The 144,179-nt window shown below is 41.5% G+C and overlaps 1 protein-coding gene across 1 annotated transcript; it reads right to left on the bottom strand.

The window, feature by feature from the left end:
* Positions 1–56,353: 56,353 nt before the first annotated feature.
* LOC126175958 (UDP-glucosyltransferase 2-like) lies at positions 56,354–127,790 on the bottom strand. Its single transcript, XM_049923045.1, has 7 exons — positions 127,689–127,790; positions 76,584–76,769; positions 72,540–72,730; positions 63,800–64,259; positions 61,244–61,463; positions 59,310–59,529; positions 56,354–58,119 (listed from the first exon to the last, which is right to left on the bottom strand). Exons 2-7 carry the CDS (start codon positions 76,758–76,760, stop codon positions 57,843–57,845), a joined length of 1,545 nt encoding a protein of 514 aa, XP_049779002.1. The 5' UTR covers positions 76,761–76,769; positions 127,689–127,790; the 3' UTR covers positions 56,354–57,842.
* Positions 127,791–144,179: the final 16,389 nt, after the last annotated feature.

Genomic DNA, 144,179 nt, shown 5'->3' with positions numbered 1-144,179 from the left:
TAGGTAAAAGATGAAGCCAAGGTGGTCATCATGCCCATAAGCTATGGTAATTATCATGGCAGTAGTTTCCTATTGATTAGGACACCCATATGAATAGTTTATTCATATAAGGATCATTACCGGTTCATATAAGGATCATTACTCGTTTCTCTACTTAGGAGAATAATGCCATCCACTTGCCCAGAACTCAAGTGCGCGTCATTTATGACGGCCGCGGAGTTTAGGTTCGTTCTGCGCACCTGACGTCACAAAACACAGTCAGCCAATGAACAGAGAACGACGTTGCCAGAGCTCGACTGCAGTGCAGAGCACGCAGGAGTGCCTTAAGTTTTAGAAACGTTCAGTCATAAATAAAGTAATTGAAGAAAAACAGTGTCTTAAAAGCAGACTTTCTTTTATAGAAAGTTTGGAAAAAGCATTCTTTATACCAATTGCTTCATATTCAATTAATTAATTAAGCCAAACAAGCAATAAGCCTCCTAATTAAGGCGATAGCAATGAGAGGTGTTTGTATCATTCTCACTAACTGCTTTTTCGCAATAAAGAACAGCTGTAATTGTTTATTTCCTATTGTACTTTGACGAAACATGAATAATTCATAGTCATACCAACAGCGTTTGTCGGTATTTTGCGTGAGATTTTAAAGTCCTCCGGGACATATCTTGAATGACGAGTTGCGTTAGCGTAATGGTTAAAGTGTAGTGTCTCGGTCCGGCACACAGTTTTGCCGGCCCTCTGTAATAATAAAAAAAAAAAACTGAGTGAATCGATCAACAACGAACTTAAACGGATGTCTTACGACGTCCGCCCCGAGCAGATGCAACGAACGAAATCGAACAAAATCAGATTAAAAAAAAAAAGACGTGTATGGCTGCTAAACGAAAGGTTCTGAGTTCAAGCCTTGTTTGGTGCTTAATATTTTTTTTATTTAAAAACAATATCGGTCTTACTTCATGAATTTTATTCGTTTGAATGCAATGTTATTTGGAAATTTCTAGTGGCAACTAAAATCGACCATATGGAATGTATATGCTATGGACTTTTACCTCTGCAAACTCTTCAAAATTTTCTGGAATGGTTTACTACACCTAATGCTGCACAATAACTGCTTTGAACTTCGAAACAAAATTAAGTCATTTATGGGGGGGAAGGTATCAGTCAAGAAGATGTGTAAATCTCAAATTTTTGGGCCAAATAGTTTTTTTGAAATCGAATGATAAAGTGAGTCAAAGCAGTCGAAACAACATGTGTCTGCACAGGCGAGCAGCGCAATGATGACAAAATCGCGCACATCGCGGAATGCGCTCTGTAGCTCTGTAGCAGCGAAAGGGTCAATGCGGCCGTGGTGGCTTTACTTCATAAACTGCGCGCTCCCCCCTAAACGTTAAGTTTGCGAACTATACTTTGGCGCTGCTTCTCTTGGCGCGTACAACTGGCAACGCAGCAATCTCCCGCGTCTGGGCGGGCATGCGCGAACCGCCAAGATAAAAGAATTGAACTATGGTACAGTCTCATTACGAAAGAATAATTCTGTTTTCACAAAATCATGAAAAACGTTATAAACCATCACAAAATTCATTTATGTTTCTGTTGGGAGGGACATTGTGACACAAGGGATTATATCAACAGACCAAATTTTAAGCAGTCCACCATCTATAGTCAAGAACTGGAGATGGCAAAATTGTGGGCATACTTAACAAAGCCTTTCTGTGTCAGTATGTGTATTGTGGATCTTTCCACATGCATTGATTTCACTACTAGTTTGCGAAGCCAACCTTTACTGATCCCAAATTCCGTTATATGGATACAATTTGTAGATCACAACTGTTTTCACAGATTGTGGAGTAAGTGGTGGTGGGAGGATGTATGGGGTAGAGATTACATCTAGGTCTATTGCAGGGGTATGAGCCATGAGGCAAGGGGTTGGGAGCAGGGGTGGAGTAGGGCTGGACAAGGGTACTGCTTAGATTCAGTGGGCAGGTGTTACTGTGCCCCCAGTGAGAGACTCGCTGCTCTCATGGACCAACATTTTCATCCTATTACCCATAACCTACCCTCATATATAAATCACACCAACTACTTCCTTGCATCAACTCTCCACACCTCCTGTTCCTCTACCACACAGCACTCTGTTCGTCACTGTTGATGCCACCTCGCTCTACACTAACATCCCTAATGCCCTTGCCACGATTCACCACTAACTTTCCCAATGCCTGACTGAATCCAAACATATAACCCACTCTCTGGTCACCATGACCTACATCCTCATCCACAATTATTTAACTTTTGAAGACATCACCTAGAAACAAATGTAAGGTACACATTCCTTTCAACTGGCCATAAAGCAGCACCCCATCGTGACTCAGTGTGACCCAGGACTGCACCAATTGAATCACATTCTCTGCTAGAGTTTCAACAACCTCTTTCCACGACCTGAAATAAGGAATATCCTGCTCACTATCCTTCCCATCTCTTCCACAGTGCACAGTGGTATTCTGCCACCCATCAAACCTATGCAACATCGTTGTTCTTTCCCACTCCACCCCTGCAATAGACCTAGACGCAAGAATTGTCCCATACATCCTCCCACCACCCCTTACTCGAGTTCAGTCACAGCTGTGACCTATCCCATCAAAGGCAGGGCTACCTATGAAAGAAGTTACGTTATCTACAAACTAAGCTGCAGCCACTGTGCTGCTTTCTACAAAGGCATCACAATCAACAAGCTGTCTGTCTGCATGAACCACCATTGCCAAATTCTGGCCAAAAGACAGCTTGACCACCTAGGTTTGTAGACTCGTACACGTTTGGAATGTGGCAGCCTTTCTGGGATATTTCGAAAATACATCTCAGAATGTTTGGGTTTACAGGATGGACGTGGGGAATCATATTGTTCAACATCCTAGTATTCACCCCAGAGACATTTAAGCGCCCACTCCTTCTGAGAAGGTTAGGACAACTTTTGCGAGTCTGGAATCGGTAACAGGTGTCCGGCACGGCAAGCGGTGGGTTGTCGGCTGAGAGAAGTACAACACTCATGCACGGCTGGAGGTTCGTGACCCGGTGATGGCTGTTCACATGTGACACGGCTGCAGAGGCGTCCTGGTGGTGGAGAAGAGAGTGAAACATCCTACTGCCCCCACAGACTGGCAGGTCTGAGCATGATTAGGAAGCAATATATCTGAATTCTAAGTGACTTGCTTCCACAAGCATAACAATACAACCGAAAGACAAAACGCAAATAGCGGTGAATGTTTTCAGCTATTTGACTATGGTTACCACACACTTTGGCATTGGAGGAAGTGAGTATCTAGCTATCGAGAAGCCTCCAGAGACCCCAAGGAAGCGTCTGTAACGGTTACCTGGCTAGTGTAATCCGACTGCAGCAAAGAATTACTGACCATACAGAGGGACTCCTATGGTCAAATTAATTGATTAGCCCATCAATTTGATATCAATGACGTGCCGCTGGGAGGGTGGAAACGAGGACGAGAGTACCACGGTCATGATTCGAGAGCTGTAGCGGCGATCAGGAGATTTTTCGTTGTGGCGTGATCTTCTAATGGAATTTCAATCACACACCTACAGAGGGAAAGATGATCATTGTAATAAAATCAGCTATATTACCAAATTTATAAAGTGATACGTAGTATGGACATGATATTTACAATTTCCCTGTGTTGTTACCATGAGAGACGTTTGTTTACTTAAAGAAAGAGCTCGAAAGCGAGGAGGCTTCCTGTAGCAAAGGTAGAGCATGCTCTCAGCACTCCGTTATTGGCCAAAAATGAGTTTACCATTCTAGTCCTATAGTGCAGTACGTGGCAGATAAGAAAAGACACTTTCCTACGTGATGAGAAAATACTTAGAATAAATATAGCCTATGCCATAGTGTTGTACAGGATTTTCAACAACATGCAGCCATACCTGAGTGATGTGAATATGCGTGCTTGGTCCCATTTCTTCTGTCTTCGAAAATAACTGATATAAAAGAGATAAATCTACATTTCACGTCAGAAATTCGTGGTGTATGGTCAACAACATCTTTGTCTCGGATTTTTTAAACTGAGCAGTCTGTGTCGGGATGAAACTGATTAAAACTACTCTATTTGTCCTAGCCACTTGTATTTGAGTCACAGTGCATGGCAGGCGATGGTGGGAGCTGTTACGAGAAAGTCAGGCAACAGGAACTCGCAGATTAGCTTGGCCTGTGATGGTAGCAGCTCCCTGCCTGGCTGGTTCTTCAGGTACACAATACACTCGGTAGATGGCGCTGGACTACACTAGAGGTGACTGGTCAGTCTCCTTATTCGCCTTGAGGAACCATGTTCAGGTAAGATAACGATCACTACATTCGTAAAAAATATTGTACGAAATATTTCCATATTCCTGTACGCTAGGATGCGACTTGAGCAGTAAGTTGGTATCTTCAGCGACTAAAGGATTATTTAATGATCAGAATCACCCACCAGCAAAAATAAAATATAAAAATTAAATCAATAAAAATAAACATAAAAAATTATGTATATCTGAAGAAAGCAGTTTCAAATTGCTATTTTTAAAACCACATTAAATCTTTAATCTATATAAATATGACTAACATGTGGTATGAAATTAAATTGGACATTTTCATTGACAGAAATAAGAAACCAGGAGAGGAGCAAGTTGAATGTAACATTTGCAAAGACTATTTTAAACCATTTTAAACTACAGAACGACGATACTGAGAATATTGATGTATTAAAGCAAAATTATAGGAAAGAATATCAAATGAGATTTAATAGTTATGACAAAGAGGTATAGAAATATGGGAGGAAAAAGAAAACTCAGGTTCTCTCTTTATTATGACTGTAAGAAGGGTAGCGAATTGTAATTTACCAACCCATATTTTACAAAAAATAATACAAAATTATATTAGAGCCTATTTATTAACTTTAATAATTTCTCACTGAATAATTAGAGATTTAGAAAATAGAGAATACAATAAAACTAAACTAATAAATTTCTATCATTGGTACAACAAAAGTAGTATAAATTGTATTCTTAGACTAGAAGATATAGAAAAATTATATTAATCTTATTAAAATTTATCAAATAATAAATAATTTGTAATATCCATAAGGCCCTGTAATGTTACTAGAACTACTCTCTTATTGTACCGAAATGAGTATTCTTTCTTAGCCTGATTGTTGACTAGATTTTTTATATCAACTTCTCCAGTGATTTTACTGTATTCTAATTGTATCTTTTCCTTCACTTCACTCTCAATCTTATCGTAGATTCGCCATTCAGTTTTTAAAGCTTTTTGTAGTTTAAACTGCAACCCTTTACCTTCATCACTGCATTTCCATCATAAATCTCACAATAATAACATTTAGGTCCATTTGATTCCATTCACCCAACATACAACCTTTTTCTGAATTAACTTGGGCATTATCAATATGTACTATATAATCGGTATCAAAACATATAAAATTTTTCCTAGTTTATCTAGTCTATCAAACAATTTAAACCTAACATCCTATGTAGTGAATGAAGCTATAAAAATATTTGTAGCTGTGTTATATCCCACGTAACAATCCTTGAAATTCTACTTTATATTAACTGTGTTATCAGTAATAAACTTGATATCTATATTATCTAATCAATCATCCAAGAGTGTGTCACAAAATCGCTGTAAATTCTGTTTGAGTTATAATTTCCCCATAATGAATTAAGGCATATCTTAGCAACAACTTGCTTCCCTGGATTTTGTATTGCTCTATCAGGATTTAATCAGTATCTAATTTCTCTTTAATTACTTTAATATACTCTTCATCAGTTTCAAAATCAGGTGGAGGGGTTTCTAATTTTATTTTCATAAAATCTTTCACATAATTTTTAAACAACATGTTGTTTTCGTTTCTAAAATCCCATATTTCATAAAAATCTGAAATTTTATATCCTGTTTCTACAGCCAACTATACTTCATCAGTTATCCAAGTTCTAATAATACTTCTGTCTTCATAATTGTGATTGCACTTACTTTTTTTCCTTCTGTACATTTGCCACACAAAGGAAACAACATCATTTATTCTTACAGGTAACAAAGGATGATACAATCTTATAGATGCTACTACTTTACATTTCATATATCTCTACCACTTTTTAGAGTAATATTTTGGTCTATATATTTTTGTTTCATGTCATACAGATTAATAATCGTAATATTTTGCAGTAGGATAAAGACTGCATACATCATTAAATCTTATTTTTGTGCTAACACCATCTGCTTTAGCTCTCAATTTTATCACATTAGTTTGACCACCATACAAAGCATCTCTGGGATTCAATGGTTCAACAATTTCAGGTAACTGTTTTAATTTCTTAATCACATTCCCACATTTCCAATAAATTATATCCCACATTTCATATATCTGCACTTCTTGTTAAGGTCTTTTGTTAAAGGTTATCCATTGTTTCTCTTTTTTGATTTGTTAATCGTCTCACTTTTAAAATATTTTCTACAACCATGCCAAAAGCAACTCTAGTTAGTTTTAGTTTTCTTCCATTATGAGCATGCAAGATATTATGATTGTTTAAACTATTCAACCTACCTATGGATTTTTTACTATCATTTTCGTTTTGTTTTGTATCCAATTGTATTTTCAGCTAAATATTTACATCTGTAAATAGCCATAAAAATACCTGAAATTGTTAAATAACAGAATGGATCAGTATTAGCTCTCTAGAAATTGTTTTCTTGATTCCAAACAACCTCTTCTTAATATATCTACATCAGAAGTACAGTAATCAATTTCTTTTTTCTTTACCTATAGTGCTATGCCATTTCAGAAGTATTTCTCTGTCTTTCGGTTTCATAATGTCAACACCATAATATTGAGTATTTGGTCTCTATCTAGTCTTTTTGAATAATTCTGGATGAAATTGAGCTCCTGTAACTCAACAGCATTAAGTATCTCTAATTTCCTTTAGTTACTGTATCCTCTAATGCCAAGATTCTTAGCTCTAGCTTTGAGTTCCCTTACTTTCAAATTATTGAGAGTCCTTGTAAGTGGAGGTAAATTATGTGAAATAATTAAATTAACTAAAACATATTTTATAAATCTTATGTTTGTTGTAGTGGTATTCAGTTCTGGGACTGGTTTGATGCAGCTCTCCATGCTACTCTATCCTGTGCAAGCTTCTTCATCTCCCAGTACCTACTGCAACCTACATCCTTCTGAATCTGCTTAGTGTATTCATCTCTTGGTCCCCCTATACGACTTTTACCCTCCACACTACCCTCCAATGCTAAATTTGTGATCCCTTGATGCCTCAGAACATGTCCTACCAACCGGTCCCTTTTTCTTGTCAAGTTGTGCAACAAACTCTTCTTCTCCCCAATTCTGTCCAATACATCCTCATTAGTTATGTGATCTACCCATCTAATCTTCAGCATTCTTCTGTAGCACCACATTTCGAAAGCTTCTATTCTATTCTTGTCCAAACTATTTATCGTCCATGTTTCACTTCCATACATGGCTACACTCCATACAAATACTTTCAGAAACGACTTTCTGACACTTATATCTATACTCGATATTAACAAATTTGTCTTCTTCAGAAACGCTTTCCTGCCATTGCCAGTCTACATTTTATATCCTCTCTACTTCGACCATCATCAGTTATTTTGCTCCCCAAATAGCAAAACTCCTTTACTACTTTAAGTGTCTCATTTCCCAATCAAATTCCCTCAGCATCACCTGACTTAATTCGACGACATTCCATTATCCTCGTTTTGCTTTTGTTGAAATTCATCTTATATCCTCTTTTCAACACACTGTCCACTCCGTTCAACTGCTCTTCAATGTCCTTGGCTGTCTCTGACAGAATTACGATGTCATCGGCGAACCTCAACGTTTTTATTTCTTCTCCATGGACTTTAACACCTACTCCGAATTTTTCTTTTGTTTCCTTTATTGCTTGCTCAATATACAGATTTAATAACATCAGGGACAGGCAACAACCCTGTCTCACTCCCTTCCCAGCCACTGCTTCCCTTTCATGCCTCTCGACTCTTATAACTGCCATCTGGTTTCTGCACAAATTGTAAATAGCCTTTCGCTCCCTGTATTTATCCCTGCCACCTTTAGAAATTGAAAGAGAGTATTCCAGTCAACATTGTCAAAGGCTTTCTCTAAGTCCACAAATGCTAGAAATGTAGGTTTGCCTTTCCTTAATCTTTCTTCTAAGATAAGTCGTAGGGTCAGTATTGCCTCACGCGTTCCAACATTTCCGCGGAATCCAAACTGATCTTCGCCGAGGTCGGCTTCTACCTGTTTTTCCATTTGTCTGTAAAGAATTCGCGTTACTATTTTGCAGTTGTGACTTATTAAACTGATTGTTCGGTAATTTTCACATCTGTCAACATCTGATTTCTTTGGGATTGAAATTATTATATTCTTCTTGAAGTCTGAGGCTATTTCTCCTGTCTCATTCAGCTTTCCCACCAGATGGTAGAGTTTTGTCAGGACTGGCTCTCCCAAGGCTGTCAGTAGTTCCAATGGAATGTTGTCTACTCCTGAGGCCTTGTTTCGACTCAGGTCTTTCAGTGCTCTGTCAAACTCTTCACGTAGTATCGTATCTCCCATTTCATCTTCATCTACATTCTCTTCCATTTCCATAATATTGTCCTCAAGTACATCGCCCTTGTATAACCCTCTATATACTCCTTCCACCTTTCTGCACTCCCTTCTTTGCTTAGAACTGGGTATCCATCTGAGCTCTTGATATTCATACAAGTGGTTCTCTTCTCTCCAAAGGTCTCTTTAATTTTCCTGTAGGCAGTATCTATCTTACTCCTAGTGAGATATGCCTCTACATCCTTACATTTGTCCTCTAGCCATCCCTGCTTAGCCATTTTGCACTTCCTGTCGATCTCATTTTTGAGACGATTGTATTCCCTTTTGCCTGCTTCATTTACTGCGTTTTTATATTTTCTCCTTTCATCAATTAAATTCAATATTTCTTCTGTTACCCAAGGATTTCTACTAGCCCTCGTCTTTTTACCTACTTGATCCTCTGCTGCCTTCACTACTTCATCCCTTAGAGATACCCATTCTTCTTCTACTGTATTTCTTTCCCAAATTCCTGTCAATTGTTCCATTATGCTTTCCCTGAAACTCTGTACAACCTCTGGTTTAGTCAGTTTATCCAGGTCCTATCTCCTTAAATTCCCACCTTTTTGCAGTGCCTACAGTTTTAATTTACATAAATCTTATATATATATATATATATATATATATATATATATATATATATATATGCCTAAATTATTCATTCTGCAATAATCAAGAAATCGAGCAACTGTAAACACTCTTAACAAAGTTTCAATTTTGTTTTCTTTTATTAGGAAAAAATGTTTCTTCAAACTTTTGAAAATGGGGAAGGGTAAATTATTTGAAACGATTAAGTTAATTAAATCATCTGATAGACATATGGTATACACTCTTAAATTATTACTTCTGCAATATTCATGAAGTTGAGCGACTGTAAACTTTCTCAGCAAATCTTTCATATTTAGTACTTATTTAAAAGAAAAAAATGAGAACTGAAAAAATGAAAAGCCTTAATTAATTAAAGATTGTCTTCAATTACTTTTATATGTTTGACTGACCATAAATGTCTTTTGAAATAACTCATTATTTCTATTCCACATTTACACACAATATTTCTTGTTAGCTTACCTTCTAGTTGACAGATCTTACATTTACTTAAGAACTTGTTCCTAGTTGAATGGTTAAAGAAAAAGAACTGAAATCTTTAATTTCTTTACAGCCTACACATATTTACAGCCTGTTTGTTGTTCATCAACTTTATCAACACCACTTGAAAGTCTATTAATTTTATTTCGTTGTTTATAATAATCCCAAACACATATCTTACATCTACTAATAGTTTGCTTTTAGATGTGGGATTCGAGCAAAAACAATCAAATTTTTTAAGTTCTTGAAAGTTTATACATTTCTTGGTGGATTTATCACATATATCACTTTTAATAGATAACAATAGTTTAAAATGTTCATCTGTGAAAACTCTTTTTAAAGGCTTCTTTAATAGTTGGATGAAATATATTTTTCACATACACAAAGAACTTGTTTATCATTATACTTATTTCTTTGATAGTTTCTAATACATTTTTTACACATATGTTAATGTTCATGATTTCCATATTTCTGAGTGAAAGTTATCAATCGACATCTCCACAAATTTTACACTTCTTGAGCACCTCCATTTATTGAGACATATTTTCATTGCTTTAATTAAAATTTTTATTTAATAAATACAATGGAAACTCCAAAGTTGCTACAGTTGGTAGCAAAAAATCAAAGAAGATATAAATTAAGAAAGCATGACTATATTACTGAAGAAACAAAAATTTGAGAATGTTCTGAGAAAAATTTGGAACAAATTAAGTTGAATATATATGATATAGATATATATTAATTAATCATGAAGATAACATCAAGTGATACAAAGAACATACTGAATATTGGGCAAAAGAACAATTTAATTATCTCCATTGTGGTGAAACTGTTTATCATTTAGCAGATTGTTTACTAACTGGATCAAAAATGCTTATCATGCAAGAAAAATTAAATTTAGAAAAAGAATTTAATTTTTATGGTCAACTTTTAACCCTTTTTGTATTTGAAATAAAAATTATTCCCTAAGAAATGAATCCAGTTTCATATTGCTGTAGCCTAGATAGCTGTATAGAAAAATACCATGGTATTGGATGTAGACGGTGATCGCCATAGTGTATATTATTGGACCAGACGTGCAGTTATACGTCGCCGACGGTGCACCGTCGTAATAAAATTACCGAATTTTGAAAGTGATTCAGCTAAGGAGTGTGGTATGAAAGCGCTATTTGCAACTCCCTTACGGCGCCGCCACTAGATATTTCTCCAGTATTTGTAACACAGTCTGTCTCGATGCCATGTCAGATGTTCTGCGATATATCCAATGAGTTATAGGCGATCATGAGACTAGGGCCTTCCAAGCAACACTCACACCCCATCCTCACAGCTTTACTTCTGCCAATACCTCGTCTCCTACTTTCCAAACGATACAAAAGCTCTCCTGCAGAACTTGCAGAACTAGCACTCCTGAAAGAAAGGATATTGGAGAGTCATGGCTCAGCCACGGCCTGGGGATGTTTCCAGAATTAGATTTTCACTCTGCAAGGGAGTGAGCACTGATATGAAACTTCCTGGCAGATTAAAACTGTGTGCCGGACCGAGACTCGAACTCGGGACCTTTGCCTTGCGCGGGAAAGTGGTAGTCCAGAGTTCGAGTCTCGGCCTGGCACACAGTTTTAATCTGCCAGGAAGTTTCATATCAGTGCACACTCCGCTGCGGAGTGAAAATCTCATTCTAGGGCCTCCCGTCAGGTAGACTGTTCACCAGGTGCAAGTCTTTCGATTTGATGCCAGTTCGGCGACTTGAGCGTCGATGGGGATGAAATGTTGATAATGAGATCGACACAACACCCAGTCCATGAACTGAGAAAATCTCCGACCCAGCCAGGAATCCAACCCGGGCCCTTAGGTTTGACATTCTGTCATGCTGACCACTCAGCTACCAGGGAGTTATAGGCGATGATTGATTGAGAAGGATTTACAAACATTAGTAGATGGTGCGACGATTAAGGCTGTAAGAAATGTACACTCCCTTTTCAGATCTCTAGTGCTACCCTTCCGGTAGAAATGGTGTCTATGATTTGGAATCAAGTCTTTCCATTCAAACACATACCAGCATTGGATCCTATGTGACCGTGCGGTTCTAGGCGCTTCACTCTGGAACCGCGTGACCGCTACGGTCGCAGGTTCGAATCCTGCCTCGGGCATGGATGTGTGTGATATCCTTAGGTTAGTTAGGTTTAATTAGTTCTCAGTTCTAGGCGACTGATGACCTCAGAAGTTAAGTCGCATAGTGCTCAGAGCCAGTTGAACAATTTTTTGGATCCTATGGAGAAGTCCTTTAATGATTACAGCCACTAGTAAATCATACTTCTGGCACTCTCATATCTCGAAACGAGCCACCTTTCTCGATCCTATCTGCTACAGTAAAATTCCAACATGGTTTTAGGTAGCCCCTATGCATCTTGCAACTACTCATCAGACTCTGCAGAATTGCGGTTGTGACCGCTCCAATGTAAGTCGGAACTGAGTAGAAGTCAGATAAAGCGATATCCACCACCTTCTGCAACCCGTGTAGAAACAGGCAAAGCTGCGTGACTGTGACAGAACTTTGTTTTGACCATTCGACGGAAACGAAGCCTGCTCCTGCAACTGGGGGAAGGACGTGGATTTTGCTACTGCATTGTGGTGCTTCTCCAAACTACAAGCAGGTACTACAGATCCACATCCCTGAGGACACATTCACGTCTATATATCGAAAACAAATGCCACATGCGTGCTGGCACTGAGCACACGTGACGATCCTATCAAATATACAGGTATTGAGCCACTGCACAGGCCAGTTTAAGGTTTCATGACCGTACCCACAAACTGTACTGTAAGTCGCAAGAGACGCTCCCTGTGACCCTGTGTCGTTTGGAACATTGGTTTTTTCCTGCTGTAACATGCTTTGTACACTGCCATAGATTTATTTGTCTGCTCTAAAAATTTGGAGGTAACTGGATACAATCGAGTACAGTACTGTACTATGCCTCCTGATCAGTGCATTTGTGCTACGTGTTGGCAGCTGTACTACATTTACAAGCAATTTTAGAACACGGAACGAGAGGTTATGTCATGATCGCATCGGTAGATCTGAAATAGGAAAATCGATAGAATTGCGGAAAATACGTATATATTGATGGAAAAGGCGGGGAAATTGAGGAAGTACTTGCGTGTCTTCTGCTTGGCGCAGAACAACTTTCACATGGGAACAAGCCCGCGACAGCAAGAGGTATCTGAGAAAACATCGAAATGCAAGCGAAGGTAACCAGGGAAACAGTCACCTTTTTCCGTTGAGGGAGCATTCTACTGCATGTCCATTGAAATAACAGTGATACAGCGAGTTCACTAGTGTATTTGACGCTTTTCAGAAAGACAGAGAACCATCTGCCTCTAAACTTACTTGCATCTGCGTTAAAGGATGTCATAGAGGGGACGGATTGGTCGGTTAAGATGGAGTTGTAACGAGGTACGATTTAATGGTACACTGATGATGCATACTAGAGAGAGAGAAAGAGAGAGGGGGAAGTTGCTGCAGATCATTTGACCATTTCTTTCCTGATGTTCTGTCAGGATGCATCAGTTGTATGACACAGCCTGAGTTCAACTTGTATACAACCTCTTGTGCTGTGTGGGTCTTAGAGCAGTGTCTACTTGCGAACGTTAACAGTAACCCAATCGGTCATCAGAGGTCATCAGAGGACTTCCATCTCACGTGTGATGAAACCTGACACACTCCTCTGAACGAACGAAGATTTATGCAATGTACTCCCTTCCCCTGTCGCATCTTCAGTGAAAAATCGATACCTCAGTTTCATAACTAAGTTGGCGATAGGTGTTCGTGAGCCACTGCAATCCCTTGTGTATGCATCTGCTTGACAGATGTGCTATTTACAGAGTTAATTGACGGCATAACTTAATTTCACATGTCGGACGCTGCGGTGCGTTCATCTGTTTTCTTGTAAGAGGTATTCTCCATTACTAATTATGATGTGGGCATAGTATAATTTCTGAACCTTGAGAGGATGTAGACAGTGGACGCTGTACATCTCTGGATAGCTATATTGTGTATGTATCACACACAGCCGCTGTTTTAAGGAAGTAGTTTTCTCGTTTTACGGTTCAAAAAATGGTTCAAATGGCTCTGAGCACTATGGGACTTAACATCTGTGGTCATCAGTCCCCTAGAACTTAGAACTACTTACACCTAGCTAACCTAAGGACATCACACACATCCATGCCCGAGGCAGGATTCGAACCTGCGACCGTAGCAGTCGCGCGGTTTCGGACTGAGCGCCTAGAACCGCTAGACCACCGCGCCCGGCTTTTACGGTTCGATACCATAGTTTATCGTATAGAAACCTGCAAGAAGGATGTATGTCATGCACTGGAAATATATTTCTTACATTGTAATATTAACAGCTCTGCATTCCACATGACTGATAGGTTGGAAACTGAAGCGATGTAGCATTATAGTCTGTTTTAAGTGCGGAACATTGTATCCTTAGAAGTGCATGTGTTTATGTTCTCTCTTACCAATACCTTCCAGGTACTGATCCTAGACTCTAGAACAATAGAGTTGATAGCAAAGGTGATTTACGTAAATCGCTTCGAACCGTTAGGATGCATGAGTTGTATGACACAGCCTGGGTTCAACTTGTATACAACCTCTTGTTCTGTGTGGGTCTTAGAGCAGTGTCTACTTGCGACCGTTAACAGTAACCCAATCGGTCATCAGGGGTCTTCAGAGGACTTCCATCTCACGTGTGATGAAACCTGACACACTCCTCTGAACGAACGAAGATTTATGCAATGTACCCCCTTCCCCTGTCGTATCTTAAGTGTAAAATCGATACTTCAGTCTCATAACTAAGTTATCAACAGGTGTTGTTGAGACACTGCAGTCCCCTGAGTATACACCTGCTTGTGAGATGTGCTGTTTACAGATTTATTGGCGGCATGACGTAATTTCACATGTCGGACGCCGCTGCTATGCGTTCATCTGTTTCCTTGTTAAGAGGTATTCTCCGTTACTAACTATTATTTTATATAGGAATGATGTGGGCATAGTACAATTTCTGAACCGTGATCGGATGTGGATAGTGGACGCTGTACATTTCTGAAAAGCTGTAGTGTGCACGTATCACACAGAGCCGCTGTTTTAAGGAAAAATTTTTCTCGTTTTACTGTTCGATATGATAGTTCATCGTAGAGAAACCTGCAAGAAGGATGTATGTCATGCACTGGAAATATACACTCCTGGAAATGGAAAAAAGAACACATTGACACCGGTGTGTCAGACCCACCATACTTGCTCCGGACACTGCGAGCGGGCTGTACAAGCAATGATCACACGCACGGCACAGCGGACACACCAGGAACCGCGGTGTTGGCCGCCGAATGGCGCTAGGTGCGCAGCATTTGTGCACCGCCGCCGTCAGTGTCAGCCAGTTTGCCGTGGCATACGGAGCTCCATCGCAGTCTTTAACACTGGTAGCATGCCGCGACAGCGTGGACGTGAACCGTATGTGCAGATGACCGACTTTGAGCGAGGGCGTATAGTGGGCATGCGGGAGGCCGGGTGGACGTACCGCCGAATTGCTCAACACGTGGGGCGTGATGTCTCCACAGTACATCGATGTTGTCGCCAGTGGTCGGCGGAAGGTGCACGTGCCCGTCGACCTAGGACCGGACCGCAGCGACGCACGGATGCACGCCAAGACCGTAGGATCCTACGCAGTGCCGTAGGGGACCGCACCGCCACTTCCCAGCAAATTAGGGACACTGTTGCTCCTGGGGTATCGGCGAGGACCATTCGCAACCGTCTCCATGAAGCTGGGCTACGGTCCCGCACACCGTTAGGCCGTCTTCTGCTCACGCCCCAACATCGTGCAGCCCGCCTCCAGTGGTGTCGCGACAGGCGTGAATGGAGGGACGAATGGAGACGTGTCGTCTTCAGCGATGAGAGTCGCTTCTGCCTTGGTGCCAATGATGGTCGTATGCGTGTTTGGCGCCGTGCAGGTGAGCGCCACAATCAGGACTGCATACGACCGAGGCACACAGGGCCAACACCCGGCATCATGGTGTGGGGAGCGATCTCCTACACTGGCCGTACACCACTGGTGATCGTCGAGGGGACACTGAATAGTGCACAGTACATCCAAACTGTCATCGAACCCATCGTTCTACCATTCCTAGACCGGCAAGGGAACTTGCTGTTCCAACAGGACAATGCACGTCCGCATGTATCCCGTGCCACCCAACGCGCTCTAGAAGGTGTAAGTCAACTACCCTGGCCAGCAAGATCTCCGGATCTGTCCCCCATTGAGCATGTTTGGGACTGGATGAAGCGTCGTCTCACGCGGTCTGCACGTCCAGCACGAACGCTGGTCCAACTGAGGCGCCAGGTGGAAATGGCATGGCAAGCCGTTCCACAGGACTACATCCAGCATCTCTACGATCGTCTCCATGGGAGAATAGCAGCCTGCATTGCTGCGAAAGGTGGATATACACTGTACTAGTGCCGACATTGTGCATGCTCTGTTGCCTGTGTCTATGTGCCTGTGGTTCTGTCAGTGTGATCATGTGATGTATCTGACCCCAGGAATGTGTCAATAAAGTTTCCCCTTCCTGGGACAATGAATTCACGGTGTTCTTATTTCAATTTCCAGGAGTGTATTTGTTACAGTGGAATAATAACAGCACTGCATTCCGCATGACTGATAGGCCGGAAACTCAAGTGATCTAACATTATAGCCTGTTTTATGTGCGGAACATTGTACTCTTAGGAATGCGTGTGTTTATGTTCTCTCTTACCAATACCTTCCATGTACTGATCCTACACTCTAGAACAATACTTTAGAGTTGATAGCGTAGTCGATTTACGTAAAATGCTTTGCACTCCATCTGTCTCGAGCTTCATCACGCGTAAAAATTGCCCCTTTCTTGTTCTTCTTAAGCGTGTGCTATTACATCACAAAACTTTCATATCTGTTACTATACACCGATAAGGGCGGCTATCCTCCTCGACATGGGAACGTCTGCAGAAACCTTGTGTATTTGGATCGGCGAGGATTCGACTAGCTCCATTCATTCACGAGATGCAGAATGTAGCAGTCTACTTCTGGTCAGCTGCAGATTAAATCGGTAATGGAAGTGCAGGGCGGGCTGGTCATGGGCAGTGCGGCGGCCATTTGTCTCTAATTTTATCCGAAGACTGCGAGAATGCTCTTTGACTCCCAACCGCATAAGGACAGATCGTAAATTATGCACTATGCTCAAGGTGCTAGAAATATGGAGAGCGCTGCCTATGTATATGTTCGAGAATTAAGAATGAATGGATGTACTGCTCAGTCATCTATCTACATACGCAATGATACTCACGAAGTAGAGAATGGGCGCCTTAGCAATGATACGGAAATTGGGAAACATGCTGTCACATCATTGGCCGCTGTTGAAATTACTGTAAAATTGCTAAAATTGTTCGCACTATCAACTGTGATGCTTATTATTAGAGTACATTGACGGTATCTTTTCCATCCCACCTGTCCACTAGTACGCTGTTGGTTACAACATAATGATTGACTGACATCGCTTGTTTGAGTTGGAGATAGAGTTTTGGTGGAGGGACAACACCTTCTGGGGATGGATAGCACCGAAGTAGTGATTGCGTACATGACTGCAATATGAGGTATCAGTCGAACCGGAATGCATAGTCATCAGCTATTCTGTCACTGTGAGTTTAAATGTAGAGGTCGTCAAGCACTTTTGGACAACAGTTTGGAAACTCTGCACAACGCCACCTAACTCTTCCAGTTTCCTTATGTTGTAACTGTATTTTATTGGAAATCGTCCATTGTGTGTGTTGTTTTATGATAGCCACAGTAACAACATGATTTACACCATGCGACACCTAGTTTTCTGCGAGAGGCAGTGGATCAGAGCGTGTTAATGTCCGCTTAGAACCTGACACAATTCTCCAAGTTGTGGCAGAAAAACAAAATCTATGGCAGTGTACAAAGCGTGTTACAGCATTAAAAGAACCAATGTTTGAAACAACGACACAGGGTCACAGGGAATGTCTCTTGCGACTTACAGTATAGCCTGTGGGATATGGTCATCCTCCTACAGTACAGGTGATGAAACTTTAAACTGATCTGTGCAGTGGATCAGTACCTTCATCTTTAATAGTATCGTCACATGTGCTCGATGCCAGCATGCATGCTGTATTTGTTTTCGGTATATAGACGTGAATGGGTCCTGAGGGACGCGGATCTGTAGTACCTGCTTGTAGTTTGGAGAAGCACCACAATGCAGTAGCAAAATCCACGTCCTTCCCCCAGTTCCCCTACTGTCTTTTATATTACCTCATGTTGCGGGAGCAGGCTTCGTTTCCGTCGAATGGAGAAAGGTGGCTCGTTTCGAGATATGAGAGTGCCAGAAATACGATTCACTAGTGGCTGTAATCATTAAAAGACTTCTCCATAGGATCAAATGCAGGTATGTGGTTGAATGAAAAGACTTGACTCCAAATCATAGCCTGTGATAGCAAAGGGAAGAGCATTTCAACTCATAAGAAAGGTACCGATATTTCTATTTCCAGAGCCACAGCCGTCAGCAGGGTGTATTTCCGATACTCCGCCCGCTAACGAATGTCGTTCAACTGAGACCGCAATCGTAACATTTAGTTGTAAGTATAGGGATAAAATATGTTGTGGATTGGCACGAGAGCCAACCCGGTATACTAGAGGAAGCCGAAAGGCACGCGTTTTAGCTCACGCAGGCTGGCGTGAGGTCTGGAACAGGTCAAGGAAAAAAATGGCTCTGAGCACTATGGGACTTAACATCTATGGTCATCAGTCCCCTAGAACTTAGAACTACTTAACCCTAACTAACCTAAGGACATCACACAACACCCAGTCATCACGAGGCAGAGAAAATCCCTGACCCCGCCGGGAATCGAACCCGGGAACCCGGGCGCGGGAAGAGAGAACGCTACCGCACGACCACGAGCTGCGGACACAGGTCAAGGAAATTAGACTAGCAAAAAAGGACGTAGCTGTGGAATACTTAACTTTAATCCATAAATGGTGAACATCGCTCTTGACGGTACATGTTTTACAGCATCTATAGTAACTGGTTGTGGCGCCTTGCTAGGTCGTAGCAAATGACGTAGCTGAAGGCTATGCTAACTATCGTCTCGGCAAATGAGAGCGTAATTTGTCAGTGAACCATCGCTAGCAAAGTCGGTTGTACCACTGGGGCGAGTGCTAGGAAGTCTCTCTAGACCTGTCGTATGGCGGCGCTCGGTCTGCAATCACTGATAGTGGCGACACGCGGGTCCGACGTATACTAACGGACCGCGGCCGATTTAAAGGCTACCCCTAGCAAGTGTGGTGTCTGGCGGTGACACCACAAAATACACTCCAGGAAATTGAAATAAGAACACCGTGAATTCATTGTCCCAGGAAGGGGAAACTTTATTGACACATTCCTGGGGTCAGATACATCACATTATTACACTGACAGAACCACAGGCACATAGACACAGGCAACAGAGCATGCACAATGTCGGCACTAGTACAGTGTATATCCACCTTTCGCAGCAATGCAGGCTGCTGTTCTCCCATGGAGACGATCGTAGAGATGCTGGATGTAGTCCTGTGGAACGGCTTGCCATGCCATTTCCACCTGGCGCCTCAGTTGGACCAGCGTTCGTGCTGGACGTGCAGACCGCGTGAGACGACGCTTCATCCAGTCCCAAACATGCTCAATGGGGGACAGATCCGGAGATCTTGCTGGCCAGGGTAGTTGACTTACACCTTCTAGAGCACGTTGGGTGGCACGGGATACATGTGGACGTGCATTGTCCTGTTGGAACAGCAAGTTCCCTTGCCGGTCTAGGAATGGTACAACGATGGGTTCGATGACGGTTTGGATGTACCGTGCACTATTCAGTGTCCCCTCGACGATCACCAGTGGTGTACGGCCAGTGTAGGAGATCGCTCCCCACACCATGATGCTGGGTGTTGGCCCTGTGTGCCTCGGTCTTATGCAGTCCTGATTGTGGCGCTCACCTGCACGGCGCCAAACACGCATACGACCATCATTGGCACCAAGGCAGAAGTGACTCTCATCGCTGAAGACGACACGTCTCCATTCGTCCCTCCATTCACGCCTGTCGCGACACCACTGGAGGCGGGTTGCACGATGTTGGGGCGTGAGCGGAAGACGGCGTAACGGTGTGCGGGACCGTAGCCCAGCGTCATGGAGACGGTTGCGAATGGTCCTCGCCGATACCCCAGGAGCAACAGTGTCCCTAATTTGCTGGGAAGTGGCGGTGCGGTCCCCTACGGCACTGCGTAGGATCCTACGGTCTTGGCGTGCATCCGTGCGTCGCTGCAGTCCGGTCCCAGGTCGACGGGCACGTGCACCTTCCGCCGACCACTGCCGACAACATCGATGTACTGTGGAGACCTCACGCCCCACGTGTTGAGCAATTCGGCGGTACGTCCACCCGGCCTCCCGCATGCCCACTATACGCCCTCGCTCAAAGTCCGTCAACTGCACATACGGTTCACGTCCACGCTGCCGCGGCATGCTACCAGTGTTAAAGACTGCGATGGAGCTCCGTATGCCACGGCAAACTGGCTGACACTGACGGCGGCGGTGCACAAATGCTGCGCAGCTAGCGCCATTCGACGGCCAACACCGCGGTACCTGGTGTGTCCGCTGTTCCGTGCGTGTGATCATTGCTTGTACAGCCCTCTCGCAGTGTCCGGAGCAAGTATGGTGGGTCTGACACACCGGTGTCAATGTGTTCTTTTTTCCATTTCCAGGAGTGTATATACACTCCTGGAAATTGAAATAAGAACACCGTGAATTCATTGTCCCAGGAAGGGGAAACTTTATTGACATATTCCTGGGGTCAGATACATCACATGATCACACTGACAGAACCACAGGCACATAGACACAGGCAACAGAGCATGCACAATATCGGCACTAGTACAGTGTATATCCACCTTTCGCAGCAATGCAGGCTGCTATTCTCCCATGGAGACGATCGTAGAGATGCTGGATGTAGTCCTGTGGAACGGCTTGCCATGCCATTTCCACCTGGCGCCTCAGTTGGACCAGCGTTCGTGCTGGACGTGCAGACCGCGTGAGACGACGCTTCATCCAGTCCCAAACATGCTCAATGGGGGACAGATCCGGAGATCTTGCTGGCCAGGGTAGTTGACTTACACCTTCTAGAGCACGTTGGGTGGCACGGGATACATACGGACGTGCATTGTCCTGTTGGAACAGCAAGTTCCCTTGCCGGTCTAGGAATGGTAGAACGATGGGTTCTATGACGGTTTGGATGTACCGTGCACTATTCAGTGTCCCCTCGACGATCACCAGTGGTGTACGACCAGTGTAGGAGATCGCTCCCCACACCATGATGCCGGGTGTTGGCCCTGTGTGCCTCGGTCGTATGCCGTCCTGATTGTGGCGCTCACCTGCACGGCGCCAAACACGCATACGACCATCATTGGCACCAAGGCAGAAGCGACTCTCATCGCTGAAGACGACACGTCTCCATTCGTCCCTCCATTCACGCCTGTCGCGACACCACTGGAGGCGGGCTGCACGATGTTGGGGCGTGAGCGGAAGACGGCCTAACGGTGTGCGGGACCGTAGCCCAGCGTCATGGAGACGGTTGCGAATGGTCCTCGCCGTTACCCCAGGAGCAACAGTGTCCCTAATTTGCTGGGAAGTGGCGGTGCGGTCCCCTACGGCACTGCGTAGGATCCTACGGTCTTGGCGTGCATCCGTGCGTCGCTGCGGTCCGGTCCCAGGTCGACGGGCACGTGCACCTTCCGCTGACCACTGGCGACAACATCGATGTACTGTGGAGACCGCACGCCCCACCTGTTGAGAAATTCGGCGGTACGTCCACCCGGCCTCCCGCATGCCCACTATACGCCCTCGCTCAAAGTCCGTCAACTGCATATACGGTTCACGTCCACGCTGTCGTGGCATGCTACCAGTGTTAAAGACTGCGATGGAGCTCCGTATGCCACGGCAAACTGGCTGACACTGACGGCGGCGGTGCACAAATGCTGCGCAGCTAGCGCCATTCGACGGCCAACACCGCGGTTCCTGGTGTGTCCGCTGTGCCGTGCGCGTGATCATTGCTTGTACAGCCCTCTCGCAGTGTCCGGAGCAAGTACGGTGGGTCTGACACACCGGTGTCAATGTGTTCTTTTTTCCATTTCCAGGAGTGTATGAGGCCAGTTTTTATCCTAGGCGTGCAGCGGCAATGACCTGTGGTGGGGATGATTCACGTTTACCATTAGCGGTAAGAACCATCCGAATGGAGAGGCCTTTGGAGTGTAGGAATCTAGCTGACTTAACTGTGTTGTCCTTTAGACGACCGAGTAACGATCTAATACTTAGTATGTGTGGGATAGCTTCAGTGACTGCACGGAAATTTGAGAAGATTCAATATGGATGTGTGCATGCACTGGACTGTTATTCCCTCTCATATAACTGACTACTTCTGCACATTTCGCGCCTCTATTTAGTCGAGGGAACATCGATTGTGATGTGCGCATCTATCAGATGAAAGACAGGTGGAAGAGACGTATTTGCTGGTTCTCTAGACATGAGAAACACCTTAGTTGACTTTGTAAATTATAGGGATGATTTCGAATCTGTTAAATCACCGACATCGGTATTTGCGAGTGGAAAATTCAGTTTCCTCAATTTTTTTCCAGGTCTCACGTAAAAGGTTTCGCAGACGGGATAAATTTCTAGTTACTCAGTGGTTTGCAGCATGCTCCACTTCGCTAAAGTTTCGGATTTGTAGAGAAATAATTCCCAGTCTATATGTTCGGAATTATGTTGCGCAAGCGATCGGTAGGATACTGCTGTGTGCTTGATATAGAGAAGTACCACGAAAATAGTATAATACTATGGCAAAGCATGCGAAAATACATGTGTTCTTGTAATCCCAGAGTCTAGAGATTGGCGTAGAAAAGCAAGCAAGCAAGCAGGTCCGGACCAGAAACAGTAACGCGATTGTGCCAAGGGGAAACAAGCCCCAATTTGTAGAACAGTTTTGAGAGTGACTTCGGTCTGCTGAGGCCAATCTGGTCACGCATCAGGAGTGAACGACTTGTGGCTGTCAGCTGCAGGAAAATATCTGGTGCTACAAGGAGTATATACAGTGCTGTCTGTCTTTTCACTATATATACGAGTGTCTGGTGGTCGATAGCTATACAAATGATGTAAGAGAGGCGATTTTTGTATGGTGCAGGATACGAATTGTATGTTTACTACATCGCCGGCCGCGGTGGTCTAGCGGTTCTAGGCGCTCAGTCCGGAACCGCGTGACTGCTACGGTCGTAGGTTCGAATCCTGCCTTGGGCATGGATGTGTGTGATGTCCTTAGGTTAGTTAGGTTTAAGTAGTTCTAAGTTCTAGGGGACTGATGACCACAGATGTTAAGTCCCATAGTGCTCAGAGCCATTTGAATCATTTTTTTGTTTACTACATCAACACCATATGCAGTGATATATTGCTGGGTTGAAGATCAGTTACACGCTCCAATATTCAAGTTCCTGTTCTCAGTGGCAGAGCAGCGTACTTGACATATTTGAAGATCTGTAGGCCACTTTTCAAGGTTTAATTGTCGGTGCAATATGGTGATCTGTGCAAAATAGTATTTTGTCGCTGAAAATCTCGTTTGAAGAAAGAAAAAACAGGAAGTAGGATGGTGCTTCCACACCCGCGATATCAGTAATTCTGCGGGCAAGTTCGATAAGAGAAAATCTTAATGCTCCATCCATTTCACAAGACATCCCTTGTGCCGGTACGTAAGAGTCTTTACAAGGTGGTGAGAATGTTTGCGTTTCAGAGATGCTTGTTGAAAGCAGGACTTAACGATTTCCAGGAAGGGTAACACGTGATGGACGGGGTGCCACGTTACGACCACCAGGAGGAATGCATTCGGCCTGATTCTGCGCTATTTTCGTAAACAGGTTCTGTTAGGACAAGAATTTGCTTGCAGACAAGCTGAGACATCATAAAAGCTCCCACAAAAGCGACCGTTAACTGTTTCTGGGACACTATACAAATTCCGAGAGGTCGACTTGGCTCTTATTTTAAATAGCCATGTGACATCAGTATAACACTGAGAACCTTTTAGATGGTGAGTCAGCATGCGGTCGTTTCGCGGTGATGCGTCGGTCATGCTGAGTACGTGTGCACGACTAGACGCAGCTCATATGTCTTGTTGGGATTGCTAGGGAGAAAGCAGACTGTGCTATACTGGAACAGATTTCTATAGGGCGATCTGTGACGTCAGTATCCAGAGGTATCGTGCCAGCAACGGTAGACACCCGTGCCCAGACACATTTCACATATGGGACCAGTGTGAGCACCTGGAGTTTTGTGGCGTCAGCATAACACTCGAAGAACTATAACTGTATACTTATAAATAGATGCGACTTCCACCTGTCTGCTGTAGGCTGCAGTGGCATGGGAGTGCTGGCTCGTGCTAGCTTGCATCTGGTGGTGGCTCGCGGCTGCATCGACGTGCTTTGAGCCTTAGGGCCTCTGATTTGTTGACGATAGTTCAAAAGTGTTTTTATGTGCAATGAGTGCCCTATTTCAGTGATTTACGAGTAGTTTGCAGGTCTGCACATCAGTGTACTGCATTATTTCGGTGGTTTACAAGTAGTTTGCAGGTCTGTATGCAGTGTACTGCATTATTTTGACAATTTACGAGTTGATTTCGTGTCTGCACATTAGTGTACTGAATTATTTACGAGTAGTTTGCATGTCTGTGTGCTGTGTAGCGCATTATTTCGGTGCATTATTTCGGTAATTTAGGAGTTGTTTGTGTGTCTGCAGAGCATTTAACATTTGTTATTTCGGAAATTTACGAGTATTTTGCAGGTCTGTAGGCTGTGTGGCATGACCCCAAGTATGTCAGAGCTTGTGTTTTGTATCAGTGTAATAAAGAAACTATATGAAATCCGTCCCTAAAGAAATTACTCAAAAATAAATAAAGTGCACTCCTTCATATTTCCAGCAGCCCAGCACAGGTTGAGTTATTTTCCCACCATTTTTCTCCATAGACCGCCATCTAGGATTATGTCACAGGAGGGATGACAGCACCCTCTGGTGGCAGTACTGTGTACTAGGGCACTTGTGCTCTGGACCTCATTGTGGATACACTGGATGGAGGTACTGCCTCATATTGTTTAAATAAAGACTGCCTGCAAATGAAAGACTGATGTCCATCCTATCCAGCACAGGCTTAGTCCTTTTCCTGCCATTTTCCCCCACGCCAAACCGCCATCTTGGATCACGTCACAGGAGGGACAACAGTGCCTCTGGTGGCAATACTGTGTACTAGGGCAGTTGGTCTCTGAACCTTGTGGTTAACACACTTGAAGGTGGTACTGCCACTAATTGTTTACATTAAGACTGCATGCAAAATAAAGAATTATGACTAGCACAGCCCAAGTCCTTTTCCTGGCAATTTCTAGGAAGAGGTGGCGGTCAGATGACTTAGATTAGTGGAGGTAGCCCAAATGACCCATTTTCTTAAATTAATGGAGGCAGCCATGGTAAATTGCATTGCCCTGATGTAATTTGAGCTTCCCACCATTTTCTGGAGGAGGGGAGGGGAGTGAGTTTATGAGAGGCGAGAGGTTAATTAATTGATCAATTTAATTAAGTACTCAATCAAATTGTTAAGAGTGAGAGGGGCTATTCCAATAAAAGGAAGGATCCTTTTAACAGAACAATAGGTTAAGCACCTGTCAGTCAAAAGGAAGGATTCTTTTAGCAGAACAATAGGTTAAATGCCTGTCAATCAAAGGAGAAAATAGGTTAAGTACCTGTCAATCAGAGAAGAACAATAGGTTTGCTCCTGCACCTGAGTGCATACCTGCCCCTGATGTATGCATCCCGCACCAGCAAAATGGACTGACGTCTTCGTTGCCCCGCTAGTGGTGGAGAATGGTAAAGGTATCAGTTTGAGTTAAGCAACACTGTTTCAGAAACGAGCGAGTCTAAAATTATAAATGAAAATCGTTCTGATACCTCTGACAGTGGAATACATATACCGCTACTGTTGCTGCTAAGATTGTAGTACAGGCAACTTTCAGACTCTCCACCAAGACAAGGAAAAAAGTGTAGCGAACATGGGCTCTAAAATGGATACCTTAAGTACTATGAACACTTATTCAAAAGAGGAGATGTGTTTCGCATAAGAGAATGTGAGCAAGTGCTCATAACTCTTAAGGTATGCATTTTCAGGCCCACATTAACTGGGTATTTTTTCCTCGTTTTGGCCCATACTACCAGCCCTGAAAGTTGTCTATCCTAAAATCTTAGCAACAACGCTACCAGTACATGTATTCCACTGTCAGAAGTACCAAAATGATTTTGCTTTAACTTTAGACTCGTTCGTTTCCGGACCAGGGTCCCTTAACTCAAACTGATACATTTATCTTTCTCCATCATCCCTAAAAGTTTTTAATATCGTCAAGAAATAACCCCATATACACATACATACATAAATAGAAATACAGTCGCCATCGTCTGTAACTTTCACGCTCTGTTGCGCCGTTGGATGAAGTTTCCAGTCACGGGTTCCTGTCCTCATTTTGTTCGTCAAGGTATTTTCTGCATACCCTCGAAGTTTGTTGGTGCAATTTTGAAACTCGTGTGGATAAGGTCTTCAGTAACACCACGGTGATTTCTTAGTCAATTAAACATTAAATATTAATACTAGAAGTTATTGGTCTTGGCACCAAATCTAACATGGGCTCCCTGATATCTGCTGACGTTTCAGTGCACTGCATGATACTCTCATATCTTTCCCACGTTCTCTGGCAATATGGCATGACCACCTGTTAATCGTGGTGTAGGTAACTTCTCGTTTCCACTTGCGCACGTGGTTACAATGGCGTAAGCCATTAGACACGAAATAATAAATTATGGCGCACAATATAGCATAAACGTCAGCTTGAAGTTGTCATGAAAATACGATGGGGTACATCCTGTGAACAAAAAAAAAAAAAAATAATAATTTAATGATACTAGAACAGTTGCTTGCGTGCGTACCACCTACACATTACCACTGTTTTCCAAGACTTCAAGTGAATAATGAAGAAAATGAAAATCTAGAATTGCAAATATATCTGTCTGCGAGAATGGAATATGAAACTGGCCCTGTTTTGTAATCTTTCTAAAAAACTGTGCAAATTGATTAAATCCTGAACTTAACTAGTGATCTCTTTAATTAAGCAAAGTGGTCCCTATGCGCTAATGATCTGCATAATAATGCTGTTAATGAAATGACTCCTCTGCGATGAAAATTTTCATAGAAAAACTGCTCCCGAAATAGAAAATCTTAGCTGGTAATGTAATTGCTTGGAAAAGCGGTGCTTGCTTCTCTCTGTGCGCCAGTTGCAAATTTGTGACTACAGTAGCTGAGAGCTTAGCGCAATGCTCCAGACAGCAAGTAAACTATTTGATACATCACTGAGAAAGACTCTACTTTAAATAAGAAATAAATTGGATCGAGGGTGTGGCTAATGTTCTTAGGTGAAATATTTCTTTAACAAACTGTTTTTAAATTATCTGGTATATTATTACTTGTATGAAATTCATGTTACAACACTCATTAAAATTGACAAAGGACAACATTAGTAATAAATTATTACTTTCACTAATGCTGGACAAATCATTAATAGACATCAAAAATACCTTACAGTGAAAATTATCCATTATTTAATGAAAAATCTGAAGTTCTCTGCTATGGATGTCTCATTCAACAATGAATACTAACTACGCGGCTGCAATGCCAGTAAATAAAAATGTTACCTTCATTCCTCTTCATACTCTTTTCATACTAATTCACCATCCATGTCCTTCTCGTCCGTTTTATAGTATTAAAATATAAATCATTTTACTTAAACACAGATGCACTTAACTTTACGTCCACATTGCCACGAGTTCTCTATTCCGCGCCTGTCTCACTACTCTAACGATAGAATTCCTGCGCTCCTCGCTGCCAAGTAAGCACATTTTCCAGTGACACAGCTACTTGAGCAAAGACTGCGCGCGATTAACAAGCGATTCAAAATTGTGGCTTGGAGTCTGGGACATCTATAGTATGTACAAATTCCAGAAATGCACATAACGAACTCCCAATAGACCTGTTTCAATGGTTACTTTGCGAATATTTGAAGATTATGACCTTAATAGTTTCCTTCATTCGTACGTTTTGTGGCTATGGTACACTACTCTCTGATGTAAGATACTAAAAGTCACATCTACATCTACATTTACATCCACCTTGCAGCGAGTGGCGGAGTTACCCATTCACTACTAGCCACTTCCTTTCCTCTGTATGTCCATCTTTCTAGAGACGGTTGCGGGACTCGGCTGTTCGATAGACGATGTCGAATTAAACACCTTTCATCCTTCAAGTTTCCAACCTTATTTTATTTGGCAACCAGTTTCAGCGTTTTACTACGTCATCTTCATGCCCCTGACCAACGTGTAGGAAGAATCTACCTGGGTTGTGACCAAAACAGGGGCCACCAATACTTGTGTTAGTAGATTTTTGTTATAGTGATCTACTAATACCAATATTGCTGGCTCCTGTTTTGATCACAACCCAGGTAGATTCTCCCTGCACGTCGGTCAGAGGCATGAAGAGGACGTAGTAAAACGCTGAAACTCGTTGCCAAATAAAATAAGGTTGGAAACTTGGCGGCTGAAAGATGTTTAATTTGACATGTCCTTTCCTGTTCCACTCGAAAATGGAAGGAGGGAAAAATGACTATCTACCGGGTGATCAAAATAAACCACGGAATAATGTAGACAGAGAGGTAAAAATTGACACACATGCTTGGAATGACAAAAAAAAGCCATATTGCTAGACGGGTGAAAGATCTCTTGTGCGCGTCGTTTGGTGGTGATCGTGTGCTCAGCCGCCACTTTCGTCATGCTTGGCCTCACAGGTCCCCAGACCTCAGTCCGTGCGATTATTGGCTTTGGGGTTACCTGAAGTCGCAAGTGTATCGTGATCGACCGACATCTCTAGGGATGCTGAAAGACAACATCCGACGCCAATGCCTCACCATAACTCCGGACATGCTTTACAGTGCTGTTCACAACATTGTTCCTCGACTACAGCTATTGTTGAGGAATGATGGTGGACATATTGAGCATTTCCTGTAAAGAACATAATATTTGCTTTGTCTTACTTGGTTATGCTAATTATTGCTATTCTGATCAGATGAAGCACCATCTGTCGGACATTTTTTAAACGTTTGTATTTTTTTGATTCTAATAAAACCCCATGTCATTCCAAGCATGTGTGTCAATTTGTACCTCTCTAGCTACATTACTCCGTGATTTATTCAGTTTTCAAATTTATACTGACTTTTTGATCACCCAGTATATACCTCCGAAAGAGCCCTATTTTTCGTATCCAATCTTCCTGGTCCTTAGGCGCAATGTATACTGGAGGAAACAGTATCGTTCTGCACTCAGCTTCAAATGCAGGTTTTCTAAATTTTCTCAAAAGTGTTCCTGGGAAAGAACATCACCTTTCCTCCAGAGATGGCCCATCTGAGTTCCCGAAGCATCTCCATAACATTTGTGTGTTGCTCGAACCTACCAGTAACAAATCTGGCAGCCCGCCTCTGATTTGCCTAGATGTCTTCCATTAATCTGACCTGGTACAGATCCCAAACATTCAAGCAGTACTCAAGAATAGGTCGCACTAGCGTGCTATATGCGGTCTCCTTTACATACAAACCACAATTTTCTAGAATTCTTGCAATAAACCGAAGTCGACCATTCACCTTTCCTACCACAATCTGCACATGCTCGTTCCATTTCACATCGCTTTGCAACGATACGCTCAAGCAAGTCACTACTAATGCTGCATCCGAACATTACCGGTTTGTTTTGCCTACTCATCCGCATTATTTTTCTACATTTAGAGCTAGAGAGCTATTTGCTCCCAAATGTTTCCAGGTGATTTTCGGTACAGTGCTATTCCACGTAAGTCTTTATAACCTTTTCTTAGCCGTTTCGCAGATTACATACCTGACAACAGATTGATAATTTATGGAAAAAAAATTACAAATATGTCTGTGGTGTTTTACGATGTACAGATTTAACCAAACATATAACACACATACAAGGTGTACAACTTTGCTTGTCCGCAGCTCGTGGGCGTGCGGTAGCGTTCTCGCTTCCCACGCCCGGGTTCCCGGGTTCGATTCCTGGCGGGGTCAGGGATTTTCTCTGCCTCGTGATGACTGGGTGTTATATGATGTCCTTAGGTTAGTTAGGTTTAAGTAGTTCTAAGTTCTAGGGGACTGATGACCATAGATGTTAAGTCCCATAGTGCTCAGAGCCATTTGAACCATTTGAGCCAACTTTGCTTCCGCCGTTTGCCAATAGGTGGCGACGACGGTAAGTAGCGGTCGAAAAAACAGATCGCACACGTCAGGCTGTAAGCTTGGACCTCGGTCAACATAACCTCATTCAAACTTTATTCGATTTGTGTCTGCAGCATAACGTTGTTCTTGATTGAAAACGTCAGTTTACGAGCCTAATTCCCGTCATTAGCGGGAGATGTTACTGTTTTGTTTCTATATGAAGAAAACAGCGGCTGAGTCTCATCGAATGCTCTCAAGTACGAATGGTAAGGACGCTATTAGTGAAAGAGCGTGTCATGAGTGGTTTCAACGCTTCAAGAACGGTGATTTTAACGACGTAGACCTGCATAGTTGTAGGAGAGAGAATGTTTTCGAATATACAGAATTAGAGACATTGCTGACTGAAGACTTGCGTCAAACTCAAGAAGAATTGGCACAATTAGTGGGAGTGACACAGCAAGCCATTTCAAAACGTCTCAAGGCTATGGGCATGATTCAGAAAGAGGGAACTTGGGTCCCGTATGAGCTGAAACCAAGAGACGTTGAACGGCGTTTGCGTGTTTGTGAACAGTTGCTTCAGAGGCAAAAACGGAAAGGATTCCTGCATCGCATTGTGACCGAGAACGAAAAACGGGTTCATTACGATAACCCTAAACGCCAAAAATCATGGGGATATCCTGGCCATGCTTCAGCGTCGACGGCCAAACCGAATATTTGCGGCTCCAAGATCGTACTCTGCATTTGGTGGGACCAGCTCGGCGCCGTGTAATATGAGGTGTTGAAACCAAGTGAAACAATCAAACAATCACATGTGGTCGTTATCGAACGCAGTTAATGCGTCTGAGCAGAGCATTAAAAGACAATCGGCCGCAATGCAGCGAGAGGCACGATAAAGTGATTTTGCAGCACGACAACGCTCGACCCCACGTTGCAAAACAGGTCTACACGTACCTAGAAACGTTAAAATGGGAAGTCATACCCCACCTGCCGTATTCTCCAGACATTGCTCCCTCTGACTATCACCTGTTTAGATCAATGGCGCATGGCCGGGCTGACCAACACTTCCGATCTCATGATGAAGTCACCAATTGGATCGATTCGTGGATCGCTTCAAAAGATGAACAATTTTTTTCGACGCAGTATTCGTACACTGCCCGAAAGATGGGAGAAAGTAGTGGCCAGCGATGGAAAATACTTTGAATGATACATGTGTAACCAATTTGTTTCATTAAAGCCTCAAATGTTGGGGAAAAACGGCGGAAGCAAAGTTGTACACCTTGTACTTTGTTCATCACAAGAATAAACCTGATGTAAAGCAGCTGCAGCACACGTAAACTGTTATTACGCTCTTTGAGCTAGGTCCTATTTATCTCTTTTTACGTTTCAACTCAACTTCAGTTGTTTACATCAGTGCAGGTTAGCTTGGTCAATGGCTGGTCTGAGCTGCCCGAGTTAAATGTGCCCGTAAAACTGTTGTGCCATATTATCGCTCAGTCGATGTAGCGTAATGTACAGCATAAAACGTATCCCTGTTATCGTACGTGACTGTCCTCGAGACATATTGGCTACCGCTACAGGTTAAACGAAATCTAATGAGCTTCCTGCAGACGCGGAAGAATACATTGTGTAACGTTTATTCTTACGATGAAAACACTATAGTAACTCAAAACTATGCCCTCGTGTGTTACCTCTTTTTTCCGTCGACCCCTTTAGATGTTACGGCTTACAGTTACCATAAATTCTAATACCCAGTTACTAAGTGAGTGTCTCGGATTTATATAAGCATGTGGCATTCTATGAGAGCGAGGGATCTTCGTGAAAAAATTGTTAATGATGCAACAACGTTGAACAGACACATTAAATATGTCTTCGGTGCACAATGTAGCCATCCTCCCTTTTGAAGGTCAGGTGAGGTCTACTGACACTTTCAAAGGTAGGTGGAACTTTTCTTACACTTTGGGAACTTCATATTTTGTTTTAGGACAACCTGAGGTCACTCAGATTTTTCTCGTGTGCAGTGAGTGTACAGTCCTGCATGTCCATCGGATAAATTGCCATCGAACAATGGAAGTGGCTCAATGGCTCAATATGTGAGTATTTTGTGCACAATGGATAGCTCCCCCCATGAACCATGGACCTTGCCGTGGGTGGGGAGGCTTGCGTGCCTGAACGATACAGATAGCCGCACCGTAGGTGCAATCACAACGGAGGGGTATCTGTTGAGAGACCAGACAAACGTGTGGTTCCTGAAGAGGGGCAGCAACGTTTTCAGTAGTTGCAGGGGCGTCTGGATGATTGACTGGTCCAGTCTTGTAACAATAACCAAAACGGCCTTGCTGTTGTGGTACTGCGAGCGGCTGAAAGCAAGGGGAAACTACAGCCGTAATTTTTCCCGAGGGCATGCAGCTTTATTGTATGATTAAATGATTATGGAGTCCTCTTGGGTGAAATATTCCGTAGGTGAAATAGTCCTCCATTCGGATCTCCGGGCGGGGACTACTCAAGAGGACGTCGTTATCAGGAGAAAGAAAACTGGCGTTCTACGGATCGGAGAGTGGAATGTCAGATCCCTTAATCGGGCAGGTAGGTTAGAAAATTCAAAAAGGGAAATGGATAGGTTTAAGTTAGATATAGTGGGAATTAGTGAAGTTCGGTGGCAGGAGGAACAAGACTTTTGGTCAGGTGAATACAGGGTCATAAATACAAAATCAAGTAGGGGTAATGCAGGAGTAGCTTTAATAACGAATAGGAAAATAGGAGTGCGGGTAAGCTACTACAAACAGCATAGTGAATGCATTATTGTGGCCAAGATAGACACGAAGCCCACGCCTATCACAGTAGTACAAGTTTATATGCCAACTAGCTCTGCAGATGATGAAGAAATTGATGAAATGTATGATGAGATAAAAAAATTCAGGTAGTGAAGGGAGACGAAAATTTAATAATCAAGGGTGACTGGAATTCGACAGTAGGAAAAGGGAGAGAAGGAAACATAGTAGGTGAATATGGATTGGGGGGAAGGAATGAAAGAGGAAGCCGCCTTGTAGAATTTTGCACAGAGCATAACTTAATCATAGCCAACACTTGAGTTCAAGAATCATGAAAGAAGGTTGTATACATGGAAGACCCCTGGAGATACTAGAAGGTTTCAGATAGATTATATAATGGTAAGAGAGAGATTTAGGAACCAGGTTTTAAATTGTAAGACATTTCCAGGGGCAGATGTAGACTCTGACCACAATCTATTGGTTATGAACTGTAGATTGAAACTGAAGAAACTGCAAAAAGGTGTGAATATAAGGAGATGGGACCTGGATAAACTGAAAGAACTAGAGGTTGTACAGAGTTTCAGGGAGAGCATAAGGGAACAATTGACAGGAATGGGGGAAAGAAATACAGTAGAAGAAGAATGGGTAGCTTTGAGGGATGAAATATTGAAGGCAGCAGAGAATCAAGTAGGTAAAAAGACGAAGGCTAGTAGAAATCCTTGGGTAACAGAAGAGATACTGAATTTAATCGATGAAAAGAGAAAATACAAAAATGCAGTAAATGAAGCAGGCAAAAAGAAAAACAAACGTATCAGAAATGAGGCTTATCTCACTAGGGGTAAGATAGATAGTGCCTACAGGAAAATTAAAGAGACCTTTGGAGAGAGGAGAACCACTTGCATGAATATCAAGAGCTCAGATGGAAACCCAGTTCTAAGCAAAGAAGGGAAAGCAGAAAGGTGGAAGGAGTATATAGAGGGTTTATACAGGGGAGATGTTCTTGAGGTCAATATTATGGAAATGGAAGAGGATTTAGATGAAGATGAGATGGGAGATACGATACTGCGTGAAGAGTTTGACAGAGCACTGAAAGACCTGAGTCGAATCAAGACCCCGGGAGTAGACAACATTCCATTAGAACTACTGATGGCCTCGGAAGAGCCAGTCCTGAGAAAACTCTACCATCTGGTAAGCAAGATGTATGAGACAGCCGAAATTCCCTCAGACTTCAAGAAGAGTATAATAATTCCAATCCCAAAGAAAGCAAGTGTTGACAGATGTGAAAATTACCGAACTATCAGTTTAATAAGTCACAGCTGCAAAATACTAACGGGAATTCTGTACAGAAAAAAAACGGTTCAAATGGCTCTGAGCACTATGGGACTCAACATCTTAGGTCATAAGTCCCCTAGAACTTAGAACTACTTAAACCTAACTAACCTAAGGACATCACACACACCCATGCCCGAGGCAGGATTCGAACCTGCGATCGTGCAGTCCCGCTGTTTAGAAACTTTCCTCATGTCAGCACGCCGTAGGTGTCGCCACCGGCGCCAAGCTTGTGTGAATGCTCTGAAAAGCTAATCATTTGCACAACCTGTCGGTTAAATTTCGCGTCTGTAGCACGTCATCTTCGTGGTGTAGCAATTTTAATGGCCAGTAATGTACTTGCACCTTGGGATCCCAGACAATGTGGATGTGGGAGAGAGATCATTGATAAATTCCCAGAATATTTATTAAACACAAGATTAATTTTGTTCATTAGTTAACAAAAAACCTGCGAACGGAACGTAGGTGTAGTCTCATCACACATAAACGCAATAAAAAAATACTTTTCTGTTATGATCTCTTACTGAACGGTTGTTTATGAAATGCTAAGAACACAGTGGCTAACACAACCGAACACAATCCGACATTTGAGGATGGGAAAGTAATATGGGAAATGTAGAGTATTCACTTACGGACACTTGCATGATTCCAAGAACTTCAATTCAACCATTCAACAGCTTACTGAGTCTCATCTAGTGAGCCGGAGTGCTGGTGATGTACTTCTGGTTGATCGAGGAATATCTACGACCATCACAAAGTGGAAAAGAATATATTAATAGTTAACCAAAAGGAATTTTCCATTTTTTAAGGTAGGCATCGTATTAAGAATTAATGTCTCAACCACTACTTGAATTCGATATAGGCAGACCAGCTTAGACTGTATGATCGTCTGAGGGTCAAAATTCCGCCTTTCTCCAATCAATTCAAAATCCATGCAATAAATAGGAATTCGTAATCATTTGTTGCATTCAGAGCTTTGAGTTCTGTCGTATAAGCAATACCAATGATCGATAAGCTTTCAGCGACGACCAAGTGATAGACAGAGGATACAAGTTTAGACAGTCACAAAGAAATCTCCTTCAAAATCTGCGAAAATGCTCCGCTGAGAAGCCTATACACGAATAACCAAAACCCAGATACCAACACGCCCCAGATACTGCTCATGATACTAAAACATTACACACACGAGACCACAAAATTAACTGCAAAAACACAATGAGGGTCTCGTGAATTTATGTAAGAAAGTTAAGAATAATAAACGGTGGTGCAATATTTTCTAACCGTCGCAAAGGAATGAAAAGAATTAACTGTAATCTCAGTTTAAACTAGATTAATCAAATGCCATTGTCCATAATACCAGAGAAGCGCTTTAAGGAAGCTTTCATAACTTATCAGACCCAACTGAAGAATAACCTGCAGTTCCCTTGTGCAAGACCGTCTACCTCGTGCACAAAAGAGAGGGATGTTCCCATGAACAACTGTCCAACTGATCTGTGCAAAAACAGACTTCTGCCGCAGTCCATTCAACATGCACTACGGTTTCAGTACTGTCCACCTGCTACATGCCACTGTGATACCATCGCTCAATGAAAGGTCAGGCCACGCTGGAGTAAAGTTCAAACTAGTCACGTTATCACATTTACTTACTCGGACAGAGGAAAGTTGGAAACAAAGAGGACTGCGAAAGGCAAGATAAATAACACAGATGCTCGTCTCTTCTCCAGAGGCCACATGTTCAAAAATGGTTCAAATGGCTCTGAGCACTATGGCACTTAACTGCTGAGCTCATGAGTCCCCTAAAACTTAGAACTACTTAAACCTAACTAACCTAAGGACATCACACACATCCATGCCCGAGGCAGGATTCGAACCTGCGACCGTAGCAGTCCCGCGGGGCCACGTGTTGCTGCGTAAGGTTGTAATAGTGGAAGGACGAGACACCGCCAGCATACTAAGTCGGAATGCATGTTTATTGTTGTGGTCTTCCGTTCGAAGACTCGTTTGTTGCAGCTGTCCGTGCTACTCTATCCTGTGCAAGCCTCTTCTTCTCCGAGTAACTACCGCAACATACATCCTTCTGAATCTGCTTACTATACTCATCTCTTGGTATCCCTCTACGATTTCTGGCCCCCACAATTAGCATCGCACTAAACTGGTGATCCCATGAAGAATCAGGATATGTCCTACCAACCGAGCCGTTCTTCTAGTCAAGTTGTGCCATAAATTTTTTTGATCCCCAATTCTGTTCAGTACTTGCGCATTAGTTACATGATCTACACATCTAATCTTCAGCATTTTTCTGTAGCACCGCATTTAAAAAGGTTCTATTCTCTTCTTGTGTAAACTCTTTATCGTCCATCTTTCACACCCATACATGGCTACATTCCATACAAATACTTCCAGAAATGACTTCCTGACACTTAAATCTACACTGGATGTTAGCAAATTTCACTTCTTCAGGAACGCTTTTCATGCCGTTGCCAGTTTACTTTTATGCCCTGCCTACTTCGGACATCATCAGTTATTATGCTGCCCAAATAGCAAAAATCGTCTACTACTTTAAGTGCCTCGTTTGCTAACCTGATTCTCTCAGCAGCACCTGACTTAATTCGACTACGTTTCATTATCCTTGTTTAGCTTTTGTTGATGTTCAGCCTATATATTCCTTTCATGACACTGTCCATTCCGTCCAACTGTTCTTTCAGATCCTTTGCTCTCTCTGAGGGAATTACACTTAGCACGTTTGAAACTGATAGTATTGCCCCACTTCAGTCTTGATGAATTTATGCATGTTCTCAAATTCCATGTTCTTCAACATCAGTTGCAAATGGCTCTGAGCACTATGGGACTTAACTTCTAAGGTCATCAGTTCCCTAGAACTTAAAGCTACTTAAACCTAACTAACCTAACGACATCAGACACATCCATGTCCGAGGCAGGATTCGAATCTGCGACCGTAGCGGTCGCGTGGTTCCAGACTGAAGCGCATAGAACCGCTCGGCCACCCCGGCCGGCTCAACGTCAGGCCACCGCCACATTTGAATGAGCCAAAAAATAGATTATTGGACGATTCGACCAGCAGGTGCCGATGACGCTGTCTCACAAGTACGTGGGATATCCGTGCCCTTCACAGTAGAGACGGGCAAACTCTTTCATTGTTGGGAACTAGTTCACTGGTGATCGTTGCGCTTTGCAAACCGTTGATTTTTACTCGTTCACCGTTCATTTTTTATTTAATTGTGTGTATCATACGCAATTTGATAAACTGTCCTCAAAAAATATCAAGTACTTATGTATATTACGTCTGCACGACTGATTCATTGATTATCTAACGTAAACAGGTTGCTCGTCTGCGATGAGATTCGGAGCTACGCAACACGTGCGAGGCTATTGCTGCCTGCTATGAGGAGTATGGAGCTGCGTCGTGTTCCTGATTTTCGTTTTCTGCACATGTCGAAACAGGACATGAAAAAGTTGCTGAAAGGAAAATACACTTGGAGTCATCAGCTGACGCCGACTAGATGTTTTTTCAGTCTGCGTTCCCTGATTTCAGTAAACCTTGAGACAGGCGTAAAAGAGAACAAAGCTAAATTCCTGTTACTTGTGAACGAGCAGCTGGACGAAGCCAAGGAGGACCAGCTGGGATTTTGCTTATGATGGACTTCTTCCACTCCTTCAAAAACACTGCCAATCCCCACATACAGTTCACCAACCATTTTTACATTGTCTATGGTGAGTGATCTTACTTCAAATCCAGCAACGTTTCTTCAGAATACTCCTCAAACTGAATCATATACTAATTCTGAAACTGAACAGTTGTATAAATATTATCACAGTTTCATCAATTTGCAACCATTATTTACAGGAGATAGGCAAAATCATGTGAACAGTGGTAATAATGGGATGGTTGTACTTGACAGTCAACAATGCATGTGTCGCTCTGGACTGTATGTATTCAGTACGGACTAGGCATCAGTGCAGGCTGTTTACGAGTAGTGCATACTTCGTATTTGCATTCAGAGGCCGAGGTCAACATGCAATGAAAGACCTAACAGAGTTCCAAAGAGGGCCGATTGTGAGGGCCCGATTACGTGCGTGTGAATTTCTAAGGGACTAAACTGCTGAGGCCCTCGGTCCCTAGACTTACACACCTCCGGCGGGAGGAGCCGCGCAATCCGAGACATGGCGCCTTAAACCAATCGGCCACCCCGCGCGGCGGGGAGCCCCATTATCTGAAGCATCAGTAACCAAGACAGCCAACATATTAAATGTTTCAAGAGCAACTGTTTCAACAGTCATGGCAGCCTACATAAAACAGGGAAAGACATCATCGTGTAAACGTAATGGTGGGTGGCAAATGAAATATAAATGACAGAGTTCGTCCAACTACTTGTGTCAAAACGACACAAAACTGTAGCGGCTAAAGTGACTGCAGAGCTCAATAGCCATGCTCGAGAGCCCGTATCTGGCGACACTGTCAGCCGAGAATCCCGTAAAGCGAAAATTCATGGACGAACTGCTACACCGAAACGATTAGTGGCGACAACCAACGCAAAGAAGAGTGAAACACAGTGTCAGAAGCAAAAATCCTGGACAGCTGATCAGTGGAAACACGTGATATGGTCCGACGAGTCAAAGTCTTCGTTACTTCCAAGATCGGGCCAGGCTTACGTCTGTATAATGCTAAAGGAAGCCTAAAAATCCTGACTGCTTGATTCAAACAGTTAAGCATGAAGGTGGAAGTGTGATGGTGTGGACACCCATTTCATCGTATTCTGCTGGTCCCATCATTACTCTCAAATGCCGTGTTATAGCCAACGATTATGTGAACATTTCAGATGATCAGGTGCAGACCATGATTCAAACGTTGTTCCCCAACAACGATGCCATATTTTGGGGCGACAATGCATCCATTCGCACAGTCAGAAGAGTACAATCGTTGTGCGAGGAGCATGCAACTGAACTGCAACGTCTTCCCTGGCCAGCGCCAGTCCCTTGTGGGCGGTGTTGCGGCGCAGATTCCGGAGATTTCCGCCTCCCTCGTCACTACAGGAGTTATATCGAAGAGTGGCATAACATTCCACTGGAGACTGTACAATCATTTCACGTCAATATTCCAAGAAGAATCGCAGCTCCATTATGGGCAAATGGAGGTCCAACCCCTTATTAATAAACCATTCCCAAGTACTCGTAAGTACAGGTGTTCACATTATTTTGCCTATCCCCTGTATATAGGTATGAACCACATTGAGAGAACCATGCTTGGTGTTTTTACAAACAATAAAGTTTTATTGGTGATACTTTTAACGTCATCCACCACTTTTACCAGGTCACCTTATGGTAATGAGTAGCGTCTCAGCAGCAGAAAATTTGTGTCTTGCTTTATCAGAGTAGCTGATGGTAGTTGCTCCAAACGCTGGGAACTGTCCGGGTTCATTCTGCAGAATTTATCTCAAGTATAGACAGCGTTGAGGATCAGTGAACAAAGTTCAAAACTATCGTACAATATGCATTAGATGAGTATGTGCCAAGATCGTAAGAGATGGAAAAGAGCCACCGTGGCAAAACAACGGTTACTGAAGCAAAGGGAACTTTACAGCAAACATAAATATAGCCAAAGCCTTGCAGACAAACAAAAATTACACGAAGCGAAATGTAGTGTGAGGAGTGCTATGCGAGAGGCGTTCAATGAATTCTAAAGTAAAGTTCTATGTACTGACTTGGCAGAAACTCCTAAGAAATTTTGGTCTTATGTCAAAGCAGTAGGTGGATCAAAACAAAATGTCTAGACGCTGTGTGACCAAAATGGTACTGAAACAGAGGAAGACAGACTAAAGGCCGAAATACTAAATGTCTTTTTCCAAAGCTGTTTCACAGAGGAAGACTGCACTGTAGTTCCTTCTCTAGATTGTCACACGGATGAGAAAATGGTAGATATCGAAATAGATGACACAGGGATAGAAAAAGAATTAAAATCGCTCAAAAGAGGAAAGACCGCCGGTCCTGATGGGATACCAGTTCGATTTTACACAGAGTACGCGAAGGAACTTGCCCCCCTTCTTGCAGCGGTGTACCGTAGGTATCTAGAAGAGCGTAGCGTTCCAAAAGATTGGAAAAGGGCACAGGTCATCCCCGTTTTCAAGAAGGGACGTTGAACAGATGTGCAGAACTATAGACATATATCTCTAACGTCGATCAGTTGTAGAATTTTGGAACACGTTTTATGTTCGAGTATAATGACTTTTCTGGAGACTAGAAATCTACTCTGTAGGAATCGGCATGGGTTTCGAAAAAGACGATCGTGTGAAACCCAGCGGGCGCTATTCGTCCACGAGACTCAGAGGGCCATAGACACGGGTTCCCAGCAAGATGCCGTGTTTCTTGACTGCCACAAGGCATTTGATAACAGTTCCCCACAGATGTTTAATGAACAAAGTAAGAGCATATGGACTATCAGACCAATTGCGTGATTCGATTGAAGAGTTCCTAGTAACAGAACGCAGCATGTCATTCTCAATGGAGAGAAGTCTTCCGAAGTAAGAGTGATTTCAGGTGTGCCGCAGGGGAGTGTTGTAGGACCGTTGCTATTCACAATGTATATAAATGAACTTGTGGATAACATTGGAAGTTCACTGAGGCTTTTTGCGGATGATGTATTTCGAGAGGTTGTAACAGTGGAAAATTGTACTGAAATGCAGGAGGATCTGCAACGAATTGACGCATGGTGCAGGGAATGGCAATTGAATCTCAATGTAGACAAGTGCAATGTGCTGCGAATACATAGAAAGAAAGATCCTTTATCATTTAGTTACAATATAGCAGGTCAGCAAATGGAAGCAGTTAATTCCATAAATTATCTGGGAGTAGGCATTAGGAGTGATTTAAAATAGAAAGACCACATAACATTAATCGTCGGTAAAGCAGATGCCAGACTTTGATTCATTGGGAGACTCCTAAGGAAACGCAGTCCGAAAACAAAGGAAGTAGGTTACAGCACACTTGTTCGCCCACTGCTTGAATACTGCTCACCGGTGTGGGATCCATACCAGATAGGGTTGATAGAAGAGATAGAGTAGGTTCAACGAACAGCAGCGCGCTTCGTTACAGGATCATTTAGTAATCGCGAAAGCCTTACGGAGATGATACATAAACTCCAGTGGAAGACTCTATAAGAGAGACGCTCAGTAGCTCGGTACGGGCTTTTGTTGAAGTTTCGAGAACATACCTTCGCCAAGGAGTCAAGCAGTATATTGCTCCCTCCTACGTATATCTCGCGAAGAGACCATGAGGATAAAATCAGAGAGATTAGAGCCCACACAGAGGCATACCGGCAATCTTTCTTTCCACGAACAATACGAGACTGGAATAGTAGGGAGAACCAATAGAGGTACTCAAGGTACCCTCCGCCACACACCGTCCAAGTGGCTTGCGGAGTATGGATGCAGATGTAGATGTAGATCTGTGTTCGTGTTTGGAGAACTTACGAGAAATTAGAGCTGCACAATGTTAGATATTTTTAGCACTGTCCGGTTGCATCTAATACGTCCTTTTCTGTTCCATTCTGTTGAGCTTTAAATAACGATCGGACATAGTAACGTCCTCGGAGAAGAGCTCATTACTGAAACTGAAGTAGCAGCGTGATTTGTGCAGTCTTGCTGTTTGCCGTATGCCGAGTCGCATCACGCATGCTGTCACATATCATATCATCCCATTCGGAACACATCTGTCACACCGGTAAGTGCCGCATCGCTGATCTTAATTGCCACATGTCTTATCACATATCGTATCATCTCATTGTGAACCACGCCTAATCCTTAACGTACTTGCGATACTGTAACATTGGACAAATCACCACCAATACCGAAGAAAGGCAATGGGAGTAATCCGCTGAATTACAGACCAATATCACAAACGTCGATTTGTTGTAGAGTTTTCGACTGTGCTCGAACATTACGAATCACCTCGAATAAAACGATTTATCGGCAAATAACCAACACGCATTGAGAATATATTGTTCTTGTGAAACACAGCTAGTTCTTTATTGTCACGAAGTAATGAGCGCTATCGACAGGAGCTTCAAATTTATTCCATAATTTTATATTTCCAGAAGGCTGTTGACGCCGTTCATCACACGCGACTTCTAATGAAATTGCGTGCCTATGGAATATCGCCTGAGTTGTGTGATTGGATTCGTGCTTTCCTGTCAGAGAGGTCACAGTTCGTAACAATCGAGTGAAAGTCATCTAGTAAAACGGCAGTGATATCTGACGTTCACCAAGGAAGTGTTATAGGCCCTCTGTTGTCCTTGATCTACGTAAATAATTTTGGAGATAATCTGAATAGTCCACGTAGGTTGCTTGCAGATGATGCTGTCATTTAGCCGGCTGGGGTGTCCGAGCGGTTGTAGGCGCTGCAGTCTGGAACCGCGAGACCGCTACGGTCGCAGGTTCGAATCCTGCCTCGGGCATGGATGTGTGTGACGTCTTTAGGTTAGTTAGGTTTAAGTAGTTCTAAGTCCTAGGGGCCTAATGACCTTAGAAGTTAAGTCCAATAGTGCTCAGAGCCATTTGAACCATTTTTGCTGTCATTTACCTTTATGTAAAGTCATCAGATAATCAAAAGGAACTGCAAAAGATTTAGACAAGATATTTGTATGGTGCAAAAAGCATCACTCGACTAAACCATGAAAAGTGTAGACATCCAGAAGGAATCTACTAAATTCCAATTGCACGATCAATGACACAAGTCTAAAGGCTGTAAACTAAACTAAATACTTAGATATTACAGTTACGAGTAATTTAAATTGGAACGGTCACATAGATACTGTTGTGCAGGAAGCAATTCAAAGACTGAGATTTATTGGCGGAACACTAAAAAGATGTAACAGGTCTGCTAAAGAAACGCTTGTATGCCATCTTCTGGAGTATTACGAGAGTAATCCCAAAAGTGAGGTCTCCCATTTTTTTTATAAGTACAGAGACCTGTTTATTTCTACAATGGTTTACATCAGTTCTCAGCTTGAACATTTAGCTATTTTTCGACACAATCACCATTTCTGTCAATGCATTTTTGTAGACGCTGTGGCAGTTTTTGAATACCCATGTCATACCAGCTCGCCGCTCTTCGAAATATCGGTACAAGGTTTTGCATGAACAGTAGTGTGGGAAAGAATAAACACTTTTTTCCTAGTTACGTAGTTTTTAGCGATATTTGAAAACACTTGAAGCGAAACTTGTGAACATTTGTAGTTCAACAGTTCGCTAATGAAAGCGAACCTCTGCAGGGAGAGCAGTTTTATTTCTGCGAGGCTGTATTTTCGTAACACTGGAAGTGAATTATTTTCCTTTTGATAAGATTATTGGCAGCTGTATCGTCTGTGCCAACAGCCATGAAATCAATTTTGCCTCCCTAGTTATCCATAATCACAATCATCGTATGCATACCTTTTAAATAAAACTAAACAGATCTTGAACGGAGAAGTGTATTGACATAATGATTTCTCTCATTTATAGTTTAAACGTTTCATACAAATTTGTGGGAAGTGCGATAAAATTGAAGCAAAAATCAGCTAACACAGTTGTAAGTAGGCTTAGGTTTTCTTATTGGTAACGCCGCGTAGCGCTCTGTATGAAAATCACTGGCTGTGCTGTGTGCAGTCTGTGGCTAGTTTGCATTGTTATCTGCCATTGTAGTGTTGGGCAGCTGGATGTGAACAACGCGTAGCGTTGCGCAGTTGGAGGTGAGCTGCCAGCAGCGGTGGATGTGAGGAGAGAGATGGCGGAGTTTTGAAATTTGTAATACTGGATATCATGAACTGCTATATACATTATGACTTTTGAGGTAAATACATTGTTTGTTCTCTATTAAAGTCTTTCATTTGCTAACTATGCCTATCAGTAGTTAGTGCCTTCCGTAGTTTGAATCTTTTATTTAGCTGGCAGTAGTGGCGCTCGCTGTATTGCAGTAGTTCGAGTAATGAAGATTTTTGTGAGGTAAGTGATTTGTGAAAGGTATAGTTTAATGTTAGTCAGGGCCATTCTTTTGAAGGGATTTTTGATAGTCAGATTGCGTTGCGCTAAAAATATTGTGTGTCAGTTTAGGCACAGTCATTTATTATTTTTCTAAGGGGACGTTTCATATGTCGACCCTTAGCTGAGGATGCCTCACTGGAATCTTCTGATTTTTTTCTTGTAGTCTGTGTAATTAGCGTAGCTTTTGTTTATTGCTAGCGCGTAATTGTAGAGAAAATCTCCTTTGTAGTTGCAGCCTTTCATTGTTGTACAGTAAAACAGTTGTGGCATGCATGTAGATTTGCACCAAGTATTTCGCAGCTGCAATTAACTAGATATTATTTTCAGTGTTATGTTAATGTGTTCTCTTATTTTTGCTCTTCAAATTGTGCTTTTCTGTGTTATCGTGTGAAATATTGTGACAATAATGGAGTGTGAAAAACGTAACACTAGGCTACAAATTAAACTGAGAAATAATAGTGACGACGAGTGTAGCTTATCAGCACCACTGTGTAATGAAGTAACAGACACTCAAAGTAGTAATTTGGTAATTGTGCATAGGGAAATGGAGTGGGCGGCAAATAATGGTGTAGACAGTGAAACAAGTAGTGAACAGGGAAGCGTTATCGATCGATTGGTCGGCAACAGCTCGCCTCGGGAATCCGAAATGACAGAACACAATACTGCAACTACTGTAGACTCAGGTTCTGGGTCCTCACCGTTTTCTCAAATAAGTCAAGACACATTTTCTGATCGTCAAAATGTAAATGTTGCCGGTGCAAATGCACTGCCGAAAAGCATAAATGAACAGACACTAATACATTACTATTGCAATTAATGCAGCAAATGAAACAAAATCAGAGACAAACACAGCAACAGTTAGACACAATGGAACAAAATCAGAGACAAACACAGCAACAGCTTCAAAAGTTGGACTCAATGGAATAAACGCTTGAACAAACACGTGAAGATTTAACTACTGAGTTAGATAACATTGAATCGAAATGTCAAAAAGTCTGTAATGACGTAAAAACACAAATTTGTGAGCATTTCCAACCTATTTTTTCGCGTCATGAAAATGCATTACAGAATCACGAAGCAGCCATAAAAGAACTGCAAACTATTGTTCATGAAAATCATGAGACCTTGCAAATTAAAATTGACTCAGTTGCATCTACCGATTCGGTTACGCAACTTGCAAAAACTCAGGAAAACTTAAAGGACACAGTAGATACTCTGAAAATTGATTCAGAAAGACACATGGAGGAAATTAGTTCATTATCAGAGAAAGTAGTTGAACTTTCGGATCAACTAAATAATTTATCTACAAAGGTAGATGATAATCTGAATGACACGAAACCGGTAGTCTTTAATGGCACAGAAGAGTACGAACAAATTAGGAAATTCAAACAAAATCAGAATCAAATTAATACACAACACCAAAGAGAAATCCGGGAAGTACAAGATCAGCTGACACAGGTAATACAACAATTACGTATTTCAGAGAACACTCGCGCTCCAAAACAGGAAGAGGGACTTAGAAATACGGAAAAGCCGCAAAATAATATTACAGGGAATTTCGGAAATTATGAAAGAAATTGGCAAGGTGCACCGAATTTTGAAATGGAACCGCCGAAACGACGCAACAATGACCGACATGCGACTCGCCGACACGATGATTTTGACTATAAGCTGTTCATTACTACACGCAAATTTAAAACATTTAAGAATTTTGACAACGACATTCATCCACAAGTATGGCTCCATCAATTCTCTCATTGTTTTCCTCCCAACTGGTCGTTAGAACACAGATTAGAATTTATGTGTGGATACTTAGAGAATGAACCAGCTGTAAGAATGGGATCGGTCATTCACGATTGTCACAGTGAAGGAGAATTTTATCATGCATTCCTCTCAGCATATTGGTCTCAAGCTACACAAGACCGAGTAAAACATAGCATCATAATGATCAAACATTTCGAACACTCTGAATTCTCCAGTCTTGTGAAATATTTTGAAGACATGTTGCACAAGAATCAGTACCTGTCAAACCCATACAGCCCCTCAGAACTCATCCGCATTTGCTTAATCAAATTACCTGAATATTTACGACACATTATTTTGGCAGGACGTTGCAAAGACGACATTGAAGCTTTTCAGGGACTCTTACAAGAATTAGAAATTGACACTGACAATCGCGGAATGCAAAAACAGGAACACAACAATTACAGGTCACATCCGTCGCAATTCTGTGATGAAAGAAATAATAACTGGACACGACAAGGCTATTCTCACAACACAAATCGTGACCAAACCAGACATCACCCATATGACAACCGTTGGCAGAGTGGTAATAATTACAGGGAAAGATCACCTCTCCGTGGTAATGACTATCACAGAGACAATCAGAGAAACAGACAATATGGGAACCAAAATAAGTATTATTACGGGAGACAGAATAACTTCAGACACAACGGTCCACCGCACAGTGATAATTCAGGGAGAAATTCTCCACCATTTAACCGACAAGAAAGAAACTACAGGAACTACCGACATGATGACAGACGATATAATCATAACGACAGACCTGAATTTCATCAGAACTGGCGGGATTCAAAGAGCGCAGGGCCCTCTCGGCAAGGTGAATTTGTGGAAGTTAGGTCTCCTAATCCCAATAACGACGCACACCAACAAAGGAACAGACAATGACTCGCACCGCAGGCAGCCGCGTGCGCCGGCTGGCTCAGAGAAAAATAACATAGATGCTAACCTTGAGAAAAATTTTAGCACTCCTCATCGACATATACCGCAAGATAATTCCGTTCAAATTGAAACTCTGAGTACTAGGAAGAGTAAAGGACTGCACCACGTTTCTCATGTAAAACCGTTTATTGAAAGATAATCTGCTTTTTAACTTAGTCTTTGCTATAAAATTTTTCACTTTACATTACTAGTATGCTTAGTCAAACTTAGAATCTGTTAACATGCAACAATGTTTGAAGTTAAATATCCAGTCAAGAACCAAGAGAACTTATTTAAACAGAAATTACGAATGCATTGTTATTGTGAACAGACGACACAGTGTTATTGTGTGTGTACATTCTTACTTGTTAGTTGCACGATTACATAACGACTATCAGGCTTACATACTTAGAACAGATACTGCTAATGAGATTTTAATGCAACATTTTGGTTCACTTGAAAATACATTCTGGATTTAAAGTACTTTCTGTGAGATACCAGATGACACAGTGGTTAGTTTATGTGACAGCTACATGATTATATCACGACTTTACTAATGAGTGACAATTTACAATGTTGCTTTTGCAGTGTATCTGTTTTATATCTGCACAGTTTTTCTGAATTCTTCTGTAAGGTAAAACATGTTTTAGTAGTAACTTTTGTGGTATAGCTACAATGAGACTGCCTTTTTCATAGCACAACAATATGTTACAGCACACTATTTTCTTCACCATGGCAATAAGCATAATAACTAAGATATCTATACGCAAAGCATTTCACTTTTGTTTATCATGAGGTAAGTACATTGACTTCTGTCGAACTTAGCTTTCGGAGGATGATAACTACGAGACTTCCACAGTGATTATCTTACAGCAAGACGCACATTTAGTGCTACAGTGCACGTATTTGAGTGATTAATTTTGTACTTACATCATTTATTTTTAAAGATATTTGAAGTACAATGATACAAAGGTTTTCCGTAATACATTTCATTCCATTGTTGTAATCTGTAACACCTGAGGGTATAATTACATTAATCCTCAGGGGGGTACACGCTTACTTTGTGTACCATGTGTTTGGCAAGCACAAGGAGCCCTAGCTAATATGGTGTTTGTTTATACAACTTTACACATCGGTATCATATTCCTCTAACACACAAATTACACAGCTATCTGATCATTTAACTGAGAGGTAAACATTTTTTTACTACATCAGTCACACATGTTTACACAATTACACAGCTGGATAACGTCACATTTATGAAATTATAATTTGTCTGTACTTTGTGAACTGTTCATATTTTTTCAGAACCATTGTGATACTATGAGAGCTTTGAATGATGTATTTGGTATGGGATCATGATTTTTAAAGTACGTTTGAGGTAGATGACACTATTGAAATAGGCAGAGAATTTTTTTTAAGTTTTGAAATTATTGGAGGAAGCTATGACAATTTTGAGAATTGACTGAGATGTTATGATAATATTATGACGATGATGTGTATTATGCTGTTCAGGTATGTTTATGATGAATAAGCTGATGTTATATGAGGAATTTGATTATTCTACGTATTTATTATGACGAAATATTGAAGAAGTGTCGACAAATATGTATATGTGTAATAAGGTAGTGAATAATGAGCAGTGGTTACGGACTCTGACTTTTGAAAAATTATGTTGGAAACCAAGAATCGTACTTTAAGTGTTATGAAAGGTGTCTAAATGCGTGAATGTATCACAATGCCGACGAATATGTTTTGGACACTTATATTTATAGGATCTTGTTTCTACAGATTTGCAACGCAAATTCTTGAACTGTGAAATTTTTATACGAGACTGTCACTGTAGTACAAACTGGTGTCGCAAATATTTCGGTAAGAAATTTAAGTGACCACCTGCACGTAATGCGTCGTGGGCAGCTGCGCGACAGTTGCCTGGAAAAAAAGCCATTAGTGTGTGCCTTTCAGAGGCACAGGTAGAAAAAAAAAGAAGCCATTATCCTCGCTATTGACATTTCTTTGTCGAAAGCATCGCAAATACGACACGCTCAAACTTGAAAACATATGATTACACTGTGGAGCTCTTAATTTATGATATTTACTAAAATCCCTAATGAAATAATGAGAAACATTTTTACATCTATTGTTTTTCTAGTTGAGAGATTGCTCAATTTGTTTAATATCTAGTTTCTAGCTGCCCTGCAGCATTGGTTAAAAATAAAATTTTATATATGTACTAATATAAATATTTTATGCCTGCAGATCCAGTAAATAATTTTATGATCTATTCAAAAAAACGAAGGAGCGTAAAAAGACATTTTCCTTCACAGGAATTGCATACGGAATTTTCTTTTCAACTACTTGGTAATTTTTTTGGTAGAATAACTTCTTGTGGTGCACCACTTTAATTACATAGACATTAAGATGTGAATAGACATTTCCCTTATCTGCATCGTTATCTTTAGTGTAATATTTTTTCTGCTTGAGCTCTGTCATCTTTAGATATAAGTTATTGCATTTGCTGCTGCTGTTTGCCAGGCATAATGTTACTGAATTTGACTTTGTATTACGCTGTTAAGCCAGTTTTACTACAGATTTATTTTTCTTGTTTGCTGCACAGTGCCTTATATTAGTTGTAATATTGCAATTGCTTTGCCAATTTGAATTTTTTTTGTCATTGCTGTTTGTGTTAATTTGTTATGTGCTGCTGCATTGCCTCGTCCCTTGGTATATATATCTGAGCTCAGTAGATTTAAGTTAGCTTAAGAGGGGGTAGCCTATAAGAGAATGAGTTGCGATGAATTTGAAGAAATGCACTGAGAGGTTATATGAGAAAAATACAGAAAGCATGCTTGGATAGGATTTTTTTTTTGGCTGGAGCAAATGTTGATATAAGAGGGGCGATATATGGAATGAAGTTTTGGGTTGGACTGCAGTACCAAATGTTACATTGAAAACGAACCCTGTCCTTTCCATTGTGTTATCCCCCTATGTCTTTGTGTACTCTTGTATATTTGTGTTTTTCCTGTCTTTATGTGTTTAGCTAATAAGAGTTATGTTGTTGAATTTTTCTGATAATATGTTATTTTCTTTGTAAAGATGTTTAGACATTATGTATTCTGTTCTGTTTTAATGCTCATGTGTGAAGTGGATGTTTCAATAACTATTCTGATCTTTTATGTATTTACTTATGTCATAATTCCTGTAACACTGATGTATATGTCTATTTCTATTCTTTTGTAAAGCCTGTATTACTACAAATGTTATCTGCATTGTTATGTTTTTAATGATGTATTTTGTACCTTTGTTATTGTATTCTTATGTTATAAAATTGTAATTGACACCAGTTCATCAAATTAAGTAACTTGTAAGTTACATTTCACTGCACACGTTTCTGTTGGTCATAGTATATGGATAATATGTGAGAAGTAGGGACTGATAGTGTTTGCACGTGTGTTAATAATTCAGCAAGGGACTGGATAACAGCATTGCTGGTTTGAAGGACATTTCAAAAAAAAAAATTTTGTGAGTGCACAAGTGGTGGTTCATGGACTTGCTATATTATCTGCAAGACTCTTCAATGGTGATTGTGCACCTGCACAGTCACAACAGATGGCTGCTGGCCATCTCTACAAGGACTGCAGTGGGTCTGCATCTTTGATGACCCACCAGTACCATTATTTCTACAAGGACTGCAGTGGGTCTGCACCTCTGGTGGCCCACCAATACCGTAATCTCTACCAGGACTACAGTGGGTCTGCTCTGTGATGACCTACCTACCAATATTGTTCAATACGTCGAATGACTCTGCTGTGGGTTTGCTCTGTTGTGGCCCATTACCTGTCAGCATGTCAAGAGTCAGCACTGTCTTTCCGTTGGAAGGACAACACTACTTCTTCAAGACTGCATGGAAATCCACTACTTCCGTGTGCATTTTCTTTTACTGCTCAGACTTTGAGAAAAGAAACGGCAGTTTTGCTGTGATGAATGATCAGGACTGTCTTTTATTTTAGCTTTTGACCAATATTGTATTAATAAGTGTGTGCATTTGATATTTTTCTTACTGTAATTATGAAAAATTTTTCAAATCATTATTGGCCACTGCCCAAAACAATTTGTAAAATTTTTTGTGGGGAGCATGGGGGCTATGTAAGTAGGCTGTTTAGGTTTTCTTATTGGTAACGCCGCGTAGCGCTCTGTATGAAAATCACTGGCTGTGCTGTGTGCAGTCTGTGGCTAGTTTGCATTGTTATCTGCCATTGTAGTGTTGGGCAGCTGGATGTGAACAACGCGTAGCGTTGCGCAGTTGGAGGTGAGCTGCCAGCAGCGGTGGATGTGAGGAGAGAGATGGCGGAGTTTTGAAATTTGTAATACTGGATATCATGAACTGCTATATACATTATGACTTTTGAGGTAAATACATTGTTTGTTCTCTATTAAAGTCTTTCATTTGCTAACTATGCCTATCAGTAGTTAGTGCCTTCCGTAGTTTGAATCTTTTATTTAGCTGGCAGTAGTGGCGCTCGCTGTATTGCAGTAGTTCGAGTAATGAAGATTTTTGTGAGGTAAGTGATTTGTGAAAGGTATAGTTTAATGTTAGTCAGGGCCATTCTTTTGAAGGGATTTTTGATAGTCAGATTGCGTTGCGCTAAAAATATTGTGTGTCAGTTTAAGCACAGTCGTGTATAATTTTTCAAAGGGGACGTTTCACAGTGTATATTGACGACCAGTTGAATCAGAGGTCGCAACATACACAGGGTGATCCATTGATCGTGACCGGGCCAAATATCTCACGAAATAAGCGTCAAACTAAAAAACTACAAAGAAGGAAACTTATCTAGCTTGAAGGGGGAAACCAGATGGCGCTATGGTTGGCTCGCTAGATGGCGCTGCCATAGGTCATACGGATATCAACTGCATTTTTTAAAACAGGAACCCCCATTTTTTGTTAGATATTCGTGTAGTACGTAAAGAAATATGAATGTTTTAGTTGGACCACTTTTTTCGCATTGTGATAGATGGCGCTGTAATAGTCACCAAAATATGGCTCACAATTTTAGACGAACAATTGGTAACAGGTAGGTTTTTTAAATTAAAATACAGACCATAGGTACGTTTGAACCTGCCCCCCCCCCCCCCCGAGTCCTTTTGTATTCCCCTCCTCTGCCTACCCCACTCCCCGTCGCGTCTGCCCAGCGCCCCCCCCCCCCCTCTTATGGGTCCTCATCCTCCATCAGCTCCTTTCCCAGCTCCCCCCCTTCGCTTTTACTCTCCTTTCCCCCCTTTTTTATTTTCCCATCATCTTTCCAGTTTCCCCCCACCTGCTCTCGGCTGCGGTATGTCACATTTGCCAACTTTTTAGTGCAGTGTTCCAGTGACTATTCAATGTTGTTCGTCTTTCTCATGTTGCGAACAGAAACCATGCTGTCGTTAGGTGTGAATTTTATGTCTTTTGTGAACAGAAACCAGACTGTTGCCGTGTTTTTTTACTTGTCTGTATATTGTTTTACCTGTCTGCTTCGTATGTATTTTATTAGCATCGTCATCCCTCTGTTCTTTGTTTTAAGTTCCACGATTTCTTTTCGCCATGTTACTCTTTAAGTCTCCGATTTTATCGCCTGTCTTTATTATTTATTTCTCTTCATCTTTCTAACAAAGTCTGTAGACTGAAGAGCGGCATACTAAGCTGCTGCCAGCCTGCCCCCTTCGGGGGGCATTGAAATTCAATAAAGAAAAGAAAAAGAATGTTTGAACATTTTATTTCGGTTGTTCCAATGTGATACATGTACCTTTGTGAACTTGTCATTTCTGAGTGATTACCTGTAAGTCCCACATTAATGCAATAAATGCTCAAAATGATGTCCGTCAACCTCAATGCATTTGGCAATACGTGTAACGTCATTCCTCTCAACAGCGAGTAGTTCGTCTTCCGTAATGTTCGCACATGCATTGACAATGTGCTGACGCATGTTGTCAGGCGTTGTCGGTGGAGCACGACAGCAAATATCCTTCAACTTTCCCCACAAAAAGAAATCCGGGGACGTCAGATCCGGTGAACGTGCGGGCCATGGTATGATGCTTCGACGACCAATCAACCTGACATGAAATATGCTATTCAATAACGCTTCAACCGCATGCGAGCTATGTGCCGGACATCCATCATGTTGGACGTACATAGCCATTCTGTCATGCAGTGAAACATCTTGTAAAACATCGGTAGAACATTACGTAGGAAATCAGCATACATTGCACCATTTAGATTGCCATCGATAAAATGGGGGCCAATTATCCTTCCTCCCATAATGTCGCACCATACATTAACCCGCCAAGGTCGCTGATGTTCCACTTGTCGCAGCCATCGTGGATTTTCCGTTGCCCAATAGTGCATATTATGCCGGTTTACGTTACATGGCTTAGCCACAGCCTTTGGGGATGTTTCCAGAATGAGAATTTTCACTCTGCAGCGGAGTGTGCGCTGATATGAAACTTCCTGGCAGATTAAGACTGTGTGCCCGACCGAGACTCGAACTCGGGACCTTTGCCTTTCGCGGCAAGTGCTCTACCATCTGAGCAACCGAAGCACGACTCACTCCCGGTACTCACAGCTTTACTTCTGCCAGTACGTCGTCTCATATCAGCGCAAACTCCGCTGCAGAGTGAAAATTCCTATTCTGGAAACATCCCCCAAGGCTGTGGCTAAGCCATGTCTCCGCAATATCCTTTCTTTCAGGAGTGCTAGTTCTGCTAGGTTCGCAGGAGAGCTTCTGTAAAGTCTGGAAGGTAGGAGACGAGGTACTGGCAGAAGTAAAGCTGTGAGTACCGGGCGTGAGTCGTGCTTCGGTAGCTCAGATGGTAGAGCACTTGCCGGCGAAAGGCAAAGGTCCCGAGTTCGAGCCTCGGTCGGGCACACAGTTTTAATCTGCCAGGAAGTTTCGTTAATATTGTTGGTAACAACGCCTTCTCATGAAATTTCAATCACCAGTTTTCCCCTCCGACTGCGAAAACATTTTTGCCACCCACCTACATAGAATAAAAAACATTAAGTTTTCCATTTTTGCCTTCAAAAATTAAACTTATGTTTTCTTAATTTCAGTAACCTCTAGTAACAGCCTTTCGTAAGGTATTGAAAATTAAGAATCTATATCTGAAATGAAAACGTGAATTTCGAGTGCAGTATGTAATCAGAAACAAGAAGACGTCCATCATTCATAAAAACTGATGAATTTTACAACTGTGAGATGTAGATATTTCAAAGAAAAACAATTACTCAGATAAAACTTGAACCAGCGAGCCAGGAACTGGAGTAAATTAAAAATCTACGACACTACCGATACCGCTATACGAACAATGTAGATGGTTGTCTCAACTAAATGTAATACAGTCCCTCGAAAAAATTCAAAGCTGATTATCTCCGTGAATACATGGAAAACAAAAAGAACAACCTATTTCTCGACGCTTTTTAACCGTGTTCTACTGCAGAACAGTAAGCAGCGTCAGCCATTTTTATACTGCGTATTAATAGCGCGACAATCAGACCACAACAGTGCAGAGACAGTAACTGTACACGATTTTTTAAATGAACGCTACATAGCTAAAACGTGATTGAGAAATACGTCGATGATAGGTAATACGTTTGAATATCTTATTGTTTTAACTTAACTTAGTAATGATGTATCCCATGCATAAGTAGGACCTACTTCCAAGAGTGCAACAACGCAAGTGCACGTGTGATACGGCTGGCCTCCGACCAATCATCGCGTTTGTGATTGTTTAAATCAGGTTTATTATTATGGTGAACGGAGTATACCCCCTATGTTTTACTTATGTTTATCCGTGTAGTTCGTTGTGCCTTTGAGACGTCTCCCGTGTATGCGCGTGTTTATCGTCAGTTTATTCTGCCTTCTAGACTACTGTGTGTGCGTGCCCGCCTGTTTGTCGTAACTCTTTTCGGTGCCTCATCGTCACTATCGCCGTCTCCATCTCGCCGCAGTTTCACAGTTGCCGTGGTTGCCGTCGCCGCTGCCGATGTTGCTACCACTGCCGCCTCCGTCGCCGTCACCACCTTCGACGACTTCGTCAGACATACATCAACCAGTAACTTCACCGCCACCAGACATTCTCAAACCACTACTAATGTTTACACAAGCCCCTCCCATCACCTGCCATCTTCACCTGAAAGTCTTCCACCTTTCATCAGGCCTAACCCATTTCTCAGTCCTCGCCTCTCCAGACATGCCTTCCTCAGCGGCACCCTCTTCTGATACAGCACGAGGACCAGCATTATCAAGTACAGCACCAACACCAGAACTGTCACCACCATACATCGACACGCCTGCGCCATCACCATCGACTCAGCCAGATAGTTTTTGCAATAGGTTCCTGGACTGTGGCCCCCCTTTCCAAACAAGCCCATCACCTGTTACCTTTAGTTGTGACCACCACATCTTCCTTACATACGAACATACGAAAGACCGCCAAATGTCTCAGCACTGACACTACCACTACCGCTGATAAAAAAAAAGCATCTAAACTAACGGAAAGCCCAGACTTCACGAACCGCCACATCTAACCATCTGCCACTAAGTCCACAGAACTTCTTACCTTCCTCCTGTCCTGACTTCAACTTCCTAAAATTCAAAACCCTCTTCCTTAAAACCAGAAAATATATCCCTTACACACCCACTACTTAGATAATCCCTAGAAATGACTCCGTCCTCATTAAATCCCCTGATCGAAGTTTCAGACCAAACTCCTCCAGGTGATCCCTGTGCCATTTTTGGTCCCTATGCAAACCTTTCATCTTTCCCATAAACTCCAGGACCAAGCAACCACAACCTTCTCACCATCCACCAACCACCGTCATCAGACGGATCGACGTGGACACTATGTTGGGGGAGGAGGAGGAGTCACAGCTCAACAGCCACTACATCTGTTTTTATATCTTCTTTTGTGACACTAATTTTCCACTCATCTGTGTATATATTTTAACTAGTCACTGAAACAACTTTTTACATTTTACTTATGGAATTGACGATCTGTCTTTCTGTTGTACAAACTGTTTCTCTTGTCAACCACCACATCCAACCTTTATACTATGTTTTTCAAAATTTCCCTCTTATGTGGCAGAAGAACGGCAAATGTATTCGCTGACAGCCAACGCCTTGCTCATATGGGGTGGGGGTGTGAAATTACAATAAAGAAAAAAAATATTCTGTTGACAGATGTAAGCTGTAGTCCAAAATTTCTAGGATGCAAATAAGAAGAAAAGGACTTTTACCAAAGTGGACCGATCATGACTTAAACTTAACTTGTTAAACGCAATATGATTTATTTAATTATGAAGAAACAGTGTATCAGTTTATTAATGCCATATATGAGTTACAACATTTTGGCTCTTTTTTTAATCCCTCTATGTGTATACAGCAGCTCTCACATTGCTAATGTAATTGCATGACGAATGGGTTTCTACAGTTTTTTTTTTTTTTTGCTCTCATTCTTAGGTTATATGATTAGAAGTACTTTCCAAATGCTTAGTTTGTAGACTAAGAAATTATTCAAGTAATAAGCTGATTGCTTTTTTTGTAGGGAAGCTATTTCACTCAGCTTCAGAAAACACGAAAAAATTACACATTTCAAAATGTTCTCAATTTTTTTATTTGATGAAGTGTCCTGAAGAGGATGAAATATTATTTACAAATAGTGCTCCACATAGAGGAATGTATGTGTGGTGCCCCTTTCAAGAGCCGTCAGGCGCATTTTGTCTGGTTTTTCGGTAGATATTTGCATTTTCGTTTTTACAATGTGCAGCTGGAATCAGTCCAAACAAATATTGCTCATCACACATTTCGTACGGTGCCCCAGGGTCAACGGAAAGCGTCGGTTTGTTTCCCATTACTACAAAAATGATTTTAAAGCTGGATTTTCTGTGCCAGTTCGATAAAGCGGTCCCAAATGGGTCTAATACGGTATTCGTTGCATCGATATTTACTAACAAGAACATTAAGACACGCAGAATAACCCGTACCCAGGCAACAACTGAGCAGCGTTGCAACATGGCGGCAGCAATCAGTGTGTACCAGGGCGGCACGTGTTTGCTGATTTATTTAATTATGAAGAAACTGTATAACAGTTTATTAATGCCATATATAAGTTACAACATTTTGGCTCTGTTTCTATATCCTGTATTTGTATACAACAGCTCTCACATTGCTAATGTAATTCTTCGTGTTTTGCTTTACATACATATCGATAAAAGAGTATCACACTAAATTAAGGTGACACCACTCTTTTGAATAGGCATATAAAAGTCCGCTTTAAAAATTATTTTGTTTGTAACGGGAAGTAAGCCAGCACTTTCCATTGACATTGAGTGTCACATGAAAGATGTTACGAGCAGTGTTTGTTTGGACTGACTCCAGCCACATATGCATAGGTATGTACACCTATGAAACTTTCGTCGTGGTTATATCATATGAAATAGCACGTACAAAATTTTTAAACTTCACTTGTACAAATCGCAGATCTGAAAACAGTATTTTGAATTGTTCAAACGAAAACTGTACTTCAAATAACAACAATAACAATGTAGTCATACACACAGACTTTTTCCCACTTGTAACATTACACAAATGAGATTTAAAAGTTTTATATGTTGTATTTCATACGACACAAACACGACATAGATTTCACAAATCTGTGTGAATGTATATATTCCAACATTCCACTTGAGACATTCAAGCTCATGCTCAGTGAATTAGTACGCAAATAGACTTCTGTATAACAGAAGATTACACGTCCTCAGTTCGTTTTCAGTTTCTTGGATTTAAACAATTTGTGGATTAGAAAGCTAGCAATGTGGTAGAGAGCTATACAAAAGGCCATTACAACAGCCAGCACGAAGGCAACGACATCTAGCAGCAGGTATTGGTACCAGGCCAAGTCTCTTCCACCATTACGCAGATGTGGGGCTCCATTGTGGCGAAGTACATACTCGATCCACTTCACAGCTTTAGGCAGGCTCTCTTCCTTATGCTCACGGTATACAGCTGACAACCGCTTCATGTTCTCGCTGAATCTGTAGAAAGAAAGAAGGTTGATGACAATGCATTTCTGCAGTGCCTGAAAGCGATAACAGGCCATACTTCAGTGCGCAACAGTGACTAGAAGAATCAAGATAGCTAATTTTTGGTAAGTCGCATGGAGACTTAATGTTAAATATTCGCACTGCAAGTCTGGTCGTTGCAGGGGAAGTAAATATGAAAACGAAGATGAGCGGGAGGAATTTGGGTGCAGAAGGTATTTATGATTGGAACAGGGAAAGAACCTGGTCATGTTATGAGAGAGGGCTCACCTTACGATCAAAAAATTGTGTAACAGAAGATGGACACCCAATGAAGACGTAATTCGGTTTTACAGTGAGTTCCTCCCATCAACAACGCATTGATGGAGACAGTTTTCTAGAAACTGAGGAGCAAATAATATTCTTAAAAGCACGTAATTCTCGTATTGTCAAGCCAACTGAACAATATAAATTCTAGTGAAAATGAGGTGACATCATCAAACATAACCCTCGTGATATGGTTCAGAATAAATCGGTTTCATGTGTAAGACAAAGTGTAGATAGAGATCACACAGATAGGTGTTCGAGTAACTGGAGATTATCCCTGACACATGATGTCTCTTAAGAAAAAAATCGACCTCATGAGTGACATGGAAGCCCTCCTGTTACCCAATCCACCAATCTGCAATTTTCAAAAGGGTAGCTAACTGCTTAGAAAATCAATGAAACAGTTTTATTTCTCAGTTTCAACCGAAAACGTTGGGGACACTGTGGTATACAAATTCCATCTGTTCATGCCACTAGCCAGTGTAGATACTGTATTATTTGGTGAGTTCTGAAGTTGTAAGCAGACTGTCCTAAGCCACCTCTTTTCTACAGTATAGGAATAGGCTGCTGAAAATGGTTCACTAGTCTTAACAATGCAGTAACTCTGATTGTTCACACTGCGATTAGAATATGTAAAGGCATCGAGCCTGTTAGTTTCACTTCAGTTCCTGTACATTAATAGTACTGAAGATTTAAAAGTGTTCAGTAACGTCGTTTCTAAACAAAAATTACCCATACGTCAGAGTCATAAAGCGTACAGTATAGAACGGCATCGTCCAAACTCCTGTTCGTGCTACCCATTTCAGTGGAGCATTTTTGTATAAATAATAAAATATCGATTAGCATTAACACTGATTCATTGACATAGTATTTTGTACCTTTTATCCTCAATAATCGTTCGAATACCGTCCGAAATCGTGTCTTTTGTGACGTCCCACAGTTTGAGTTCTATGCCAACACCAGCGTCGACCAGTTTAGCCACGTTATGTGGCTGGTCGCCGAAAAAGGGAATCCCCAGTAGAGGAACCCCGTGATAGGCAGCCTCGTTAAAGCTCTGCAGGCCGCCCTGAGTGATGAACACACGGACATTGGGATGTGCTGGAAAGCAAAAAAACAAAAAAAGTTTATAAAAGTTGCACAAACAATCAAACTTTTCTAACTTGCTCAAAAATTCCTATATGTATACATGTATCAATAATATGTAAGACAGAACAGTGTACATAGCGGACCAGTATCATTCCCACTCTTCGCTGCCCTTTCCAACTCCATTAGTGAATGGCGCAAGAGAACTACAGTAGTTAAACCTTTGTACAAAACTGAATGCATGCAATATCACTACGCGAGGTATTGGTAGAAGCAAGAACGTTCGGTATTTTTTGAAACGCCTTATGGCAAGTGCCCTCGTAATTTGAAGAATCTGTTCAAAGTGTTAAGCTACATTAGCCGTATTTGGGCACTAAAATGAATCAATGCTTTCCGAGATAAACACGTGTTTATAGGAAGGACTGCGCGACGCTTGGTTGCGGATGCAGCACAGTAGCGCATTGGCGCTCCGTCTGGAGGGCTCGTAAAAATCGCGTCAGTGACCTTTGCCTCCTGTGATACAGCGTAATCTACAGCCGCACACGAAAAGTGGCTACTGTTTGTCGCATTGGTGTGAACGCGCCCTAACAGACCGACCATTATCCATGAGGAACATGTAGCTAGTGTCCCAGAAGCGCATTACATCGGGTATGGGCACAGACTACGAGAAACGAATGCATAATCGTTGTCAAATATAGATTACCCCAGGTTGTCAATCATTTCCACTGCGCTATCCCACGGAACCTCCTATGCTCTTTTTAGTGCCCTCATGACTATATCTCTCTTCCTGCATTTAACTGCTGAGACGTCTGTGTGCTAGCAGTACCGTAAGTTTCTCCAGCTAATGAACGCTTGGACAGAGGACTGGGTAGTCCATAGCTAACCTCATTGGCGCAAAGGCGCTCTGCTATGGCTCTGATGGGTTCTCGGAAGCTACTGAACCCAAAAAATTGATAGCTTGGCACCTCAGACTATCCCTGCGTGCACCCCATTGCCCCAGCCTATTACTGTATGTCACGGGGTGTACATTTTGAATCTAGTCACTAGAGAGCCGCTTGCAACGTCTAAGTGTCGCAAACTAAGTTGCTACCTCGTCAGTGTCTTGCAGCGACTCCAATAATTAGACGTTCCGTCCAGGTTCCGTTTACGTCAACAGGAAACGAAGGAATTAGCACTGTTATCGTGGAAAGATCTTCATCCGGAATGATTATGATGACATAGTGGTAAGTTCCTATGGGACCAAACTGCTGTGGTAATCGGTCCCTAGGCTTGCGCACTACTTAATCTAACTTAATGAAAGTTACGCTAAGGACAACACACACACCCATGCCTGAGGGAGGAATCGAACCTCCGACGGGGGGAGCAGCGCGAACCGTGGCAAGGCGCCCTACACCGCATTGCTAACCAATATGGTGACATCTGTAATTTGATGGAAGTCATGGCTTGCACATTGGTGGTCAGATATTCTACCGATCAGACGACCAAATACAGCTGACGATTCTTTTTTCCATGATAGGCACGCGAGCCAGTTATTTCCAAAAATAGAGCCATACACCCAGACAGTAGTAACCCATTGCGAGCAATAGAGAAGGGAGTTTCTGCGGCCTAGATCTGCAGGAAGTTACCATATGATTCCTGCAAAATCGATTAATTTTCGGGAAATGAGACCGACAAATGCTGGAAAGAGAAATACAAATTAAGTTGGCTACTTGCGATGTTGGTGACGTACCCAATATAGCCTGCTGAGGCAGCCACTTTGAGACTTTGACGTTGGGCGGCAGGTCGTCCATGTCGGCCTCCCACTTCCACAGCACCCTCTGTGGGACTTTTCTGAAACCCTCGAGAAACGCCAGTCTTTTATCTTCAGGCATCGAACTCCCCATGACAGTGGAACCCATACTGAAGTATACGGCGCCGTGTTCTGCTCCATCCAGCCACTCCTGTAGGTCCTGTTCGTGGAAGCAAACACTGAGTTGTAAGCACCTGTAATAGCTGGTCTTCAAGTTCATGAAGGGAATATCAAGGCAGATGTGCCGTAAACCGTAACTAAACGTACATCCGCATCACTCTTTCCTATATGCAAATACAATCATGCAAATATACCACTCCACCAGCAACCAATTGTAAAGAACAAATGAAAAGGAAATATTCACTGTAATTAACAGTCCAGATTCCTCCACGAAATGGAAATGTGGTATTGGTATAGTAATAGTGTAGTCTCTACTTTGGCTATGCACATAACAAAAGATTAGGGCCTAACATCCAGTAAACCATCAGGCCATTCGATACGCAGAACAAACTCTGATTTGATATGGGTCAGAAAGGATGTTGGCAGTTCCTTTTTCAGGGCAACCCTCCTAGCATTCACTTTGACGATTCGCATCATATCACGTCCCATCACTTCCAAATCTGGATGGCTGGATAAGGTGCTGAACTATGTTCCCCCTGAATAGAGTCCCAGTGTCTTTACCACTGCGTTGCCTCGCTATGACCCATAAAGTCTCTGTCATGTCTCAATTTAGTAGTGAGCAAAGCTTAGTGTCCTGTTACTGTTTGGAAAAGAATGACAAAAAGTGGTCATTTGGACCATTTCGGGAGGATAAAATCCTTGTATCTGATTAGGTACAGGCTGCAGACTCCACAGCGTTCACTGTATCACCAAGTGTCTTATCACGGCCTTTAGAGATGGCTTGTAGGCAGAGGAAATGTTCATCATAAGTCGGTAGAATGTTGGAGATAGTAACGCAACTCAACCGTCATCTACATCTGGGTTGAGGTAAACAACGAAGTCCAACGACGAATGTAGGACGTACAGCTGTCTCAGGTGTTTCAGTTTGCCAGGAAACTATGCGCCAGAAGTTCAGAGCAGCTGATCAGTGTGCCAGGTGTACAGTAGTGCGTGTTCTGCATGCCGAAGTACAGGAACTTAAACTTTTGTGTTCTGCCTCGTCAAATAGGTCCAACGCACGAGCGTCTAGGGAAGGGATTCCAGTGGTGGTTTCCCATTGCCTTCCACTGATGATCATATGATAATGAGGACAACACAACACCCAGTCCCTGAGCGGAGGAAATCTCCGACCCAGCCGGGAATCGAACTCGTGCCCCTTCGTGTGACAGACCGCCGCGCTAACCATTCAGCTATCGGGGCGGACAAGTACAGGAAAGGTCCCATTTATTATGGAGTACGCTTCAGTGAAGAAGTATGCTTGATTTAGTTGAGCCCGACGTCAGTTTTCAGAATAATTATCGGTATAAGTTGTCGATATAATAACAAGAAAAGACTGAAAATGAATCTGTTTGGTGGTGATGGGATCCAGTGGTTAGGGAGGCACCACATCAGATGAACTTCAGAGGGGCTCATGGTGGTCAGAGTGGGCTGAGAGGTACTGACCAAGTACTGCAACGACGTCCATATTTTCTGATGTCGTAAAGGTACAAGAGTCCCTGTTTGGTATCGATAGCGCCTATCTGCATGGAGCTGCTCCGGTGGGTGAAGTTCTTGTAAAATTCATCAGAGAGGTCACCTAATATGAATCCTGCAGAGGAAGCCTTGGAGTGGAAATTTAGTCCTTAACCTGTCTGAGGACCATTCAAGACCTGCACACAGTCCTTGTTGAGAACTGGAATGGGCTACCAATAGAGCTCTTGAAACTCCCCATACAAAGCATGACACACCTGTTATCGTGCACATACGATCATAGTACGCATATTCCTAATGAACAATTTTATTTTCTCGAAAGTGATTTTCCCAGCTACTGAGCGGGGTGGTGCTGTGGTTAAGACAGTGGACTCGCATTCTCGTTTATGGAGATTCCAATTAGCGTCAAGATGCTGTGAGTTTCATAAATCGCTTTACTCGATTACCAGGATGTTTACTTTCAAAAGTACACTGCCGACATCCTTTCCCTTCCCTCCACAATTCGAGCTCGCATTCATTCCATCTTTAACAAGCTCGACGTAGACTGCACATTAGATACTCACCTTCCTACCTTCCGTCTTGCTTTTTAGTTTCGTTATCAAATTTTGTTATGTATCTTGTTTCGAGGTTTTCCATAACTACATGTCCTGGAGAAAGTTGTACCTTGTTGTTCTGCATTTCGATACACTTTTGAGGAATTAATTTGCTGATGGTGTTATGTTTTTGGGTATGTATGTAATGTTATTATGGTAGTCTTTTAAAATTATACACTGCACTTTAAAATTAGTGATAATTTTGTTATTTTTACAAGTCAGGTGGTGTCAAAGTGATTTGTACTAATGTAACGACAGAAGAAAGCGTAGTTACCTTAGGAAGAGGTGCTGGGTTTGGTTCCACATGTAGTCCAGTTAGTTCTATCATGTGCGGCAGGTACGGTCGAGGGTAGTTTATACTGAAATGGTTAGCCGTAAGCATCAAACTGAAATTTTTTTCAGTTTCATAAACTGATGGAACGTCAGGCCCGAAATATTTCCTCTTGATTTCTTCTTGGTGCGGCATCATTACGTAGAAGTAGCGATAGTTCGTGTAGAGCCATACCCATGTCATGTAAAGCCTCTCCCAGAATGACATGTGGTGTGAAAAGGGCACCATAAAGCTTGGAATGTAAGCGGGATTGCTGGGGTTTCCATCGGCCCAGAGGCTGGGTACGCCTGCGTTTATGCTAATGTACCCGACGAGAGGCGGCGAGCCCACTTTATGAACCAAACCGTAGAAGCACGGCGACAGCAATCGTTCCAAAATGACCAGGTCGAATTTTGGAGGTGACCTGCAACATATTTGCGTGTTAAGAGTGCTATTGCTACCTGAACTCGTTGAAGAAATACTGGATTAATCTAATTAGTACAACATGCGGCTTACGACAAATAGCAAAACTTCCATAAAAAAAGAAAAATGATGATTTGGACTTCATTTTTACATTGTACAGAAAGAGACTTTATAAATAATAGGAGATTGGAGAGAGTAAAATGAATACCATGGTATCCATTTCTAATGCTTGTTTTCTAACTCTTCTGCAACGCATTGCCGGTTTCTGTGAGGTCCATACCCCCCCTCCCCCTCTAAGTTGACTGGGGTATTGCATTTCAGATAAGTATGATAGATGGCTCTTATTCCATTCATTGGTCGACTAAGGATCTTGGTTAAAGCCCACACTTTTGCTGCGACATCTCGTTCAACTGTTACAAAAGAGTGGCAGTATAATTCTCCTCACTTGTCACTTTGCTATTGCGTCAGTGGCAGACTAATAATGGAAGGGACTATCATTTATAATTACCCTGTTGCAGATGCTTATTTCAACCTTTTAACCTGTGATTTACGTGTTGTGGTAGTATAATTAGGATGTGGAGAACGGATAATATGGTTGAGTGTACATTGTTTGTTGTGTCTTCAGTCCTGAGACTGGTTTGATGCATCTCTCCATGATACTCTATCCTGTGCAAGCTTTTTCATCTCCCAGTGCCTACAGCAACCTATATCCTTCTGAATCTTAGTGTATTCCTCTCTTGGTCTCCCTCAACGATTTTTACCCTCCATGCTGCCCTCCAATACTAAATTGGTGATCCCTTGATGCCTCAGAACATGTCCTACCAATCGATCGCTTCTTCTTGTCAAGTTGTCACAAACTCCTCCCCAATTCTATTCAATACCTCATTAGTTACGTGATCTACCCATCTAATCTTCAGCATTCTTCTGTAGCGTCACATTTCGAAAGCTTCTATTCTCTTCTTGTCTAAACTATTTATCGTCCATGTTTCACTTCCATGCATGGCTACACTCCATACAAATACTTTCAGAAACGACTTCCTGACAAATCTATACTCGATGTTAACAAATTTCTCTTCTTCAGAAAGTCTTTCCTTCCCATTGCCAGTCTACATTTTATATCCTCGCTGCTTCGACCATTATCAGTTACTTTGCTCCCCAAATAACAAAACTCCTTTACATTAGTAAAAATTAAAAGGGATTTCGTAACTGTACAGGAGGCAGAAGATTTGTTTAAGGAAGGAGAGAGTAGCTTCCAGTCTGTTTCTCGCCCTTGTGAGACGAAAGTGGAAAGAGCTCCGGGGCTGCACGTTTTGGTTTGAGCGCGTGTTTGTGTATGCGAGAAAAACAGGCATCAGAACGAATTTATGACGTCGTGCTAGTCGGCTTGTCCGCCACATTTCGCGAAAACTTGGCTCCGTATAGGACCCACGAGAAATCAATACTTAATTGAAAACGTACTCACGAAAGGTCTTGCCTTTGTCGTTTGCTAACGAGAGCTAGTATGCATTTAAACGCGCAGTCAAGAATTCTTAAACTCGTCTGAAATATTTACTGGCTCCCCACCGGAGATGGCTGTTGGCACTCTTAAGACCTGCTGTGTCACGTGCTGTGACGTAACGCGCCACAGCTTTCTCGTGGGTCTCGAATCGCCACCAGTCTGACCCCCATCGACGCGCATGTCGCCGAAGTGGCGTCAAGTCGAAAAAGACCTGCACAGGGCGAACGGTCTACCCGGCGGAAGGCCCTACTCACACGACAAAGACAGTCGTCGCATTACACACTCGTACACGTGGGGCGTAAACCACTAAACGTACATCACAGCTCGATACATCAAATTTGAAAGCTGAAGGAGACATTCTGATGTACAGATAGTCTTTGAAAGTGAAGTATTTAACTACAGGAATCTGCAACAGGTTTTTCACTAACTGATCGGCCTATCATATGAAAGCGTTCATCGACACAAAACCAATGAGCTAGATACATGCACTACGTCTTCGGGCCACGAGTGGCCTACCGGGACCATCCCCAGTGGAGGATGTGGATAGGAGAAGCGTGGGGTCAGCACACCGCTCTCCCGGTCCTTATGATGGTATTCTTGACCGAAGCCGCTACTAATCGGTCCAGTAGCTCCTCAACTGGCATCACAAGGCTGAGTGGACCCCGAAAAATGGCAACAGCCCATGGCGCCTGGATAGTCACCCATCCAAGTGCCGACCACACCCGACAGCGCTTAACTTCGGCGATCTCACAGGAACCGGTGTATCCACATGATTATTTAAATATTTAATTAGGAAATGAGAAGTATCTGAATTGAACAATTTATTAAAGTGGGCAAAACTAATCATATAAAACACACTGCAGCATTTGTTAGAAAACGAAGTACACATGATAACATTTACATTGTATGTTTTCAGTGATTAGTAGCCTGCAGCAGTCCTATACCGAGTGATCCAAGCCCTCTTACTTCATCCTCCGATAGAACCAAGAACACCCGTCGTCTGCATACGGGTGGCAGGTGGAAGAATGCCCTCTCATTGTTATCCTCGTCAACCGGCTCCTCAAACCGTGTAACAGTGGCTCAAGGGCGGTGGCGAAAAGGAGCATCGATAGCGGACATCCTTGGCGGACGGAGCCCATGATAGTAATGGGGCCCACCACACGGCCATTGAGCAGTACTCGCGACGTGGCACCTCACAGGTGTCGCAAGACGACGTGTATGAATCTGTGGTGGAAGGCCATCCGTTGGAGTACGTTTGCTAGTAAGTCATGACTCACTATCAAAGGCGCGGTCGAAGTCCACCGTCACTAAGGCACCACTACTGCGGCAGGTCGTAGCCAGAGCTATGACGTCACGGTAATCGCCGAGTGCCGTCTGAATGTTACTGTCACCACCAGAGCGATGACTTGAGGGATGACGCGCCGAAGGCGAGCAGCAAGAATCCGGCTAAAAACCTTGAAGTCACAGTTTAACATGTTCAGCGCCTGATCATGTCCAACTCCCCGACCTCCCGACGGCTTGGTGACCTACATAAGCAAGCCTTCTATGAATTTCGGTGGGGGTGGGGGTGGGGGGGTCAACTGAGCTAACCGAGCTCGTCTCACGATCCGTCCTCACAATTTCGCTTCTCCCAGTACCTCGTCTCCTACCTTCCAAACCTCACAGAAGTTCTCCTGTAAAACTTGCGGAGCTCAATCGGAAGAGCACTTGCCTATGAGAAGCAACGATACCGAGTTCGTGTCTCGGTCCGCCGTATGGTTTTAATCAGCCAGGAAATTTCATCAGCGCACACTCCGCTGCAAGGAGAAAATTTCATTCCGATGACACAACATGTCATTGAAGTTTAGGTCGCACACATTCCAACTCTGCGATGCTTCATACTATAGATAAGCCCCCATTCTTTCGTATACTTCCTTTTGTAGGTGCGTTGTGTGTATTTGTCCTTACACCCCTTACCATACATGAAACACGGTGTGGGTTTGGGGGCGGGGGGGGGGGGGGGGGACGGTCCCCTCGGGAAAAAAAGCGCCCCCCCACACAAAAATTAGAAAAATGTTATAGCGTCCTATCAAGCATCAAGTCCGCCCCCAGAATGTTATCACTCCTGGAAAACTATTTTAGCTATTACGAGGTGCATTCAAGTTCTAAGGCCTCCGATTTTTTTTCTAATTAACTACTCACCCGAAATCGATGAAACTGGCGTTACTTCTCGACGTAATCGCCCTGCAGACGTACACATTTTTCACAACGCTGACGCCATGATTCCATGGCAGCGGCGAAGGCTTCTTTAGGAGTCTGTTTTGACCACTGGAAAATCGCTGAGGCAATAGCAGCACGGCTGGTGAATGTGCGGCCACGGAGAGTGTCTTTCATTGTTGGAAAAAGCCAAAAGTCACTAGGAGCCAGGTCAGGTGAGTAGGGAGCATGAGGAATTACTTCAAAGTTGTTATCACGAAGAAACTGTTGCGTAACGTTAGCTCGATGTACGGATGCGTTGTCTTGGTGAAACAGCACACGTGCAGCCCTCCCCGGACGTTTTTGTTGCAGTGCAGGAAGGAATTTGTTCTTCAAAACATTTTCGTAGGATGCACCTGTTACCGTAGTGCCCTTTGGAACGCAATGGGTAAGGATTACGCCCTCGCTGTCCCAGAACATTGACACCATCATTTTTTCAGCACTGGTGGTTACCCGAAATTTTTTGGATGGTGGTGAATCCGTGTGCTTCTATTGAGCTGACTGGCGCTTTGTTTCTGGATTGAAAAATGGCATCCACGTCTCATCCATTGTCACAACCGACAAAACGAATGTCCCATTCATGCTGTCGTTGCGCGTCAACATTGCTTGGCAACATGCCACACGGGCAGCCATGTGGTCGTCCGTCAGCATTCGTGGCTCCCACCTGGATGACACTTTTCGCATTTTCAGGTCGTCATGCAGGATTGTGTGCACAGAACCAACAGAAATGCCAACTCTGGAGGCGATCTGTTCCACAGTCATTCGGCGATCCCCCAAAATAATTCTCTCCACTTTCTCGATCATGTCGTCAGACCGGCTTGAGCGAGCCCGAGATTGTTTCGGTTTGTTGTCACACGATGTTCTGCCTTCATTAAACTGTCGCACCCACGAACGCACTTTCGACACATCCATAACTCCATCACCACATGTCTCCTTCAACTGTCGATGAATTTCAATTGGTTTCACACCACGCAAATACAGAAAACGAATGATTGCACGATGTTCAAGTAAGGAAAACGTCGCAATTTTAAGTGTTTAAAACAGTTCTCATTCTCGCCGCTGGCGGTAAAATTCCATCTGCCGTACGGTGCTACCATATCTGGGACGTATTGACAATGAACGCGGCCTCATTTTAAAACAATGCGCATGTTTCTATCTCTTTCCAGTCCGGAGAAAAAAAATCGGAGGCCTTAGAACTTGAATGCACCTCGTACATGTCTGCTCTTCAGCCATATGATATTATAGATTGTTTATCATGGCTAGAATTTGGTCAGAGTTTCAGGGACTTTGGTAACGGCCTTGCCGCAGTGCCGTCAGATCAACGAAGTTAAGCGCTGTCGGGCGTGGCCGGCAATTGGATGGATGACCATCCAAGCCGCCATGCGCTGTTGTCATTTTTCGGGGTGCACTCAGCCTCGTGATGCCAATTAAGAAGCTACAAGACCGAATAATAGCGGCTCCAGTCAAAGAAAACCATCATAACGACCGGGAGAGCGGTGTGCTGACCACACGACCCTTCTATCTGCATCCTCATCTGATGATGACACGGCAGTCGGATGGTGCCGCTGGGCCACTTGTGGCCTCAAGACGGAGTGCTGTACTGTATCAGGGACTTCAGCCAAAAATTGGAGGTGTGCCAACACCTTGCAGCTATGAGAGCTCGCTGGTCTGGGAATTAGGTTTAACTCCATAAAAAGCCCGAATATGTCGAGGTGTTTTGATTTAGATGTCTTTAAAAAAGCGAGAAACGTCTAAAAGCTGGTTCCCTCCTTTTACATCCCTAACTCTGCCCAGAACGTATTCGCCTTTTTTTGCGCTATGATAGGAGAATTTTTCATTCTGGTTCCCAACTTTTACTCTATCATAATTCTAACATTAGACCACCACTGCTTGGCAATGGAGGAGGATTTTTGTTGAACCGGGCGACGACTGATCCGGTGCAGGTTACCGAATGAAGCTTTCACGAAACAAGACGACCGTTAATAACATGTTGCTTGTCTACTTTTAGAGTTGAACTGATTCGCACACGTCTGGAACTCAGAATTGGTGCATGTAAAAACACTCAAAAAACTTGTGTGTTGCACGTAAAATCCGAATGAAGCTAAATTTTTGAAAGCGAGTTTTCAAGTTTATGATAGGAATGCATTTTTTATTTATTTGATTCACTTTAAACCGTCTCCACTCATTCAGTTCACATTAGAACGAATTTTATATGCTATATTTAGTTCCACGTTAATTGAGTCTCGACATGGGAAGAAGACTATCGGGTACAAAAAATTTCGATCTGACTTTATCCATTTATCTATCTACGTGCAACGTTTGAACGGATTCGTACGAGTTTAAAGTATGGAGTGGAGCGCTTCAAAAACCTTCCAGAAAAACGTGTTTTTTTGCACGTAAATGTGGCGCGTGTAAAAAGTCTCACAATAATCGCGTTTTTGCACATAAATCCGAATGAAGCTAGATTTTCACGGTTAGGAATATTCCCAAAGGCCAAAAGAACAATTCATATTGGATCTTCGCAACAAGCTCTGGAATGCCAACCAACGCGATGCAAGATTAGTTTCTGCGTGATTCACAATATTGAAATTCAGCTCTCTAAATCAAAAGTGCCGACTTTGGTAGATTTTTGCTGTAGTTTTCTTGATATGAAAATATGATGCTTCAAACCATCGTACCGTTTATTTTTTGACTGCATCGTTTTGGGTAAAATAAACTGGTTGGGATCGCTGCGTTCGTGGTTAAAGGTAAGAAGATAAAAAATAGAGGCCGGAATATAAACGGTATCTCTCCAGAAGTGTTAAATATCCTATCATTTGCCTCCTAGTTACCAATCATGACATGCCACAATACCAGCAAATTGACGTCCGACCTATCCCACCTCCACACATTCTTAATGACCTCTCCCAACGCACCTTCCATAGTCTCTCTTTCCTGGACGGCGAAATCCGACCTAACACTTATCGTTCCTCTTAGAGATAACTCACACCTTCCCATCATTTCTGATGTTGCATTCCCTCCTCCTTTCCCGTCCTATCCTTTTCTCTCCTTCCTTATCCATGGTCCAGTCTCCATCGCAGTCACGTCTAACCGAAATCCAAGGAGTGCTACTATTCACTGTCCCACACCACACATCTCCCGCATATCAACCCAGAAATTACGTTACCGGCGAACCCCTCACAACATTTAACCCTTCTATTCCCAGTTTACGCATCACGTTGATAATTACCCCTCTCCTCGTCATTGTGTTTCGTCACTAGTATTATTTAGTGATCGGTTTGGGGGAACTTCATAGTGCACAATGGATTAAGATTCTACTACTGCTTATATCATTTGTCAAAAAATATTATTGAATCAAAGTAAGAAAACCATTACCACGAGATTAGAATAAAACTTCAACCTTCATGAACCTTGGACAACATTCCGTGTGCGCTAACATTAGCCTTGCTACATGCGGCCGGAAGCTCGGGAGCCACTACATCTGATGACCCAGCATTAACGACTGCCGCGCTAGCGCGTGCGCTCAAGGGCAAGGGCAAGAAACCTTGAAACTAGTGGCTGAGCCCACAGAGATGTTTAAGCGCGAGGCGTCGCACCTCCCAGAGGTTGCACTTGTTCTCGTATCGATCGAGATGCAGCAACGGTGACCTCACAACATTCAACTTAGTGCAGCGAACTAACGTGGTTCGTTCTCATCGTAATAAAAACCGTTAATTTCGTGTTTCAAAATGCAACAAACAGTTTTTAACAATTTTAAAAACTTTTAACTTTTTTGTTTTCATGTTAAAATGGTTCTGAACACTATGGGACATAACATCTGAGGTAACCAGTCACCTAGAATTTAGAACTACTTAAACGTAACTAACCTAAGGACATCACACACATCCATGCCCGAAACAGGATTCGAACCTCTGACTGTAGTGGTCGCGCAGTTCCAGACTGAAGCGCCTAGAACCGATCGGCCACAACGGCCGGTATGTTAAAAACTATAATTGTGTGCTCTGTGAAATTTCAATATGCTATTAAAAAACTGGATGTCATAAGCATAGCTGAAAGTCAAACACCCAAAGCATGCGTGTGCTACTGTTGGCAGCAGAATTTGATGTAGAAGCTGAAGATGCTGGAGGTGGAGAGGAAGGTGGAGAGAGTAACGAGAAAGGTGGAGAGAGTAACGAGGAAGGTGGAGAGAGTAACGAGGAAGGTGGAGAGAGGAAAGAGGAAGGTGGAGAGAGGAAAGAGGAAGTTGGTGAGAGGAAAGAGGAAGGTGGAGAGAGGAAAGAGGAAGGTGGAGAGAGGAAAGAGGAAGGTGGAGAGAGGAAAGAGGAATTTGGAGAGAGGAAAGAGGAAGGTGGAGAGAGGAAAGAGGAAGGTGGAGAGAGGGAAGACGAAGGTGAAGAGAGGGAAGCGGAAGGTGGAGAGAATGAAGAACAAGGTGGAGAGGAAAGAGGAAGGTGGAGAGGAAAGAGGAAGGTGGAGAGGAAAGAGGAAGGTGGAAAGAGGAAGAATAGAAGACTGAGAAGTAGTAAGACTGACAGAGCAGCTACATACTTTATGAATTCCACCATCTCTGGAGCACTTAGTTCGCTCTCACAAATACCACGGAACTGTTCCTTCCACGAATATACGTTATCGGTTGCTGTCAAATGAACCATCGTCATCCAGTCCCAGGTGGTTGCGCTTGTTCTCAGAAACTTGTACGACGCAGATATGTCAACTTCTGTAAAGTTGGCGATGCTTTTCTGGAAGTAGAAATAATCATTATATATAACGGGTATTTGATGAGACCTTCAGAGACAAAGTATTTAATTTCTTACAGTTATATAAGTTTCATAGTAACAGCCAATGTAGGTCTTTATACTATCCTGGTATACAAAATTAAAGCGACAAACCGCTATTTCTCTGTGTTGTGTCTAATTCACGGTATAATCACGCAAAATGTCAACAGATTTCCGTACGATCGTGTTCCGCATGGAAGATGGCATTCTGGTCAATGGACAACCACGTCAATTATGACCTAAGTGCACTTATCAAACGGGGTAGTGTTTGCCGGGTGGTCCCATATCCACAATGGCTCTGTATACAGTCACTTATGGTGCAGTATGGCACAAAGGCGACGCCTACAAGACCCTCTGCTGTGGAGGGCCATAAGAAAAATGGGAGCAGGACAGTCGCAAACTGACGTGATCCGTGGGCTTAATGTAAATCGGTCTGTTGTTTCTCTGATGTGGCGACAACTTATAGGGGCCGAAACACTATCCCGAAGATCAGGGCACGGCCGACCACGTGTGATAATAAAGAGAAAGGAGAGCACAGTTGTTTGGCAATAAGGGCAAGACGGTACTGCCTTAGTTCTGCACGGCAACTGGCATCTGACCTCGTGGCATCCGCTGGACGTGTTGTATCGAGACAAACGGTGCACAGAAGGCTTCGGCAAAGTGGCCTTCATTGTTGGAGACTTGCTGTATGTGTACCTCTCATACGTCTTCACAGAAGGCAACGTCTGAAGTGGAGTCGTCAACATACCACCTGGACAGTCGAACAGTGGGCCAATGTTCTTTTCACAGATGAGTCCCGTTTTGGTCTGGAGAGTGATTCTCGTCGCATTCGCATCTGGAGGGAGCGTGGAGCACGATTTTGGGACCCAGACATTATGGAAAGAGACCGATATCGAGGAGGATCTGTAATGTTGTGGGCAAGGATTATATTGACCTCGTGGACACTTCTTCATGAAATTCTGTGGGTGAATCGGCAAGGTTTAACAGGAGCCAGGTATCGTGACGAGATCTTGGGACCTCATGTGCGATTGTTTAGAGGTGCTGTGGCCCCAGACTTCATATTGATGGACAATAATGATGGACCTCAAAGAGCAAGAGCTGTTTTCTTGGAAACGGAAGATGTTGCACGCATGGCGTGACCTGTTCGCTCTTTCGATTTCAGTCACATAGGGTATGTCTGGGGTGAAGTAGAAAGGGGGACTGCATCATTTCAGCATCCATCAACCACTCTGCAAAACTTGCCAGCAGCTCTCCAGGGAGAATGGGCGCTATTGCCTCAATATGAGACTGATGACATCACTCACAGCATGCCCCATCGTTGTCAGGCCTCTACTGCAGCCAGACATGGTAACACCACATGCTGAGAACATTAACCAGCTGGCGGAACGTGTGTGCAAATCCGGTAAGTTGGAATAAACGAAGAACGTTTTTGTCTACCGTTATGAATATTGCAGTCGTCTACGTTTTGTGTTCTTTGCATTGTTTCTACTTTATTATCAGTGGCTTACACTGTTTTGTGGCAAACTAAACGCAACCTTGCAAAATTTCCGTTTGTTGCTTTAATTTTGGAGACCAGTGTAATTTATACTAATTTAATGTATATGCAATAAGAAAAGCTTCTGGTGTATTGTGCGTTACGCTACTGTCGACTTGTGAGAAAGCTTTACAAAGATGAAGCAGTTGCCTATGAGAAATGTCACCGCCTTAAAAATCGAATGAACTTCCAGTCCCCATCGACAAGATGGATAACGATAATCTTTAGCAGGTACGTTGCCGCCATCAAGGGGAAAAGTTCATTGTTTCCTATAACCGACCGTTTGGAAATCCATACGGGAAATATCGAAGCAGAAATGTTACTGCTTGCAATTACTACAAATTGTAACATTCGACTACTGAGTCTTTAGGATCTTATGGAAGAGGATGGTGTTACAAGACAACATTCGCACATGTTTATAAACGAGATTGATGAAACTTAGCGAGTATGTGGAATATTAAAATACTGCTATACATAGTTTTTGGGTGTTGTCTAATTTCACTTTTAATGGATAAAACACATCCCATAAGGTAATTAGACACATTACGATTGGTGTGAATATCTTCGAACTTATGATATATAAAAATGTGTTTCAAATGAAAGTTTTTCACAGGACCCCGCACTTTTTTTACAGTTTTCAAGGAAACTAATGGAGAGTTTGGACCTAGAATTTGAGAATCTCTTTTTGAAGTCCTAAATGTTCTTGTGTCAGCATCGAAAAATGGTGAACTACCGTCTGACTATTTGACAGAAGTTCTCTCTCCCAGTCTGGGAGACAAATCGGTACTATTGTAAGATTCTTGAGATCGTCAGTGTAAAAGAACCGTTTTGAACCTCGTACCTGATAAGGATTTTGTTCATCTGGTGATCCCAAAAGGCGGGATGTGACGTGTGCATCCGTTGGCTAAAAATTGCATTTGATGTTGGAAAAACATCGTGAGAAGGTTTTCAGATCTAGTTCTGCTGACTGATTACGATATCAATTTCCACTCGAGATACGATATAATGACGCTGAAGCCACCAGTACATAATCAGTTCTCTCCGCCAAGTTTTTCCAGTGTCCTGAAATATGCCTGACACAAATCAGGATATTTAGACGCTAGCCTCTCAGAATCTGAGAATCCTGCTGAATTTTATGTTCTATTTTGTTGTCTATCGTGTGCATTATGTGAAGAAATTTAGTTCATTTTATGCAGATGTGAAAAACTTACATTTTAACTTTTTCTTCACATATTATCGGAATTTAAATGATTTTGTATCATAACAATGAACTACTTATAATTTTCAGTTAGCAAAATACAGGAGTGTGAAACAGTAAACAAAAATTAATTGAAAACATAAAATTTAAAACATTAAAAAATAAATAAAACAAATAATTACAATAATAATGAACATTTAGGTATTTTAATTAGCTATGCTGAAAATATTCTGATGCACACTGTGTACAGCTTTTTCCAAAGTTCGTGTTTCAGAGACCAGCTATATGACTCATGGTTGGATGTGATGTGAAAGCTTCCTTAATTTGTGTTATAACAAGCATTTTCATTTTTCAAAATAAATTAATAGTGGTGGGATATTTTGTGAAATTTCAAATTAGTACAGAAGTTGATTGTTCGGTTTTCAAGAATGTTAACTACCTTTCAATTTTTATACGAAACATTTTTGTGTTTCACAGTTTCAAAAATATTCTCTCTAAATCCAATACTCCATATTACCTTCTGGGATGCAGAAATTTGCGGAAGGGTTGCAGTTGAACGATTCTCTTCCGTCGTAGTTGGTCCCATTCCTGCAGGATCTTTACCGGCCGCACCGATGTCCGAGCCTTGATGTTTTACCAGATTTCTGGTATTCACGGTACACTCGTGAAAAGTGTCGTACGGGAAAATCCCCACCTCGTCGCTACCTTGGAGATGCTGTGTCCCATCGCTCGTGCGCCGACTATAACACCACGTTCAAACTCACTTAAATGTGATAACCTGCCATTGTAGCAGCACTAAACGACCTAACAACTGCGTCAGACACTTGTTTTATACAGGCGTTGCCGTCCTCAGTGCCATATTCTTCCTGTTCACGTATCTCTGCATTTGAATACGCATGGCTATACCAGTTTCTTTCGCGCTTCAGTGTAGATGCTAGATAGGACGCGGAGGTTCTTTTCATCACGTATTTTAAGCTGTTACACTTGTTCTGTTAGTTCTAAATTATTACTGGTGTTGCGTCCACAATTTAAGCTTAACGACAGTTTGCCCACCGCAATTTTTGAACATATGAGAAATGAGGTACCTTGGACGGGTCGGTGGTGATGAAGGTGACCTGGTGGCCCCTCTTGGCCAGCTCCAGACTTATCATCCTGAGGGGTAGTTGGTGGCTGACGGCCGGGAACGCCACGACGGACAGGATCTTGGCCGCATCCGAGGCTCCCAGCACCGACAGCATCACCAGCAACAGGCCGGTCACCATGGCGGTCGCCTGCCGACAACCAATAGCTGTACTCCACTCGTTACACACGCTCACGTCTTTATGACAGCTTATGCGGCTGTTATAAATGATACAGCAAATACCAGTATATAACCTTCACCATATTAAAAGTGCAGTAGAACCAGTGAAACGATATACGTATCATACAGCAAGGTAACATGACACTGTTGAAGCAAGAAGTAGATCGTTAGGGCAGCTAGTATAAAAGGGAGGCGAAGGATTGGGACTAGAGACAGAATTGTTGACTGAAAAAAATGGTGAATGTGGAAACGTCAAAGACAGAACAGGTAACATGTAAAATTTGTGTATAGCAAAAACGCAGCAAATTAATTGATTAGATGTAATAGGGACTCAAGAGGACATAAAAGCACTTGATAGACAGGTTCGCCACCATCAGCCGTTTGACATACAACAGGCTCCTTCCAGGTTTCTCCATGCATTAAGGTCCAGTTTCGTCTACACCGTTTCCAATACATCATGGTCTTTTCTTGTCTGTTGGAAGCCAGCAAGAAACTCCCTTGCCCTATCTATTTTCTTATCTCTTGGAAGCCGGCAATAAACTTACTTTTGCTATCTACCGCCCATTCGTTTGGCTACACGTCCGTTTGACTTTAATGACCCTCATAGTTAAGTGTTCCTATTGCCTATCTCCCAACAAATTGTTCGTTGTCGTGTCTCTACGAGTAACTTTGGACAAGTCTCTCCGAAATCTCTCTGAAAAACTCCGTTTTTTAATGGTTTCCGCGCCAAAAGTAGCTTGTTTTCATTTAGCTGTATGCTTTATAGTTTACATTCTTAAGTTTCTTGCCTATTTCTGTATTGAATGGGCACAGTTCCACATTTTAATAACAACTGAATGTAGAGTTCCGTCGTCTTTGGTAGCGATAGGTACGACAGTAGTAATTGTGTCTGAATGCTAGCTGAGCTGATGAGCCTTCGCTCACAGCTCAAGGTGCTGCTGGGTTTGATCACACATCTTGAGGCTGTTGCCAATGGGCGTCAATTTGAGGGATAGACATGGGTATCTAAGAGACATCCAGCATGTCCCATGTGTCCCCCAATCAGGTTCACTATTGTGGCTGCCCTTGTTACACCCATGGACGAGTAGAAGCCGCTTGAAAGGCCGTCCTGCGTCGTCTTGCAACCAAGTGTCAGTGTCTGTTAAACATATTGAGTCAGATGCAATTATTTGCTCTGTTTCAGAAGAAGCATATTGGCCTTCAAGATACGGGAGTTCACAGAAAACGAGGTAGATGGGAGTTCCAATATTAGCCATGTAATAAGTATCTTTAGAGATACGGCAGTAAAGGAGCTGTGTACTTTCTGGTGCATTTTTCACCATATCTACATCTGTGTCATAAGGGTTCAAGGAGATTTATGACCTTATTAGTATAATTTGATCCTAATCGGACAATTTATTAATTTATTAGCGGAATTTGCTAACCAGTTAGCATAGTTTGACAGTAATCTCTGAAATTATCTTACTTTATGACCCAAATTTACAATTCAGTTAGCATAATTTTTTACCCAATCACACCTTCTCTTGAACATGACCTGCTCCGTCACACCTCTAGGCCAAGGGGAATTCAAGGGCAGTTATCCTAGTGGATATCTGAAGGTCAAAGATATCGGGCAAGATGGTAGAACTTTGAAATGTCACAGCCAGTCCGAAGATGTTTGCATATATTATGTCACAAGCAAATATGACGAGTGACATGGCTGACGATCAAAGGGTCAGAAAGATGTATTCATAAAGTGTCATATGAATCGCTATGACGTCACTTGCCATTGATAGTTCCCACTTCCCTGCTCCTCCTCCCCCCAAGAGGAATCACTTCCTGCACCTGACACTATGATTTATAACATGATACAACAGAGAGTTTGCCCACCCCCTCCTCACTTCCTGCACCTGACACTATGATTTATAACATGATACAACAGAGAGTTTGCCCACCTCCTCCTCTCCCTAAGAGGAATCATGTCCTGCAGCTGATGGGAATGGTGGCTTGTAAACAGATCTTTCATATATATCCTAATGTAGTAAACCTCGTCGAACCCACCACTTTCGACAAGTACACCAGAGTGTGATCACTCCCCATTAGTACTTCCAGTAAATACAGATATTTTGTTCTCCCCATTCGTATTAAGATTTTCTTCCACATATTGTGTGAAGTAATTTGGAGGCCCTACTTGCACTTTAGTAATAGTTTATTCTTGTTTGAGTAGCACTTTATACTTTTCCTGTGTCACATACGTTTCCTTTTTATGAAATTGATCTCCTTTTCCAGTTTCAACATTAACCACCCTTAAAGGACTAATTTCTTCAATAGGGCTTGCCTTAAGTCTGTTTGATACATGGATACTTTTTCTGAAGACTTTTGGAGCCACATTATTTATAAGAACAGCAACAATTTATGGTACTTTTTCTTAAGACCTATGGAATAGCAGCAAGCACATCATCCAGTCCACCACATGTTGATACAAATAACATCTTTTTTTAAGCAGACCCAGATGCGAAGGGAGACTTTTACATTGATCTTAGAGATATGGTATAACCTAATGTAGTAAATTCCTTCCAACCCATAATTTTCAATAAGTCGACCATTTGATCACAACATTAGTATTTACAGTGAATGCAGGTATCTTGTATTCCAAATCTACATCCAGAATTTTCCATAATCTGTGTGTAAATGTATATGCAAATGAAAAAGGTTTTTATACAAGAATACATGTATTCTTATTCACTACCTTACCAGGCATGACTTGGTTTTTTAGCATCGAACCGAGATACAGATGACCAACCCAGCCATACTATCTACAAAGTGCTTGCAGGAGCATGTTTCCCTCCTCCTCCTCCTCCTCTAAATATATACACAGAAGAAATACCATAAACACAGTGCTACCTGCCAAAGAAACCCCATATATACACTAAAACACATGGACTGTGGTGGAGGTGGATTGTTAACTTAAACTATTTATAATACATCTCTACATCTCCTGCTTCTTACAGAATCTCACTCCACACCACCTAACAAAGGCGACATCCGTTATTACTTCATTATATATTATTGGCATAGAATACCGATCAACTGCTACTGTCAAAGCTTTGTATATTCGTACTCTTAACGATGCAAGATGTATGTGGCAGAGGGAAATAATGTTCGAGGAACAGATTTGATCCAATTATAAAGACATAACACATTGCCCAGCATCACGATTGTGTGTGTGTATGCGTCGCAAGTGCCCCATGCGTCCAGGGTATCGTTCAGACGGGGATCCACTTGTGCCACATCTGGGTACAGTTTGGAGGTGGATCCACCCCTGTTGCATGCAGGGTGGTGTTCAGTGGTGGATCTACTCACATCAGATCAGGTATGGTTCGGATGATATCGACCTGTATTAGGTCTGGGTAGGGTTTGTACAGTTGGACTACCTGCTAGTATTTTAATGAAGTCAGTTACTCAAACATTATTTCCATCTGTAACACACAACCTGGATCTTTAGAGTATATACCAATCTTCGACAGCTGCAGTGATCGGTATTCTGTGTTAATAGCACACACTGTAAAGTGAGAATGTGTGAAGCCTTTGTTAGGTGGTGGTGTGATATTTATACAAATTATCAGCATGTCCTGACTCAAGCACACTACTATATACAGTAAATGACACTAACAATAACGGGCATAACACACAAAGAATAACACACAATATAGCATGTGGTTTGTTTGTGATTGTTTGCTTCATGGTCATGTGGAATCGGAGACAAGGGTAATGGGGTACCTGACGTGGGTGCTGCAAACTAAGGAGCTGGACATCACTGTCAATCAGCCGATTGTCAAACACTAGGAGAAGAAGCCGTCGTTATTGTGACCATTTCCTGTGCCTATTATTAAAATATGAAATTGAGTTGTAAGTATACAAATGAAAAATGTTCTATTTGTAAAATGAAGTGAGTCTCCGTTAGTATTCAGCGGAAAGCACTGCATATAAATGTGAAGGTTCGGTATATGTCGTCTTCTGTAACAATATATAAATGTCGTAAAATAAAACATCGAGACAGAATTATTTGGGAGATGTATACACCCGAATTATGAATTTCGTTCCCAACGTATTTACTTTGAAGAAAGTACTAACCTAACCAACTATAACAAGAGGATGTAACTTGAAGGACTGACATATTCTGACTACACGAAACTACCATGATGTTTAATATGTTTGAAAAGTACTACCTACGACAACCGAAAATTTATGTTGAACAGAGTGATTTTTGCGTTTTGGGAATATTTTCTGGAAGTTATAGTGAAAGAACAAGTCACACTGGTCTAAAATATTGTCAGAATGAAGAGAGGATGTTCTTTTAACAATCTGACTTTACTTTAAAGCAGAGACATTACTGTGATAGTTACTCTCTTTACCCATGGAGACAAAAAAAGAGTGGAGGTCACATTACGTCACAGACTTGAAGCCAATGTCCGCCATCTTAATTAGTCGAAAACATTAGGTTCACCGCATTCATACCCACATAGTTCACCTCAGTGACACTGCCCCGTGACATAACTCTGTGTCGTATTACTAGAGCAAATACGCATTCAAGAAGAAATTGGTTTCTTGGCACCAGGCTTTTCACGTAAGTTCTATAATTTGTAGTATTTAAAACAGTTCTTGATCGCACACGACAGAAATAATTAACAAGAAGCACTTGTCAACATCAGTATGCTAATGTTTTTGGGCTACTTAAAACGGCGCCCACTGCGGGTTCAAAACAACGTAAGTCTACAATGGTACGTTCTTTCTTATTTTAACTTTCACGTCTTTACCGATCTGGAAGAGAGTTTGTGATCTATGGGAACCATAGCAACGGAAGAAACACTGAATCTAGATTACGATAATTTCACGAGAATTGACTTAAATATTGCTCACCAATAATGTTAGAGCTTTGAGGATGGAGCCTGCGTTGTGTTTGGGTAGCTCAGATGGTAGAGCACTTGCCCGCGAAAGGCAAAGGTCCCGAGTTCGAGCCTCGGCCGGCACACAGTTTTAATCTGCCAGGAACTTTCATATCAGCGCACACTCCACTGCAGAGTGATAATTTCATTCTAGAATGTTAGAAGAGTTTTTACCCCTGATCCGTATAAGTTATGACCTGCAACCTTAGAAAATGTCTCCGGAGAGACGGCAGATATTGCGTCCGGGAGTACGAAGTATGAAAAATCTACGCTGGACGGTGTGGCCGAGCGGTTCTAGGCGCTTCAGTCTGAAACCGCGCACCCGCTTCGGTCTCAGGTTCGAATCCTGCCTCGGGCATGGATGTGTGTGATGTCCTTAGGTTTGTTAGGTTTAAGTAGTTCTAAGTTCTAGGGGACTAATGATCTCAGACGTTAAGTCCCATAGTGCTCAGAGCCATTTTATGAAAAATCTACCACGAGTTAACGAATTCACTATTACCCCTCGAAGACGTAACTGATACAGAACGGCCGTGGGAGGCTGCTTGGATTGAGGGGGTACAAATATTGTTGAATAATCTCGTCAGTGTAATTGCATCTCGTTATTAACGAGTTATATGTGTATTATTAACGCGACCAAAGCTAGTGCACATTCCTATCGTACTCTGTGTGATTGAGACACAATCTGCGATCCTGGCGCGGATGTCGAGCGAAATACGGGATGCGGGTAGCGGGCACAAAAGAGAATAAATCAAGAAAGAAATAGAATCGAATCATCATACTACCGGGAGACAGAAAACATGGGACGAGCATCCAGACTCGATTGAGAAGACGAAGACTCAAGATCAACTTCGAATAAGAAGATGAAGTAAAGCAGAAGAAGTAGTCCTCTGGGAAGAGTGGTTTCTTTTTGTGCAGGTGGCGCAGCTGGTGCGAGTGTGGAGAGTGTTCAGGCCGGCTGGCAGCGACCAACACGCCACAAGGAGCAGTTAGCGCCTGCTGCATAGTCACGCCGCACACACGTTGAAACGTCCCCTTAGAAAAATTTACACAAGACTGAGCTTAAACTGACACACAATATATTTAGCGCAACGCAATCTGACTTTCAAAAATCTCTACAAAAGAATGGCCCTGACTAACATTAACCTATACCTTTCACAAATCACTTACCTCACAAAAATCTTCGTTACTCAAGCTACAGCAAAATAGCAAGCGCCACTACTGCCAGCTAAATAACAGATTCAAACTATGGAAGGCACTAACTACTAGTTAGCAAATGAAAGATTTTAATAGAGAACAAACAATGTATTTACCTTAATAGTCATAATATATATGCCATCCAGTCTTACAAATTTCAAATCTCCGCCATTTCTCTCCCCACATCCACCACTGCTGGCGGCTCACCTCCAACTGCGCAACGCTACGCGCTGTTAACATCCAGCTGCCCAACACTACAATGGCAGACAACAATGCAAACTAGCCACAGACTGCACACAGCACAGCCAGTGATTTTCATACAGAGAGCGCTACGTGGCGGCGGCGTTACCAATATAAGAACCTAAACAGCCTACTTACATAGTCCCCATGCTCCCCACAAAAAAATTTTACAAATTGTTTTGGGCAGTGGCCAATAATGATTTGATAAAATTTTTCATAATTACAATAACAAAGAAATCAAATGCACACACTTATTGATACAATGTTTGTCAAAAGCTAAAATTTTCTCACAGTCCATAAAGACAGTCCTGATCATTCATCATAATAGTAATTACAGTTTTTTTTCACAAAGTCTCATTAGTAAAAGAAATTGCACACAGAAGTAGTGGATTTCCATGCAGTCTTGAAGAAGTAGTGTTGTCCTTCCAACGGAAAGACAGTGCTGACTCTTGACATGCTGACAGGTAATGGGCCACAACAGAGCAAACCAACAGCAGAGTCATTCGACGTTTTGAAGAATATTGGTAGGTAGGTCATCACAGAGTAGATCCACTATAGTCTTTTTAGAGAGTATGGTATAGGTGGGCCACCAGAGGTGCAGACCCACTGCAGTCCTTGTAGAAATAATGGTACTGGTGAGTCAGCAAATGTGTAGACCCACTGTAATCCTTGTCAAAATAATGGTATTGGTGGGTCATCAAATGTGTAGACCCACTGTAGTCCTTGTAGAGACGGCCAGCAGCCATCTGTTGCGACTGTGCAGGTGCACAATCACCATCGAAGAGTCTTGCAGAGAATATAGCAAGTCCATAAACCACCACTTGTGCACGCACAAAGTTTTTGGAATTGTCCTTAGAACCAGCAATGCTGTTATCCAGTCCCTTGCTGAATTATTAACACACGTGCAAACACTATCAGTCCCTACTTCTCACATATTGTCAATATACTATGACCAACAGAAACGTGTGCAGTGAAATGTAACTTACAAGTTAATAATATGATGAACTGGTGTCAATCACAATTTTATAACATAAGAATACAATTACAAAGGTACAAAATACATCATTAAAAACGTAATAATACAGATAACATTTGTAGTAATACAGGCTTTACAAAACAATAGAAATAAACATATACATCAGTGTTACAGGAATTATGAGATAAGTAGATACATAAAAAATCAGAATAAATTTTGAAACATCAACTTCACACATGTCTAAACATCTTTACAAAGTAAATAACATATTATTAATGTCAGTTATATTTGAGGATAACAGTATTCCTCATCATAGTGAATGTAGCTTAGTATTAGAAGAGAAAAAAAATTCTATGAAACAGTACACAGAGACAGGAAGAAAACAAATACACAAGGGTACACAAACACATAGTGGGATAACACAGAAGGAAAGGACAGGGTTTGTTTTCAGTGTAACATTTGGTACTGCAGTCCAACCCAAAACTTCATTCCATAGATCTTTCATATTATTTCGATATTTGCTCCAGCCAAAAAAATCCTATCCAAGCATGCTTTCTGTATTTTTATTGTATAACCTCTCAGTGCATTTCTTTAAATTCATCGCAACTCATTCTCTTATAGGCTACCCTCTCTTAAGCTAACTTAAATCTACTGAGCTCAGATGCTAAACTAAGGGACGAGGCAATGCAGCAGCACAAAACAATTAACGCAAACAACAATAAAAAAATGCCGATTTGCGAAGCAAGCAGCATTATAGAAATTAGCAAAGCAATTGCAATATTACAACTAATATAAGGCAATGTGCAGCAAACAAGAAAAATAAATCAGTAGTAAACTGGCTTAGAAGAGTAACACAAAGTCAAATTCAGTAACACTATGCCTGGCAAAGAGCAGCAGCAAATGCAATAACTTATATGTAAACATGACAAAGCTCAAGCAGAAAAAATATTACAGTAAAAATGGCCATGTCTAATACCTATGTCACATCTTAGTGTCTATGTAATTAAAGTGGTGCACCACAACAACTTATTGTAAAAAAAAGTATATTACCATGTACTTGAAAATAAAATTATGTATCAGTTACAGTTTGTTACTAGTCCCTTCTTATTGTTCTTTCCTTTCCAAGTGCTCCTTTTTTGAAGAATGTGGATCACACAATTATTATTTAATAGATCTGTTGACAGAAAGTGTTCACATTAGCAAATGCATTTTTTTTATTTTATAAAACCAATGCTGCAACACAGCTGGAAACTAGATATCAAATGAAATAGGCAACTATGAAAAGCGAAGCATAAAAATATCATTCAATAGTCATGTGACATTTCATAAGTTAGTAGAAATTCTCTCGACTGTCATAGAAAGACGCTTGTCATAATCAGGTGTGCAGATGTAAGTATCTTTCCAAGTTTGAGCGTGTCGTATTTGCGATGCTTTCTACAAAGTAATGTCAATAGCGAGGATAAGGGCCTCCCCTTTTTTTTTTTTACCTGTGCCTCTGAAAACGCACACACTAATGGCTTTTTCTCCAGGCGTCTGACGCAGCTGGGTGCCCACGACGCATTACGTGCAGGTGGTCACTTAACTTTCTTACGGAAATATTTACGACATCAGTTTCCGCTACAGTGACAGTCTCATATAAAAATATTTCACAGGTCAAGAATTTGCGTTACAAATCTGTAGAAACAAAATGCTATTGATATAACAGTGTCCAAAACATTTTCATCGGCATTGTGATACATTAACGCATTTACACACATTTCGTAACTCTTAAAGTACGATTCTTGGTTTCCAACATCCTTTTTCACAAATCAGAGTCCTTAACCACTACTCATTATTCCTTACCTTATTATACATATACATATTCGTCGACACTTCTTCAATATTTCATCATAAGAAATACGTAGCATAATCAAATTCCTCATGTACGGTAGCATCATCTTATTGAACATAAACATATCTCAACAGCATAATACACATCGACGTCATAATAATATCATAACATTTCAGTCAATTCTCAAAATTGTCGTAGCTTCCTCCAATAATTTCAAAACCTAAAAAAAATTCTCTGCTCATGTCAAAAGTGTCATCTGCCTCAAATGTACTTTAAAAATCGTGATCCCATACCAAATACATCATTCAAAGCTCTCATAATATCACAATGGGTCCGAAAAAATATGAACAGTTCACAAAGTACAGACAAAATACAATTTCATAAGTGTGAAGTTATCCAACTGTGTAATTGCGTAAACATGTGTCACTGACGTACTAAAAAATGTTTGTCTCTCAGTTGAATGATCAGATAGCTGTGTAATTCTGTTTTAGAGGAATATGGTACCGATGTGTAAAGTTGTATAAGCAAATACCATATTAGCTAGGGCTCCTTGTGCTTGCCAAACACATGGTACACAAAGTAGGCATGTACCCCCCTGAGGATAAATGTAATTATACCCTCAGGTGTTACAGATTACAGCAATGGAATGAAATGTATCACGGAAAACCTTTGTATCATACTAATTCAAAAATCTTTAAAAATAAATGTTTCAAGTACATAATTAATCACTCAAATACGTGTACTGTAGCGCCAAACTGTGCGTCTTGTTGTAAGATAATCTCTGTGGAAGTGTCGTAGTTATCGTCCTCTGAAAGCTAAGTTCTGCAGAAGCCAACGTACTTACCTCATGATAAACAAAAGTGAAATGCTTTGCGTATAGATATCTTACTTATTACGCTTGTTGTTGTGATGAAGAAAGTACTGTGCTGTAACGTATTGTTGTGCTACGAAAGGCTGTCTCCTTGTAGCTATACCACAAAAGTTACTACTAAAACGTGTTTTACTTTCCAGAATAATTCAGAAAAACTGTGCAGGTAGAAAACAGAAACACCGCAAAAGCAACATTGTAAATTGTCACTCATTAGTAGCGTCGTGATAAAATCGTGTAGCTGTCACATAAACTAACCACTGTGTCATCTGGTATCTCACAGAAAGTACTTTAAATCCAGAATGTATTTTCAAGTAAACCAAAATGTTGCATTAAAATCTCATTAGCAGTACTGGTACATGTTCTAAGTATGTCAGCCTTATAGTCGTTACGTAATCGTGCAACTAACAAGCAAGAATACACACACACAATAACACTGTGTCGTCTGTTCACCATAACAATGCACTCGTAAATACTGTCTAAATATGGTCCCTAGGTTCTAGACTGGATAGTGAACTTCAAAACATTGTTGCATGTTAACAGTTTCTAAGTCTGACAAGGCATACTAATAACGTGAAGTGAAAAATTTTATGGCAAAGACTAAGTTATAAAGCAGATTATCTTTCAATAAAGGGTTTTACATGTGAAATGTGGTGCAATACTTTACTCTTCCTAGTACGCAGAGTTTCAACTTCAACGCAGTTATCATGTGGTATACGTCGGTAAGGAATGCTAAAATATTTCTCAAGGTTAGCGTCTACGTTATTTTTCTCGGAGCCAGCCGGCGCACGTGTCTGCCTGCGGTGCGAGTCATTGTCTGTCTCTTTGTTGCCGCATGTCGTTACTGGAATTCTACGAATTCACTTTGCCCAGAGGGCCCAGCCCTGTTTAAATCCCGCCAGTTCTGATGAAATTCACGTCTGTCGTTATGATTATATCATCTGTCGTCATGTCGGTAGTTCGCGTAGTTTCTTTCTTGTCGGTCACGTGTGGAGAATTTCTCCCTGAATTATCACTGCACGGTGGACTGAAGTTATTCTGTCTCCCGTAATAATAATTGTTTTGGTTCCCATATTGTCTGTTTCTCTGATTGTCTCTGTGATAGTCATTAACACGGAGAGGTGATCTGTCCCTGTAATTATTACTACTCTGCCAACGGTTGTGATACGGGTTGTGTCTGTTTTGGTCACGATTTGTGTTGTCAGAATAGCCTTGTCGCGTCCAGTTATTATTTCTGTCATCGCAGAATTGTGACGGATGTGACCTGTAATTGTTGTGCTCCTATTTTCGCATTCCGCGATTGTCAGTGTCAATTTCCAGTTCTTGTAAGAGCTCCTGAAAAGCTGCAATGTCGTCTTTGCAACGTCCTGCTAAAATAATATGTCGTAAATGTTCAGGCAATTTGATTAAGCAAATGCGGATGTGTTCTGATGGGCTGTATGGGTTTGACAGGTACTGATTCTTGTGCAATATGTCTTCAAAATATTTCACAAGACTGGAAAATTCAGATTGTTCGAAATGTTTCATCATTATGATGCCATGTTTTACTCGGTCTTATGTGGCTTGAGACCAATATGCTGAGAGGAAGGCATGGTAAAATTCTCCTTCACTGTGGCAATCGTGAGTGACCGATCGCATTCTTACAGCTGGTTCATTCTCCAAGTAGCCACACATAAATTCTGACCTGTGCTCCAATGACCAGTTGGGAGGAAAACAATGAGAGAATTGATGGAGCCACGCTTGTGGATGAATGTCGTTGGCAGAATTCTTAAACGTTTTTAATTTACGTGTAGTAATGAACAGCTTATAGTCAAAATCATCATGTCGGCGAGTCGCATGTCGGTGATTGTTACGTCGTTTCGGCGGTTCCATCTCAAAATTCGGTGTACCTTGCCAATTTCTTTCATAATTTCCGAAGTGTCCTGTGTTATTATTTTGTGGCTGTTCCGTATTTCTATGCCCATCTTCCCGTACTGGAGCGCGAGTGTCCTCTGAATTACGTAATTCTTGTATTACCTGTGTCAGCTGATCTTGTACTTCCCGGATTTCTCTTTGGTGTTGCGTATTAATTTGATTCAGATTTTGTTTCAGTTTCCTAATTTGTTCGCACTCTTCTGTGTTATTAAAGACTACCGGTTTTGTGTCATTCAGATTATCATCTACCTTCGGAGATAAATTATTTAGCTGATCCGAAAGTTCAACTACTTTCTCTGATAATGAACTAATTTCCTCCATGTGTCTTTCTACTGTGTCCTTTAAGTTTTCCTGAGTTTTTGCAAGTTGCGTAACCGAATTGGTAGATGCAACTGAGTCCATTTTAGCTTGCAAGGTCTCATGATTTTCATGAACAATAGTTTGCAGTTCTTTTATGGCTGCTTCGTGATTCTGTAATGCATTTTCATGACACGAAAAAATAGGTTGGAAATGCACACAAATTTGTGTTTTTACGTCATTACAGACCTTTTGACATTTCGATTCGATTTTATGTAACACAGTAGTTAAATCTTCACGTGTTTGTTCGAGAGTTTGTTCCAATGAGTGTAACTTTTGAAGCTTTTGCTGTGTTTGTCTCTGATTTTGTTCCATTGTGTCTAACTTTTGAAGCTTTTGTCCCATTTGTTGCATTAATTGTAATAACAATGCACTGGCGTCTGAAACATGTTCCTCAGTGCTATTCGGCAACGCATTTGAACCGGCAATATTCGCAGTTTGAAAAGTAGAAAATGTGTCTTGACTTATTTGAGAAAAGGGTGAGGACGCAAAACCTGAATCTACAGTATTTGCAAGATTGTGTCCTGTCATTTAGGATTCCTGAGGCAAGCTGTTGCCAACCGATCGATCGATAATGCTTCTCTGTTCACTAATTGTTTCACTGTCTACACCATTGTTTGCAGCCCGCTCCATTTCCCTATGTACAATTACCCAATTACTACTTTGAACATTAGGTAATTCATTACTCGGTGGCGCTAACACACTGCTTTCGTCTTCACTGTCATTTCTCAGTTTACTTTGGAGCCTAGTATTACGTTTTTCACACGCCATTATTGTCACAATATTTCACACGATAACACAGATAAACACAATTTGAAGAGCAACAATAAGAGAACACATTAACATAGCACTGAAAATAATATCTCGTTAATTGCAAGCGCAGCTGCGAAATACTTGGTGCAAATCTACATGCATGCCACAACTGTTTTACTGTACAACAATGAAAGACTGCAACTACAAAGGAGATTCTCTCTACAATTACGCGATAGCAATAAACAATAGCTACACTAATTACACAAACTACAAGAAAAAAAATCGGAAGATTCCAGTGAGGTATCCTCGGCTAAGGGTCGACATATGAAACGTCCCCTTAGAAAAATTTATACAAGACTGAGCTTAAACTGACACACAATATACTTAGCGCAACGCAATCTGACTTTCAAAAATCCCTAGAAAAGAATGGCCCTGACTAACATTAACCTACACCTTTCACAAATCACTTACTTCACAAAAATCTTCATTACTCGAACTACTGCAAAACAGCGAGCGCCACTACTGCCAGCTAAATAACAGATTCAAACTACGGAAGGCACTAACTACTAGTAGGCATATTTAGCAAATGAAAGATTTTAATAGAGAACAAACAATGTATCTACCTTAATAGTCATAATTTATATGCCATCTAGTCTTACAAATTTCAAATCTCCGCCATTTCTCTCCCCGCATCCACCACTGCTGGCGGCTCACCTCCAACTGCGCAACGCTACGCGCTTTTAACATCCAGCTGCCCAACACTACAATGGCAGACAACAATGCAAACTAGCCACAGACTGCACACAGCACAGCCAGTGATTTTCATACAGAGAGCGCTACGTGGCGGCGGCGTTACCAATATAAGAACCTAAACAGCCTACTTACAACGTGGACACGAGGATGCAGTCAGCGTTCCTACGCCGCGGCCCAGGTATATGCAGAGGACGCAGTCCGCCTGCCTCAATCACCTCTCCCAGCAACGAGTCCAGCAACAAGATTAGAAGCTCGGTGAATCAAATAGATTGATAACAGTATCAGAACGATTGATAACAGTATCAGATCGATAACAGTTCGTGTCCTGTTCTGCGAGTGTAAAGTGAAATACGTTCGAATGTGTGTGAATTTCTAAGGGACCAAACTACTGAGATCATCGGTCCCTAGACTTACTCACTATTTAAACTAACTTATGCTAAGAACACACACACCCATGCCCGAGGGAGGACTAACCTCCGGCGGGAGAGGCCGCGCAATCCGTGACGTGACGCCTCAAACCGCGCGCCCGTAAAGTGAAGGGACCGATAAGAGAGACCTGAATAGACTCAGAGAGCAGTAGGTGATTCAGAAAGTACAAGTCGTATTAAAGTAAGACTACCATCGGTCTACACTTAATAATCACACTGCCCTGTATAGTAACTGTTAGTTGTGACAGCCGTTAATTAAAACAGTTAGCAGAAATGTAAGCGCGAGTTTCGGCTGCGGAATGGACACGAAACCGGAAATAAAGGTTAGCTACTCAAGCTTTAAAGATGAGAAATGAAATGGTTGCTAGTAATTTAAAGCTACAGAAAAAATGGAAGAAAAATTTAGCTCTTGAAATGACGGCTCTTAATTTAGAACTAGAGAAAAAGAGGCTGAAAATTTAGCCAACCAGTTGCAAATAAAGGTTAGTAGCCCTTGACCTAGGTTTAGATATATGCTAAAATATCTTCAGAAGCAGCAGGCCTTGTTACATCACATGATGGTTCATTAGATTAGATGAAGCCGAGCGGCTCTTGTCAAACAAAACTGACAAAACAAGAATTATCGCAAGCGATGGCTTTAGATAGCAGCCAGGTTACATATGTCGTACTTCAGAATGAATGCTCTCTCGTAAATGCCCACAGGTACAGGTTCTCGTCAACATAAAATTGTAATAGGCATCACAGGATAAAATATTTGCATAAGTTATGTGTACCTTATGCCAGAGACTAAGGCCAACCAGGTTGGTTGCAGCAAAGATTTTGTGTTGGTTGGGTTGATTTGCAGAAGGGGACCAAACAGCGAAGTCATCGGTCCCATCGGATTAGGGAAGGTAATCGGTCGTGCCCTTTCAAAGGAACCATCCCAGCATTTGCCTGAAGCGATTTAGGGAAATCACGGAAAACCTGAACCAGGATGACCGGACGCGGGACTGAAGCTTCGTCCTAGCGAAGGAGACTCCAGCGTTCTAACCACTGTGCCACCTTGCTCGGTCAGATTTTGTGTAAAAATCAATTTGTATAAAAGATTCTTGCAGGATTTCCTATAGTATTCTTCGTTACAGATAAGCAGATAGATCTTTGACAGTTTACACCATACATTGCTATGCTGCAGCAAAACAGTTGTACCGAAATACTCCGCTGGCAGTAGAAAACATTGGTTCGAACACCTTGGGGTTATGTTATAGAATAGTACACATGTGGAGCCACTTTATTTGTATAGAAATTTGTGTAATATTATTTTTCCAGCCAGTAATTCGGTCTTGTGTCAATATAAAATTGTTTACGTCGTCATTTGCCAAAATGTGTAATATTTCGAGTACAAACACAATAATATGACATGCATGCATCACATGTTGGCACTACTGATACAATCGCATTACGTCACCGATTACTTGTGACATAGCCGTCGAGCAGCAGAAAACACAGCTAAAGATGGGTCACAGAGTTGATTGGCAGCTACGGGAGAGGAATAGAATGGGTAATGGGAGCGGAGAGGGCTTTATCTAGTTCGGCTGCTCCTTTGTTATCTTCAGCTGCCACCAGTGTGGCTACACCCTCTTTGGGAAAGTAAACAAAGGATGTACTGTCATTTATAGCTGATGTAGTGGCTTTCCCAAGACAAGGTTCCTGGGTGCGTGGCCAATTATTGCAGATAACAAAGTTGCATTTGGCACAGGAAACAAAGGCATTTGTCAGGTATCGCAATAGGAGGTTCCCAGTAAGTTTCAATTCTGCAAGAACGTGTGCAGAGGCGGAGTGTTGTTTAGTAGCTGTTACAAACGGTAAGAAACCTAAATTTTTATTAAAGCGCACATATGTCAAGGCGAGTTTTATCTCTCGGGTAAAAAAAAGCAGTTGAACCCTTCACATTAGATGTTAGGTGGGATAATGATTTGGAGTCACTACGTTCAGAATTGTTGGGATAGAATGGAAAAATCACTACACAGAATGCGTTTTGTCATGAGTTCCTGGTCTGGGAACATTTCAGCTATTAGTGCACGTTCCCTGTGTGGGAGGAGGCCGCTTTGTAGTTAGACTTGGTTACTGCAGGAAAACCTATGCAGGATTGATGGTTGGTTAGAGCCTGAGGCTTGACAATGGATGTAAGTAAGCTGCATTTAATGTATATTAGTGTGTCGAAAAATCCAGAACTGTACGTTTACATTATCGCTGGAAATTGGAGTAATCGCAAAAAGAATACCTGGAAGTAATCATCTGGAACCGTGTTAAATTACCAGAAGATGCAGTGAGGGCGGTGCGTTTTGTGAAGGGTTCGTATAGTGGATGCGAGAAAGTTGCAAATAAGCTACACAAACTAATACTGAGCTTTACCAGCAATCATTCTTTCCACATGATTCGGGCAGGGACACAGGATAATGTAGTCTCTGCCACACACTACGAAACACTTTGATGTTATTTACTGTAAGATGTAACGAGATTATAACAACTCACTGACTCGAAAATTACGGCTACATCTGACGATTAGGTCCGCGTATTAGAGTCCCGGAGCTCGTATTTATGTTCAGTTAAAAATCCACTGCCGGTATTCGTGTCTACGTGCGAGAATATTTGCAGTCCCAAGTCGTGGATGGTATCCATGACATTCCCTCCATTATTTCGGAATAATACTAAATTAACTGCCTTTCTTTGAATTTTTCTTCAGCGTCCTCCTTCAATCGTTTCTGCTAAGAGTCTCAAAGCGTGCAACAATACTCCTAAAGAGTAGACACTGTTGCTCCGACAGTGCAGCATTATCACGATGTTTTCCTCGACCAGTGTAGGCCCTGCGCTCTGTTTAGTGTAATATAAAACGTGAAGAAAGCTAAAAGATGTGGAATTTATTACTCAATTAAACGAGAACTGGAAGATTACAGTGCACAAGCGACAATGAACTATGCTCCGAATGCTGCAGTTGAAATCTGTGTTTTAGTGTGAACGCTAGTTCTGCAGGCAATACGCCACCGCGTTACCTGCTTGTACATATGCAACACCCACATATCTGAGGGCGTTGAGGGGTAGACACAGCTCACTCGACTGCCCGTGCTCACCTGCAGAGGCGCGCAGCAACCATAGTGTCTATACAGGGTGTTTCACAAGTGATCGTCAATAATTCACACATGGAAAGTACAGGCCAAAAGCAGCAAAAAATCTCCAACATGGGCCCACAGATCAACATTTGTCGAGGTACACCACATTTTCTGTTGAGGCTCATGTGCCTAGGAAAACATGACATCTCTAAACTTTAAAGTGTTCGAAATGTTATCCATGCGTCTGAATGCAACACTGAACTCATCTCTGAAATGCGAGTCCTCTCAGGCAGTCCTGGAGAATTCTGTGAATGCTGGAAGGCTGCTTCAATCCGCAAGCGTAATTTCTCAAGAGAGTTGGCTTCGCTAGCGTAGACCAGGCTTTTGACATGACCCCACAAGCAGAAATCCGTGGGATTTAAATCCGGAGACCTTGGAGACCGTCCTCTACATATCCGGTGTTGACCATACGTCCGAGTTAAAAGCCGGCGCACTCGTAAATGAACATGTGCTGGAGCACCGTCATGTATGAACCACATGTTCAGGCGCTGGTTCAATGGGACATCATCACGTACATCTGGAAGTACAGTACCACAAACCGCATGAACTGCTGTCCGGTTAGTCTTTGTGGTAGGAAGTGTGGTCCAGTTATGCAGTCTCTGAACAGTCCTGCCCAGACGTCCAACGAATAACGCTGCTGATGTCGTGATAGTTATGTTGCATTAGGATTGACATCGAGCCAAATGTCACAATTACGGTGTTTAAAAATATCGTCACGAGTAAATCCAGACTCATCAGTGGACAGTGTACTGCTTACAAACAGGGGATTCAGGGTGCACTGTTGTTGCACCCATTAGCAGAAAGTCTCTCTAGGAGGGAAGTCCGCATAGTTGAGGGATTGCACTCGCTGGAGATGATATCGGTAGAGTACTGCCGATATAAAATCTGCCACACACTGCTATGACTCAAGACGCGCTCTTGAGTAGCAATCCTCCTCTTTGATGTACTCGGAAGTTCGTGTACAACGCGTAACACCCTTTCCTCAACATCTGGAGTTACGGATCTGGCTCGGTCTTCTCGTACATGGTGTGCCAAACTCCCGGTTTCTCTAAGGCGCTGATGTAACTGGCTAAATGTACGCCTGTCGGGCTGCCTGTAGAGAGGTAAAGCTCCTTCATACAATCGTGCAGCCTCAAGGGCACTGCCGTTCGCTTTGCCACACTTTACGTGCAGTAAAGGAGTTTTGCTATTTGGGGAGCAAAATAACTGATGATGGTCGAAGTAGAGAGGATATAAAATGTAGACTGCCAATGGTAAGGAAAGCGTTTCTGAAGAAGAGAAATTTGTACATCGAGTATAGATTTAAGTGTCAGGAAGTCATTTCTGAAACCAAAATTTTACCAGGTTACTGAATTTATTTTTTTATTACGAGGTTTAGGAATTTTTCTGTTTCCATCTTACATTAAATGAGAAAAGAATTTTGTGGGTACGTTAAATGGGAACCAATTTTGTTCAGAGGTTACACAAAAATTAGAATCATTAACCAAATAAATTTAAAAGTATTTCTAGTGGGGAAGTTACACTTGGCGACAACCGACCAGGATCGGATTTACTTTGTGAATTTCTGAGAAGTAGTCATATATCTGCTCTTATTTACTTAAATGTAGTTTGCATCTGACGCAACGCATTTACTAATTTGTCACTCTTTCTTTCACAGATCATCGGCAATTTATTGCTCTTTGTTGTAATTGTATTTGTTCCATTTTTGCTTGGTCTTTGTTTCATTTTGTGCTTAATTTTGATTTGTGAAAAATGCCGCGAAAACTGTCAATAGTACATCGCGATGTGCAATGAGTGGAATAGCCGACTCGAATAGTTTGACCGATAATATTTGCGACACTCATTGTAATAATGAGAATCCTCCATTTTCGGATAATCAGTGCGTACCGACTACTAGTAATGATTTTAAACCTAATGATCAGCAAACAAATTCAATTTTGTCCACTGTTAATTTAACGACAATTGATGACGTGTCACTTTCCATTACAATGAACGCCGCCCAATTTGACACACCTGGTTTGCAAAATTTACGTAACGAACAGATAAATTTTTCTAATGAATATGAACAGTGTAATCAGAATACGCCAGATTTATTTGATTCCGACGTAGTGTCTAAGAATGCACATTCAATTGGCGAACCTGTTCAAGAATCAGAGAATGACCAAATGGTTACACAAAACGCGACAATTGCAGGTACGCCGTCAAACAGCACAGAGAATAGAGTAGGTAATATTGGCATGGATCGAGTTATGGCATTATTGCTACAACAAATTAATGAAAATAATGAAAATCTCAAAAAACTTAATAAAAAAATAGACAACAATTCCAAACAGTCGAATGAAAGACAAGATAACAACTTTAAACAACTTAATGAAAATTACAAACAACTCAATGAAAAATTAGACAACAATTCCAAACAGCTTAGTGAACAGATTACAGCCGTTGCTGTGCAATGTCGTGATACTAAAGAACAATTAGGTGAAGAATTTAAGGCTTGTGCTAGGAACAGTAGTGAAGAAATTAGATCTGTGGCACAAGAATTAAATAATACACATGCAGCCACAACTAAATTACTCAGAGACGAAATTAGTGCAGTCGCTAAACAATGCTCTGAAAACGCAAAACAGTTACGCGACGAGTTTAAATCAATGTCCGCAGAACTTTCACGCACAGTGGGTGCGAAAGTAGACGCGAAATTTGACCAACAGAATAGCCAAATTGACGAACGTTTTAATCACCACCTACAAAACAGTGAAACGCGTTACCGTAAATTTATGCAGGAACAGAATAAAGTATAGCGACAAGTCATGGAAACAATTACTGCACAGAGACAGGAACATAAACGTAAATTGTTTACGAAAGCAAAAACATACGTAGACAACAATATTGCTACAGTATCAGACAAAATTAATTCTATCAAACAGTTGAACACCGAATTACATGATGAAATCTCTGATCTTAAAACAAAAACAGACACGCAGACACTTTCAGACAATGACCGACAGACTTGAACAATTAGAACTAATACAGGATCCCGATGCCATCAAAGCAGACGTTAAAAAATTGAACGAAACCACACGTAAAATACAAAAACAAATTAATGCTCGTGATAATAAAAACGATGATCACGTAAAAGCACTGACTGAAAAATATGATGAATTGGCCAGTCGTGATGATGTTATCGAAACTAATAATGACACCAAATCAGACGATACGTCACCTGTTTCGTTTAGTCAAACACCCGAATTTCAAAATTTACAGCAGACGATCAATGAGATAGGTTCGTCCAATAATACATTACGTAGAAAATTGTCAACTTTACAGCAGGAAGTGACAGAAATGAAAAATGTTTCAGCCTTTAACACATCACAGCATACGCCACTTTGCGAACATTTGTCAGACACACACAGCCAGTATAATTTAGGTAATTTACAGAGAGTACGTGAGTTAGATTCCGAACAGTCAGGGACAAATAGATTCTCATACAATCCTGAACCCGTTCAGACGAACAGAGACGATAATTTTGATTACAAGCACTTTCTATCCGTGAGAAAATTTAAAGTATAAAAATGACAGAACACAGATTCACGCTTTGGACTGGATACGACAATTTGCTTTTGTATTTTTATCAGAAATCCTTGGGTAACAGAAGAAATATTGAATTTAATTGATGAAAGGAGAAAATATAAAAATGCAGTTAATGAAGCAGGCAAAAAGGAATACAAACGTCTCAAAAATGAGATCGACAGGAAGTGCAAAATGGCTAAGCAGGGATGGCTAGAGGACAAATGTAAGGATGTAGAGGCTTATCTCACTAGGGGTAAGATAGATACTGCCTACAGGAAAATTAAAGAGACCTTTGGAGATAGAGAACCACTTGTATGAACATCAAGAGCTCAGATGGAAACCCAGTTCTAAGCAAAGAAGGGAAAGCAGAAAGGTGGAAGGAGTATATAGAGGGTCTATACAAGGGCGATGTACTTGAGGACAATATTATGGAAATGGAAGAGGATGTAGATGAAGATGAAATGGGAGATACGATACTGCGTGAAGAGTTTGACAGAGCACTGAAAGACCTGAGTCGAAACAAGGCCCCTGGAGTAGACAACATTCCATTGGAACTACTGACGGCCTTGGGAGAGCCAGTCCTGACAAAACTCTACCATTTGGTGAGCAAGATGTATGAAACAGGCGAAATACCCTCAGACTTCAAGAAGAATATAATAATTCCAATCCCAAAGAAAGCAGGTGTTGACAGATGTGAAAATTACCGAACAATCAGTTTAATAAGCCACAGCTGCAAAATACTAACACGAATTCTTTACAGACGAATGGAAAAACTAGTAGAAGCCGACCTCGGGGAAGATCAGTTTGGATTCCGTAGAAATACTGGAACACGTGAGGCAATACTGACCTTACGACTTATCTTAGAAGAAAGATTAAGGAAAGGCAAACGTACGTTTCTAGCATTTGTAGACTTAGAGAAAGCTTTTGACAATGTTGACTGGAATACTCTCTTTCAAATTCTAAAGGTGGCAGGGGTAAAATACAGGGAGCGAAAGGCTATTTACAATTTGTACAGAAACCAGATGGCAGTTATAAGACTCGAGGGACATGAAAGGGAAGCAGTGGTTGGGAAGGGAGTGAGACAGGGTTGTAGCCTCTCCCCGATGTTATTCAATCTGTATATTGAGCAAGCAGTAAAGGAAACAAAAGAAAAATTCGGAGTAGGTATTAAAATCCATGGAGAAGAAATAAAAACCTTGAGGTTTGCCGATGACATTGTAATTCTGTCAGAGACAGCAAAGGACCTGGAAGAGCAGTTGAACGGAATGGACAGTGTCTTGAAAGGAGGATATAAGATGAACATCAACAAAAGCAAAACGAGGATAATGGAATGTAGTCGAATTAAGTCGGGTGATGCTGAGGGAATTAGATTAGGAAATGAGACACTTAAAGTAGTAAAGGAGTTTTGCTATTTCGGGAGTAAAATAACCGATGATGGTCGAAGTAGAGAGGATATAAAATGTAGACTGGCAATGGCAAGGAAAGCGTTTCTCAAGAAGAGGAATATGTTAACATCGAGTATAGATTTAAGTGTCAGGATGTCGTTTCTGAAAGTATTTGTATGGAGTGTAGCCGTGTATGGAAGTGAGACATGGACGATAACTAGTTTGGACAAGAAGAGAATAGAAGCTTTCGAAATGTGGTGCTAAAGAAGAATGCTAAAGATAAGGTGGGTAGATCACGTAACTAATGAGGAGGTATTGAATAGGATTGGGGAGAAGAGAAGTTTGTGGCACAACTTGACTAGAAGAAGGGATCGGTTGGTAGGACATGTTTTGAGTCATCAAGGGATCACAAATTTAGCATTGGAGGGCAGTGTGGAGGGTAATAATCGTAGAGGGAGACCAAGAGATGAATACACTAAGCAGATTCAGAAGGATGTAGGTTGCAGTAGATACTGGGAGATGAAGAAGCTTGCACAGGATAGAGTAGCATGGAGAGCTGCATCAAACCAGTCTCAGGACTGAAGACCACAACAACAACATAGTAAAATCGTGCGTAGTTTATCAACGTTTTATTGTTTTTATGTCCATTTTCATCTCAAATCTGGAGCACGCTCGCGCCCGTTACGGAGAGGAATGCTTATTGTTGAGTGCGGGCCGGCGAGCAGTCATTGAATGTTGCCAGTGCTTCACAGTCACGTGGTAACGAACTGGCGGTTTGACAGCGTTGGCAGTGGCTACCAACCCTTTTTTTTTGTTTTTTTTTTTTTAACTTGTGCATTCTGTTGAATCGTGGGTACTGGAGCAGCTCGTCAAGGCGACATGGTCAACCTGGACGGTAAATTGACTGCACCAGCAACGAAGAACAGTCATCGATGAAAATGACTACTGTCACCTATTGCAGTAAGTACATTAGCTTGTCTATCCTTTGACTGATAGTCACTGTATCGTCGTTACAGCGTCAGAATACTTGAAATGCTACCTCACACGCGGAACATCACACGCGTCCATAAGTTTATTACAGTTTTGATTCACACAAGAGATAACTAGTTTTTCGTGTCCATACATGTGTCAAATTACGATTTTACACACGTGTCCATCATTTTGTGACTGAGTCACACGCAGCAATCCATACGTGTCCATATATGTGTCTCTATACCACAGAGTAGCACAGGTAATGCTAAAATTACTTATGATAAAAGGATCATTTACAAAACATACATAGTTTTTTTTAATTACTGTCCAAGACCTAACGAAAAACGTGTTTGCTATTCTGAATGGTGCTTCTGATGCACGTTAGATTTTACATGTATTTTAAATCTGATTCTTTTCCTTTTTCTTATTGTTCTATAACAGCCTTTTTTTTCGTTTACATCAATAATCAGTAAAATATACCCACTTTGGCGTGCCGAACAGTTCACGTTCAAAACTTCATCTAACAGAAATCGGGAAAATTATTCCTATTTCCTAGGATGCTTTTGCTCACAGCAAATCAGATTTACATCACGTTTCGATAAGTAACTGCAGATACGCATTAACCAACGAGCCACGATCGTCAATACACACAACATACACACGTCAAGTCTTTTGAACCAATTTCCAAATTTCTTCCCCTACCGGGTAGGGTAGAAAGGTAAGAATGCTAAAGAAGAAAACTACAATAGGATAGTGCAAGGAAATGAAAGATACGAAGATAAATAATAGGTGAAATAATCAGTTTAGCAAATTCATTCTTCGGCTCCACCGTTTTTAGTGTCATCCACTGGCATAACTTGACTTCAGTATTAAAATGTCTCACAAATCCGCTTACAAAGCATCTTCAAATATATTTCAAAATCACGGCATGCGGACATAGCAGAAGAATATAAGCAGACTGTCTCAGTCCTCAACTAGGTGTCTTAATATCGAAGGTTTCTGTATAATACTCGTGACATAGGAATAGTCTCTCTAAGTTTCTCCAATACAGGACCTAATTCTTATTATAAATGCAAATTTCTTAACTGGTTGACTCATAGGAATAAATAAATTAAAGTTGCTCTCCAGTTGTGAGTACCACTATTCATTTCTTTGTATATTAACTATATGTTGCTGCTTATACTCGGTGTAATCTACAGATTACAATGTATCAGTTTTGCATCGTACATGGTTCTAGCGACTTAAAATATCAGTCCTTTGAAAGCTTAACTTAGGTTAATACTTCACATATACGGACATTCTGGTCTGAATGAGGGATTTAAAGAAAACCTTTACTACTTGGTAAAAAGGAGATTTGCCATAACTTAAAACTAAAACAGCAGGTGGCACTTTGGCACATCCCTTACTCAATTCAACGACTGCAGTCTTTTATTGCTCAAGAAACTTAAAACTACCTTAAAACTAAAGCAAATCTTATTTTCCAAATCCGTAGAGTACCTTCTTCAATTACTTCATGTCTTTCAAGCTCCATCATTACTCTGTGTCCACCTCACTCAAATGATTACGTCACCTGCAGAATACATGTACATGCTGTTGATTCACATACTTTCTAAACAGATCACACTCTTGTTTCAAGTTGCAGCTTAACATAATAAATGATATTTTTTTAATGTTTTTCATGGTACTTCCTTAGGTCTACATGGTGGTAAAGTCCTTTTATTCGTCCACTAACTGGATCTGCCAACACGTAACAACCAATATGTGGCTTCCTGACTATAACAAACGGTCCTTCGTATAGGTGTTGCCACTTACGATTTTTACGTAAGATGAGAGATGGTTTGAAGTGTGTTCTCAGAAGAACACGCTCGTTCAGGCGATACGACAGAACTTTATTGACATGCTTGTCAAATGCCTTTTTTCTTAAATTGTCATGAGTTGTGAGAGAGATCAGGGCTTGTCTTAACTTATTATCTAGGTTGACTTCTGGACCTTCTATCTTGGGGATGGGATCAGTCCATTCATTGCTTTCCCTTTGCCTGGAGATTAATTCTGAAGGTGTGAAACCGGTCAAAGTGTGCTTTTAGTTTTCCGCATGTTCATTAGATTGAATTTTGCTCACAATTACTTTTGAAGTACCGGGCGGTACGCTCTGTACGAAGCTTGCTTCCGTATTCCACCTAAGTTGCGAGCTATTTGCCGGAATTTCAGTCGAGATGGTGTGTGTTGGCGGGTTTGCTCGGGCATAATACACTCCTGGAAATGGAAAAAAGAACACATTGACACCGGTGTGTCAGACCCACCATACTTGCTCCGGACACTGCGAGAGGGCTGTACAAGCAATGATCACACGCACGGCACAGCGGACACACCAGGAACCGCGGTGTTGGCCGTCGAATGGCGCTAGCTGCGCAGCATTTGTGCACCGCCGCCGTCAGTGTCAGCCAGTTTGCCGTGGCATACGGAGCTCCATCGCAGTCTTTAACACTGGTAGCATGCCGCGACAGCGTGGACGTGAACCGTATGTGCAGTTGACGGACTTTGAGCGAGGGCGTATAGTGGGCATGCGGGAGGCCGGGTGGACGTACCGCCGAATTGCTCAACACGTGGGGCGTGAGGTCTCCACAGTACATCGATGTTGTCGCCAGTGGTCGGCGGAAGGTGCACGTGCCCGTCGACCTGGGACCGGACCGCAGCGACGCACGGATGCACGCCAAGACCGTAGGATCCTACGCAGCGCCGTAGGGGACCGCACCACCACTTCCCAGCAAATTAGGGACACTGTTGCTCCTGGGGTATCGGCGAGGACCATTCGCAACCGTCTCCATGAAGCTGGGCTACGGTCCCGCACACCGTTAGGCCGTCTTCCGCTCACGCCCCAACATCGTGCAGCCCGCCTCCAGTGGTGTCGCGACAGGCGTGAATGGAGGGACGAATGGAGACGTGTCGTCTTCAGCGATGAGAGTCGCTTCTGCCTTGGTACCAATGATGGTCGTATGCGTGTTTGGCGCCGTGCAGGTGAGCGCCACAATCAGGACTGCATACGACCGAGGCACACAGGGCCAACACCCGGCATCATGGTGTGGGGAGCGATCTCCTACACTGGCCGTACACCACTAGTGATCGTCGAGGGGACACTGAATAGTGCACGGTACATCCAAACCGTCATCGAACCCATCGTTCTACCATTCCTAGACCGGCAAGGGAACTTGCTGTTCCAACAGGACAATGCACGTCCGCATGTATCCCGTGCCACCCAACGTGCTCTAGAAGGTGTAAGTCAACTACCCTGGCCAGCAAGATCTCCGGATCTGTCCCCCATTGAGCATGTTTGGGACTGGATGAAGCGTCGTCTCACGCGGTCTGCACGTCCAGCACGAACGCTGGTCCAACTGAGGCGCCAGGTGGAAATGGCATGGCAAGCCGTTCCACAGGACTACATCCAGCATCTCTACGATCGTCTCCATGGGAGAATAGCAGCCTGCATTGGTGCGAAAGGTGGATATACACTGTACTAGTGCCGACATTGTGCATGCTCTGTTGCCTTTGTCTATGTGCCTGTGGTTCTGTCAGTGTGATCATGTGATGTATCTGACCCCAGGAATGTGTCAATAAAGTTTCCCCTTCATGGGACAATGAATTCACGGTGTTCTTATTTCAATTTCCAGGAGTGTAGATGCGAGAATTTTGAGGTTCATGATTTTGACTTTGATAGTTGGTAAAAGGTGGAGGACTATTCCTAAAGTTTGGAGCATACTGTTGTTTGTATTGCTTGGAAGGATCTAGAGGATTTCTCTCTTGAGAACAGTGCTGGAATCTAGGCTGGTTACCATACTGCTGTTGACTGTTGGTGTTAATCCAACGTCCTTTTCCATTGAAATTATTATTATTTTGGCGATCGTTATTGTAGTGATAGCGATCATTGTAATTAACTGGTGAATTACCGTATTGCTGTTGTGTTGTCTGGTATATGGGGTGGTACCTGTTTTGATCCTGGAATTTATGTTTCTGCTTTCCGTTACGGCGATAGTAGTTGTTATTACCGCACGGAACGTCGTGTCCTTTACTGTTGTTGGGTTCGTATGACATACCTGAGTCTGCGCCTACACCGTGCGGCTGTGTAGTGTGCGGGCCAAGATTACAATTACTCCGCGCACTAGCACGCACGTCTTCTTGAATCATGTCAAGGTTGTCAAGTACTGACAGAAAAGCCTCCGTGTCGTCGTCACTGACATTTACTAACTTCTCCCTGATTGATACCGGTAGCTTTGATTTAAGGATCATAATTACGTCCTTCTTGGAAATGAGCGTGTCCCAATATTGTATTTTTCGCAGGTATTTCTCGAAGTACCTACGGAGACCAGCACTTGTCGTATTAAACGGTTCAGCATTATATACCTCCTTTCTAAGGCGTTGTTGTATGCCTGAACTCCAGAATTTGTTCAGAAATTGCTTTTCGAAGTCAGCGTAATTATTACATCTGTCAATTACTTCTGTTCCCCAGACAGAACCCTCTCCTTGAATGTAACCTACTATAAAGCGCATACGTTGCTTGTCATCCCAGCTCTCAGGAAAAACACCATTAAATGACTTCAGAAAAACCATTGGATGGATGTTGCGTTTCTCTGGCAGAAAAGGCTGGAACACGCGGTGCTTGAGAACGCTTTCTTCTTTCATGAGCTCGACAAGAGTTACTTGATCATTCTGGTTGCGTACTAACGGATTCTTACTGCTGTGTCCATGTACAAGTGGAGAGAATTCTACACGAGACACGGGATTATTATTGTATTCATATTCTGAAGAAAGCAAGTGTGAATGCTCACTTCTATTGTCATTAGGAAAATCATTGACTTGTTGTTTCAACTGCTCGATTTCCTCAGTGAGGTGTCGTTTCCACTCGGGAAGATCTCGGTGAAAAACTCTACGAATCTCTCCTAATTCAGTGAGAATCGTATCTCCTGATGTACCTGGAGCAGCTAAAACTTCAACTGTGGCTGACTTAACGGCTTCTTTTAAGTCGTGTTGAACCTTGTTTTCTATGTACTGTTCCTTAGTCTCGACCCATTCTACAAATTCTTTTCCTATCGTGGAACATACGTTGGCTGCAGCATCATTCACCCTCTTTTCAACGTTTATTTCGGATAGCGCCTGTGTCAGGTCATTGACCGGGCCTTGCAGAGTGACGACATTGTCTGCAAGCTTGTTTACTTTAGCTCCGACCTCAGCGGACTTTTTTGAAACTTCTGTTGTAACTGCCTGGCAACTTTCGATTTGTACTTTGATGTCTTTGTGCACGTTACCTACTGTGCTCTCACATGCATCTACCTTCTGCAGAATACCTTCTATCCTTTCATTAACTTTAGTACTTAATTCCGAGATATATTCCACCGTGACTGTCCTTATTCTTGCCTCTAAGTTGGCATCAATATTATCTAACCTATTTTTCATTGTACCAATCATGGTATTTAGGTCAAACCATTTTCGCTCTGTCTCCCGTTCCTTTTCCCTTTCTTTTTGTTCCCTTTCTTTTCTATCTCGTTGTTTTTGTAATTTATAAGCTTCCCTTTCCAGTTTCTCCTGTTCTCTTTCTTGAAAAAAAATTCTCATCATTTCAACCATCGAATTTTCTCCCGCTTGCTGTGACGATGATTGCTGTGGCGATACGTCACGCACACCATCATCGTCTGCCGTTCTCTCCATTCGCGAATCGGGTCTGCCTGTTCCCGTTCGCGAACGTAGTGGGTATGACTTGACAACTGTGTCATCACCGTCATCCAGACTGTTTGTCGGCTTTCCTTTGTCATCTGTCATGTTTATTTTCAAGTTTGTGACGTAACTCCTCAAAGAAATATTTCGCGGCACGCCGATCGTCAACTCTCAGATGCGCGCGCTCATAGTCAAACGTCACACCGTGGTAGTTGACAATTGCAGAGCTATACCGGGTAGAAGACAAGATGGCACCTAACATTGAAAATAAGTGACAAACACCTACTAGACACTTAATCTAGCTATTATGGCATCCATCTTGTGTTCTTAACCGTAGCAACAATGAAGATGCTAATAATGCTAACAAATAAACTTTGCATGAAGAGATGATCAGAAACGAATTCTAACTACGTAAATAAGCAACTCTGCAAGGAAATAACAGCGATAGGATAAAATGAAGCAGTAAGGAAAGAAATTCAGGAAATCAGTTTTTTTTTATACGAGACGCGAGATTTTATGCGTAATGAAAACCGTACTTACATCAGTCGTTTTGCGCACTGCTGTTATTTTTCGAATTTTTTTTTAATACTTCCTCGGTTTCGTTCAGTACTTTCTTTACGGCTTCCCGATGTCCACCGGATGATGTCAAGAAACAATAACACAACAGATTAAAATTTTTTATCAGGTCCCTGTTCGGGCGCCAGATCTAGTATGATAAAAAATATTATTATTATTATGTTAAATATATTTCAATTCTGTCCATTTAAATCTGTATTTCATACTAGAATGTCGTGTTTCCAGTCTGGCACAGCTTTGCCACAGGAGACACGAAAGCGGTCGAAGACGTCCGTCTTCTGGTCGACTCCTGATCGTTGTCAGAAGGAGGCTAGGTTTTGATTACGCAAAGGCTTCTATTATTTGGAAAAGAACAACCCGGATTTCTTTACGTAATTAGTATGAATTTTATAATTACCTAAGGGACCTTTCACAATGAACAGTAAAAAAAAATGCATTTGCAGATGAAATCATTAATAAATGGGGCAGCTATGAATTGTATAGAAGACAAGGAGTGGCCTTCTGACTACGACCAGGATGCCGCAGTATTCTCTGCTGCAGTAAAGGCTGTTTGATATTTATAAAAATAATATGGCATGGAGGATAAAAAAGTATAAAGGAAAAGAACAGAATAAGAAGTCTGGTAGACACTAAATATATTCAAACAATTCTCACTAGCAAAATTATGGCTTATTTATAAACAATACAACTTACATAATTACTTTTCTAACAGTATGGTGCGATCAGATTTCAGCAAGTCCTGTGCTGTCTCCTTGGTTCACGTTTGTCACAAATTATAGGCACTACTTTTCTCCTTTCGTTGAAGACAATTCTTGCACTGTTCAACACCTCCGATAACAATAACTTGCTGATTTACAGTTTCGAACATGAATTACTTTAATTTTATTAATTAATAATGTTGTCTGCACGCTAGCAAGACCGCTCACTTTTTTAACTTAAAGTCGACCTCCTTTACGTTTTCACATAACAAGCAGAAGCACATTAAAATCTGAAGATCTACAAAAGTTTTCTACCGTCATCTTTTTATTTAGATCGAAGCGGAACGACAGTTCAGCTTCTGTTAAAATGTTTCTTTGACTGCGCAATCGATGCGATGTATTAGCGTCCGCGCTAGATGCGCATCTTTACAGTTATGTAAATTATACAAAACAAATGTCTTTCAAAGAAGCTTTCATAGGACGGAAATACCAATAATATTACATCGTACACAACTATAATACTCCAGACGAAACCGACTATGACGTTATACAAATGATTTCTGATAAAGTTAAACAGAGCAGTGCAAATACAGACGACGAACGCATGCAACTACGCAAAATTTTTTTACAGCACGCTCCAGTTTTTGACAACGTCCCTGGAACTATGTCCGGTTTTATGTATGAATTTCAAGTTAAACAGCACGACACATTTAAAGCCAAACATTATCCCATTCCGTATATTCAAAGAGAACAAGTTAAGAAAGAATTGCAAGCTATGCTTGACCAAGGAATTACTGAACCGGCAGTTAGTTCGTTCATAAACCCACTCCATATTGTTAAGAAAACGGATGGTTCACTTCGCCTCGTACTTGATTCGCGTCACATTAATGACATTATTATTAATGAAACAGATCGCCCACAGACACTAGAAGAACTTCTACAGAAATTTCATGGTACTGCTATTTATTCCACGTTAGATTTGAAATCGGGATTTTGGCAAATTCAGCTCCATCCGAATTGCAGAAAGTACACAGCTTTTCTCTGTTTTGGTGACTGTTATCAGTTTTGTAAATTACCGTTCGGTTTAAATATTTCTTCAGCAGCATTTATTCGCGGTTTGAACAGTATACTTCCGACAGAACTTAAAGACAGAATCACAGCGTATGTAGACGACATTCTTATTGCAGAAGCTAACTGGTCTGAACACAATCTGATTCTTGAACAACTGTTACGAACTTCACGTGCACAAGGACTCATAGTTAATCTCAGTAAATCGCACTTTGGCAAAACTTCTATAAAATTTCTTGGACATGTAATTTCAGCAGAAGGCGTTGCGCCTGACCCGGAAAAACTTCAAGCCTTACGTGACATCACTGTTCCTACGATGAAGAAACAACTACGCAGCTTTCTGGGATTAATTAACTTTTTTCGTAAATTTATTCATCACTCTGCTTTAGACACCCCTAGATTATGCCAGTTGACGGGTAAAAACACTATTTGGTTCTGGGATAGGCAAGCACATTCTGAATTTCTGAACTTGAAAGAAGCTTTGTTGACCGCACCACTTTTGTCACATCCAGATCTTACTAGAAATTTTTCCATTGCTACCGACAGTTCTAGCACCGCTTTGGGCGTACACGTTTTTCAGGAAATTTAAGAAGATGGTACTACAGTAATTAAAAACATCGCCTTTGCGAGTCGCATTCTGTCACCTGCTGAACGCAATTATTCTGTTACAGAACTTGAAACATTATGTGTTGTATGGGCATTTACGAGAATTCGGCATTTTCTTTATGGAAGACACACTACCGTTTACACAGATCATAGAGCTATACAGTTATTACTTTCCGCTAAATTTACACACGACAGGTTAAGCAGATGGAAACTTTATTTACAAGAATTTAATTCTCAATTGTTCACATTCCCGGTACACAAAATATTGTAGCAGACGCACTATCCCGTTCTCTCAGCAACAATCAGCAAGACATCGCAACCAACTTCTGCAAAGCAAATTTCAGCATCATGTCTATTCAACAAGTTGCATTTGAAAATTTCGTGTCGTCGTCATTACGAGACATAGCACAAGAGCAGAGTAAAGACAACGTGTGGAAAGAAATTAAACACCTTTGGCAAGATAAGAATAACGTTACCATCAGAAACCATTACACTGTACGCAATAATATTCAGTTTCGCCGCTCTCACTCTGACAGCAACAACTGGTTACTATGCATTCCTGACGGGCTTGTTAACAAATTAATTTGGTATACTCATTTAAGTTACGCACATTATGGAGCCAGAAAATGTTTTCTAATACTGAGACAGAACTGTTATTTTACCAACATGGAGAAACGCATTCGACGAGTTTTAGCGTCATGTAAAATCTGCCAGAAAGCTAAGTCAGACAAGACCTCGCATATTCCTCCGTTACATCCCATTGCACCTGTTAAATTGAGACACATGGCCGCTGTAGACATTTTTGGTCAGATTCCCAGAACTAATAGAGGTTTTTGCTTGTCGCTGATGAACTCACTTCAAAATTTGTTACCTTCACTCTGTTACCCAAAGCTACTGCTAAAACTGTTTCGAAAGTATTTGTAAAACATTTTTTATTTCATGTAGGGCATGTATTGAAACTAATTTCCGACAATGGACCACAATTTCTATCTGCTATATGGACACGTATGTTACGAACAAGAAACATTTCTCCGATCGATATATCCAAGGATCATGCTTCTTCGAACCCTTGTGAACGATTAATGAAAGAAATTGGTAAACTGTGTAGAATATACTGCCATAAAAGACATATTGATTGGGACACACAAATACTCTCATTCCAAGATGTAATTAATTCCATACCAAATGAATCTACTATGCTATCTCCGACTGTTATACTGAAAAATGTTGAACCACCTAACAAAATTAAAGAATTAGTATCCTTTCCTACATCTCGTCGACTACGACATCATGAAATAATTGACATTGCGCTGAACAACATCACACGTGCCGTAGAGCGCCGGAGAAGACAGCAAAAACAGGTTTGTACACGCCGTGACTTTGACATTGGACAGAAGATGTTAGTGTGTACACACTATTTATCCAACAGAGGAAAGAGTAGATGTAGTAAATTTGAGCTTCTATACGCAGGTCCATATAGAGATCGCAGCATTCCTCACCCCAATGTAGTACACGTCGAAACTCTGAGAACCAGAAAAAGTAAAGGCAATCACCATCTCTCCAATATTAAACCTTTTATTGAATGAACATACTTTATGATTTATTACACTGTAATGCCATTTCCTGATTTTTATATGACCACTTATACAATTATATTTATATGAACACTTACTGATGATTATCATATTTTTTCTTGGCAAGTGCCCGGCAAGGTAAGGTTAGCAGGTCGCTTTTCTTGTCGTTACACATCAGACCGTGCACATTTTTCCAGATAAACTTACATATTTCATGAACAACTATGCAATTATATCTAGTGACATATTAATTTTATCAAATTCTCTCTCCATTAAAGTCTTCAACTCTCGGCTCTATCAGCTACACAACATACAAGCTGAACAGAAAGAAAGTCATTTCTTGTCGTTATATATCAGACCGTGCATATTTTCCGTTTTTTATGTATTTATGATTGGTTTCCTGTTTCTTTGTATGCACTATGAAATCTTTAAGATATAACAAACACCAGTTGACTTTGACATTTTTGCCTTATGATATCTCAACATCGTGACTATTTTACATTTTTTGCTACTACATTATGATACTCTCTGTACATTTTTGCACCTGCACACTGTCCGTGTTTTTGACATATTACGTTTTCTGTCATGCTATGCTGTATTCTTAATTATATCACTAGAAACCAGTTTTTATTTAATGGATATATGATTTAAATGCAAGACATTAATCATTGTTCATCATTTTCAGAAAGCAATAAAGTGTAAAAGAAATAAATGATACAAACCACAGTGGATTACTATGAAATGGGAATTTCACCTTCGGAATGAACGAAAGAAGATGCAATACCTCGTCACGAAGAGTAAATGGATGAGAATTAACAAACATTAACATGAATATACTATACACAATGTATGATAGCAGTCTTAACTAATTTTTTCTTTCAGAATACGAGGCGATTGATGCAGGCTGTCAGACAGAACTACACATCTTAGTTTTAGTGATGACATATGCTAGAAATAAGGAACTCTATACTATGAATAGTTGTATGAAGTAAATGGTAATGTGGATAATTAATAATGAAGTGTCTTTTTGCAGATGATAATGAATGATGATGAATAGTGATGAAGAATATGGTAATATGAATAATGAAGTTTTTCTTTGCAGGTGATGATAGTAATGAAGTTATGGTAATATGAATAATGAAGTTTTTCTTTGGAGATGAGAATAATGATGAAGTTTATATATTTACTGTTAGTTAAGAAATGCTATGTAGTTATTTAAGTATTTGTTGCAGTTCGTTTTGACAGTATGTCTTATGTCGCATAGTATAATGACTGAAGGTTTTGGAAAGGACAGCTAGAGTACATATATATTGAATACACATTTCATTACCTGTTAATTCGAAGTTCACTACTTTTCAGCATAATATGCGTTTCTTCTTTCAGCTTAATAATCCATTTTGTATTTTTTCTAGGAGAAGCTATTACGAAATTAATATGCTATAAGCAGTTAATCATTAAACCTGTTCTAGTACTTGCATTTTTTTATTTTACCCATTTGTGTGTGTCATTCATGAATGTGATCACATATACTCTACTTGTTTCATAACCTTGCTACAGCTGACTCATGACGAATGACGTTAATAATCTTTATTTGCAGCAATAAGTCAAAAACAAATATTTTTATGCCCTAGCAATTAATTATTGATCCCAACACAATGCATTGCTAGCACAAAAAAAGTATTACTAGTCCCAAATAATGCTACAAGTTTAAGAGAGTTCTGAGTAATACTGAATGATGTTTTCTAATCACAGACCTTGAGCAATAGTTACAGTGTGTTACATTTTCAATATGTCCTATGTCACTTGAATGATGAGTTCTAAGTAATAGTGAATGATGCTTTGTAATAATGCATAAATACTATGCCAATAATTTCTGTAAATAATATTTTTGTTATACTCTATAAATGCTATGCCAATAATTAACTCTCATTTTTAATGATAACTTCTGAATAATACTGATTAAGGTTTTTTAAAAATATAAGAATACTTTGTAACTGGCCAATGAGTGCTAATAATTATTTTAAATATGTCGTATGTCACTTGAATGATGAAAAATGTTTTGTACTATTCAATACTTGCTATATGTTTAGTAACTGGCCAATGAATTTTAATTTTGTATTATGCCACCTACATGCTATTATATATGAATACCAGTAGCTTGATGCTACATTCATTAGCTCCTGTTTTGAATGATGACTTCTGATGATTTGTAACTGGCCAATGAGTGCCAATGATTACTATAACAAGGTGAATTATGTTAATACTATGCCATAATTAGCTCCTGTTTTGAATGATTACTTCTGATGTTTTGTAACTGGCCAATGAGTGCCAATGATTACTATAACTAACTGAATTATGTTATTACTATGCCATAATTAGCTCCTGTATTGAATGATGACTTCTGATGGTTTGTAACCGGCCAATGAGTGCCAATGATTACTATAACTATGTGAATTATGTTAATACTATGCCATTCATTAGCTCCTGTTTTGAATGATGACTACTGATGGTTTGTAACTGGCCAATGAGTGCCAATGTTCACTGTAATCAGATGATTTATGAACATTATTCTGTAATACTTCATACATAGTACAGAAGTGTTCAGTAACTAGGCGATGAGCCCCAACAATTAGTCAAATCGGTTGATAGACTAGTGTAATTCTCAATGATGACTCTCATGAGACTTAATGTCCTTCACCTTCTGACCTAATTACCAGAAATTACTGCAATATACGTTTGTCCTGTCTATCCTTATGAACATGGAGCACTATATTTGGTTTCTGCAGTAATTCTACGTTAGTGAATAAGTGTGGTGTTGACACATCATGGTGTCCACCACCTTGAACAATGGAGATGTTACTATGGTTCCACTGTTTGGTGTACCTAATGTACTACCAAAATGATAACATGGAATATTAATATGACATTTCAGTGTCTTGGTCACACTGATTAATACTTCAGGGAGGAGAACTTCAGATTGTCTCACTTGGTGTTGTGCTTCTGTAGAAAGATATGGACTTTCAGTGCAGCTACGTGCAACCTAATGTGCTACAACCATGTTGCAATCCTTCCCTTTCCTATCCTAGTTCTAGTAAAATGGTAACAAAACATACTACAGTGTGTATGCCCTTTATGTCTTTTGTTAATATGTTTGTACTCATTGCGTATACATTTTGTCATTGCTAGGTATGTTCTGTACTACCGTGCGTATGCACTTTGTGTCATTTGTTAATATGTTTTGTACTCATTGCGTATACATTTTGTCATTGCTAGCTATGTTCTGTACTACATTGCGTATGCACTTTATGTCATTTGTTAATATGATTTGTACTGATTGCGTATACATTTTGTGATTTCTTGATATGTTCTGTACTCAGTGCATGTGCACTCTATTTCGTTTTATGTTCTGTACTTATATATATGTATATACTCTGTGACTGTCAACTCAGTTAATTAAGTAGATTTTAGAAAAATTTGTTGCTCATGGCAAGTCCAATTGACTCACCATCGCTGCCAAATTTTTGCCCCCCCAGTGGAGGGTTATGTAAGAGGTATGCGCTGCCTGAGATATGTAAGCTATAAGAGAATCTGAGACCAAAGAGCAGTGTTGACTGCAGTACGAACTGTGTAGCAGTATGTTGTTGCTAGCAAGCAGTCGCATGTGTGCGCTTGTCAGTCGAGTGTGGTGTATCATCTTGGCTGGGCCAGTCGCGGTGCAGCGATGCCGGAGCCTGAGTATTATTGTATAAGGTAAAAAAAGGCAGCCTCGCGCATATCTAGTAATATTATGTAAACTCACATGTAAATCTTTTAAAAATGCTCTAATAATAATCTTTGTCTAATTTCTAACAAGCATTCATTTCAATTTAAAGACTTTAATATTTTGTAATGCATTATCATTCCGATTGTTGCAAAAGAAAGATCATTTACTTCCTTTCATAAATAACAAATGTATAGGCCAGCATTGCACAGAGCTATGCCGAAAATTTTTTGGGCAAGAGCAGATATATTCGCCGTTTGTATTGAGGTAAGAATTTTTGCTTTTTTTTTTATTATTCAGAATGATCTTACACGGCCATGACGCAGCACTGCTGTCGTCCAAAATTTTACAAGGTTTCTGAATTTATTTTTTTATTATGAGGTTTAGGAATTTTTCTGTTTCGAGCTTACATTAAATGAGAAAAGAATTTTGTGGGTACATTAAATAGGAACCAATTTTGTTCAGAGGTTACACAAAAATTAGAATCATTAACCAAATAAATTTAAAAGTATTTCGAGTGGGGAAGTTACAATGTTCGTAACTAATTGCGAGGACGGCACAGTGCACAGAGGGGAAAAGCGAAGTAGTTGCCAAGCATAAACGAACAGATAGCCCGATCCTAAACCTTGAGACACAAACGTAACTACCGCGGTATCCAGAAGCGTTTACAGCGGTTCCCAACTTTTCACTGGCGTACCTCTGACAAGGTGCCTTCACAATCATAACTGATTGCGTGGTAGGTACAGCACAGTGCACAGAGGGGGATAGCGAAGTAGTTGCACATGCATAAACAGATAGTCGATCCCAAACCTTGAAATACCAACGTAACTACAGCAGTATGCCGATGCGTTTAGAGTGGGGTTCCCAAGTCGAATTAATGCGATACGTCGGCAACCTTTGATTTTCGGACCCATGTTTACTGGAGCCGCTTGGTTACTGTTGGCCTGCACTTTCCATGTGTGAATTATTGACTATCACTTCTGAAATACCCTGTATATGCGCTCTGTAGTATGAAGGCCTCATCTGTGTAGTGTTTGTCCACAACAATTGGACAATTCTCGCAATGGCTGTCGGGAAATGCAGGAGTCGTGACCTGCCCCCGCATTGCCAAGGGTAGAGGAATGGTGAAAGGAAGGCAGTATAGCTGGCTATATACTGTCGTATCACGTTGGCTACCCTGTAATCTTTCCCAAAGAATTTTAAAGAAAATATTTGGTAAAAAATGTTTTTTTTTCATTAGTTATAGCTTTATATGTCAGCTTCATAATTAAGGGCCTATCATCTCGCTAATGATCATAGTTATTATGATACTTTATATACAATAAACATACTGAGTAAAATTCATAAAGTTTGCAATGAAAAATAGACGTCACTTGAATTTGCGTTGGGTGCATATTAGACCATACATTGCCGCACATGAAATTTAGCTAACGTATTGAGTTTTTATTTAGACTTGAGAGGAGGAGTCTATCTATCGCTGATATCGAGTAAATTGATTTGTATGCATCGCACTCATTTGCGATCGCGCGTGCCAGCAATAAACCGGGAATGATATACTCTTAACACCAACTGTATCTCAGGAACGGTTTGAAATATCGAAACGAGATTTTGTCAAACGACAGCGCAGAAAGAGAAGAGTATTTTTCCACATGGTGGTCAAACTTCGTTACCTATCGCAAAATGTGAGTACTGCTGACTTTTGCGATAAAATGAAGTAATTCTGTAAGTCATCGATAGTTGGTGAAATGAGAAATTGGTGTGGCTTTGCAGCAAGATACTGGAAATGAAGAAACTACACGTTTATATTTACACCGAGAATCTGCTTTTTCATAAGTTATTGACCCGATTTGTTCTGAGTTCCTCGTTAAATAAACCACTGTTCCAGGATGCTGTCGCATCTGCAACTTGATTGGATTGTTGGGAAGGTGGCATTGCTTAAACACCGCATTGTTCTGACAGAAGATGCAAATTTTGACATGGAAACAAGAGAAATGTAGGTGATATTCGAAATTCACCACTGATGAAAGACTGGTTTTCAGGTTACAGCAAGCTCTAGTTGATGAGAGTGTAGAAAGTGGGTGGACCAATGGCCACATCGAAAAACTTGTACAACTGTACCATGAAGTACGTTGTTTGTCTGAATTAACACACAACAATGTAAAAAAGTATGTAGTACAAAGAGATGGTTGAAGCATTTCTGGACAGTATTCCAATTATGGACAAAAGTGTTACTACATTAACAACAATGTCAAACGAGAGAATAACACACACACGTGCACAGACAGCACTTCCAGATGTGAGTGAAAATCGGACATAGCATTTCGTACGTGACAGCATCTTTTCTAACGATCTGTTTTTAGATGCTGAAAGCAAGCCAGATTGGAAATACGTTTCATTACGGACCACTGATGATGCTTTACTTCAGTAAAACGAAACGCATGTGCTGAAAAAAATGCAAATTTTCTTGTTGTTGCAAAGACGAAATTAAAATACTTTCAATAATTTCTCAAATAATCTCAATAAGGTGTAAGACTGCTTGAAAGAAGCGTAAACGAAGGGCGGATGAGTTGACCACCAATAAATTATTGCTTGTAGTATGTTCATTATTGTTGGCTATTACCCGGCCCATAGCTATGTTATATCCATTATTTAACAGTTGTTAAGAGTTACTACACTCAACAAAGGCTCAAACACCCAGCGACTGCCACAATTTTCTTCCTACCGTCGTCAATACTTTCTCTCGCTGATATAAACTATTTTAAAAGTGGGAAAATGTACGGATGGCCAAGAATTCGGCTCGCAGACCTTTCCCTGGCACGTGTGCCGTAAAGCTCAGCCGTTCAGGCACTTTTCCCACACTGCCACGTCACATTATCTGAGCAAGAAGAGGGGCAAATTGCGAACAGGCGAACGCGCCGCCTTTAAATGGCGGGCAATCTCACTTGGTGTGACAAAGTTTCATGTTTCACATTTCTCAACAACATATATTGAAAAGAACAAGTTTTCACTACTACACAATTACAATACATTCAATGGAATCACAGTTTGATTTTACGAAAAGAACTCTACGCCATTGGTTCCTTATGTCGCTTGCATTTATAGTGAAACTCTCGCCGAGCACAAAGTCCAAAACAAATGAAAAAAGGTGCAGGTGACTCCAATAAACAAGAACGGTAGAAGAACGGACCTGCAAACTTCCGTTTGGTGCAGAAAGCTCGAACATACGCTCAGTTCGAATACACTAAACTTTCTTGAGACTGAGAAGCTCATGTGCACGAAGCATCGCTCTTGTGAAACTCAGCTTGTCCTCTTCTCACATGATATACTGCTAACTTGGTTCAAATTGCTCTGAGCACTATCGGACTTAACAGCTGAGATCATCAGTCCCGTAGAACTTGAGCTACTTAAACGTAACTGACATAAGGACATCACACACACATCCATGCCCGAGGCAGGATTCGAACCTGCGACCGTAGCGATCGCACTGTTTCAGACTGAAGCGCCTAGAACCGCTCGGCCACTCTGGCCGTCTATACTGCTAACTATGGATGAAGGGAAACAGGCAGATTCGACATTTCTAGGTTTCCAGAAAGCATTTGACACAGTGCTGCATTGCTGGCTGTTAACGTAGGTACAAGCATATGGAATATGTCAGGGGTACGAAGACTTCTTAAATAATAGAACAAAGTATGTTATCCTTGACGGCGAGTGTTCACCAAAGACAGGGATATCGTCAGGAGTGCCCCAGGGAAGTGAGATAGCAACGCTGTTGTTTTCTACATACATGAATGATTTGGCGGACGAGATGGGCAGCAATCTGCAGTTGTTCGCTGATGGTACTGTGGTGTACAGTGAAGTGTCAAAGTTGGTGACTGTAGGAAGATGAGACAACTTAGAAAAAATTTGCAGTTGGTGTGATGAATGGGAGCTAACACTAAATGTGGATGAATGTAAGTTAATGCGGATGAGTAGGAAATCAAACTTGTGATGTTCGGGTACAGTATTTCTAATTTCGAGTGCCTTGCTTAACGCAGTCAAGTCGTTTAAATATCTGGGCGTAACATTCCAAAGCGATATGAGGTGGAATTTGCATGTGAAAGCTGTGGTAGAGAAGGGGAATTTTAGGAAAGTGGTTCACCAGTAAAGGAGACCGCATATAGGATGCCGGTGCGACCTATTCTTGAGAGCCACTCGAGTGCATGAAATCCATAACAGGTCAGATTGATGGAAGCTATCGAAGCAATTCAGAGATTTGTTACTGGTAGGTTCGAACAACACAGAACTGTTACGGAGATGCTGCGGGAAGTCCATGGGAATCCCTGGAGGGATTGAAAAAATTTAGGGAACCAGCAGTTGAGGATGACTGCCGAACGATTCTACTGCCGTCATCACAAATACGCGTAAGGACTACGAAGGTAAGACACGAGAAATTAGGGCTCATACGGCGTATAAATAGTCGTTTTTCCCTCGCTCTGTTTGTGAGTGGGACAAGATAGGAAATGGCTAGGAGTGGTACATGGTACCCTCTGCCATGCAGCGTACTGTGACTTACGGAGTATATATGTAGTTGTAGATATATAATTTTTATCTTGTACAAACTGTCGGCATGCGGACAGGCGCTGACAATTTCACAGATTTCCGCACTCAGCTGCCACATAATCATCTCTCATTTAGTTACATAATCGAAAAAAACGTCTCCCCCCCGCCACACACACAAACACGCGTATGTTGGTCGAAATATACAATAGCAACACTTTTGTAACCTCATTACGGAGACGTGCAAATTCTGCCCGAGGAAAGCAATGTAGACGTCCTGGACAGTTTTTATGTTAACGGGATTTGTCTTCAAAGATGGACTTATCTCGTACATCAATCAGTTACTTCAGCACGTGCCCAGGGGCGCTTTCAACTGAAACGGCAAACTGTCTCGCAAACAACTGAAAGGCAAATGTTACATTGGCAGTGTCGTCAAAACGTTACGATACTATTGTTGTAATACTTAAGAGGCTAAAATGAATCCTTGAAACTTCGCATTTTCTTTAACGTTGGTGAGCTTAGAGATCTGAACAACGCGATTTTCCTTTTAAGTGCATCCCGATCAAATCAGAAAAAAGTTGTTCCCCGCCTTACAATTTCCTACTGTTCCTATTCTTTGCGTTTCTTCCTCTTGTGTATGTTCTGTTTTGTGTTGTTTTACTGTGTTTACCTTGTACCCATTTTCTATGGTGAACTGTCTGATTATGTTTAGTTCTTGTGTGTAGCTATGTATGTCCATTGGAATTCTGTTCAGCTGTCAAGGAAGTATCTGAGTTTGGCCTATTTGTGGACTGTTGAGTGGTCTGACATGTTGTGAATTATTGTGGAGGTTTTTTGAATATTGCGGACTAGTATTTGGGCTTTTTATTTTATGTGATGTCTAGGAAATGTATTGTTTTCTCTGCTTCGCTTTCAAGGATGAAGTGGACAGTAGTGATATCTTTATGTAACTGTACCACAGCGCCATGTGTTTCATCTATCATGATAATTATGTCACTAACATAGTGGCACATGTACAGTACTTTGTACTATTTAGGTTTTATTATTTCATCAAGGATTTTGTTTTCGAGGTTGTTGAGGAAGATGCTGGCTATCGAGCCACGCATGACTGATCTCTTCACGAGTCCTTTCTGTAGGATGCAGAATTCATCTTTAAATTTGAAATAATTTAGCTCTGCAATTACTTCGAAAATAGTTGAGACCCTTTGAGCCTGTGTTTCTGAGATAATGTTTCTCTCAGTTGTCTTTCAGTTATTGTGTTTGTTCCTTCAATTGATAGGTGAATGTATATTGATGTGATGTCAAATGAGAGAAGTATTGCTGTGTTGCGTATATTCATAGACTTTATTTTTCGGTTAGGTCACTGGTGTTTGCTAGGCTTCTGTTTGTGGACGTATAGTGTTTTTGTAGAAAACTGTGCATGTGTTACCTATTATCACAGGATGGTGCAGTTCTGAAATTTGTCATAGATCTGATCAGAACATCAGGCTTTGGAGAGGGTTGATTTGTTGCTGTGGCGCATCGAATGTCACAGCCTGTGAAGCGAAAATCCAGCAGTGCTGATTATCAGTTCTGTTTTCTGCTTGGTGTGTGATACTGTATACATCTCCATCCTCCACAGTGTTACTGCTTCGTTATTGAAGTGGACACCATATGTAACAGCTGACAGCAGCTCAATATTGTCGTGAAAGATAATAGAATGCCGGAGATTAATTTTGAAGAAATTAATAACAGACTATTGGTGTGGAGGAACTTCAGACTACATGCAGACTTTAAGAGTACAATCATGACAGTGTTGAAAAACAAATTTATGTATAGGACATGGGGAACCAAAGTATGTGAAGGATTAAAATTGTAAAACTTCATTAAAATTTATTGGTAAGGTAAAGAGGAATGTTATTAGTTATCTTTATTAGGATAGACTGATACACATACCTTGAAAGCCTGCAACTCTTCATAAAATGTTCGAAATATCGATATGAGGTTTTGGGTGAGTGGTAGTGGGGAAAGGAACAAAGAGTGAAAATTTCATTCTGGAAACAAATATTTTTGTTAATTGCTGAGATCCATATGTTATTCTCAACAGAATTTGACAGTATTTTGCTGTATTATTATTAGTCAAATTATCTTTTTAAGTTACTTGCATAACTAATTTATTTTTAACAGCGCTTGACAACTATTGAAGTAAAACTTGTCAACATTCACAGATAAACATGTAACAAATGAATGTGGTAAATGTGCAGGTGAACTTCTCCTGGGAAGAGCAGTTACAAATCTGGCAGACTATATTTACATAGCGCTGGATGTGAATTCTTTTCCTGTTGCTGACATTATTGGCTACTTTCTCGACGCGGTTAACGGGCATTAACCCAACGATCCCATCCAATCAGCCGAGAACACATTCATCACATAAATATTTTTTGAATTACATTCGATGGCTCTTGAAGGGAAATATGATATAATGACTCCTAACATACGTTGCTTTAACATTTCATAAAATTAATGGGAAAGGCGATAAAAGTGAAGCCGAAGTCCGCCAGCACGAGGTAAACTCGCAACTACTTGAACCAGAGGTCGTGACATACATACGGGGTGTTCAAAAAGTCTCTCCGCAGTGCCCTATGATTATTCGCCTGCCTGGGTTTTTTCAACGAAACAATAAACGCACAACGATACTGCAGTGATATTCTGTACCCATTCATCGGAGAACTTGGGTTAAGTGAAATCCTGAACGGTTATTTTCGTCAAGATGGTGTAACCGCGCATAGAGCTCGCGTTTCAATGTCACTGCTTGCTGATGTTTTTGGTGATCGCCTAATTTCACAGGGACTTCGGCCTCCACGATCGCCTGACCTAACACCACCTGACTTTTTCTTCTGGGGTGCAGCGAAAGGAACTGTCTATAGAAACGTCCAAAGTCCATCGATGAATTGAGAACTGCGATATCCACTTTCACTGCTTCTGTTACAGAAGAAATTTTACAGCTTGTGTTTGGAAACATGATTAGACGTATTGAATTGTGTATTCAACAACAGTAGGGACACTTTCAACATTTAATGTGAAAATTTGTAAGTAAAAAGAATATTCAATAAATTAGTAACTTGTATTGAACTGAGTTTCATTTTGGTATGTTGAATGCGGCATACGGCACGCGCGGCTAACAATCATACGGCACTGCGGAAAGACTTTTTAACACCCCGTACTAGGATTGATACTGAAAGTCGTCAATCATTTCACTTCTCATATAATATTGCGGTTTTGCTTTAACATGCTCGCGGGGTATATTTTCTGTGTCTGCCTTTGTTCATATTTCTCATGTAAGGTGGTAGATCACCCTCGGTACCTAATTTGAGTGTGTTTAATACTCAATTTAATGATATTACTAGTCAGCACAACATGTACCCCATCTGTCCTAAACATGGACGGTCGATCGTTTTGAACGAATGTGGGTGTAATTACAAACGCCTGCAACTGGGTTAATTCAGGTGGAATTCTTAGTTTAATTTTGCTGTAGCAGACTGGATAGACAGTTGAACGTAATATTTGAAGTCCCCTCCTGTGACAAAAGTCTGAAGCAACATTCAGTCGCGCGCCCTTAAGCGTGCCACCACGCTGTTGGCCCTCCGAACCCAGCCTGAGGATGCCGTCTTCAAAACTTCAGCCGTTGAACGGAGTGAAAAATTTTAAGGCGGAGGAGCGATCTCTCGTTTTTTTTCTGATAGCAGGAAAAGCATGGAACCTCGGGCCAAATCGTCTTGCTGATTGGTCAGTGCATCCCTACCAAGTTTTTTCGTCCTCTGTACGCGCAAAAGAGGAAGTTAGGATTTTGACCGGGAGTTACCGGGACACGGAAAACTTGGATCGCAGTTCCATTTAACATAGATTCAGATGGTAGCGAACTTGCTCCTTAATTGGCCTTAATTCACTTTATGAATCGGGTGCCCAGTTAACTTTCAAGGTTATTTTTGCTGTGAGTGACGAACCGCCTTTGAAGATTGACCAGTTGTTAATGCAAAGTGGCGAAATTTACTCTCGATTACTCGGGGAGTTTGAATCTTTGTGTGTGGGCAATTTCACGTCTATGATACGGCCCTTAATTAACCCAATACTTTGTGACAAATTTTACGTTATCACCGTTTGGTTGTGTGGGAGCATACCATATTACTGTTTATATGTCATCCATGTAAGTGCAGTTTCAGGAGTAAGCATCTGCTAAATAAATGAGCATTATACAGCTACTTAGATCGTTGAACTTCACCACAATGTACAGACCGCCACCCTCCCCCTGCCCCCCCCCCACCCACACTCCTGCAGTCTTAAAGCCTCAATAATCTGTTCCAGAAAAGTATTTGGAACGTTTAATAAAGGGCAAACCTTCATTGGTCACTGCATGTTCACTAATTAAATTTTCGATAGCAATTTCAAACTGACGATAGAAACTAGCGTAATATTAAATGAAAATTCATGAAACTTCAAACGATTTGGTATTCAGCGGCTCAGTTACGGTTAAGCACTGTTATTGTGCAACAGTTAGTTCTTACATACGAAACATCCTTGGTACAAGGTGAAAGAGCAGGACAAACACACTAACGCCACCTTTAAAAACTCACCTCGGATTTCTGTTTCAGCTCGAGGTGACTTTACAATATGCTGGCCAACTTCGGCTTTTCATTTTTTCACAATTCCCAGCCATTTATGTACACATACAAAACAATTGCAACAACTGTCAGTCATTATAATTTTGCTCAGTCCAAGGACTTCCGAATGTGATAGCAAGACGACGAAATTCACCTAGTATTTTGGTAGGTACAAAGGTGACAAATAACAGTAGTACAGCAAAAACATTCCTCACTTTTGAGCAATATCACGTGCCAAATGTCTATTTCTTAGGTGCATGCATCCAGAGAGAAGACAGACGATCATATAAAAGTAGTTGCAGGAAAGGCAGCTGACAGATTGCAAAAATCATACGCAAAAGTAATTCACAAGCAAAATAAGTACCTTAAAAAACACTCGTTTCCGAGGTTCTTTCGTATTGATAGTCTGGGACACTTAGTTGCCAGGGAGAACTAATAGGGAAGATAGTAAACATCCAAAGACGGGAGACACCTTTCACAGGCGTTTGTTCAGTAAACTCTAGAGAATCGCGGGGATGTTCTTCAAACTGTAGTGTCAGATGCTACAAGAAAGGCTTTGCCAGACACAGAGAGGTTTACAATTAAAACTGCAAGGTCGTACGTAAGGAAGAAGAGTTCACAGACTTATGACTTCTTTTTATTAAAACCGATCCCAAAGTAGAAAACAAAACCGCACATGGTTACGTGTACAAATTTTGTTTAAAATTTTAAGTAAGGAGAAAAAACATTTATGGGGGAAACAATTTGTCTACTGGTTTATATGCTTTGCTATCGTAGTTAACACTGACTGCAAAAAAGAGAACGAAACGTCATATTTTACAGCACAGCATTATCTTTGTTGCAAACAGTATTAACACAAAACCGGAAGATTGTTGTTTACAGGAAATACATAAACCTCGTCCATGGAATTTTTTACTAGGGTATTGTGTAAAAAGCTGAACTAAAAGAGTCAAGAGCTTCTCGAAATGTCTGCTAACAGTTTTCCCTTTACAGATTACTGTAGCTATTGATACTCTTACCACACACATTAAAAATACGTGTCTGTCCAAGAACTTTTGGAGATTTTTTGCTAACAGTGCGTCCCCTTTGTATATTATGTGCATATATTTATAGTGTGTATATAGTAAGAAGAAATTTCGTATATTTTATTTATTTATTTAGCGTATGGCTCATAACATCACAGTAAAAATTACAGAAACAACACGATTTTTTTTAAAAAAAAAATCACATATGTATAAACAGAGCAATAAATAACAGTTTGTATATAAGGACACCGCCAATTGTGAAGTTACACTCACAGAAGACCAGTCACAAGCAGACGTCCAGCTTAGATAGTAAATAGTCGATTGCCTCTTGGGTCGCCATTAGGAAATCTTGTGGGTCACCCTCGTATGCCCTTAGTGGGCATTCCTGCACGATGTGTTTGACCGTCTGTCTCTCAGCGCCACAGTCGCAAGCGGCCGAAGGAAGTTTACCCCATCTGTGTAAGGAGTCGGCACATCTCCCACAGTTGGTTCTGATACGATTAAGAGTTGACCAAACTTTGCGAGGGCAATCAAATCCTTTTGGTTTACTAAAGATGCATTTGAGGTAAATACGTCAATAACTTCCAGAGACACCTGGAACAACCTTTCCCCTTTAGTTATTGTATTTATAATTTATACATATTTAAAAAGTATGTAGCCTATGTCCGTCGAAACGTGTATTAGAGTATCGTATAAAAATTTGATGTAAATCGGTCAAGACCAAAAAAAAAAAAAAGGCTTTGAGCGCTGTGGGACTTAACATCTGAGGTCATCAGTCCCCTAGAACTTAGAACTACTCAAACCTAACTAACCTAAGGACATCATACACATCCATGCCCGAGGCAGGATTCGAACCTGCGACCGTAGCGGTCGCGCGGTTCCAGACTGAAGCGCCTAGAACCGCTCGACCACATCGGCCGGCGGTCAAGAACATTTCGAGAGTATTGACATTTTCACTTCATAAATATAAAATTTACAGCCTATGTAGATTCGAATGTTTATGAGAGCATCATGTAAATATATAAAGTAAATCGGTCAAGAACTTTTCGAGTTATTCTCTTGTTCCTTTTCTATATAAGCGAATGAGGAGACAATCTGAGCAGCCGTCTTATGTTGTTTGCTGATGATGCTGTGGTTTATCGTCTAGTAAAATCAGAAGATCAAAACAAATTGCTAAACAATTTAGAAAAGTTATCTGAATGGTGCGAAAATTGGCAGTTGACCATGAATAATGAAAAGTGTGAGGTCATCCACAACAGTGCTAAAAGGAATCCTTTAAACTTCGGTTACACGATAAATCAGTACAATCCAAAGGCCGTAAATTGAACTAAACACCTAAGAATTTTAATTACAAACAATTTAAATTGGAAAGAACACGTAGAAAATGTTGTGGAGAAGGCAAACCAAAGACTGTTTTATTGGCAGGACACTTCTGAAAGTGTAACACATCTATTAAGGAGACTGCCAACACTACGCTTGTCTGTCCTCTTTGGAGTACTGCTGTGCGGTCCGAGATCCTTACCAGATAGGATTAACAGAGTAAATCGGGAAAGTTCAACAAAGAGCAGCACGTTTTGCATTATCGCGAAATATGGGAGACAGTGTCACGGACATGGTATAGGATGAAAACAACTAAAGCAAAGGCGTTTTTCGTTGGGGCGGAATCCTTTCACGAAATTCCGATCACTAACTTTCTCACCCGAATGCAAAAATATTTCGACGCCGACCTACGTAGGGAGAAACGATCATCATAATAAAATACGGGAAAACGGAGCCCGCGCGCATAAATATCTCTGGAGTGAGCATTCACATGCACAGAACAGATTTTGTGTTGTCAACATACATTGCCGGGCTGGTCACGTGTTCTCGGGACGTCGTGTGTTTGTCGGTATAGCGCCCTGTATATTTTGAATGTCACTACATCCCTAGTACAGACGGATTCTTTTCGTACGTGCCGTGGATTATTTATACATGTTGCGCAGACATTTTAACAGTATCCATTTGATACCGGGAATAAACTAGCTATGTAATTTTTAAGGGCAAGTGATATTACATTCTGCTTCTTTGCGATAGGTGTCACAGTTCAGATACACTCGATTTTTTGTAGTTTTCGGTATGATACGGCACTTTATAGTATTGCGGAGCCTGACGTACATTTTTGCGGTGATAGTCTTGCAAAACGACTTGACAGTACGCTAGTACTTTTGCAAGTCTCCGAAAAACACCGAATTTGCCACACATTAGCGATTATATCCCTGATAATTCGTCTTATTTTCTGCTATTTCTACGTATTTATTTTCTCGTTTTTGCGAATTAAAGCACAATTTTTCTTACTGGTGACACTTTGAAGTATTTATTTAACGCATTTTACGTACTTGCTCCCAGTTTATTAAATAAATAGTAGACTGAGTAATCTATATACATAATCGGCAAGTCACTGAAAAATGCATGGAGGATAGTATTTGCTGAAACAACTAACCATTCCCTTTCCTGTTCCACTAGCAAATTTACGAGAGGAAGCGATTGTTTGTAATCTTTTGTACGAGCCGTAATATCGATTATATAGTCATAAAATCGTAGAAAAATAGGTCTACAGAATCAAGCCTTAATTATAATGCGTCTCGAAATTTTTAAACATATACAGTGTCTCTTACTAATACGATACCTATAATTAGAGCTACATTGTATGTACCCATCAAAAGTTACTATCCCTCCTTTCACATATTTTTCTTTGCGACCGTAGCAACAACAGTAATTTACCATCGCTATTACACTATCAACAAACGGTGAAATACAACAAAAGCTCTTGATATTATAAACTTCAAACGCTGCAGAAAACACACACGCACAGCGAAGTCCCGAAAACACGTGACAATCCTGGTTCAATGTTGACAACATGCGCAGAACACAACGCTGACTCCAGAGATATTTATTCTATGCTCGCACGGAAAGATATAGTGCGTTTTCTGCGCGCTGTTCGAGGATGGAGTAATAGAGAACTATTCTGAAGGTGGTTCGATGAACCATCTGCCAGACACGTGTGATTTACAGAATATTCATAAAGAAGAAGATTTGGAATAAAAATTTAAAGAGCGTCTTATCTTTATATAGTAGTATGGATATAGATTAAAACAAGACAGTACAAATACGCAAAAAATGCAAAACGGCTGTGAATGTGTAAATGGAACAGGTTGGTGGTACTGTTTTTACAAGGGGACTAATAAGTCGAAACTTAGAAGAGAGGCGGTGCCCAGCAGAGTTTGATCGAAATGAATTCGCGTACTAGTAGTGTGGTAAATGATGAGTATCTTCAAGGTTTTCTAACCATTTAAGCCTTAGCTCTTTGCTTGGTATTTGTTCCTATAAAGCAATACGCGTTGTATAAGGCGTTCACTGACCTCCGTAACTAAGGAAGCTTTTCCGTGGGTGTTGGCTACGCACGAGGTGTGAGCACGTGTAGGTCGGGTACAGTTGCTCAACGCTCGCACTGCTAGCGTCCCGGCCACTGACTGCCGGCTGCTGAGTCTTCGCCAACGTTTTATAACGGGCGCGACCTTGACGTGCGCAGCGTTGCATCGTCGCTGCTAACTCGCAACAACACGGTGCGGCAGAGATACTAGACCGTTAAGATAGCGCTCATGTTGCGGTGCACGTGGTATTGTCGATGATTGAATGCTACGATAAGAGTGTCTCGAAACGTGGTGATTAAATAATATACGCAGTTTTGTAACAAATCGCATTTTCGAGTGAATACGAACGTACTGAACAGACAAAATACAACTCTGATAAATGCCATCCTATGGAAATTTGACGAAATTTTGCAGCTCCTAAGCTATCTGCGTAGTAGAAGTAAATAACGCAAGCTGAAGTTATAGTGTTAGAAAGTCATTTCGACACTTTATTGTTTATACACTCAGGTTCAGAAAGAAACAGAACGCCTTGAACGACTCATTCATATTCACAGGTTATGTTCTGCAGAATTTTTTTATTTTATTTACATGTCAAGTTCTGTAGGACCAAATTGAAGAGCAAATCTCCAAGGTCATGGAACGTGTCAATATAATACAAAAAAATGTTTATGAACCTGAAAAATTCAGTCAATAAGTTTAAGTAAATGCAATCAACAATACAACAAGAATCAACTTAATTTTTCAAGGAACTCCCCGATAGAATAGGAGTGACCCATGAGGAAACTCTTCAGTTTCGATTTGAAAGCGAGTGGATTACTACTAAGATTTTTGAATTCGAGTGGTAGCTTATTGAAAATGGATGAAGCAGTATACTGCACACTTTACTGCACAAGAGTAAAGGAAGTCCGATCAAAATGCAGGCTTGATATCTGCCGAGTATTAAACGAGTGGAAGCTGATTATTCTTGGGAATAAAGTAATAATGTTAACAAGAAATGACAGTAAGGAATTATATATTGAGAGGGCAATGTCAAAATACCCAGACTAGTGAACAGGGGTCGACACGAGGTTCTTGATCTTACAGAACTAATTGCTCGAGCCACCTGTTTCTGAGCAAAAAATAGCTTTTTAGCATGGGAAGAGTTACAACAAAATACACCATATAACGTAAGCTAATGAAAATAAGCAAAGTAGGCTAACTTTCGAGTCGAAGGATCAGTCACTTCAGATACCGTCCTAATAGTAAAAATGGCAGTATTAAGTCTTTGAACAATATCCTGAACGTGGATCTCTCACGACAGCTTACTATCTTCCTGAACACCTAGAAATTTGAACTATTCAGTTTCACTAATCATATACCCGTTCTGTGAAATTAAAATGTCAGGTTTAGTTGTGTGTTAGAAACTGTAAAAACAGAGTCTTACTGTGGTTTAACGCTAGTTTATTTTCTACACGCCATGAACTTAGGTCATGTACTGCACTATTTCAAATCGAGCCAATGTTGCACACATCATTTACTACCGGGCTAGTGTCATCAGCAAACAAATATTTTAGATTTACCTGTAGTACTAGAGGGCATATCATTTATATAAATAAGGAACAGGAGTGGTCCCTGGGACACCCCCCCTCCCCCACCCAGCCCCACTTGACAGTACCCCACTCACTCCACATCACAGCCGTTATCAACATTGCGAATAATGACCTTTTGCTGCCTGTTGCTAAAGTAAGAGGTGAAACAATTGAGAGCTACACCCCGTATCCCGCAATGGTCCAACTTCTGGAGCAATATTTTGTGATCTACATTATCAAATACCTTAGTTAAATACAAAAATAACCAAGCGTTCGAAATCTTTTGTTTAACTCATCCAGTACATCAGATAGAACAGAGAATATAGCATTTTCAGTTGTTAAACGACTTCTACAGCCGAACTGTACTTTTGATAGCAAATCGTGTGATATAAAATGATCAATTATCTTTACATACACAGCCTTCTCAATAACTTTTGCAAACACTGATTGCATAGAAATAGATCTAAAATTATCTACATTATCCCTTTCTTCCTTTTTATAAAGCGGCTTTACTACTGAGTACTTTCATCGCTCAGGAAACTGACCATTCCTAAAGGAAAAATTACAAACATGGCTAAATACAGGGCTAACATGTGCAGCACAGTACTTTAATATTCTGCTAGGCACTCCATCATATCCATGGAGACTCCTTAGTCTTCAGTGATTTAATTATTGATTCAATTTCCCCTTTGTCTGTATCACAGAGGAGTATTTCCGACATCAATCTCGGAAAGGCATTTGCCAAGAATACACTCCTGGAAATTGAAATAAGAACACCGTGAATTCATTGTCCCAGGAAGGGGAAACTTTATTGACACATTCCTGGGGTCAGATACATCACATGATCACACTGACAGAACCACAGGCACATAGACACAGGCAACAGAGCATGCACAATGTCGGTACTAGTACAGTGTATATCCACCTTTCGCAGCAATGCAGGCTGCTATTCTCCCATGGAGACGATCGTAGAGATGCTGGATGTAGTCCTGTGGAACGGCTTGCCATGCCATTTCCACCTGGCGCCTCAGTTGGACCAGCGTTCGTGCTGGACGTGCAGACCGCGTGAGACGACGCTTCATCCAGTCCCAAACATGCTCAATGGGGGACAGATCCGGAGATCTTGCTGGCTAGGGTAGTTGACTTACACCTTCTAGAGCACGTTGGGTGGCACGGGATACATGCGGACGTGCATTGTCCTGTTGGAACAGCAAGTTCCCTTGCCGGTCTAGGAATGGTAGAACGATGGGTTCGATGACGGTTTGGATGTACCGTGCACTATTCAGTGTCCCCTCGACGATCACCAGTGGTGTACGGCCAGTGTAGGAGATCGCTCCCCACACCATGATGCCGGGTGTTGGCCCTGTGTGCCTAGGTCGTATGCAGTCCTGATTGTGGCGCTCACCTGCACGGCGCCAAACACGCATACGACCATCATTGGCACCAAGGCAGAAGCGACTCTCATCGCTGAAGACGACACGTCTCCATTCGTCCCTCCATTCACGCCTGTCGCGACACCACTGGAGGCGGGCTGCACGATGTTGGGGCGTGAGCGGAAGACGGCCTAACGGTGTGCGGGACCGTAGCCCAGCTTCATGGAGACGGTTGCGAATGGTCCTCGCCGATACCCCAGGAGCAACAGTGTCCCTAATTTGCTGGGAAGTGGCGGTGCGGTCCCCTACGGCACTGCGTAGGATCCTACGGTCTTGGCGTGCATCCGTGCGTCGCTGCGGTCCGGTCCCAGGTCGACGGGCACGTGCACCTTCCGCCGACCACTGGCGACAACATCGATGTACTGTGGAGACCTCACGCCCCACGTGTTGAGCAATTCGGCGGTACGTCCCCCCGGCCTCCCGCATGCCCACTATACGCCCTCGCTCAAAGTCCGTCAACTGCACATACGGTTCACGTCCACGCTGTCGCGGCATGCTACCAGTGTTAAAGACTGCGATGGAGCTCCGTATGCCACGGCAAACTGGCTGACACTGACGGCGGCGGTGCACAAATGCTGCGCAGCTAGCGCCATTCGACGGCCAACACCGCGGTTCCTGGTGTGTCCGCTGTGCTGTGCGTGTGATCATTGCTTGTACAGCCCTCTCGCAGTGTCCGGAGCAAGTATGGTGGGTCTGACACACCGGTGTCAATGTGTTCTTTTTTCCATTTCCAGGAGTGTATTATATGATTCCCGGTAGAAAGTAAATTTTTATTTAATTCACCAGCAATGTTCAGAAAATGATCGTTAAATACTGTGCATAAATCCGATTTATGAGTAACAGAATTACTTTTAATGCGAATTAACTTGACCAGACACTTTCTTCACAACTAACCATATGGTTTTAATTTTATCCTGAGGATTACCTATTCTATTTGCATACCACATCCCCTTTGCCTTATTAACATTTTTAAGCACCTTACAATACTGTTTGTAATGGGCTACTGTAGTTTAATTGTGACTACAAACATTTGATGTAATTCGCACTTTGTTCTACAAGATATCCTTATCCCACTAGACAGCCACCCGGGCTGCCTATTACTGCCAGTATCTGAATGGAAAGCAACACTCAAAGAGCATGAGAAATATGTTAAGGAAAGCATTGTATTTATCATCTATGTTATCGGCACTATAAACGTCCTGCCACTCTTGTTCCTTGAGAAGGTTTAAAAAACTCTATTGCTGTTGGATTAACTTTCCTACATGGTTTGTAATTACATATGACATTTGTTTGAGTACAAAAGCCTTTTAGTGTTAAAAAATTGTGCATTGTAGTCTGAAGGATCATTCGCACTTTTACTAACAGAATGCCCATCTAGTAATGAAGAATAAATAAAAATATTGTCTCTGCCTGTGTAACTGTTCCCTGCACCCTAGTTGGAAAAAACAAAGTCTGCTTCAGATCATATGAATTTAGGAGATCTACCAACATTCTTTTTCTTGCACAATCATATACAAAATTAGTATTGAAGTCACCACATATAACTAATTTCTGGTACTTCCTACAAAGAGACTCAAGAACCCTCTCTAGCTTAAGCAGAAATGCTCTGAAGTCGGAGTTAGGGGACCTATAAACAACAACAATTAGAAGTTTAATTTCACTAAATTCAACTGGCCCTGCACAACATTCAAATATCTGTTCAGTGTGGTGCCATGATACACCTATGGACTCAAAATGAATACTGTCTTTTTTTTTTTACATACGTAGCCACTGTGGTTCATGGTGTGGGTTCCTGTAGTCATGTCTTAGTTCATGAACCACGGGCAACGTATGAGTGGCCAAGTAAGTTGTCCCAACAGTCGGGATACCAATTACTTTGGAATAAGGCTGGGCATCTCGGACATATTCTGAGTCGTGGTCACCTTTGTGCTCATACGGCAAATACTACCTAATCCACCGGTTAGTCCCTCAACCGTTATGGGTAAAACCCAATGGGACTCAGGGCAAGTAAGGCTAGCAACCTGCTTCCCTGGTACTTTAAATATGATGCTGGCAACAATCAGAGCAAAACGCCTCGGACCTTTGGAGATGACGGAGTCCCACCTCTAACTGGCAAACCAGGGACTCCTAAGATACGACTCGGCAAACAAATGGTAATGAGATGGGGAGCTATTAATATCAATGGGGGCTACTCTGGGAAGAAGGTAGAGTTGGCAGAGGCTGCAAGTAAGATGGGGCTGGACGTTCTAGCTGTTAGTGACATTCGGGTAAGGGGTGAGAAAGAAGAGGAAGTGGGAGAATACAAGGTCTACCAGGAGTGAAAGCAGGAATAGCACAATGGGGTGTAGGGCTTTACATCAGGAAAGAAATGGAACCCAGCGTAGTTGCAATAAGGTATGTAAATGAACGACCGATGTGGATAGATTTGACAGTGTCTAGCAAGAAAATTAGGATTGTGTCAGTATATTCGCATTGTGAAGGGACAGATCAAGATAAGATGGATAGTTTTTATGAGGCACTCAGTGATGTAGTTGTTAGAGTAAAGAACAAGGACAGTGTTCTGCTCATGGGTGATTTTAACGCCAGGATTGGAAATCGAACAGAAGGGTATGAAAAGGTTATGGGTAAATTTGGAGAGGATATGGAGGCCAACAGGAACGGGAAACAACTCTTGGATTTCTGTGCCAGTATGGGCTTAGTAATCACAAACTCCTTTTTTAAACATAAGAACATTCACCGGTATACTTGGGAAGGCAGGGGAACCAGATCTGTCATTGACTATATAATAACAGATCAGGAATTCAGGAAGGCTGTGAGGGACACACGTGTATTCAGGGGATTCTTTGATGACACTGATCATTATTTAATCTGCAGTGAAATTGGGACTGTGAGGCCGAACGTGCAGGAGGTCAGGTCCATATGTAGGAGGATAAGAGTGGAGAAACTTCAGGATAAGGAAATCAGGCACAAGTACATAACAGCGATCTCAGAAAGGTACCAGTTAGTTGAATGTAGCCAATTAGTCATTGGAAAAGGAATGGACAAGGTACAGGGACACAGTAGTAGAAGTGGCTAAAGAATGTCTTGGAACAGTAGTGTGTAAAAGTAGGAAGAAGCAAACAGCTTGGTGGAATGATACAGTCAAGGCAGCCTGTAAAAGGAAAAAGGAGGCGTATCAAAAATGGGTACATACCAGAACCCAGGTAGACAGAGTAAGTTATGTTGAAGAAAGAAACAAAGCCAAACAGATAATTGCAGCATCCAAGAAGAAATCGTGGGAAGACTTTGGAAACAGGTTGGAGACTATGGGTCAAGCTGCTGGAAAACCATTCTGGAGTGTAATTAGCAGTCTTCGAAAGGGAGGTAAGAAGGAAATGACAAGTATTTTGGACAGGTCAGGAAAACTGCTGGTGAATCCTGTGGATGCCTTGGAAAGATGGAGGGAATATTTTGAAGAGTTGCTCAATGTAGGTGAAAATACGATCAGTAATGTTTCAGATTTCGAGGTAGAATGGGATAGGAATGATGATGGAAATAGGATCACATTTGAGGAAGTGGAAAAAATGGTCAATAGATTGCAGTGCAATAAAGCGGCTGGGGTGGATGAAATTAAGTCGGAACTCATCAAATACAGTGGAATGTCAGGTCTTAAATGGTTACACAGGATAATTGAAATGGCCTGGGAGTCGGGACAGGTTCCATCAGACTGGACATAAGCAGTAATCACACCAATCTTTAAACATGGAAACAGAAAAGATTGTAACAACTACAGAGGTATCTCTTTAATCAGCGTTGTGGGTAAAATCTTCTGAGGTATTGTTGAAAGGAAAGTGCGAGTATTAGTTGAGGACCAATTGGATGAAAATCAGTGTGGGTTTAGGCCTCTTAGAGGTTGTCAGGACCAGATCTTTAGCTTATGGCAAATAATGGAGAAGTGTTATGAGTGGAACAGGGAATTGTATCTATGCTTTATAGATCTAGAAAAGGCATATGACCGAGTTCCTAGGAGGAAGTTATTGTCTGTTCTACAAGATTATGGAATACGAGCAAACTTTTGCAAGCAATTAAATGTCTTTACATCGATAGTCAGGCAGCATTTAGAGTTGACGGTAAATTGAGTTCATGGTTCAGAGTAGTTTCAGGGGTAAGACAAGGCTGCAACCTGTCTCCACTGTTGTTCATATTATTCATGGATCATATGTTGAAAACAATAGACTGGCTGGGTGAGATTAAGATATGTGAACACAAAATAAGCAGTCTTGCATATGCGGATGACTTAGTTGTGATGGCAGATTCGATTGAAAGTTTGCAAAGTAATATTTCAGAGCTAGATCAGAAATGTAAGGACTATGGTATGAAGATTAGCATCTCCAAAACGAAAGTAATGTCAGTGGGAAAGAAATATAAACGGATTGAGTGCCAAATAGGAGGAACAAAGTTAGAACAGGTGGACGGTTTCAAGTACTTAGGATGCATATTCTCACAGGATGGCAACATAGTGAAAGAACTGGAAGAGAGGTGTAGCAAAGCTAATGTAGTGAGCGCTCAGCTACGATCTACTCTCTTCTGCAAGAAGGAAGTCAGTACCAAGACTAAGATATCTGTGCACCGTTCAATCTTTCGACCAACTTTGTTGTATGGGAGCGAAAGCTGGGTAGATTCAGGTTACCTTATCAACAAGGTTGAGGTTACGGATATTAAATTAGCTAGGATGATTGCAGGTACTAGTAGATGGGAACAACGGCAGGAGGGTGTCCACAATGAGGAAATCAAAGAAAAACTGGGAATGAACTCTATAGATGTAGCAGTCAGGGCGAACAGGCTTAGATGGTGGGGTCATGTTACACGCATGGGAGAAGCAAGGTTACCCAAGAGACTCATGGATTCAGCAGTAGAGGGTAGGAGGAGTCGGGGCAGACCGAGGAGAAGGTACCTGGATTCGGTTAAGAATGATTTTGAAGTAATAAGTTTAACATCAGAAGAGGCATCAATGTTAGCACTGAATAGGGGATCATGGAGGAACTGTATAAGGGGGGCCATGCTCCAGACTGAACGCTGAAAGGCATAATCAGTCTTAAATGATGATGATGATGATTATGATGACGTGGCCACTCTCCCAGTCCGAAAGGAACTCCTCGAAAAACAGCCAACTAATCTGTATCCTGGTAAAGGAAGCCTCTGAATTGTCAAATTATTTAAGTGATTCTCTGATATACCAATAATTTCAGAGTCAACACTATAAGCAGTTCACTAAGTTTATCTTTAATACCTCTTATATTTTGATGAAATATGCTAATTCCTTCTCTACTTGGAAACATTACATCCTCGGAAGGTGAGCCCTTAGTTACAGGGACTTCCTTTCAGCAGGGATACCTATCAGCTAACTTCAATCTAAAAAGGTGCAGCTCTAACGCCAAATAGTACAGGAATTTTTCAATTAGTGACACCACCACCACTCACTACACTGTCACCTATAAGCTTAGCCAGCCTCCCCCTACTTATTGAGGTGCAGGCCATGCCTAGTGAAACCCGACCTACTGATAGACCAAACTGGCACCACTGAGATGTGACCCATGCCCTCTGTCATCAGCGCTCTCCCAAGCCCCATGTTAACGCGCCTAACAGCCGCATTAAGGTGAGGCCGATCATGATGGTGAAGCAGTTGCACGAAATGCACATTAGTGCCACCAGTTTGAGTAGCTATCTTTACCAGGTCACCACCTACGTCATATTCCCCATCTCTATCAAGACTGTTTCCTGCTCCACCCACTATCACTACCTGATCCGCGTCCATAAAATTCCTACGTAACTCCCCTATGCTGTCAGTCACCTGAGCTAACCCTGCACTAGGCTTCACAACGCTTGTGACCTGGTACTCAGTCCCCGGAAATACGGAAGCGTCCGATGCCGCCCGTCTGCTTTGACCCAAACGTCACAAATATGGCGGAATCGACCATAAACCACGATTGCAATATGGCGCATATAAAGTAGTTATGTACACATTATGAGGACGAAAATACATCGAAACACACACACACACACACACACACGCATGCACGCACACATGTTCCACAAAAAGCCAATTGACACTAACGGGACAAGCGCGGGAAATAGGGGGTTTTTGGGTGGGGACAAACTAAATACAAACAATTTTAGACACCCATCCTCAAACAAAACCACGCAAAACGACGAAAAAAACCGACATCACAAAACTCCCCAAATACCACTAAGCACAATATCATTTGGAATCGGACACTTCGCTTGAACTATATAGCTCAAAAACGTCTCCCGATACCAACATTCGCAGCCACACTCTGGGATCGAACACTTCCGTTGACCTGTTATCCGTACGACATCTCCATATCCAGCCGTCCCTGGTCCGAGACAACGAAACTTTAAGTAAGCCTCATTTCTTCACGACATACTGAACACTTCACGACTTAATCCAAAAATCCGAATAGTTGAAGAAATTTTATTAGAGACAACGCACTGCCCCCCATCATAGCCGACAACCGAAAACTGTTGACCCTGTCAGTCATATCCATACCTACCAAAGACATAAAAAAAAAGCAATGCAGGCGTCCATCAAGTGACACGTGGCTGCGGCAGAGTCTATATAGGAGAAACGGGAAGAACTGTTACAGAACACATTAAAGAACATGAACGGCACACACGACGAAAACAAGTGTTAAAATCGGCAGTACCGGAACATCATGAGAACTGTGGGTTTCACAGCGATTTCAATAACGTACGTATGCTTGCTAAGGAAACAAACATTTATAGAAGATAGGTCTGAGAAGCGTTCGAAAGTTACAAGAATGCATCTGATTTCAATAGAGAGGACGGCTAGGGGCTTCCGCCATGAAGGAAGTGAATATGCGGCAGCGGTGTGCGAGTAACATGGACAACGCGCTGCAAGTCACCTCGGAGGACAATAATAATTTGGGTAAACATCCCCAACCTCTTGTTCTGTCTCTTTCGCATCTAGCCAATGATGAAGGCCAACCAACAGCGGTAGGAGGAATTTCAACGAACAACCCTTCTTCTATCCAATGACGATGAGCGATCAATAGTATCCACAAGAGTTTAGCCAATAACGCCCCTTATTCTCCATCAGTGCGGGAATACTAGCCTATGACGATGGCCCACCAATGGAAGCCATAAGAATTTAAACAATACTACCGCTTCTCCAGCAAGAACACGGGAAAACTCACATTTATAAGAGAACGTGACACTGGTCTCTGACAGTGTTCTAGCAGTAGTGGGCACCGGAAGATCCCAGCAGAGGGGTCGAAACGTCGATTATTTTAGAGGAAATATGACGCGGCCTAATATTCCAGAAGATTTTAACTTCAACGTCCCCATAGTTCACATTATCGCATTCACCGCTCGCACGTCGGAAAGACACAAATGGCACACTAATTGCTTACTTACATGTCAGTGCTTATAAACCCGCATCAGAGTCGCCCTCGATGAGTATATCGCAGCAAGACCCTCTAAGGAAAACTTTTTGATCGCTTTTATATTGATGAAGCCGGCATGGAACAATCATATTGAAAGAGGCTTCTCACGTTAGTGTCGTAATGAGCGGCATCAGGTCGTTTTATGAAATCGGAAACGCACTGGTACTGGTCGAAGTACGTGTTTCACACCACAGCAGTCAGCACTTCACAAAGGTGAGACATTTGTAGCTAGAGACTGACTGCTGTACAGTCTACGATGCCCAGATGTACCCATGGAACAAATATTTAGCCATTCGTGTTACTAAGTATAAAACCTGAAAATCCGTCCAGCAGATCTCAACACGATGATATGTGTGCCTGTTGAACAAAATTAGTACACTGAAGAGCCAAAGAAACTGGTACACCTGCCCAATATCATGTAGGGTCCCCGCGAGCACGCCGAAGTGCCACGACAAGACGTGGCATGGACTTGACTAATGTCTGTAATAGTGCTCGAGGGAAGCGACACCATGAATCCTGCACAGCTGTCCATAAATCCCTAAGAGTACGAGGGGGTGGGGATCTCTTCTGAACAGTATGTTGCAGGGATCCCAGGATACTCAATAATGTTCATGTCTGGGGAGTTTGGTGGCCAGTGGAAGTGTTTAAACTCAGAAGAGTGTTCCTGGGGCCACTCTGTTGCAATTGTGGGCGTGTGGGGTGTCGCATTGTCCTGCTGGAGTTGCTCATCTCCACCGGACTGCACAACTGACATGAATGGATGCAGGTGATCAGACAGGATACTTACGTACGTGTCACCTGTCAGAGTCGAATCTAGAAGTATCAGCAGTCCCATATCACTCCAACTGCACACGCCCCACACCAATACAGAGCTTCTGCCATCTTGAACAACCTCCTCCTCACGTGCAGCATCCGACTCATGAGGCTGTCTCCATACCCGTACACGTCCATCCGCTCGTTACAGTTTGAAACGAGATTCGTCCGACCTGGCAACATGTTTCCAGTCATGAACAGTCCAATGTCGGTGTTGACGGGCCCAGGCGAGGCGTAAAGCTTTGTGTCGTGCATTCATCAAGGGTACACAAGTGGGGCTTCGGCTCCGAAATCCCATATCGATGTTGTTTCGTTGAATGGTTCGCACGCTGATACTTGTTGATGGCCCAGTACTGAAATCTGCAGCAATTCGCGGAAGGGTTGCACTTCGGTCACGGTGAGCAGTTCTCTTCAGTCGTCGTTGGTCACGGTCTTGCAGGGTCTTTTTCCGACAGCAGCGATGTCGGAGATTTAATTTTTTCCCGGATTCCCGGTCTTCGCGGTACACTCATGAAATGGTCCTACGGAAAAATTCCCACTTTTCGCTACCTCGGAGATGCTGTGTCCCAACGTTCGTGTACCGACTATAACACCACGTTCAATCTCACTTAAATCTTGATAACCTGCCATTGTAGTAGCAGTAACCGATCTGACAACTGCACCAGACACTTGTCTTACACAGGCGTTGGCGACGGCAGCGCCATATTCTGCCTATTTACATATCTCTGTATTTGAATATTCATGCCTGTACTAGTTTCTTTTGTGCCTCAGTGTATATGAAGCGTACTAACGTTTCCCAGGATATAAAATGTAGACTGGCAATGGCAAGGAAAGCGTTTCTGAAGAAGAGAAATTTGTTAACATCGAGTATAGATTTAAGTGTCAGGAAATCTTTTCTGAAATTATTTGTATGGAGTGTGGCCCTGTATGGAAGTGAAATGTGGACGATAAATAGTTTAGACAAGAAGAGAATAGAAGCTTTCGAAATATGGTGCTACAGAAGAATACTGAAGATTAGATGGGTAGATCACATAACTAATGAGGAGGTATTGAACAGAATTGGGGAGAAGAGGAGTTTGTTGCACAACTTGACTAGAAGGAGGGATCGGTTGGTAGAGCATATTCTGAGGCATCAAGGGATAACCAGTTTAGTATTGGAGGGCAGCGTGGATGGTAAAAATCGTAGAGGGAGACCAAGAGAGGAATACATTAAACAGATTCAGAAGGATGTAGGTTGCAATAGGTACTGGGAGATGAAGAACCTTGCACAGGATAGAGTAGCATGGAGAGCTGCATCAAACCAGTCTCTGGACTGAAGACCACAACAACAACAACGTTTCCCAATGGATTACTCATGCAAATAGCGTTTTTAATCAACTATGAGTACACTACACACTACTAGAAATCAAAAAAATGAATACTTATAAGCAGTGGACTGCCATGTGGAGTTTTTATATTCTACTCAGCTGTAAGTGTGCATGAAGAGGTTTTACATGATACGCTCAAGTTACATATTACGTACATTACCACAATCGGTGGGAGGGAGGGGTGAAGGACAATCGGAAAAATAGATGTGGTCCACAATTTCGTTATTTACCATAGACTAATCGAACAACTGTGTACCAATGTAAACGTTAACACAGTCGATCATAAAGTTTCCGGTTGTTATCTTGAAAGATAATGATGCACACAACTTCACAACTAGTTAATGGGTGAAATTAAAGTGCAATTAACACCCCTAGCTGCATACAGACCTTGATATAAGACAATGGGGCAGTGGAAAATGTGTGCCCCAAACAGGACTCGACCCTGGGATCTCCCGCTGACATGGCAGACGCTCTATCCATCTGAGCCACCGAGGACACAGAGGATAATGCGACTGCAGGGACTTAATCTATGGTACGCCTCCCGTGAGACCCACATTGGCAAGTTATTGTCCAGCAATATATTCAAAAATGGTTCAAATGGCTCTGAGCACTATGGGACTTAACATCTGAGGTCATCAGTCCCCTAGAACTTAGAACTACTTAAACCTAACTAACATAAGGACATCACACACATCTATGCCCGAGGCAGGATTCGAACCTGCGACGGTAGCAGTCGCACGGTTCCGGACTGAAGCGGCTAGAACCGTTCGGCCACCGCGGCCGGCCAGCATTATATTCATAATACCCCTGCCCATTATACACATTACTCGCTGCTTAACTGCCGATTCCCGTAAGAGTTCGGGCACTGTTTGTGCATCCGCACAGAAGAATTTCATTCTGACGAGCTGCATGGTATCTGTTCTTTCGGACACTTCCGAAAGAACAGATACTATCTTCATATACATATGGAACATCTCAAACGAATTTATATCACGTTCCACAAACGCAAGAAAATATTGTGCAAAGACGTCCACCATAGGTAGAAATTGGGAATTAATGGCGCTCTTTGACGTGATAGGAAAACCAAATCAGACGCAGCCTGTTTACAGAACCCAGTTTAATTCTCTACTTAAATATTTTAAGCTGGTAATTTTCTCGTTAAACAGATGTGCAGGAAAACTGTCTCATCTAACTCCACTTCATAAACAATTTTCTCTTGCAGATGATAGCAATACCAATGCATTTTTGGCATCGCCATATACGAGAAAGAAAGTAGCAAGAAAGAGACACCAAATAACAATACAACAAAACAGTGAGGCATTGGAAATCGTATACCAGATAACGATAAAAAAACCAGTGAGGGATTGGAAGCTGTATTCGGAATATTTTGGCCAAATTTCTTTTTAAAGCTATCGACCCAAATAATATTCCAAAAAGTGCATATCACTAATTATAGAACTCTGTTCTGCACATAGGAGGTTACTACTGCCGCACCTAGGAGGTTACTACTGTCTCTTTAACAAATCCACTTGCACCCATATTCCACTCCAGCAACACCGATCACCAGCTTAAGTGCGTCAGCGGAGACAAGAAGAAATACATATTTTGAAATCGTAAATGCCTTCAGCGTACATGACATTTCGCCTTTTGATATTACTTTAGCATATCAGATGTTTACAATTCCAGACGGAAGATATGAATATTTTGACAGACCTCTGTTTTTCAGTAACACATTATAGTGGCATGTGAAATTAACTCTTTAATTATTTTTTTATTAAGCACTGACCAACAGAATTTTCCCTGACTAAGACGACTCAACCTTAACATATTCATTTATTACCCACACTATACAAGCCCAACACAAACGACTGCTATAAATTGACAACATGACTTCTTGTAATTAACAAAAAAGAATGACCCTGAATTGGAAGAAATCCTAACAATAATACCAACCCAAAAAGGATGATATTAAAGAAATATGAAACCATCTTCAACTCTGTTTACTGCCTAAACTCATTTCAATCACCAATCCCGATAGTGGAAACCCCCATTCTCTTTTATAAGTCACTTACCTTACCAAACTACAGCAAGTAGCAACAACGGCCAGCTAAATAAAAGACTCTAACTACTAGGAGGCATTGGTCACCAAAAGAAAGAGTTGGTTGTAGAGCAAACACTGTATTTAGAAAATTTTACCTTATTCATGTGCTATCCATCACAAAAATTATATAGTTGTCAATAATTCCACTGCCCAAATATTACCAACCACACATCCATCATCATACATTTCCCTGGAACTTCTTTGGAACTGGAATTATGTTCTTCTTGAAGTCTGAGGGTATTTTGCCTCTCTGATACATTTTGCTCACCAGATGGAAGAGTTTTATCATGGATGACTCTCTCAAGGCTATCAGCAGTTCTAACGCAATGTTGTCTACTATAATGGAGGTATATAGGCAATCATTTTTTACTCAGTTATTGTGTGAGTCTGGAATGGAAGAGTAGTCTACAGAATTGTTGTGATGTACCCTCCACTATGCACTATTCAGGCGGCATATTTGTTTTGGATGTAGGATTTTTCTGGTGATGGAGTTGTTTACAAGCAGGTGGAAAGACCCGTGATGGGGACTGGTAGTTGACATGAATGTAACTAAATCTTTTGCACATTAATAGGACTACGAATCCTATACACTGTCATCAGAAGCATTAACTGCATTAAGATGCATAGCAGTAAGCACCTGGAACAAACTGAAGCAGAATGGATACGTTTGGCTCAGATTGATTTGCTAGAATCTTAGGGGAAGAACTGACACTTTGAATTATGTATGGTGTGCGAGCAGCCAGAAATCTAGTTTGCATGTCACCTAACATTACAACTGAGACCTACATGCAAGTACTCATGAGTTTATTTCTACAAAAAATAAAAAAAATTAATTACTGTTACAGGTATGCACACTGCACACTGCTCTGATTGGAACATAATATCATGGTCAGATTACTCTCAAATAGCGAATGAAGGGAAAACGCACAATGCTGTAACTAAACTCTAAATGTTTTTCCTACTCTGACAGTAGCTTTAAACTGTTCTTGGTAGTCTGAAGCAGCTGCACCAAAGTTGAAATATTCTCCAGATAGTGTGTGTTGGAAGTTCTGCAACACTGTCAGAATCGCATTACGTTGGTATATTCCCATCTGAGAAAAAAAGGCTATTTATTTCTTGCAAGAAGATATACCTTCAATGAAGAATTTGATATTATTATGCCATCTTATATCTAGCATAACGTTCATAGTAATATGATAAAGGAGATTAGGACAGAAACACACATATAGACAATCATTGAATACTGATGAATTGCAGGTCTTATGCCTCTGAATTTATTTGTGAATTCCTCATATACTAAATGTGCAGCAGTAAGACTTCCTTGGCCATTAAAAACCTATATCTTGCATAGCAATCGCAGATGAGATTAGAATGTGTACAGAGGCATACAAACAATCAGTGTTACTCAATTATTACATATGTGAATGGAAGAGGAATGAAAATATCATTAATAGAGCTACGACATAGTCCGCACCTTGCAGTGGTAAGACTTCCTTGGCCATTAAAAACCTATGTCTTGCATAGCAATAGCAGAGGAGATTAGAGTGTGTACAGAGGCATACAAATAATCAGTGTTACTCAATTATTACATATGTGAATGGAAGAGGAATAAAAATGTCATTAATACAGCTACGACATAGTCCACACCTTGCAGTGGTTTTGAGAATACATATTTGAACGTAGACTCTTATCTATTGGAGGGCTCCAACGCTGGCAAGATATAGTACTCTGCAG

The sequence above is a fragment of the Schistocerca cancellata genome, chromosome 3 (assembly GCF_023864275.1).
Source record: "Schistocerca cancellata isolate TAMUIC-IGC-003103 chromosome 3, iqSchCanc2.1, whole genome shotgun sequence".
NCBI lineage: Eukaryota > Metazoa > Arthropoda > Insecta > Orthoptera > Acrididae > Schistocerca > Schistocerca cancellata.
This window is presented reverse-complemented; position numbering and strand designations above follow the sequence as displayed.

Bases quoted from the DNA above. Each gene is read 5' to 3' on its own strand.
- LOC126175958 (XM_049923045.1), bottom strand. From the start codon at position 76,760: ATGGTGACCGGCCTGTTGCTGGTGATGCTGTCGGTGCTGGGAGCCTCG. The intron at 64,260-72,539 runs GTATGTAGCTGC...AATATGTTGCAG, and splicing joins GAGATGGTGGAATTCATAAA to GTCACCTCCAAAATTCGACC. The intron at 61,464-63,799 runs GTAACTACGCTT...TTCCACGAACAG, and splicing joins ACCCAGCACCTCTTCCTAAG to GACCTACAGGAGTGGCTGGA.